The sequence below is a fragment of the Notamacropus eugenii genome, chromosome 4 (genome assembly GCF_028372415.1).
Source record: "Notamacropus eugenii isolate mMacEug1 chromosome 4, mMacEug1.pri_v2, whole genome shotgun sequence".
Taxonomy (NCBI): Eukaryota; Metazoa; Chordata; class Mammalia; order Diprotodontia; family Macropodidae; genus Notamacropus; species Notamacropus eugenii.
In genome coordinates, this window is record NC_092875.1 from 90,885,890 (window position 1) to 91,030,068 (window position 144,179).

The 144,179-nt window shown below is 43.0% G+C and overlaps 1 protein-coding gene and 2 long non-coding RNA genes across 4 annotated transcripts; 2 read left to right on the plus strand and 1 right to left on the minus strand.

Moving 5' to 3' along the window:
* The first annotated feature begins 22,049 nt into the window (after nucleotides 1-22,049).
* Nucleotides 22,050-33,394, plus strand: LOC140500383 (uncharacterized). The gene is made up of 3 exons (XR_011965713.1): nucleotides 22,050-22,147; nucleotides 23,137-23,237; nucleotides 33,224-33,394. It is a non-coding gene; the product is annotated as an uncharacterized lncRNA (long non-coding RNA).
* Nucleotides 33,395-52,572: 19,178 nt separating this feature from the next.
* Nucleotides 52,573-98,973, minus strand: LOC140500385 (uncharacterized). The gene is made up of 4 exons (XR_011965715.1): nucleotides 98,435-98,973; nucleotides 83,569-83,839; nucleotides 58,760-58,939; nucleotides 52,573-55,004 (listed from the first exon to the last, which is right to left on the minus strand). It is a non-coding gene; the product is annotated as an uncharacterized lncRNA (long non-coding RNA).
* On the plus strand, nucleotides 97,797-107,845 carry ARC (activity regulated cytoskeleton associated protein). Of its 2 annotated transcripts, XM_072602902.1 has the most exons (4): nucleotides 97,797-98,450; nucleotides 102,680-105,712; nucleotides 106,147-106,281; nucleotides 106,824-107,845. In XM_072602902.1, exon 2 carries the CDS (start codon nucleotides 103,644-103,646, stop codon nucleotides 104,841-104,843), a length of 1,200 nt encoding a protein of 399 aa, XP_072459003.1. In that variant the 5' UTR covers nucleotides 97,797-98,450; nucleotides 102,680-103,643; the 3' UTR covers nucleotides 104,844-105,712; nucleotides 106,147-106,281; nucleotides 106,824-107,845. The 2 variants fall into 2 exon arrangements, with proteins under 2 accessions (XP_072459003.1, XP_072459004.1); XM_072602903.1 differs by lacking the exon at nucleotides 97,797-98,450 and having other exon boundaries at nucleotides 102,437-105,712; nucleotides 106,116-106,281.
* The last annotated feature ends 36,334 nt before the right edge of the window (nucleotides 107,846-144,179 follow it).

Sequence of the window (144,179 nt, forward strand, 5' to 3'; positions counted from 1 at the left end):
CTGATGCTATCCTGTGGTTGTGAATGCTCCAGATCAAGGTGTAAGGCATATGTGTTACACATCCTCACCTTCCATGAGGGGATTGCTGTACCTGTGCACCAGCTCCAGTTAGACACAAAAGAAACAGAGGTACCAGTGTACAGGTTTCTATGAGTTCCCAGTAGGAGTGAGAGCAGGCCCTCCTTTCCTTGCCCAGTAATTCATAGGAGTCCCTGCTTCATTTCTCAGTGGGAAGGGAAAGAGACTGAATGATGCCCAAGTCTCACCTTTGCTGTGCACATTCAGTCCAGGCTCATCCGTTCATCCTGCTCCCCAGCCCTTTGGATGACTTTTCCTTATCACATATCATCAACCCTGGGTCACAGTGGCCAGATATTGGATTGCCAAAATTTTCACACTGAAATGGCCATAGGCAGGAATATCTTTGTTTGCTTCAAGGATGAGGCACTGATCTTACACTTATTAACATTCTCCCTAATATGTGGAACCCAGAACTGAACACAGTGGCCCATATCTGATCTGACTGGAGCAGACTAGTGGGACTAACACATCCTTAGTCCTTGACCTGACGCTTTTCTTTTGGCAGTCTCAGGTTTCCTGGCTGTGTTACAGCTCACAGTATTGATTGATAGTAAGTTTGTAGTTCAGATAATGTGGAATGGTGGATGGAGAACTGCCCTCTTGAGTTGGGTCCCATTATAACCCTGGCCAGATCACTTTACCCGTTAGTGTCCAGGCAGCTCTCTTAAGACTATAAGCTGAAGAGCAGCTACTGATTTGCATCGGTGGAAGGAGTTTCCTCTCCAGGGAGCTCCCCACATCGGTGAAATCACAGGTCTGGACCACTTCTGGGTACCACAGTACCCATGCTAGAGCATAGCACCTAGAGACCTGAGTTCAAATCCAACCCCATATATGTACTAGCTGTGTGATCTTGGGCAAGTTGTTTAACCACCATTTGCTTCTGTTCCTTCATCTGTAAAAGGGGCATAATAATGGGGCACCTATCTCACAGGACTGGTTGTGAGGATCAAATGAGAAAATGTTTGTAAAGCTCTTTGCAAACCTTATGTTGTTCAGTCATGTTTTTCAGTTGTTTCTGACTCTTTGTGACTCCATTTGGGCTTTTGTTGGCAAAGATACTGGAGTGGTTTGTCATTTCTTTCTCCAGCTCATCTTACAGATACGGAAACTGAGGCAAACAGGGTCACACAGCTAGTCTCTATATAAATATCAGTTGCTATTATCATTAAAATTAAAATGATTACTACCTCTACCACTGCTGCTGCTGCTACTACTGCTGCTGCTGCAGCTACTACTGCTACTACTACTACTTCTACTACTTCTACTCCTCCTCCTCCTCCTCCTCCATCTTAGTCAATTAATGGTATTTAATGGATTCAGTCCAATTTTCTAACCTGTCAAGAGCTTTGTAACTCTTAACTCTCATCCAGTGTATTACAATTTACCCCGTGTCTTCTAGAACTCCAGACCTGCATTCACAACCTTGTAACCCTTGTCTTGGCCCTTTCTTGGCCCTCCTTTCTTTCACAGGCGGGATCCTACAGTTAGCTGTGCCAACCAGGCATTGCCAGTGTGCCTTACTATTTTTTATCTCTGTGGATCTCTGTTAATCCCCCACCTTGGAGCATCCCCACATCTGCCCCCTCTGCTCTCCTCCTGAAACACCAAAGACTCCCAGGCTCTCCCTGCCCCACAGCCGCCCTTTTACTCGTCTTTAGCCCCCTTTACTCTCGCCCCCATGACTCTTGTAGACTTCTTTCCCCGAGCCCCTAAGTCTAGCCCAAGTTCCCAAGAAGATTCAGCCTCCTTCCTTGTCTCATTCTGCGCTGCCTCTAGACCGGTGGCTGTCGGCAGCATGAGGAGCAAAGGGATGGGAACCTGGACTGGGTGGCCAGGGGAGTCACGGTGAGCAGCAGTGATAGAGTTCAACAGATAGTCTCCTTGGTCTGTCCCCTCCCTTCCCCTCCCCCTCCCCCTCCCCTCCCCCTTCCCCTTCCCCCTCACCCTCCCCTCCCCCTTCCCCTTCCCCCTTACCCTCCCCTCCCCCTTCCCCTTCCCCCTTCCCCTCTCCCCTCCCCTCCCTCCTCCCCTCCTCCTTCCCCTTCCCCTCCCCCTCCCTTTCCCCCTCCCCTCCCCTTCCCCCTTCCCCTCCCCCTCCCTTTCCCCCTCCCCTCCCCTTCCCCCTTCCCCTCCCCTTCCCCTCCCCCTCCCTTTCCCCCTCCCCTCCCCTTCCCCCTCTCCCCTTCCCCTCCCCTCCCCCTCCCCTCCCTCCTCCCCTCCCCTCCCCCTCTCCCCTTCCCCTCCCCTCCCCCTCTCCCCTTCCCCTCCCCTCCCCCTCTCCCCTTCCCCTCCCCTCCCCCTCCCCTTCCCCCTTCCCCTCCCCTTCCCCCTTCCCCTCCCCCTTCCCCCTCCCCTCCCCTTCCCCCTTCCCCTCTCCCCTCCCCTCCCTCCTCCCTCCCCTCCTCTGCTGTCTCCTCTTTCTGCCTGTCTGTCACCACCCCGACCCCTGAGGTGGCATGTGCCCAACAGTGGCTGCTCTTTTGCTTTGACCCGGGCCCCATCTTCTCCTTGATCCCCGGAAGGGAAGGAAACAAGCATTGATTAAGTGCCTACTGTGTGCTACCCCTCCCTACACACACTCCGCCCTGGGAGGGGGGCGCCGCTGAGGCGGGCGGAGGTGACCCAGCGGCCCGCCCGGGGTCACGCGGCGGGGGGGCGTGTGGGCGGGGCAGTCTGCGCCGGCGCGGGGCCGAGGCCGTGGGGGGGAGGGGTAACGGGCCGACGACCTGTGGCTCGTTGGAGGCGCCGCGGCGGCGAGGGACGCAGCGCAGGCTGGGCGCGCCCCCTGGTGGCTGGAGCGGGCATTGCGACTTCAGCGGAGCGGCGGGACCGGTGTGTGCGCCCGCGCGCATGGGGGGCAGCTTCGGACGGCGCTTCCCCAGCCTTTGCTCGTGTCAGTCCTTCTCTTCGTCTGCCAGGGAGCCTTCCCCCGGGGAGGTGCCGTTTCCCTCAAACTTTGAGTCCTGCCCCGGTGTGTCCGCAGCTGTCACGAGGGGCAGGGCCGGTGGGAGCCCGGTTCAGTCGGGAGGGCCGGGCATGAGGGAGGGGGCCCGCCGCGGGGGCCCCCTCAAGGGCAAATGAAGAGCGGGCGGGTGTGTGCCCAGGGCGGGGCTGGCAGAGCCCGGAGGAGAGGCGGCGGGGCTCCTCTTCTTGCCCCAGGGGGCTCTGGGGTTGCAGTGAGAGGATCCGGGGGAGGGTCCGATCCCGCAGATGAGGGAGCTGGCCAGGCAGCCAGGCTGTGGTGTCCCGGCCGGACCTGAGCGACCCCCGTGCGTCGGCAGGGTCCAATGCAGGGGTGCCCGGTGGCAGGGGTGCGCGGTGGCAGGGGTGCCCGGTGGCAGGGGAGCGCGGTGGCAGGGGTGCGCGGTGGCAGGGGTGCGCGGTGGCAGGGGTGCCCGGTGGCAGGGGTGCCCGGTGGCAGGGGTGCGCGGTGGCAGGGGTGCGCGGTGGCAGGGGTGCCCGGTGGCAGGGGTGCGCGGTGGCAGGGGAGCGCGGTGGCAGGGGTGCCCGGTGGCAGGGGTGCGCGGTGGCAGGGGTGCGCGGTGGCAGGGGTGCCCGGTGGCAGGGGAGCGCGGTGGCAGGGGTGCCCGGTGGCAGGGGTGCCGGGTGGCAGGGGAGCGCGGTGGCAGGGGTGCGCGGTGGCAGGGGAGCGCGGTGGCAGGGGTGCCCGGTGCAGGGGTGCCCGGTGGCAGGGGTGCGCGGTGGCAGGGGTGCGCGGTGGCAGGGGTGCCCGGTGCAGGGGTGCCCGGTGGCAGGGGTGCCCGGTGGCAGGGGTGCCCGGTGGCAGGGTGCGCGGTGGCAGGGGTGCCCGGTGGCAGGGGAGCGCGGTGGCAGGGGTGCGCGGTGGCAGGGGTGCCCGGTGCAGGGGTGCCCGGTGGCAGGGGTGCCCGGTGGCAGGGGAGCGCGGTGGCAGGGGTGCCCGGTGGCAGGGGTGCCCGGTGGCAGGGGAGCGCGGTGGCAGGGGAGCGCGGTGGCAGGGGTGCCCGGTGCAGGGGTGCCCGGTGGCAGGGGAGCGCGGTGGCAGGGGTGCCCGGTGGCAGGGGAGCGCGGTGGCAGGGGAGCGCGGTGGCAGGGGTGCCCGGTGCAGGGGTGCTTGAAGCCTGAGGCCGCTCTGCCCAGGGACCAAGGCAGTCGAGAAGAGAGCCCTCCCCCAGCCCCCACACAGTTCGGGGAAATGTTTTTATACTTCTCTAAATGTAGCTCCAGTCTTTCTCCTGAGCTTCCAGTCATGCGTCACTAACTGCCATTTTTATATCTTGAACTGGATGTCCCATTGGGATCTCAGACCCAGCATGTCCAAAGCAGGACTCCTATTGTCTCCCAACAAATCTTCCCTTCTCACCTTTCCTGTGACTGTTGAGGACCCTACCATCCTTCCAGCCACCCAGGCCTGCAACCAGGACCCCTCACCTTCACCCCCACATTTCCAACCCATTACCTGGTCTTGTTTCTACCCTCATGACATCTCTTGTCTACATCTCCTTCCCTCCAAGCTTATTTCACACTCACCCTGCCTGGTGCCTTAAATACTGAAATAGCCTTCTACATTGTCTCCCCTGTCTCCAATGTCTTTCCGTTCCCATCTATCATGCATTCCGTTGCAGAAATGATCTAATAAAGTGTTGGTCTGACCATGTCATCCCTCTGTTAAAGGAGCTCCAGTGCCTTCCTATTACTTCCAGGATCAAATGTAAACTCTTCTGTTTGGCATTTAGAGTTCTTTGTAACCTACCTCCTTGTTTTTTTTAATCTTACACTTTACTCCCCCCTATACATTCTATGATCCAGAAAGACTAGCCTGTGCTTGCAGTTCCTCAAACATGACCCTCCATCTCCCATCTCTGCCTTTGCATTGACTATCCATCATACCAGGAATGCCTTGCTTCTCCCCGAGTCATAAGATTATCCCTGAGAGATGGCCATAGGCCAAGCCAATGAATCCCCCTTCCTTGAGTCAACCATTCTATCCTACACAAAACTGTCAATGTCCTTTGTCAAATGTGGTCCACAGAATGGCGCATAAATCTCTGGAAATAGTCTGACCAGGGTAAAGTCCAAAAAGATGACCACTTCCCTTGTTTCAAACAAGTTAGACCTCTTGGAATACAGTCTAAGATGATGTTAGGTTCTTTTGGTGGTCACATCCTGTTGAACTTGTGCCCACTAGAACTCTCAGATCTTTTCCCAGTGAACTAGTTACTAGTCTCATCTTCCCCTTCCTGTACTTGAAAAGTTAATTTTTCCAAGTGTATTTTCTGCTTGAAAAATTCCGTGGAGGTTAGTGTTGGTAGCAGTGGACTAGAGAGCTTTTCCTTCCTACTGATAGGAGCTGGAATGAGTTTTCTGCCCTATATTTTCCTGGAATGTTAATAAAGGTACTGGTGCCCTGAAGAAATCCCCAGCTGGCAGGCAGGATGCCAGAGAATGGATTTCAATAGTGATTGGCTTGACTGACAACTGCTGTGCCCTTGGTGGCCCCCTAGTGCAACCAGCTTGTGTCTAGATGAACCATTCTATCACATGGCACCAAACTCTTGAAGCCTGAAACCCAGACCTTGTTCCTTGCCAGCCCCAGGCTCACACCTTGCATATTTTTGGTTTAGACCTTGTTTCTATCCCAGATGTCATGTCCCACCCTGACCTGGTTCTTTCCAGCTCATTGACTCATCCATCTGGTTCCTGGCCTCCATCTGTGCAGTTAGTCCCCCATTACCTTTCCCACCAACCTCTAAATCAGGGGAGAGTCTAATCAGCACCATGGACTCAGCCCAGCCACCCTCCTCCTCCTGACTCACATCTGGCACAAGGGCTAGCTTTATCATTACCTCCATCAAATATATTATTAGGAAGCAGGATACAAGAGTTGATAGAGGCAGGAATCATAACAGCTAATATTTCAATAGCACTTTAAGCTTTGCAAGGTATTCTCACATATATTATCTCGGTAAAGGTATGCTATTCCAGCCTATCTGAGTGTCAGGCAGGAGGACTACTTTCCACTTGCTGTCTACCCCACTGCTATAGTGTTGGGGTTTCCAGGCCTTTCTGTCCTCCATGCAGCTAAACTCTCATAATATGTGTTATCTCTCCAATTAGAATGGGAGCTCCTGGACAGCCAGGGCTGCCTACATTGTCTATTTTTATCCCCAGAATAGTATTTTAGGTACATTTATTGTTGTTCAGTTGTTTAGTCATGTCCAACTCTTTGTGACCCCATTTGGGTCACTGAAGGGATTGTCCATTTCCTTTTCTGGCTCATTTTACAGATGAGGAAACTGAGGCAAACAGGGACTTGCCCAGGGTCACAAAGCTAGTAAGTAACTGAGGCTGGATTTGAACTTAGGAAGTCTTCCTGACTCCAGGCTCCCAGGCTCTATCCACTGCACCACCTAGCTGCCCCATTTTATACATAGTAAAATACTTAATAAATATGTTTCCTCTCTGTTTTACTGAACTCATATTCGTTGAAGAAAGTCAATTTTCATTTAAGGCTTCCTCCATAGGCATCCTGCATTATAATTTCTGTCTCATAAATATAGCCCACTTGAAAAGATAGGAGGATAGATTTTGTGTGTGTGTGTGGGGGGGGTTTGAAATCAGAGCAAAAGACAATATCGTTAGGTCAACTTTACCCTTATGAGACATTAGCTCTAGAACCAGACCCCTAGAGTAAATGCTGGAAGGAAATGCAGCTCTGGCCTTCTGGAACCCTGGAGGGAAGGAGATATTCAGCTCTTGCCCTCTGGAGCCTCTGATCTAAGAGAGGAAATGCAATCTCTATCTTTTAGGGAGCCTCCACATTAAGAAGAAGTCAGGAACAGACATCAGGGTGAGGATAGGTGTCTGGCACAAATGAATAGACCATCAACTTTTAATTCAGAGATAATCCATGTCAGAGATCTAATGTGGTACAGAGGAAAGAGTGGAGTATTTGGAGGCAGAAGACCCAGGTTTAAATCCTAGCTCTGCCGCTTACTTCTTGGGTGACCCTGAGGGATTTAACTTCCTTGGGGAACCTCAGTTTTCTCATCTGTAAAATGAGGGCAGCCCATTCTAGCTTCAGATGGATGATCCTGTGATCCATGCCTGGAGAAGGGTAGTTTCAAGCCTGACCATAGTGGAGGAGAGGGACAGAAAATGTGTGTCAGAGCCCAAAGGAACCTTAGTGATCATTGAGTCTGAAGTCATCACTTCCTGGGAACCTGGGGCCGAATGCCCCACGGCATGGGGAAGTCAGTCGTGCAGGCTGACCTCCTCCCTCCCCACAAAGGGCTCCTTTCTGAGATGCCCTTGACTTCTCTCCCTGCCTCCTATCTGAGCCCCAGGCCTTGGCAGAGAGCGTTTGATTTACCACCTGGAGACCAGCTTATTTACAATCCCTTCCCAGCCTAGTTGCTAGCACAGCACCTCCCAACCCAGCAGCTACTTGAGTTCCTTCTCCCCCCTTGAATAAGTCATTTTCACTCTTTTATGGAGTAATAAATTTTCATAAAGGATTTTTCCTGCAAGGCCCGGAGTGTGGGGCCTCCCTCCCCCTGTGACATTTTGGAAATAATTCTTAGCCTGGCCCACATCTCATTAAGGCGACCACAAATCCACCTCTTTTTGTTTGATGTGATTGAAAAAAGAAACTAGGCCATGATTTTACTTCATTATTTAATAAAGTAACAAGTATTATTTAATTTTAATTTAAACCCCCATCAAGAAAATGTCAGGGAACTTAATAGTAACAGCTCGCGTTTATATAAGGCTTTAAGGACTGCAACAAGCTTTACATTAATTATCCCATTTGATCTCCACAACAACCCTCTGAAGTGGGTGCTGTTATTATCCTGATTTTACAAATAAGGAAACTGAGGCTAGAGTAGTTATATGACTGTCCAGGGGAAGAGTTTAGTCAGTGGTGTCAAGGTCAAATAGAAATGGACTCCTACTGCCTTCCTATTGACTTAGAAAAACCATAAATAAACCATAAGTTTATTCTATTTTCATTTATTTTTTTAAAAAAACATTTCCAGTTACATTTTAATTTGATTTGGGGCCACTAGGGAGTTTTATGGGCCACAGGTATCTTAGGCCTTGAGTTTGACACCTCTGTATTAAATGACCCATCCAGAGCCACACAGTTAGGAAGGATGGGAGGCATGATTTGAGATTTTCCCTATTCCTACTCAACATTCTATCCAACTACCTTGATTAGACTGGAGTAAGAAGGCTTGTGGTACTAGTGGAAAAAACCTTGTACTTGGGAGTCATGGATTTGAATCCGGGCTGGTCTGCTGATGTGTTGTTATTGTTTGTCAGGAAGGTGATATAATGGCTTACAAGTGAATTGGATTAAAGTGAGGGAGGACTGTGCAAAGTCAGTGGCCTCACTCTCTCCTCCAGAGCCATCTGGGTCCAGTGGCCAGATATAGATCAGGATGAATGGAGATGGCCCGCATGATGTGATGTATGAGTTTAGAGAAGCCCCTATCTGAGCCTTAGTTTCCCCTGAAATGTGATGGGGTTAGACAGGATGGACATTTTCAAAATGCCTTTGGTCAAAGCATACCTTCAGACTTGAAATATCTGATTAAACTCAGGGGTGTGTTGGAGACAGCTCACTGGTTCTTACATTTTCAGTTCGAGTATTCACATCTCAGAAATGTCCAAACTATAAACTAAGGTTTGCTTTATTGCTAGTCAAGACTTAAGAAAGTGATGAAGAAAATGTTGACAATACAGATCAAATTTTGGAGTGTGTAGTCCCTACCTGATTGATTAATTTCCCTGCCCCTTGCTGGGCATGGAAATGCCCCATGCTGGTTGTGGAACATTTTGCTAGCACACCACTAGAAATTCCAAAATGTATGCATTTGAAGGTCTCTTGAAGCCCTAACATTTTGTGTTCTCTGTTCTAAGATCCCTTCCCCCACCTTGAGATTCTGTTGTATTCAAAGATCCTTCCTAGCTTTGATGTTCTAGATCAGGGATGGGTTACCTGTGGCCTTCTAGGTCTTTGGTGTGCCTTTTGATTGAGTCCAAGTATACAGAACAAATCCTTTTATTAAGGAGATATTTTTTCTGTGAAGTTTGGATTCAGAACCTGGGATCTAGGTTCTCTGGTCCCTTCTGGGTTTTAATATTGTGTTCTATGTTATAAGACCCCTCCCAGTCGTCTCATTTCATAGGCTGAGATTCCTCTCAGCTCTTACAGTGTAAGTTAGAAGATTAATGGTTCGATGTGAGGGAAACAATTAGACAAGTCTGAAGAAAGGTGAGCTGGAGCCAAGTATACAAAGGGCTTTCTTTCCCTAGTTTCTCATTTGATCTTTGGACTAAGACTTTGAGGAAGGGCATAGCATGTGTTCACCTTCAGATGTTTAAAGATAAGAAATTGAGGCACAGAAAGGGAAAGCAGCTTGTCACCCACGAAGAGTCAGGGACAGGGCTAGCTAGAATCCATGTCTCTTGGTTCCAGATTGAGTGGTTGTTCTCTTAATTACCCTGTGCTAAAGCACATTTTGCGTGACTCTCTGTTCAGTCTCCCACAGTCAGGAAGGCAGCCCTGCCATAGGTTTAGGTGAGCACACTGGCCCCTGGGGCCAGGAATCTGAACTTTGGCAAGCTACCAGACATGGAGAACTGTTTGACTCATAGCTTAAAACCCAACGATGTTAATAAAAAAATAAAATTATTTAATTGCTGAGGAAGTGATTAAGTTCATAAAGTCATTCTCTCCGTTTAGTGAACTCAATGAAAATGTCCAATTAATTCAACTAGTGTGTGTGTGTGTGTGTGTGTGTGTGTGTGTGTGTGTTTTAAATTGAGACTATTAACTTAGTATGAGGGCTTGGGGGTCTTTGGTAAATTATTTAGTAAATTATTCCTCATTTTAAACACTTGCTTTTTTTCCAAGAGGAATCATGGAGGCAGCTTGCAGTACAGCATGATGAGTAGACATGAAAATCAAGACACCCAAGGTTCTGGTCCCAGCTCAGCCACTGTCATGCTGCATCACCTTGGCTGAGTTAATTCCTCTCTCTGAGCCTCAGTTTCTCCATATGTAAAATGAAGTGATCTCTGAGATCCTTTCCAGTCCTGATAGTCCATTACAGTTCTGTATTTAAGGCTGAGGAAGGTATTCCAAGGTCCACTCACTGTGGCTTTTGTTCGCTCACTAGCCTTTGAGCAGCACCAGCATGAGTGTCCTTGCCCCACTCTTCCTCATGGAGACTTTATGAGAAGACAGATCCAATGCTACAGCCCAGGGATAGTCAGGTGGCATCCCTGTTTCATAGACTTCAGGTTGTTTCCTCCTCTTCTTCCACCTCTTCTTCCTCCTCTTTGAACCATGTGGCAAACTGTTAGTCAACCTCTTTCTTCAGACCCTCCTCTCTGTGATGCTCCACTACGATGAGCAGGGTCCTAAAGCAAGAGTGTTGCTGGGGCAGGCACCTCCCCTTGGGCCCAGGTGTCAGGTTAGGCTGTGGGAGAGAGGGAGCTCAGCTCTCTCCCTCCCCTGTGGCTCCGTAAAACCCACTTCCAATCCCAGGATGGCATAATTAAGAACATTAGAATGTCAGACCTTGGAGGCACTTGGAACATAGAACACTGACTGCCAGAGCCTGTACAAGAAGGAGCCTTTGAACCCAGGGGAGGCTATGGCATAATGGAAACAACATGGGGTATGTAGACCCGAGTTCAAGTCCTGGCTTGACTACTTCCCATCACTTCCCTAGGCCTCAGTTTGGTCATCTTTGAAATTAGGGTGACCCATACTATGGTCTTATAGAACATAATAAGAGAGTTGGAAGCAGCCTGCCCTTACTCTATTCAAACTCAGAAACTACCTCCAATGGGAAGCCTTTCCATGACCCTCACCTTCTACCTGGGCAGGTAGGTGGTGCAGTTGAATGAATATGAGCCCTGGAATTGCAAAGAACTGAGTTCAAATCCAGCCTCCAATGCTTACTAGCTGTGTGACCTTGGGCAAGTCACTTTACTTTTGTGTGCCTCAGTTTCCTCATCCATAAAATGGGAATTATAATAGCACCATTATCACTGTGAGGATAATAAATGTGTATTATAAATTATAAATAGCTTTATTATAGAAGTGCTTGGCATATTGTGGGTACTTAATATAATGTTCGTTTTCCCATCCCACTTTCTTCCATTCCCCCCAGTTATTATTGTTCCCTACCCACTGAAATTCCTTTTTCTTTACTTATGTGTATACATGTTCTTTGCCCTAGGAAGGATGTGGTAGAATGGATAAAAACTGACCTGAGGTTAAGAAAGAACTCAGTTCAAATCTAGCCTCAGGCACTAGCTGTGTGACTTCTGGTCAGTCGTTTCACTTTCCTCCATTTCAGTTTCCTCATCTGTAAAATGGGAGTGATAATGGCACCTACAACAGCAGGGTGTTGTGATCAAATAAAGTGGCATGCAAAGAGCTTTCTAAAGCTTAGTGATAATAATGATAATAATTATTAATTATCTTTCAGGCTAGGGACTGTTGCTTATGTATTACCAGCACACAGTTGCACGCTTAATAAATGCTTGTTGGGCTGAATTGAATCCAGTCCTACCTATTGATTATATAGGGCAGAAAACTGAAGCCCAGAAAGGGAAATGACTTGACCAGGGTTAAATAGTAAAGTCAGTGTCAGACTCCTCCTGACTGAGGCCTGCCCTGGGACATGAGCTTTGAATCAAGCAGAGACCCACGGATGGGAGGCTGAGTGATGGGCATCTGGGGAGAGCCACAGCAGCAGCCCTCCTAAACCCCGGAATTCAGGGCCAGGCCACAAGGAAGGGGCTGGGCCTTTGACAGCATCACTGTCTCTGCTTTTCTTTTTCCCTCAAAGAGGGGGTGGTGGGGTACAAGTGAGGACAGAGAAAGAGGGAGGCTATGTGGGCCCCTCCCCAGAAAAACCTGGCCTCCAAATTTGACACCATCACGATCCCAGAGGGCGGTTGAATCCTCTAAGCCCCCTCCTTTCTAGATTCATGCCTTGGTCTCCCACGTACCACTGCAGCCCTTGAAAGGGGGCTGCTGGAGAAAGCTTCTGGTTTAAATATAGAAGCCGAGACCAGCTGTAGTATGGCTCACTCTCCCTCCCCTGACAAATGATGCTGCTCTCTCCTCGTTAGTTATTTTAAACCAAGAAGACCTCTTCCCATTTTGTCTAACCCTCTGTTTCTTGGAAGAACCAAATTTAGAACAACTCCAGACTGAGAAGACATACCTTTTTGAGGTAGAGATATAGTTCCTACCTCCAGGGAGCCCCTGGTTTAAGGGTTAGACACAGCCTCTGACCTTGGGGAGTCCTTGTGGTGAGGGTGGGATAGCTTCTCCCTTTAGGAAGCTCATGGTCTAAGGGACCCCTCCTGGGAGATGAGCCTAGCTTTATCTGACTCCATATCTGGGAATTTTTCCTTGACTCCTTATTTTTGAGGTCACTCTAAAAGGAAGGATGGAGGGAATCTTACTATCCCCTTTCTCTCATCCACACCTTCTTTCTCACTCAACAATAGGCCCTTGTGGTTTTTTACCTGCTGGCAGATTTACACAAATGGGAGTTTCTAAAAAGCCCATTATAATCGCAGACTGTCAGAGCTGGAAGAGACCTTAGAACACAGAATAAAGACTATCAGCCCCAGAAGGGACTTCACAAATCACCTTATCTAATCCCCACATTTTACAGATGTACCAAAAAGAGAGGATGTGATTTCTTGAAGGTCACCCAGTGAGACATTGATTAGAGGAAGGACACAAACCCAGGCGTTTCAAAGCTTCCTTCCTGGTACTATACCATGATGCTGCCTGCCAGTATTGTTGAAGAAACAGGGTTATGGTAGCTGGAGCCTGGAAGGATGGAGGAGGCCTTTGCATAGGGCAAGGAGGAAAGGGGGTGCTCAGAAACTTCCCTCCCCAGAGTGCCTTGTTGGAAAACTGACTGTGCCAGAGAGTTTTTTAAATTCCCTGTGGGCTTGACCCTTTTAAGAAGGTACCTAGGTCTGTGGTTTTCTGAACCACCTAAAGTTCTACCCCCAGGGATGGCTGATCATCTACAGTACACTGATTATATTTTCCTACAGCAGTGATATCAAATTTTTAATTACAAAGAGCAATTAGGTTGGGGAGGTCCTAAAGAAATCAGCTTCCTAGTTCTGAGATAGGATGACCCTAGGTACTATTCAAGGTTATGAAGAAATGTCCCAAACCCACAAGCAGACATGGTGAGGACTGAGGATTCCTCCTGAACACATTTCCTAGCTATCTGACTCTGGGTTTCATCCCTCTCAGCCTCAGTTTACTGAAGAGATAAAAATCCTTGCACTTCCCTCACCTGCCTGCTGTGAGGAAAGTGTTTTGTAAACCCTGTAGTGAAGAAATGGGAGCTGTTGTTTTCCTTTGACACCTCAAAGAGCTCTCCTTTTCATTTTCATCTTGCTAGTGCCTAACACACGTTCGAATTAAATTGGGCAAGAGACATTGCTAGGTGGTTTGGAAGATACCTGGAGGAGATTATCTAGTTGGAGATAAAGGAAACATGAAACAATTAGAGAACAGTACAAGATGATTTATAATTTCTGGGTCATGTGCTACTTTACTGTAAGTTCATAGTAGTGAGAAATCCATGTAGGCTGGAGTATTTGAGGAAGTCTTTGAGGAAGAAAGAGGATAGAAGCTATACCTCAAAAAATGGATGGGATTGGGACAAGTGAAAAAAAGAGGGTGGGTGACATAGCGTAAACAAGCTATTGGAGTTTAAATCTAGAAAGCTAGGTTTATTTGTATGTAGAGGGGTTGTTGAGAATGGCTTGACCATATGGGGGGAGGGGGCTCATGAACAAGAGAATGAGAAAACTTCCCCCTCCACCTCAATCCCTCTGGGTTGTCCCTAGAACCCTGAGGAGAGAAGCAACATCCAAACTCTAGGAATCTGACCTGCCAGTGTTAGTGGAGGTTGGGTAAGTAAAGCTGGTAATGGTGCTATACATAGAAAACATTTCATATTAGAAATCAGAGGTCCAGAGCCAAAATGGACCTTCTAGGTGACCTAGTTCAATTTCTTCATTTTACAAAGAAGAAAACTGAAACCCAAGCTTACATAGGTATTAAGTATTAGAGGCAAGATTTGAATCCAGCTTCTCTGATTCCAGAACCAGTTGTTTTTCCACATTGCCTCCCTCTGTAATCTGTTTGTTGAAGTGAATTAAATAGAATTGTTATCTCAGCCAACCTTGAAAGTGATCTTAATATTCTTTGAACTTTTGTTTATAACATCTCAAAATTGTCCATTGACAAGCATTAAACTTACTAAACTTTATTAAATGTAAATTTTATTAAAATTATGATTAAAATTTATTTAACTTACTATATGTCAGGAACTCAGCTAGGGATACAAAGAAAGATTAAAAAACATGGTCCCAACTCTCAAAGAACATTCTAATGTGCAAATAGTCTTGCATCCAAGAAATGCATGTTATAAACTGGAGGGAGTAGAGAGGTGGGATGGGGGGACCAGGAGAGTCCTCCTGAAGGATTTGATTCTTGAAGGAAGCCAAGGAAGTTAGGAGACTCATGTGAAAAAAGATAGCATTGCCAATATTGGGGGGAGGAGCTATTGCAAATGCACAGTCAGGAGGTGGAAAATAGCAGTGAGGCCAATGGAGTTGTGTCTTCGAGTGTGTGGAGGGATTGGAAAGTTAAGAAGAGATCAGGTAGTTGTGCAAGGCTCGAAATGCCAAGCAGAAGAGTTTATCTAGTTGTTGTTCAATCATTTCAGTTGTGTCTGACTCTATTTAGGGTTTCCTTGGCAAAGATACTGGAGTGGTTTGCCATTTCCTCCTCTAACTCATTTTACAGATTGAGGAAATGAGGCAGATAAGGTTAAGTGACTTATATAAGGTCACACAGCTTTGAACTCAGGTCCTCCTGACTCCAGCACCAGCGCTCTATTCACTGTTTTCACCTAGCTGCCTGAAAAGAATTTTATATTTGATCCTAAAGGAAATAGGGAGCTATAGGTGTTTTGTGTGTGTATATGTGTGTGTGTGTGTGTGTGTGTGTGTGTGAGAGAGAGAGAGAGAGAGAGAGAGAGAGAGAGAGAGAGAGAGAGAGAGAGAAGGAATCAGTCCTACACTTTGGGAAATCATTTCAGCAGCTGAATGGAAAGTGGATTGTAGTGGGGAGACATAGGAGGCAGAGAGACCAACCAGTGGTTGGAACAGTCTAGGTATAAGGTGATGAGAGCCTGTACAAAGGTGGTGATTAAAGAGAAGGGGACGCATACAAGAGATGTTGTGAAGGTTAAATTTATGACATCTGACAACCCATCAGACACATGCAATGAGAGTGAGTGAGTGAGTGAGTGGAGTGAAGAGTTGAGAATGACACAGAGCCTGAGAGTGGTCTAGGAGAATCTAGTGGTGGCTTTGACAGTAATCAGATTGGGAAGAGGAAAAGGTTCAGAGGAACAAATTCAGTTTTGAACATCGTGAGTTATAAGTGCCTATGGAACATTTAATTTGAGCTTAGACTGGAACTCAGCTGACAAACTGAAGGCTGGATATATAGATCTGGGAATCTGCAAAGGAATCATAGCTGAATCCATGGGAGATGATGATCTCACCAAGCAAGATAGTACAGAGGGAAAGGAGAATAGGGTCCAGGAAAGACGTTTGGAGGACACCCCCAGTTAGTGAGTGTGACTTGGATCATGGTCCAACAAAGGAGATTGAGGAATGTTCAGACAGGTAGAAGGAGAAAGAAAAGAGAGTATCCAGGGGGAGAGTGATTGTTACTGTCAAATACTACAGAGAATCAGTTGCTGGTGTATATGTCCTATCTCACTGATTTAGGAGCTTTCTGATGCAATGACAAGGCTCTGTTTTATCATTTCTACATATTTAGTAGTTCAATATTAGTTACATTCATAAACTATAACTTGAAACAGGTATTTGTAATGCTGGCCCATGCTGGCTTTGTTCCATCCATTTCCTCCACTCCAGATGTAAGTTGGGTAGGATGTGATTGAAGCTGAATTCTTTTGGAGGCATGGGGGTGGGGGAGAGAGGGTGGAGGGGAAGAGAGAGAATAATGTTTGTACAACAGTTAGATTCTGAGGGTAGTAATGGAAGATGGTAGAAATATTCAAATGGATTTGGACCTTCTATGCTTTTAAATGAATTTGTATTTTATCAAAGTATATAGATTTGAAATGTGTGAGATATATTATTTATTAAGGCTACAGATGTTGTTTGCTTATTGATTATGTTGAGTCACTTAGTGAGATGACCACTGTTTTTATGCCACTCTCAGAGATTAACAGTCTAGTTGAAGTCATGAAAGTTCTTGGAACAAGGAATTAACACAAATATATAACACAACCCAATATGCAAATGATCAAACAGTTCTTAAGAAGAATCATAAATGATTTACTATTTGTCAAATCAATAGCAAATTGAACCACCTCTGAGGTTTCACATCTCATCTAGCAAACCAGCAAAGATGACAAAAGATGGAAATAGTCAACCTTGGACTGAAGGAAGATAGGCATAGTGATATATATATATATACATGTATATATGTATATATATATATGTATATATATATACATATATATATATATTTTATTTTGTTATGAGGCAGTTGGGCTTAAGTGATTTGCCTAGGTTCACACAGCTAATAAGTGTCTGAGACGGGAGTTGAACTTAGGTCCTCCTGATGGGGCTGGTGTTCTATCTACTGAATCATCTAGCTGACCCCACAGTTATACGTTATTGGTAGAGTTAGCAACTGGTCCAATCATCTTGGGAAATGATTTGGAATTATGTGGGGGGGAGGGAAGGGAAAGTGACTAAAATATCATACTCTTTGACCCAGAGGATCTATTGCTAGGTCTAGCATTGTGACTAACTGGGCACTGTTCTTTTTTTTTCTTCAGTATTAATGAATTTATTTTTAGTTTTCAACACTCATTTCCATAAGATTTCTCCTCCCCACTCTTCCCCAACCCAAAATGGCATGCAATTTGATAGAAACTCTCACTATACATTCTTATTAAATATATCGTCACATTGGTCATATCGTAAAGAAGAATTATAATCAATGGGAGGAAACATGAGAAAGAAGAAACAAGCGAAAAAGGAGAGACCAAATAGTCTGCTTCAATCTGCACTCATACTCCATAGTTCTTTTTCTAGATGTGGATAGCATTTTCCATGATGAGCCTTTTTGGAATTGTCTTACATCCTTGCATTGCTGAAAAGAGCTAAATTTATCAAAGTTAGTCCTGGAGCAGTGTGGTTGTTCCTGCATACAACATTCTCCTGGTTCTGCTTGCTTCACTCAACATCAGTTCCTATAAGTCTTTCCAGGTTTTTCTGAAGTCTGCGTGCTCATCATTTCTTATAGCAGAATAGTATTCCATTACGTTCATATATCACAACTTGTTCAGTCATTCCCAGATTGATGGACATCCCTTCAATTTCTAATTCTTGGCCATCACAAAATGAGCTGCTATAAATATTTTTTACATGTGAGTCCTTTTCCCATTTTTATGATGTCTTTGGGACACAGACCTAGAAGTGGTATTGCTGGGTCAAGGGGTGGGCACTGTTCTAATGAAACCTCAGGGGGTTAACCCAAGTCACTCCCAGTCCTTTACTCCCATATCCGTTTGCCCTGGGCTCATTGTTTTAGGGTAGCTTGACTCCACAGACATGTTCGTACTCATTGTCTTCACTCCAACTGTGGCTACTCAGGGAAGGTTGCTACTTATAGAATTGCTAATTACAGAGCTAGTTTGTTATGAACTCAAAGTCTAGGTTTTTCCCCAGGAGGGAATGTAAGAAAAGTATGCAATTTACAAACGTGAATCAAATATGGAACAGGTAGTTTATTAAGAATCATAGAATCATTAGAACAGAATACAGCAACTTATTACTATTAGTGTGATCAATTGGACAATAATATCCAAGCCCCACGGGGATAGAAATATTTTGAGTTTCTTTTGCAAGTCTGCTAATTAGTCCTTTCATATTTCACACCTGCTAAGCACAGTGGTCCCTCTCTATTGACTTTTCCCTTTGGCCAGCCCAATCCTGCTGCTGCTGCAGTAATCAGCTGCCCAGATAGACAGCTTAGCCACTGCCTTGGTCCCCTCCCTAGACCTTAGAAACTTACAAGATCATCTGGATTGTCCCTCTCAGTGTTGTTGCTCAATTACCTCTTTGGGTAAGGAAACACAAGACAAGAGAGGTGGCCTCAGGGCATTCTGCCTATCTCCTCCAACTCTGCCTTCCCTCAGCTTCTGTCACTCCTACCTAATTGTTTTCCTTCTCCTCCCCTCTCTCCATTCTCCTTTTCTACCCTCCCTCCTTTCTTTCTACCCTCCTTCCTTTCTTCCTTTCTTTCTTTCCTTCCTTCCTTTTCTCCTCCTCCTCTTCTTTCTTCTTTGTCTTCTTCATCCCTTGACCTCCCTTCCACTAAGTGCTCATCTCATCTTTGGTTAAAGACTTCTCTTGAGGGGGAACCTACTAGCCCTGCATGATCCCATTTCCCTTCTGAACAGTTCTAATTATCAAGAAATTTTTTCCTTCCATTAAGCCCAAACTGATCTCATCACTGTTCTCCCCCATTATTCCTGGTTTTGGTCTTTGTGGTCCAGAAACAATAGTCTGCTCCTAGCATATGATAATCACCTGAACCCTTGAAGTTAAAATCATGCCCCTCTTTTCCAGGCTAAATATCTGTAGTAATGTACGACATGCTTTCCAGTCTCACCATCCTGGATTCTCTCTGATACACATGCCCCAGAGTATCAGTGTTCTTCCTGGAATTTGGCACCCAGTGCTGAAGTGAACACAATAATACAGTACTCCAGATCTATTCAAATTGGGGCAGAGTACAGTGGGATTATCATTGACATTCTGAATACTATACTTCTCTTAATGTAAACTGAGGGATCATTAGATATTTTGACTGACATGTCACTCAGTAGATAGATGGATGGATGGATGGATGGATGGATGGATGAATAGATAGATGGGTGGATAGTTAGATAGATGGATGGATAGTTAGATGGATGGATAGGTAGAAAATAAATGGATGGATAAATAAATAGATGGATAGATAGAGAGGTGAACAGATGGACAGATCAATAGATAGTAGACACTGGGACATCCAGGTAGCTCAGTGGATAGAATATTAGACCTAGAGTCAAGAAGACCTGAGTTCTAATATAGTCTCAGACACTTACCAGCTGTGATCCTGGGCAAGTCACTTAACTATCATCTGCCTCAGTTTCCTCCACTGTAAAATGGGGTTCATAATAGCCGCAGGATTGTTGTGAGAATCAAATGAGATAATTATTGTAAAGCATTAAGCATGGTCCTTGGTACATTGTGAGTACTATATAAATGTTAACTATTCTATTATTATTAGATAAATGGATTTAAATGTTTACTATGTGCCAGGCACTGTGCTAAGCTCTTTTGAGACATACTGAATATACAGTGCACTAAAACCTCTGGACCCTTTTCAGAAAGCTGTCCAGCCACACTTCTTCCTTCTTGTGCTTATGAAGATGATTTTTAAAAAAAAAAAATTCAGCACTTTGTGTTTTCCCTATTAAATTTCATAAGGTTCAGCATATCTTTCTAGTCTAGGCTATCAAGATATTTCTGGATCCTGTCTCTATCACTCCATATGTTAGCAATCTCTCCCAGCTTTGTGTTATCTGTAAATTGGATAAACATGTCATTGATGCCTTCATCCCAGCAGCTGATTAAAAAATATTGAAAAGCACAGAGCCAAAGACTCTGATGCCCTCCCCTAAAGGTCTCCTTCTAAGATAACATGGAGCATTCAGGACTACCCTTTAGGTCTGGGCATTCAAATTGTTCTGAAGCCACCTCACCAAATTCTTATAACTTAGACCTTTTCCTATTGTCCATTAGTAAAGAATCAAGAGACGCTGTCAAATACTTTGCTGAAAACCAGGTATATTATATCTATCTATGACTGTATCTGGTTGGATCTGCCAGTCTAGTAAATAATCCAAACAGGAAATGAGGCTAGCTCTTTATAGCTTGCTTCTAATGAAGCCTGTGCACTTAGTAATTACCCTGTTCCTTTCTAATCAGCTCTTTAATAATACATTGTAGAATTTTCTAAGGTGTCTGAGTCAAATTCACTGCCTCAAATTTGAAGATACTACCCCATTTTTTTTTGAAAATTGACACATTTGTCTTTCTCTAGGCCTGTGGCATTTAGGATATGCAAGGGTTTTCCAAAATAACTATCAATGACTCTGCAATCATATTATGCAAATTCTTTCATAATAACAATGATAGTGACATACATTCCTATAGTGGTTCAAGGTTTTCAAAATGTTTTATAAATGTCATCTCATCTGGTCCTCAACAATAACCCTGGGAGATAGAAGTTATTATTATCATTATTTGACAGATGAGGAGACTGAGCCTAAGGGAAGTTAAGTGACTTGCCCAGGGTCACACACATAGTAAGTATCTAAAGTCAAATTTGGACTCAGGTCTACCTGGTGCCAGAATTGGCCTTCTATCCATTGTACCACCTATCAGCCTCATTACCTTAGGATATAGTTTGTCTGGGGCTGGTGACGTGAACTCAACCAGGTGGGCTTTCACCATCACCTCACATTCCTTGCATTTCTACTCCTAGTTGGAAAATAATTTTCCTTGGTAGAGAAAACAGAAGCAAGATAAAATTTGAATAGTGCCAAGCCTAGAGGCCTGTATTGGGCTACCCGAGTCTTTCTTACCTGTCCAGGTCTTCGGCTGGCCACGCCGGATGCACGTATGAGAGAAAGGACGTTCCAGAGTCAAACAGGGGTTGAGCTTTATTACAGGGTTTCGGTTACAAGTGCAGGGGGTCTTCTTTCTTAGGACGAAGAGGGGGAGATTTAAGGGATTGGAAGTAGAAGTACAAGCGGGGGAGAGAGGGGGAGGGGAGAGAGGAAAGAAAAGAAGCGGAGCCCTACTTTTCTCTTTGGCTCCACACGTGCTAAGCGCTTTTAGGCTTCCTCAATCCTACTTAATCTTCAGCCGCACAGTTTGCATCTCAATACCGTGCTGTTAGGTAACTAGGTGTGCTCCAATCCGGGACGACCTCGAGGGCAGGGAGACTCCACCCATCAGGTATCTCCGGGGGAGAGGCGGAAATACCCGAGCTAGCCGAGCTAGCTCGGTCTGACCTTCTCGAACCCCCGCTGTTCATGGAGGGCCTCGTAAGACTCTAAGATTTAGAAGTCCCACTTTTACCTGCCCGAGACTGTCCACACGGAATTGAGCTTCCAGTCCCAACAGAATAGTACTTCTTTCTTTCAATTATACAATTCATCTACCTCAAGGAACAGTTCATAACATTATTAGGATTGGAGACTGAGATCTAAAAAGCACTTTAGAGGTCATCTAATTAAACTGTCTTGTTTTACTGATGAAGGAGACTGAGGCCAAGAGAGATTAAATCACTTGCTGAGGATCAGAGTAATGTGTCAGAACTATGAGTCAAGCTCAAGTTTTCTGACTTCAAATATTGTACTCTATATCTACTGGGCCACACTGAATATCCCCTCCCCCTTTTTCCCCTCTTGCCTCAAATTTTGCTTAAAAAAGAACTTGTTTTATAGTCTTTAGGGTTTACGGGTAGCCTTCTATTAGTCTCGGTTATATCTACCTGGCCTTTGCACAGGTACCACTCTTGCTTTCATCTTCTATTATTTGCTTTTCCTTGCATCCTATGGATGTGTTTCTATTTATGTGTATGTATGTGAGTGCACATATATATGTAGAGGTAGTAGTTAAACTATGGTAATTTGTTTAAATGTTTAATCTTTAACAGAAGGATTGAGGTGGAAGACAATGTTTCTACAGGCATGACACAGGTATTTTGTTTTTAATTTCTTGTCCTTTAAATCTGCATTTAGGATGAATTTGATACTGTGAGTGACACAGATCTCAAAGACCTTGACACTCACTTCCAGAATCCAAAGTGTTCAGCAGAGCTGCCATCACATGGAAGCTGGTAAGTGGCTGAGTGGCTGCAGAGAAAGAGCTAACTCAGAGCTTACCTAGCAGTTGGGAAATTGTTAAATTCTGGGTTTGTTGCTTACAATATTAAGTTCAAACATATGTACATACAACACACACACATTTTTTTTGACCCAAAAGTAACACAAATGCAACAGAGAGAAACCATCTTTTATTCTTAATCAACTGGTTCTTTTCCCATTCTGTGACTGGAAAACTCTTACCCCCTGCCCTGCTTTGATTCAGAGTTGCTATCTGCTGAGGTCAACATTCTTTCTCTCTGCTACTTTTTCCAAACTTTCATCTACCTTATCCAAAACTATTGTCTTTTTATATACTTATCCACACTTCCACCTATCCACAGTTCATATCTTCCTGCTTTATTGTTTGGGGCAGCCAGGTGGTGCAGTGGATAGAGCATCAGTGCAGGAGTCAGGAGAACCTGAGTTCAAATCTCACCTCAGACACTTGACACTCACTGTGTGACCTTGGGCAAATCACTTAACCCCATTTGCCTCATCCTGGGTCATTTCCAGTCATCCTGATGAATATCTGGTCACTGGATTCAGATGGCTGTGGAGGAGAAGTGAGGCTAGTGACTTGCACAGCCTTCCCTCCCTCAAAACAAAGTCAAGTGCAAGTTATGTCACTATTTCTCTGATGGCATGGCCTTCTTCAGCAATGAAGGACAAACACACACACAGGAATCAGCACAGTATTGGGGTTGACAAAACTATGAACCTTAAGCCTCAATTAGTCCTCAGTGATGTTTTTCTTTGAAAGGATAGTTCCTGAAATGTTTCTGAAGGGGCACATATTGTCAGTCAATAGTTATATGGGAGCTCCAAGGACTTTCTAACTCTAAATCTGACAGAGGCTTGGGATGAGGATGAGTCCTCATCCTCCTAGCTGTAGGCTATGATGATGTTCATAGATTAAATCAAGGACACTTCTAAGTTGACTATCTCCTCTGTGTTCCGATAGATCTGCACCTCTGAAGGGGAGGACTCTCATTCTGGAGAGAAAAAGTTTACAGAAGTTCTGGGAACTGAGAGATCTCCCTCTCTTTATGGGGAGACAAGCAGGTGAGAGTTTTTCCTGAGTCTGATACTGGGTGTGTAAAATATCTACCTTCCTGGAAACCTAAGTTAAAAAAAAAGATGGTAGAGCCCACTTTCCTTCTAGTGAAAAATGAGGTAGTAGCTCATCTAAGGTGTCCAGAAGTTTGGAGTTCCACGGAACATGTTCAGAAGAGCACCACCTAGCAGTGATCATGAGATCTATGCCTAGTAACGACCACAAGACCAAATCAGAGCACCACCAGCAGAGACTACATCCCACACAAGATCAACAGAATGAAGGTCTAAGGGGAGCATGAAGGCATTCCCAGAAGACTTCAATGACCCTGTAGTGTTGGAGGTGTGAGGTGACCCTTGCCATTTGTACATCCTTTTAGGTACTTCTATGTATGTCTTTTCATGTGTGTTATTTAGATGTGTCCAGTCTTCTCCACTGATAGGTTGTTTAATTATGCAGAGTTTGCCCCTGGATTTGTGGGCAGAAAATGTTCTACTGCTACTTTCCCTACTATACTATTTCATTAAATGAACTTGTTTTGAACTAGATGATCTTCCCCCTAGCTTAGCAAAAGCAAATAGTGGAGGGTAGTGGGCTGCAGTTTTTTAATGGGTTTGGACCCCTCAAACTGTCTTAAATCTGGGATAACTTTCTGGATTCCCCATGTTCGAGAAGGTGGCTCTCCAAGTGTGCCATTTACATTTGTTTGCTATTTTTTGTGTATATAAATACATTTATATGTGTTTATTTATTTAAGTCTAAGTTGATCAATTTCTTATGCCTCCATGTTAGTATCTTAAAGCAACTTCCCCCTTTCTTCCTCACTGGGATTGTTTGTCTTTGTGTCTTGAGAATTTCACTCCTTAGTTTTTCTTATCTCTTCTGGACTGCCTCATTTTGTAGAATTTTTTAGTCCATGAGGTTATACTTATCCTTTCTCTAAATACTTTGACCTATGTTCTTCTAAAACCTAGGTTACACGACTGACTCTTTCCATATTTCTTTGTCTTCTTTATCATATTTCTAAGATGGTATGGTCACTTTCCGCAAAGCTTTGAATCATTTTTATTTCAGCAACTAGCCCCTCCTTGTTGGCTACAGTCAGGTCTAGAATAGCAGTTCCCTTCATCCATTTCTCCACCTTTTGAAGGATGAAATTATCATTAAGGCAAGTCAAGAACTTATTAGCTATTCTGCTTTTGGCAGAGAGAGAACTCCAGCAGATGTCCAGATAATTGAAGTCCCCCATCACCACTCGATCATGCATCAGTGCCAGGCTTGTGATCTGTTTCCTGAATTCCTCATCTGTTTCTTTTTTATTTTCTTTTTTTTCTGTCTAAGTGGTTGGTAATATATTCCGATGACAACATTGATTCTGTTGTACCCTCCATTCATCTTTGCCCAGATGTCGTCTACCATGCCTTCCACTCTCTAGTTCCTGCTTTTCCTCGCATAAATATATTTTCTTAATATACCCATATTTTCTGTGCACTTTTTAATTATACTTTTTTTTTTGAATAAGATATATCTTCATAGAGCCATTTTCCTATCTTGGGTTTCATTTCACTGAGGTTCAATAATACTTACAAGGTCAAATTTGGCTCTTGGCATGAGGATTTCTAGTTCATCTTACTTGTTACTTATACTTTCTGCATTCTATATAGAGATATCTGAAGTCACAGGTTTTATTACTGGCTCCTTTCCAGGATCTTGTCTGCTGTGGACTTCTTGGTGTTTCTGAGGTCATAATTCCCCCGTTGTAGCTACCTTCCAAGTTATCTAGCTTGATAAATGTACATACATACTTTCCTTTCTCTTCCTTTTATTTTCTTTTTAAAATATAAATATTTTTTATTTTTATATCACCTTCATTTTCTCCCCTTCCCCATTCAGATAGTCATTCCTTAAAACAAAGAATTAAAAAAGGATGGAGAAAAAAAGTAATTCAGCTAAACTAACCACTATGAAACAAGCATAGTCCCCCCCATCCTACCCCTGTTATACACTCTCTCCAAAGAAGGGAGGAAAATACATTTTCATCTTTTCTACAGGGCTAAGCTTGGTCATTATAATTTCACAGTATGGAATTTCTCTTTTTGGTGTTGTTGTGGTTCCTCCTATTGACACTCCTGTTTCTTCTTGCTTTATGTAAGTCCTCAGTGCTTCTCTATAGTCTACACAGTTAAAATTCTTCCTCAGACACCTGCTGGCTGTGTGTTCCTGGGCAAGTCATTAAGCTTCTCTAAACTTCAGTTTCTTCATCTGTAAAATGAGATAATAGTAACATCCACCTCCCAGATTCATTGTGTGGACCAAATAAAATATTTATAAATTACTTTGTAAACATTTATCAGTGCTGGCTATTGTGATTTTTGTAGCCTGGTATTATTCCATTATGTTAATGGCTTTTAGCCATCCCCCTCATGGATTGACATCTATATTTTCCCAATTCTTTACTATTACAAAAGTGTTACTAAGATCATTTTTGTGTATAGGAGAATTTTCTTTCTCTCCTTGACCTTTTTGAGTTACTACCGAGTTACTAGGATCTCTGAGCCAAAGGATATGGAGATTTTTTAGCATGGTTTCAAATTGCTTTTCAGAATAGTAGGCTGAATTTGCAGTGCCACCAACAGTGTATTAGTGTGCCTGTCTTTCTACAATCCCTTCAACATTGATTATTTCCACCTCCCACCTTTGCCAATGTTCCCTTTCAGTTTAAAGTCTTTAAAATTAGATTTGTAGGATTCAAGGCAAAATATATTCTTATGAGCTTTTGTTAAGTGCACTCCATCTCTGGTCACAAGGCAATCATTCCTATATTTTAAATTGTTCTAAAACCTTTTCTCAGATACTGTCCTTTTAACTAGTTGGTCACTTCACAAACAACTTCAGTTTCTCCTTCAATCAGCAGTGGTGATGAAAATACCATGTGTTCTTAAAGTCTTATCTAAGATCTCTTACCCAGTATTTCATAGTTCTTTGTAATGCTTTCTAGATTCCCCCTAGATACTGTCAGCAACATGTATTCCCACATTAGATTCCAGAAATGAGTCATAGGATTTAACAAATTTTTTGGGGGGAAGGGGGCTGGTTCTCTTTCACATCCTGGATACATGCTCGGAGATGACAGTTGTCCTCCATATTGTTAATATTTTAGCCCTTGTCTGAGTATGATCAAGGACTGCTACTTTTCTTTTCAGTAGTGCCTGACTGTGATACCATTTGGGGTTTTCATGGCAAAGAATACCGGAATGATTTTCCATTTCCTTCTCCAGTCCATTTTACAGATGAGGAAACTAAGACAAACAGGGTTAAGTGACTTGTCCAGGGTCATTTAGTGAGTATCTGAGGCCAGATTTGGACTTAGGAAGATGAGCTTAGGAGAAGAACAGTTGAACGTGTCCATCAGAGATACATGCTCTTCAGAATGGCACAAAGAAGGGGGAAATAACATAAAGGACACTATCAAAAGAGAAAAGACATGGAGGTCCGGTAGTCCTACTGGAAGCCTGAGCTGCTTGGCTAATAGGAGTGCCTTTCTATTTGTGAATTCTGTATCTAGCCACCTTTCCAACTGATATTATGTATGTATGATATAATACACCTGAAGTTCATGGGAGAAATGTATCTAACTATGCCATTTCTACAAATGCCTCTCCTCTGAGCTAATTGTGTCTTCTGGCTAGCTATTGGAGATAAATGCATTTATGGGGGCTCATGAGCTATAATTTTAGTAATTCAGACCCACAGAACGCCTTAAGCCTGGGGATTCAACTTGAGTATAATTTGTAGGTCATAGCCCAGACTGGGGTACTATATCACAACAGAAGTATTAGGACTTTTGTCACTATGCCCAACATGGGACTTTATGAAATGTCATTCTTCCAGACCCTGGCTGACTTTGCTTTCTTTGTTACAGTAGCTAGCAATGGCTGCCAATTCCTGAGCTCCTAGTAGCATTTCAGCTGAATGGCAATAGAGACCCAGGCACCAAGAAACATCATTTTCTGGAGCAACTGAGAGGCAAAGGATTAATCCATGGTATACTGCTGCATCTCTAGATGGACTGTGAGTGACTCTGGGGCCAGGCCAGGTACTAGGCAATGGTTAGATTTACAACCTTCCGTCAAGGGGTGTTTGTTAACAAACACTGTCTTGAACTGGCTCAAAATAGGTGATTGTTAAATTTTCAGTGTGAGCATTTACATTTCAGAAGTCACAATACATCAGGGCTTGATTTATTATTTTGTTGACTGTCTAGACTTAAGGAAGTAATGGGGGAAATGCTAATAACTTATGTTAAACTTAAAAGTCTTTCATGCATACTCCAGAGACCCAGTTGTTAAACATTTACCAACAGACTGCTGATTCCATCCCTGGAGGAAGGGAGAAATTGTTGAGAAGTGAGGTTTTTCTTGGAGCCACAGGAGTCGGAATTGTTTGCCATTAATGTATTCTTATAGTGCTTTCTATTCTTATTCATACCATATGAGGTTGTATGATAAATATTAATATAATTGTTTTAAAAGAGGGAAGATTCAGTGGGTGTGGGCTCGTGAACATTATTGTGAGTAGTTTTGAACCCAAAGTGGGATGTCTTAGGGCTAGCAATGGTGAACACAGTAACACACTGGATTATCAAAATATCGAAGCATTGGAGGTGGAACTAATTCTCACCCTATTCCCATTCTAGCCCCATTTTACAAATGGGCTAACTGAGGGCCTTAGCTAGGGAAGATTCAAGGATTGAATATAGGTATGTGTGTGTGAGGGGAAGTAGGGGACTTGGACAGGGAGTGTCAGGAAAATGCCATTTTCAACCTTCTCTAGTTCACAGTCGTGTTCATTAGGCTAGTTCCATTTGTTTGGTAATCATGCAACCCAATTAACTTGGTTCATTCTCACAACCCAAGATGCTCCTCTCCCCACCCCCAACAGGAGTCTACCTTTGTTGTGGGCCAAAACAAAATAAGACAAAACTCTCAACCTGCATCCCCTTGCCTTGGGTAGTGGATCAATAACTTCTCTCTCTATTTATCATGGGACTCTGCTAAGAGCTTTAAATTAGCTCATCTATTACACTTCACTCTTTCTGTTTTACACCTCATCCTTAGATCACACTGGGGGTGAGGGGCAAAGATGGGTAAAACCCAGACCTCCTGATTCCCAGGTTCAGGATTTGTTCCACTACACTGATTTGGAAAAATAGAATGTGAGAAGAGGTATTTTATACATGGGCTGTTCAAACAAAGATCACAAACTATGTGACTAGAGGAGGGCTTAGAGACTATCCATCCCAACAGTTTAATTATTAGGCTGTTAAGTGGTGCTGAATAAGTGACTGAGTCAGGAAGACCAGAGTTTGAATCTTACCGCAGACACTACATCGTGACTTCAGTTTTCTCATCTATAAAAGGGAGATAAGAATAGTCTCATCGTCATGGGATTGCTATGAGGATCAAGTGAGATAGCCTGTGTAAGCTGCTTTGCAAATCTTAAAGTGCTATGTGTGTTATTATTATCATTAAGAAAACTGAGACTGGAGAAGAAAAAAATAGCTGAGTTGGCCAAGGTCACTCACTGTCATTAGCAAAGTAATTCAAATGCAGGCTTCTAATTCCTAGGCCTGGGCTCTTTCCTCTTCAACCAACTTTAAGGATGGCTTGGTGTTATGGGGCCAGCCATGACAGCATTTGAGCACATTAATAATTTTTATTTTGTTTTTACTGCTACTGTAGATTGGTTGTTTTTTTTTTTAAATGATTAATTATGCTTTGCCCACTCAGAAACCTGAAGGCTTGCTAAGGATACAATTTTTTTTTAATTAAAAAAGTCCATCATCAGTGAATTAACACATTGTTAATTCACAAGTTCCTGACTCCAGGGTTTATTTCCTATCAGCAAAGGGCTCCCGGCCCCTGATGAATCCTCCTAGAGTTATCAGCTGGAAAACAGCTTAGGTTTCCATTGCTTCTCATATATTTCATGTAATTCGGAAGTACAGAAATTGCCAAGCTTGGCAGAACCAGATCCAGTTATTGACTGACCCCATGGCAGGGAAATGTAGAAGATTAGACCTCAGACTCCAGCTCTCAGGGTTGTTTCTGATATTCTAGAACTGCCTCTAATGTCTCCTGATTTCTAAGGAAAAATTTTCTAGGATTAGAGTTAGAAGACAGCAGTATCTGCCAATCATTAGCTGTGTGGCCTCCCAGTTGTAATATTCTATAATTTGGGGAATATTGGAGTGGAGTCCACCCCATCGTAACTAATGCCAGAAGTCAGCCTTCTGCCTTCTACCCAATCCCTGGTGACACAGAATGGGTCCTCCCTCCATTCTGACCCTGGGAGTCCTGCCGTTCTTCACCCAGGTCACCATCTGGGAGGGGTACAGAGACTGGTGCAGACTCTTAGGGAACACTTCACATACTTTCCTTATTGTTCTGGGGAGATTAACCCACTACTGACTTCTAGACATTTTTCCTCCCATCGTCATGGGGCAGTGTAGAAACTCTTGACAGATCTGGGTTCTGGTCACTGAATCACAGAATCTAGTACAGATTATCAGAGAGGGAAGGGCTATCAGAAGCCACTTGGTTCAACTCACTCCTGAACAAGAGTGCATGCTAGACTGAGGGTTCTGCACCCTATTTTAGTACCCTGGATACATTGAGCAGTCTGATGAAGCCTCTAGCCCCTGTCTCCAAATAATGCTTTGAAATACATAAAATAAAACACACAAAATTACCGAGGAAATAAATTATATTGAAATAATTAGAAAAATATTTTTTCTTAAAAAGAAGAACTCTTGGGTCCCAGGTTAAGGACTTCTGAGGAATGGCTTGGTGGCCTACATTTGAAAAGGGAGAACCTCTAGAGGTAGCTCATTTCACTTTTTAAATAGCATGATTCTAATTTTGGTAAGATTTTCCTTAAAGCAACCCGAAATCTCAATATTTGCACATTCCATCATAGTACAGAGACAGTATGGTTCAGTAGATAGAGCACTAGGAGTTGGAACCACAAGGACCTGGATTCACATCCTGACTCATACATTTACTAGCACATGACCTTGTGCCAGTCTTTTCATCTCTGTGGCTCTTAGTTTTCTCATCTATGAAATAGGAAGATTGGACTCAAAGGCTTCTTAAGGTCCCATCCAGCTTTAAATCTATGGTCCTATAAACTTGAATTTGTGTCCCAGCTCAGCTATTCTTCGTCCATGCAAACTTGGGGAAGTCCCACTAGTCTGAGTCCTGGTTTCCTTTTCTTTAAAAAGTGGGGGGTTGGCATTTGTTAGCTACAGGTGACCCCACAAATGTGGCACTCTGTTGAGCCAGCGTATCTCATCATTAGTCTATTCAAATGCCACAGGATGTTTCAGATTGGCTGTGTCTTCTAAGCAGACCCGAAAAAAACCCATATGAGATAGATGTCTACCCTCAGGAGGCTGTAACTGCTCTCCCCCAGCAATATCCAATCAGTTGGTAAGTCTTGTTGCTTCTTGTTGCCTCTACCTTCTCAGCATCTCTTGTTCCTTCCCCTTCTCATCATTCACATAGCCACTATCCGAATTCAGGTGCTTGTTACCTCTCCTCTCCCTCAAAGAGTCTAGCAACCACAACCACAGCCACAATAGCAACCAGCCTCCTGATTGGTTTGCCAGCTTTCATTCTATCTCCTCCCCAATTCACCCTTTCACACAGCTCCCCAAAAGACATCTTCCTTAGACACAAGGATGGCCAGAGGAACAACAACTAACCTCTGTGCAGAGCTTTGAGGTTTGCAAATCACTTTACTTTCTTCTATTACTCCCCTGCTCATTCACTGTTAGTGACTCCCTATTACCAATGAGATGAAACACAATTCCTTAGCCTGGCATTCCAAGTCCTTCAAAATCTGGTAACCACATACCTCTTCAGCCATTACCTGTTACATATTCTAGTCAAAATAGTTCATTAGCTCTTCCCTACAACTGTCCAGCACTCTATCCACTGTGCCACTTAGCTGCCTCAGTTTCCATAGCTGTAAAACAAGACCTGGTGCTCTATCCACTTCACCATCTAGATGCCCCCATGTATTCTAGTCTAAATGGCCAATATATTAGCTGTTCTCCAAGTCTGATAATCCATTTCCATCCTCTGACCTTGATACAAGCCATAATGAACTACTCATCTCCACCTCTTGATCTTCCTTCAAAACTCCATCCTATTTAGGAGCCACCTCCTCCATGAAGCCCTCTCTGATCCCCACTCCTTTTTAAATTGTCATCATACTAAACTTCTTTGTGTGTAAGTTGGATCCCTCCAATACACTATAAACTCCTCGAGGGAAGGGACTATGTTATTTTTGTCTCTATGTCCCCAGTGCCTGAGCACATTTATGGGTCAGGGTGGGATCCAGGCTTGAGATCTCCCTGATATAGGGAACTTCAGGTGAGAAAACTCCCCCCACCAGTGCAGTTCTGTAGCTATTCTTCAGCTAAAAGCCTTGGGACATTGAGTGAAGCAACTTGACCATAGCTATAGCCAGGGTGTGGTCCAGGCAGACCAGTGATTCACAAAGGGTAGTCTGGGAACCCCTGGGGTTTTGTAAACCTTAACATGATATAGAAGTGTTACCATAGATCATGGAATCTCAGGAGCAGAAGGGATGTCAGAGGGCACCTAGTCTAGTGTATCAGTACTTATACAGGAATTCCCATTACACTATGCAAGACTAATGGTCAAAGGTCTGTAATGAAGGGAAACCCATTCCCTCTCCAGGTAGCTCATCCCTTCAAGGTAACTTTGATTCCATCTTTGTTATTGTTGTTCATTTATTTCAGTTGTGTCCTATTCTTCATGGCCCTCTTTGGAATTTTGCTGGCAAAAATGGTTGGCCACTTCCTTCTCCAACTCATTTTACAGATGAGGAAACTGAGGCTGATGGGGTTAAGTGACTTGTCCAGGGTCACTTAGTGAGTATCTGAGTTCAGATTTGAACTCAGGAAGATGAGTCTTTTGACTCTATCTGCTGTACCACTTACCTGTCCTTCTATTAATCAGAAATTTCCCTCTTTGTTCCTCATACCCTGCTTTGGGACTGAGCAGGGCAAGTCTACTCCCTACTCATCACTACTCTTCAACTGAAAAAACAGTTATCATATCTTCCCTGTCTTCTCAGGCAAAATGTTCCCAGGTCCTTCAGATCTTCATCTGGTCTGGCCTGGCCTCAGTCCCCATCATTAGCCTGATCACCTTTTTCTGAACTCTTCTGCAGGACAGAGCACACACACACACACACACACACACACACACACACACACACACACACACACACACACACACACACACACACACACAGAGTTCCATTGTAAGCAGTAGTAGTACTAGGGGCCCTGGTCCTGGCTCCCCTTTTCCAGAGCATGTGGGCCCAGGCCACCCTCTCTGAAATGATCTTGATCCAAGTCTAAGCCCCTAAGTGGGATTGCCCAGCAGGTCCTGAGCCTTCACCTAGGTAGGCCCTGAGTTTTGAACTTACATGTCCTATGGCTGAAACTGTTTTCTTTTCTTTACTCCTTTGGTAACCTTGAACAAGTCATTTAGCAGTTAGCATTTATATAACACTTTGTGATTCAGTTATTTGATCCTCACAACCTTGGGAGGTAGGTACAATTTTTATCCCCACCTTACAGCTATAGAAACTGAGGTGACCAATGAGATGAAGGGACTTGCACAAGGTCACACATATAGCAAGTATCTGAGGCAGGATTTGAAAGTGGGTATTCCTGCCTCCAAGTTCAGCACTTTACCCACTATGCCACTTAGCTGCCTCAGTTTCTCCAGCTGTTAAACAAGACCTAGGGCTCTATACCCCAACTCCATTTCATTAAACATGCTTTAGGCATTTATTGTGTACAAGGTTCTTTGGAGAAGAAACTGCTTTGGAAAGAAAGTCTCTGCTTCTTTACCACTCATCTCTGGGTCCCATCTGTGGGTCTTCTTTGTAGAAAAGAGCGCAAGGAACCCAGCCAGGGGAGGCGGCCTTTGTTCTTCAGATGGAGGTGTGTGGGGGGCGGTCTCTCCAGCTCCTTGCTGCTGCTGAACAAGTGGATGAATCAGCTCCTGACTACATTCCACCCACTGTGCAGAGAGAGGGAGAGAGAGAGCCAGCCTGCAAGGTCTGTTTTTCCAACTCTTCTGAGCTCATTTGGTTTTAAAATCACTCGTCACCTCCCCATACTGCCCTCGTAGAATCACACTCACAGATCACCAGAGTGGGGCAGAATCTGACAGATCAGTTAGGTCCCCCTTACCTCACTTTGTTCCTGTCCTGGCTCAGTCACTCATTGACTTGGAGACCTGGATCAAGTCTCTCAACTTCCTAGGCCTCATTGTTCTCCTCTTAGTTTGAAACCAGGCCTTAATGAAATGATAATGATATTAATCATAATGATAGCTAACATTTTTGTAGCTCTTCCTTTGTACTAGGCATTGTTCTAAGCACTTTACAACATTATCTCATCATTTAACAGATGGGGAAATTGAGGCAACTTATAGGCTAAGTGACTGGCCCAAGGTCACACAGTTAGTGTCTGAGGCCAGATTTGAACTCAGATCTTCCTGACCCTGGGTCCACCGTACCATCTAGTGATCTATCCACTGTACCATCTAGCTGTCCCAATTGCATTCATTAAACATGTTTTAGGCATCTATTGTGTACAAGGTTCTGTGGAGGAGAAACTACTTTAGAAAGTGTTATTAAAGCCCAGAATTCTTGAGGGGAGGATGCTCATCCTTCCTTCAGCCCTCCATAGTCACCTTTTGTCTTCCCTGGTAGACTGGTTGCCTGGGGCCAGCAGACCAGCCATGATACCATAGCTGTGGGTTGTATGATGCCCTATTAGGGACATTCAGCTGAGAAGAAAGGAGGGGCTTGGGCTACCGTTATTGTCTCTGGCAGGCACTGTGGGGACGCAGTCAATAATAACAATAGTTAACATTTATGTAGTACCTGCTACGTTCCAGACACTATCCTAAGCGCTTTATAAATATTATCTCATTTGATCTTCACAACACCCCTAGAAAGTAGATGTTATTATTATCCCCTTTAACAAATGAAGAAACTGAGGCAAAGAGGTCGAAATTGACAAACCACTAAGTGTCTGTGGCTGGATTTTAACTCAGGTTCTCTTTACCCTAGGCCAGGCGCTCTAGCCACTGCACCACCCAGCTGCCCCAGGTTGTAGATATGAGTCAAGGAAGCTGGGTGATTGTTGTTTCCAATCATTCTTATATTTTTATCCTAACTCTGCTGCTTGGGTGACCTTGGATAAATCATTCTTTTTAGACCTCCAAATACTCATAAAGAAAGTGAAGAATTTGGTCGAGATGATTTCTAAGATCCCTTTTAACTCTAAATCCTATGGTCTCCTCTTTTCAGAAGAGAAGTTACAGTATGCGGGGAAGTAAATTGGAGACTCAGAGGAAGGACTGGGAAGGGAGGGAAGTCACTCCCCCCTGTCTTCTCAAATGAGATAATATTTGTAAAGCACTTAGCACAATGGCTGGTACACAGTAGGTGCTTAATAAATGCTTGTTCCCTTCCCCCCTCTCATCTGCCTGAGTCTACTCTCTTTGACATGTATCCAGTTTTTCTTCTGTCCAGATGCCAGACTCTCTCATTTCATACCTTGCCCTTTATATTTCAAGTTGCTGAATTTCTTTGCTTTCTCATTCATGTATTCTTTTGACTTGTGCTCTGCCTTCTCCAATCCCCATAATTCTTACCCCATGGAATCACTGAACATAAAAAATTAGAGCTTGAAGTGACCATAGGATGCCATGGATAGAAGGGAACTTAGAGGTCATCTGGTCCAATTTCCTTATTTTACAAGTGAGTCCCCGTGAGATAGGAAGAGACTAGCCCAAAGTCATCAAACTAATGAGTGACCGGGTTGGGCCCAGAATTAAAAGTCTCCCTAGGCTATCTGATCTCTCTCCCTTTTATTCTCCCTCTCCCAAATACCCAACTGTTCCCAGGAAACTTTTTTACCTACTCTTCAAACCCCAAACCCATTGCCACTGCCTCCAAGAAGCTTTCCTTGATTTGCCAGGTTGTCTTTTTCTTTTGTTTTTGAAGGGGACCATGACATCAGGGAGATGATGACATGTCTTGCAGTTGATTTTGACTTGAGCAAGGGAGGGTTAGGTGATGCGGTGGATAGAGTGCCAGGCCTGGAGTCAGGAAGACTTCTCTTCTTGAGTTCAAATTCAGCCTCAAATACTCACCAGCTGGGTGCCCCAAAGCAAGTCACTTCACCCTGGTTGCCTCAGTTTCCTCATCTTTAAAATGATTTGGTGAAGGAAATAGTAAACTACTCCTTGATTTACTACTCTCTACTTGGAAGTCATCTCTCCCTCATTTGATTTCATAGCTCTTTTATGCCCTCTTCTACACAGGAACCTCTGTGAAATGTGAACCATTACACAAAGAAAACATTTTTCCCTATGGAGGTGGTGGTGAGTCGAAACCTTGGTCAAGAAATATGTTTGATCTGAGTCATATTTTGACCTTACCCTGCTACCCTCACCCCCATTTGTTTCAGCCTCACTGCTGTATAACCAGCCTGGACCCAGGATTCTTCTGACAGCTCCCTGCTTCTCTTCTTCCTCCTTCTCTGTGCCCCACTTTCTAATGCTTTCTCAGGGATCAATAACTAAATGAACATTACCTTTACTCCTTGCAAGGGCCTGAGCACCTGCCACCATATGGCTTCCTACCAGTATCCCTGTGATCCTAAGCTTTTAGCTGGTTACCCAAGGTCTGTCTGCTGGCCACTACTCCACATTCTCTCATACTTCTCTGGGTCAGCCTCATCCTTTGTGGTTCCTAATCCACCCACCTCTGCCTCCTCATTGTGCTCTCTGCAATTCCCATTCTATTATGAACAAGCTTCCCTGCATAGCTAAGCCTTCCCCAGGAAAATACACTACTTCCTGACTGCCATTTCATAGAATCTCTCTTCCCCATCAAGATTTAGCTCAAGTACCACCTTCCACAGGAGGTCTCCTCAACTGTCGGAGCCTTCCTTCTCAAATGAACTTGTACGTAATTACTTTGTATTCATATATACATATATAAAAATATAATATATACACATACTCGTATATATACATATGTGTGTATATATGTACATATGTGTGTCTAGCTATTTATCTACCTATCTACATGTTGTTCATTTGTTTCTGACTCTTCATGACCCCATTTGGGGTTTTCTTGGCAAAGATGCTAAAGTGGTTTGCCATTTTCTTCTCTAGTGAATCATCTTTTTGTCAGTGATCAATGAGGCTAATAGATAAGTGACTTGCTCAGGGTCACTTAGCTAGAAAGTGTTTGAGGCTAGAATCGAACACTGGCTCCAAGCCCAGTGCTCTATCTACATGTCACCTAGCTGCCCTCATATATTACACATGTGTATATAGTGGTATATACACATATGCATATGTGTGGATATATGTGCACATGAAGATATGTGTATATATTTATATACATGTGTATGTATATACATTATATAGTATGTATGTGTGTATATATATGTGCATATGTATGTATTTATGTATATATGTAGTGCCTCCTCTGTTAGAATGTAAGCTCCTCATATGTTGGAATTCTTTAATTCATTATATTTCCAGCACCTGTCATAGCGCCTAACACATAGTAAGCACTTAATAAATACTTGTTTATTTTTATGTACATATACATACATATGTGTGCACACGTATATTATTTATATATGACACATATAACACACATGCACACACATATATAGAATTAATTTCTATATGTACTTATTTTCCCCTCCCTCAAGTTGAATGTAAACTGTTTGAGGTCAGGGGCTGTTTAATTTTGTCTTGATACCCCCAGGACTGAGCACAGCAACTGGCACACAGTAGGTGCTTAATAAATGCTTGTTAAATTGAATTCTGTTGAAGAAGGAGGAGGAAGGAAGAGGAAGAAGAAGAAGAAGAAGAAGAAGAAGAAGAAGAAGAAGAAGAAGAAGAAGAAGGAGGAGGAGGAGGAGGAGGAGGAGGAGGAGGAGGAGGAGGAGGAGGAGGAGGAGGAAGAAGAAATCTCTACCTTGAAACTTACAAACTCATGAGGTAGGACAGCATGGGGGATGAGGGGTGGAGGGGTAGATACTCAGCTCAGGGGCATCACATTCATGGAGCTGAAACCAGGCACAGCAGCTGATGGAAAATGGGCTTTCAGTTAGTCGGTCATCAAGCATTTATTCAGTGCCCACTGTGGATCAAGGCAGATGGCAAGATGTCTGAGGCAGATGGCTGGATAGCATAGATAACTCTTCTGCAAATTATACCTTTAGAAAATGGCTGGGGGCACAGAGAGATTGTGACTAGCCTAGTGTCATAAGGCCAGGATATGTCTGAAGTGAGCCTCCATTGAACCCAGGCCTTTTGGATGCCAAGGCTGGTTTTTCAAATTGACTCTGTTGCACTGTCTTTCACTAAGGTTCTTACATACTTAAGAAATATGCCAAACTCCAGATAATTGGAAGCTGCTGGGTTTATGTACAATATTTTTGTTGTTATTTTTATACTTGACCCTATTTGGATATCTATTTATTGATTTGTAAATCTCTTTCACAGTCACCCTTTCCCCTCCCTCCCCCCACTGACACACTTTGGGAAGGAGAACCCGACTGTACTTCATGGAGGGCGGGAGGGAGGGAGTTAAACAGGCTTGGTAGCTGGCTTGGAGAGGGGGCCAGCCCCTGCAATATGCAAATGGGAGCTATTTCCAGCAGATGCATAATCTCAGGATGGCGCCCACGACCACTACTACTGCCACCCAAAAATCTGGTTTTCTGTAACCCACCTATACTTGGTGGGCCCCAGAAACTTTTCTTAGCACAGTTGGCAGGGTATTGGTCTCATACCCTTAATGTGCCAAGTAGCAGCCTCTGGAAACATTTCTTATGTGAGAGACAACAGGGGCATAGTGGAAAGGCACAGTGCCCTTGGCCCTGGGGCACCCTTGGCCTCCAATCCCGCTCTGCTGATGGCTAGTGGGGAGCAGGCTGAGTCAGGTAACCTGTCCAAGCCTCAGTTCCATCATCTGTAAAACTCCTAACAAGACCTGAGATGCTTCTTTTGTTTGACTGGGAAGATTTAATTTCTGGGACAGATCTATGATTTCACTGATGTTAGGGAACTCCCAATATGAGAACTCCCTCTAGCAATGCAAATTAGCACCTTCTCTGCACCTTACAGCCTTACAGGGTTGCCTCAGGGTGTGGAGCTGTCCAGTAACTTGTCCAGGGTCATGCAGCAGGTACCAAGGCAAAGTCAGGATTGATCACAGGTCTGCTTGACTGATGCCGACTCTCTAGTGTCTCTGCCTCTAAATGATTCTCATTCTACACACACACACACACACACACACACACACACACACACACACACACACCTGTGTGTATATGTAATCTACATACATACACACGTGTGTATATAGTTATATACATTATACACACATATACATATAAAATAAATTTACATATATGTAGTCAAGGTTTACAGAACACTAAATATATGTGTATATAAGTTTATAGAACTTATGTCTCTCTCCCTCTCCCTCTCCATACACACACATACAAACATACACATGTATATATACAAACATAGCTCTATGTATTATATAGACATATACATTATATATACAAATGTACACATAAAGCAATTTTATATATTACATATAGTCAAGGTTAAAAGAACACTGCATATGTGTATATGTATGTTTCAGAACCTATATATGCACACAGCATACACATACATACACACACACATTATATATATATATATATATATATATATATATATATATATATATATATATATATATATATATACACACACACATAGATATATGTTTTATATAAACATATATATTATATAACTCCAGGAGAAATTCCAGGAGCAGAACAGAGGTCTGTACACAACATTTGTGGATTTGACCAAGGCCTTTGACACTGTTAGTCATGAGGGCTTATGGAAAATTATGTCAAAATTTGGTTGCCCAGAGAAGTTCAAGCTTGCCCAGTTCTAGATAATGGACTATGCTCTCGTGCCTTCCCAGTCACCAATGGAGTGAAACAGGGCTGTGTGCTTGCTCCCATGCTTTTTAGCATGATGTTTTCAGCCATGTTGTTAAATGCTTTCAATGAGGATGAGCATGGCATCAAAGTCAACTACCATACTGATGGTAAATTCTTTGATTTGAAAAGGCTACAAGCCAAGACCAAAGTGGAGGGAGTGTTGGTGCATGATTTTCTGTTTGCAGATGATTGTGCACTCAAGGCAGCCTCTGAAGCAGCAAAGTATAGATCGATTCTCTGCTGCTTGTGCTAATTTTGGCCTAACAATTAACACCAAGAAAACACAGGTGCTCCATCAGCCACCATCACACCATCCATACGTGGAACCATTGGTTACAACAAACCGAGAAGTTTTGAATGCTGTGGATAAGTTCACTTACCTTGGTAGCGTACTGTCCAGGGATGTACACGTTGACAGTGAGGTTGATGCATGCATTGCCAGAGCTAGCTCAGTTTTTGGGAAGCTCTGAAGGAAAGTATGGAAGAGAAAAGGTATTAGATTGATTATCAAACTGAAGGACTACAGAGCTCTTGTGCTGACCTCATCGTTGTATGCCTGTGAAACCTGAACAGTGTACCAGTGCCCAGCCAGAAAACTAATTCGCTTCCATCTGAATTGTCTTAGGAAGATTCTGAAGATCACCTGGTAGGATAAGGTGTGTGTATTCATCCTTTGTTGCCAAAGAAGACCATGCCATCAGAGAAATGATGACATGACTTGCACTTGACTTTGTTTTGAGTGAGGGAGGGCTGTGCAGGTCACCAGCCTCACTTCTCCTCTAGAGCCATCTGAATTCAGTGATCAGATATTCCTCAGGATGACTGGAGATGACCCAGGATGAGGTAGTTGAGGTTAAGTGACTTGCCCAAGGTCACACAGTTAGTGAATGTCAAGTGTCTGAGGTGAGAACTCACACAGGGCAAGTGATCACATGGTGGTCAGAAGAAGCAATACAAGGACACTGTCAAGAACTTGAATTGATTGTATGAAATGGGAGAGATTGGCACAGGACCACTCAGCATAGTGTGCCCACGTCAGAAAAGGTGCTATGCTCTATGAGCAAAGCAGAATTGAAACAGCTCAAAGGAAACACAGGAAGAGCAAATTTAGAGAATCCACCCCAAATGTTCACATGAATTATTTGGGTCTGATCTGTGGTAGAGCTCATAGTGATGTCATTTTGTTCCTCTTCAAGAACAAAAGACAACAACTGTAGATATACATATACATATAAAGTAATTTTATGTATCATATATAATCAAAGTTTATAGGACAGTATACATGAATAGGTTTACAGACACACAGAATACACACAGACACACATATATAGACATACATATGCACATATACATACCTACATATATGCATGTATATACACACATACATGTATATGTGTGTATGTATATATATATATATATATATGGGGAGAGAGAGAGAAAGAGAGTGTATTCTCTGTGTGTTTATAGAGTGTTTTGTAAATCTTGAAGTGCTTCATAAACACCAGCTACTCTTGTAGGTCATCTGTCAAGGCTTTCTATTTGACCAGTCAAAGAAGGAGTGGTTGAGAGACGTGGGGATGTTTATCTTGGAGAAGACTTATCAGGGTCAAGGTCGCTGTCTTCAAGTACTTGAAGAGCTGTTAAGGGGAAAGGGGGCTAGACCTGTTCTGCTTGGCCCCAGAAGACAGGACTAAGAGCAAAGAGGCAAGTTCAGGTTTGGTGTAAAAAAATATTCCCCAATAATTAGAGCTCTCCAAAAGTAGAGATAAGATGCCTTGGGAGGGATCATAGTCAGTCAACAAACAATCCTGTGCCAGTCACGGTGTTCATCTGCTCTTTTGATGCACTGTAAAATCTCTTGGGCCTTGCCATCTGCTCTGCAACTGTACTCTTCCATATGTATTTTTCATTATTTCATTTCATTCATTTTCACTAACCATGGCATCACCATTTGTTGAGTATGCCATAGAGGATACTTTTTATTCAGATATGGGTAGAACTAGCTGGCCTTTGAAGTTCCATTTAATTCTGAGATTCTCTGTCACTGTGAATATATCCTAACACCAACCCATGCAGACTAAGAATGATAAAGTCCTATACTCATAGAATATGTGAACCAGAAAGGACCTTGGAACACAGAATGCTGGGGATAGAAGATATCTTCACATAGAAAGCACAGAATATCAGAGCTGGAAGGTTGTTAAATAATAACCAGTCTAACCCCTACATTTCACCGATGAGAGACCCAAGGCTTGGAGAAAGGTCCCCTAGAAACGGTCAAGGATAATCTTTGACAACTCAGTTGTCCCAGTCCATTCCAACAGTGACATAAATGAATCAGACTCAGCAGTAACGCCTATAGCAATAGGTCTTTAATATTATTGTGTTTTAGCTCACACCAAGGAAGGCCCAACTTGAAACACCCAGGGGCTGAGAAATGAGAGAATAAGAGAAAAGTAGCATCCTGTTTTCAGCCACATTGTCAGATGCTTTCAGTGAAGATGAACTCGACATCAAGGTCAGCTACCACACTGATGCTAAATTCTTCAATTTAAAAAGGCTACAAGCCAAGACCAAAGTGGAGGGAGGGTTGGTGCATGATTTTTTGTTTGCCGATGATTGTGCACTCAATGCAGCCTCTGAAACTGAGATGCAACAAAGTACGGATCAGTTCTCTGCTACTTGTGCTAATTTTGGCCTAATAATTAACACCAAGAAGAAACAGGTGCTCCATCAGCCACCAGCACACCATGCTTATGTGGAACTATTGGAACAGGAGATTCTTGTATACAAGAGGATAACTGAGCCTCAGGAACCAGGGAGGGTCCTCCAGCCCTCAGACATGAAGATCTTTGGGCTTCAGTAGGAGGCAGAAGAGTGTCAACAAGGATGCTTAGAGAATCTACCCTTGAACTTGGTGATCCTATTTATGCAAACCTCAATCAATCCTCCTGCTCATGGGATCATGGGTTTAGAGGTGGGACTTTGGGAATCATTTAGTATAGCCCCTTTAATTCTACAGAAGAAGAAACTGAGGTCCACATGGGGTTGTGCCTTTCCCAAGGTTGCCCAGCCAGTCAAGCAACCGAGCCTGAGATTTGAACCTGGATACTCGGATTCCAAATGCAGCACTCTTCCCACTGTCCTGCAAGACCATCTTCCATTTGTAAAGTCACACACTGAAGCATCTCATGCAGAAAAACAACGTTTGTTGTTTGCCAACTACAAAAAGCATTTGATTTGATGGAACAAAACTCCATTTTAAAGATGTTCATGTAGCAAGGTATCTCCCGTGCTAGTATGAACTAGTTCAAGATTCCTTGAGAGATGTGATGGCAGGATGGCTCAAAAGCTTTGGGTAAGAGCCATGGGCCCCATAAACTATGCTCATCCCCTCCTCTCTCCTGGCATCATAGGTGGGAAAACTAGCCAGGTGCTAGGATAGGTTTGGTTCTTATTTCTACCTTTGTAAGTGGGGAACAGATTCCAATAGGTTGATGCAGATAGACTTTGTTTCCATGTGATCCCATATTTGTATAAGGGCATAGGGCTGCAGGAATGTTAATTTCCTTTCAACATTCTGTCCTGAGATGGGTTGGAGTAATTTCACTAAGGGGTCTGACTCTCAGTCTGGAATACTTTACAGAGATTAGGAGACAGTCTATGAATGCTTCATGCCTAGTATTTTTTCTTCCTCTTCTCCACCTCTTTAAGACTGAGCTCAAATCTCATCTTCTGCAGGAAGTTTTCCCTATCCTCTTCCCTCCCTCACCCCCAGCTGTTAGTGTCTTCCCTCTGAGATTATCTCCTTTTTATTTTTTTTTTGGATTAGTCATATCTGACTCTATGATACCATTTGAGGTTGTATTTTGTTGTTGTTTATTTGTTTTTTACTAAAGTAATTGGCCATTTCCTTCTCTAGCTCATTTTACAGATGAGGAAACTGAGGCAAACAAGTTTAAGTGACTTGCCGAGGTTCACATAGCTAGTAAGTGTCTGAGGTCAAATTTGAACTCAGATCCTCTTGACTGCAGGGCTAGTTCTCTATCCACTATACCATCTCTGCATCACTACCCAGGGCCTTTACAAACCTCTCCAATACATAGGCTTGTGCCAGGTCCTACTTATTGAGGGTAAGGGCTGAATTATAAAAGGAGATAAAGAAAACAGTCTGTGATCTCTAGGAGCTCACATCTTTCCTGGGGGGCACAATCAGATGACCACAAAGAAAGTGAATATTTAAAATGAAAGGGTTGAACAGTAAGGACTGTGGGAAGTCAGAGGCAAGAGAAAGGTTTGTGGATAGACAGGGGAGGTCTGGGAGGGCTTCCTGGAAGGCGTGAGATGAGATCTAGGCCTACTGACAAGAGGAGGGGGACAGAGCCTTCCACTGAGTGGGAGGAATGTCCTTGAATAAGAGCACCAAGGTGGGACTGAACCTGGTGTGCCAGGGAGGCAGATTACAGATAACAATCTTCTTCAGCAGAAGGTAATCATTTATTAAATGCTTTATGCATTTCAAAGCTCTCTCAAATCCATTATCTCCCCTGATCCTTGCAGCAGCTCCAGGCAAGAGGCAGGGCAAGGATGAGTCTTCTGTTTTTTAAGACTAACTATCAACAAGAGAGCAATTGAACAAGATTTAATGGCAGGCTCTCTGGTGCTGGGGTAAGAGCCCCACACTGGGAGTTCTAGGCACAGAACGATAAGTTCAGAGTTGGAAGAGCATTTGAAGGCTATCTGACTCTGCCCCCTTGTTTTACAGATAAGGAAACTGAGACCCAAAATGGGGAAGTGAGTTGCCCAAGGTCACCCAGGCACCAAGTAGGAGAGATGAGATTTGAACCTGAGACCTCTGACTACAGATTCAGCCCTCCATTCCCATGCACCATGTTGCCACTATACCATTCATTTGCTCTGAAACTTTGAATGAGTGACCTGCCCTTTCTGGTTTTCTGTTTCTCCATCTTTTATGTGGAGAGAAAAATTTTTGCCTTCATGGAGTCATTGTGGCTCAGCTACTTAACCCTGTTTGCCTCAGTTTCCTCATCTGTAAAATGAAATGGAGAAGGAAATAGAAAACCACTCTGACACCTTTCCTAAGAAAACCTCAAATAAGGTCATGAAGAGTTGGATGCAACTGAAAGACTAAACAAAAACTAGCCTGCTAAATGACCTTGGGTCAGATCACTCAATCAGTCAGGAAAATCTGAATTCAAATCTAGCCCCAAACACTAACTAGATGTAAAACTCTGAGCAAGCCACTTTTCCTGTCTGCCTGTTTCCTCATCTGTAAAAGGGGATAATAATGGGAACTACCTCTCATAATTGTTGTGAGATCAAAGCACTAAGCACAGTGCCTGCAACATAGGAGATGCTCAATCAATGCTCATTTCCTTCCCTCCTTTTGAATTTAATCCTTGCTCCTTCCACCCCCTCCCCCATCCAATTCAGTTTGATTTGATAAACATTTATTAAGCTTTATTGTGCTGCTTTCCTCTCCAGATTAATTTCTATAGGTAGATTAGGCCTAGATTGTGGAGGGCTCTGAATGAAAAGGCAAAAAGGGAGGCGGCTGCCATCAGAGGAGATGACGTTTGTTCTGGGTCTGAATACCCCACCTTTGCCAATCACAAGAGAACTGTTTGTGCAGAAAAAGGAGGGGAAGAGGAAATGATCCATCCTGTGCCCAGAAAATAAAAGGGTTTGCCGAGTGATTGCACTCTCCTCCCTCCCTCCTCTTCTGCTTTCTTTTCTGCTAGTACTGACAGTTCCCCTACAGCCAGTCTTCTCTGGCACAGGTACCTGTCAGCAAACTCAGCTGTGTTGACGTCAGAGCTGCTGGGTTGCTCTTAGGCTCCAAACTAAGCTCCAGGGAGCTGAGGGGTATGTCACTAAGCCCCAGTCCCAAAAGTCTGGAGTTGCCTTATAAGGTTGGGGTGGGGTAGATCCTGTTCCCTTTGTCGGTGTTTTAGAAGATGTCAATTTAGTTCCACATGGGTCTTTATGAATCTCCCTTGATACCATTGAACTCTCTGTCATGTACTTACCTTCTTGGGGAGGACATAGGAGGAGGAGAAACAAGGACAATGGCCCCTCCTCTGGATAAGAGATTCCCTTGTATGAATGAGCATGGCCAGGGTGAAGAGAACTCTAGAAATCAGCACCTAAGAGACTGGAATTTGAAAATGTGGAGCCTAGATTCGCAGGTTCCCCACCCCTGGCCTAGAGTCTAAAAGACTTTGCAAGGTAGGATTCCAGGTATGGTGGGGAAGCAGGATATAGGGTCACAGATCTAAAGATAATAGGAACCTTTCAGCTTATCAGGTCCCAACCAATAATTTTACAAAGAAGAAACTGAGGCATAGAGAGGTGAAGTGACTTGCCTAAGGTCACACAACTTATATAGGCTTTGAACCTACACTCAGGATGTCCTGACTCTAAGCCCAGTGCCATATTTGTCATGCCATGCAGCTTCCTAATGTGATCTCTGATTTCATATCTTCGAAGTGTTGCCATGAGGAAGAGAGACGAAAGTTGTTCTGTGTGACCCTGGAGGGTAGATCTAGGAGCAACAGAGGGAATCATTACAGGGAGGCAGGCTCTGGAAAGAGACAAGGAAATCATGCCTAAGGATCACAGTCATTACACAATAGCACTGCCAATCCAATAAGATAGTGAGCTCTGACACTGGAGGTATTCAAACTGAGGCTAGAGATCCCCTTATCTGATATTGGAGAGAGAATTCTTGCTTAGGTGGTGGTTGGATTTCCTCTTGAGATCCCTTCCAACTATGAAATTATCTTATTCTGTGATTTTTTGGCTTGCCTAATGCCACCCAGAAAATCAGTGGTAGAGCTGGTAACTAGAACTCAGGCATCCTTGCTCCCAGTTTACTGTCTCCTGTCCCTGATATTAGCATAGAGCTTCACAAATTATGAAAGACCGTGTGTTCATGGCCTGCTTTGTTCCTCACAACATAGCCTGTGAAGTAGGGACTGTATTCCTCTTCTTGGAGTAGGCAGCTTTATGCAGAGCAGCTTGCTGGCACAGTGAGTTCAAATCCAGCCTCAGACATTTACTAGCTGTGTGACCCTGGGCATCTCTTTCTGCCTCAGTTTCCTTCTTTGTAAAGTGGGGATAATAATAGTGTCCCTCTCCCAGGGTTGTTGTCATGAGGCTCAAATGAGATATTTAAAAAGTGCTTTGTAAGCCTTAAGGGGCTATATAAATGCCAGTTATTGTTATTATTGTTGAAGTAGAAGGGACAATTATGATTCAGAGATGCTGTGATCACTCCACAGTTTGGGAATATGATCCATAGAAGGAGTCTGTATTTAGAGACTGTATGAGGTGTTTTCACAAGTGATGAGGCTCTCTATTTCCAGTGGTGACTGGGGTTGGGTGGCCCCAAACCATTCACACCTCAAATAGAGCCACTTTCAGAAGAGAACATATTTAGAAGATGACCACATTCACTTCTAACTAGTCACACACTGAGCCCTGTGTCTAGTTGAAGAGTGAGTCTTAATCCTGACATCAAGCTGGGAGGGATAGGTAATACACTGGGATGAGAGAGGTCAGATCTGAAAATACCTTGAGAGATTAGTACAGGGGGATAAATCTAATAGGATTCTGATCCTAGTCACCTGCTCATAGCCTGAGCCCTAATCCTGATCACAGACTGGGTCTTGACCCAACCACACGTAATGGGTCAAAAAAGAACAAAGGCCAGCTGGATCTGTGGAGAATCCTTTGTTTTAAAAAAATAAAGATCTAGAGTTCTTAATTTGGGGTTCATGTATTTAAAAAAACATAGCTTGCTATTTCAAAAATAGTAGGAAGGAAACAACATTTATTAAGTATTCACTCTGTGTCAGATACTTTACAAATCATATCATTTGATCCTCTCAACAATGCTGGGAAGTATATGGGTCTTATTATTATTTCCATTTTTCAGGTGAGGAAATTGAGGTGAAAAGAGGTCAGATGACTTGGTCAGGATCACACAGCTGGCAAGTGACTGAGGCTCTTTGTGAACACAGATCTTTCTGACTCCAAGCCTGGCTCCTTCCACTGATCTGTTTGGCTGCCTCTTTGTGATTCTATGTATTTTATTTTATTCATTTGAAAACATTATTCTGAGAAGATATCCATAGACTGCCAAGGGGGCTTGTGGCACCCACAAAAAAAAGATTGAGAATCTTTGGCATAAAGGGATAACTGTGTCTTTGTGTTTTAGCCCAGAAGGAGTTGACTATGTCTCCCACAGAGGTGATTCACTGGACCTCTCCTGCCTTCCACTTACCTCCCTCTTCCCACAGCCCCCACTCTCACCGCCCTTGACTCCTCCATTGTCCCATCCTTTCTTCCACCACCTGGTTCAGTGATTCTACCTAGGAGGGTGGGGGAGAAAAAATGCTTTGAATAAAAGTGGAGGCTGGCTAAATATAATGCAACAGAGGCCACTACATCTTTGGTGATTCAAAGCTGCTGCTGCGGCTACTGCTGCCATGTGGGAAACAGGGCATGAGTATCACTTACTAACAGAAGCTGCTCTCTCCTTACTAGTCCCCCTCCTCCTCGCTCCCTTGGGGTGCTCCACAGATACTGACATTGTAAAAAGAAGTAAAAAACTCACCCTGATCTCCAGAGCAATTAGTGTGAAAATGACCCTGAGTGACCAGGCTTGTGCTCAGCCAGGAAGGGACAGCAGTGTCAGGTTGTGGTGAGGAAGGGAAGAGATGGAGGGAGGGGGAGAGGAAGAAACTCAAGCCCTGCTCTCTTCAAGATTTGGGGCTGCCTGGGGAGACTAAACTCATATAGAGGTAACAGGATCATAGGGTTACAGAATCTCAGAGTCACAGTATGTCAGAGCTAGAAGAGACCATAGAATGTAGATCTGTAGATCAAAGAGTATCAGAACTGCAGGATAAAATACAGAATGAGTGAACTGAAAGACACCTCAGAACACTTCATAGGATTATCATCACTCTGTGGGTCCTGAGACCATAGGACATAGCATTTCGATGCTAGAAGGGACCTCAGAGGGTATCTGGCCAAATCTCCCTTCCAATGCAGAATCCCTTTACAGTTTCTGGCAACGTAATATCCTGTCTCCTCTGGATCACCGAGAATAATATGAAACATAATCAGTAAATCTTCCAACAAAAATTCATCATAGCCTGTTGCCCCTGAACTTGAAATAATGAGGGAAACAGAAATGTAGGAGACATAGTTGGTGTAGTTTGGGAATTCACAATATAATAAGGAAATGATATATCAACGCATGAATATTTAAATGTTGATACAAAAACTGGATTATACCAAAGAACAGAACCCTTTGTATATGTGCAGAGCCTTCTGGTTCACACAGCCATTGTCTCCTTCAGAGCCCCAACTCCAATGTCACTTCCTTTGGTGGTTAGTCAGTTGGTCAGCTAACATTAAGTAAATGCCTATTATGTGCCAGCCATCATGCTAAGTGCCAGGGGATATAAGGAGAGGCAAAAGCAAAACAAAACAAAACCCAGTCTCTACTCTTCAGAGGTCACAATCTAATGGGGGAGATGATATGCAAACAATTATCTATATAGGATAAACAGGATAATCTCAGAAGGAGACCACCCTCTTGTTGGAAACAGCCTTGTCCTTTGGACCTCACATGGCACTGTCTCTCTCTTACCTGCTCATGTACTATATGTATTACCAGTATTTGTGAGTGTGTTATGCATAGTCCAGTGATTTCAGAAGGTCAGAGGCTATGCCTCACCTCTCCCAATTCTGACAACACTGTTCAGCATATAGTAAATTAATATTTTTTTTGAAATTGTATTATATTTAAATGAATTCTCTGAACAACTCTGGGAAGTGGATAAGATCATTACCTTCAGGCTGTCCATCAATTGGGGAATGGCTGAACAAGTTGTGGTATATGAATGTAATGGAATACCATTGTGCTACAAGAAATGAGGAGTAGGCAGACTTCAGAAAAACCTAAAAAGATTTATATGAACAGATACTGAGTGAGGAGAACGGAACCTGAAGAAGATTGTACACAATTACAGCCACATTTGCAATGACTAACTTTCATAGACTTTGCTCTTCTCAACCTCACTTCTCCTCCAGAGCCATCTTAATCCAGTGTTACCCACATCCAGAGAAAGAATTATGGCATCTAAAGGCAGATCAAAGTAGACTATTGGCACTCTTTCCTTTTTGTTTGGTTTCTTCTTTCTTGTGATTCATTCCATTGGTTATAATTCTTCTTTACAACATGACTAATATGATAATATGTTTAATATGAATGTATATGTAAAGCCTATATCAGATTGCATGCTATCTTGGGGAGGGGGAGAAAAGTGAAAACTCAAAAATTTATGAAACTGAATGTTCTAAACTAAAAATAAATAAAGTAATTAAAGGTTTTTTAAAAAGATCATTGCCTTCATTTTACATATGGGGAAACTGTGCCACAGAGATAAGTGACTCGACCCAAGTCAGGGTCTTTTTCCATTCCAGGGCACGTCAGTATAAGAAGCATCTTGAAGGTGAATATGGTCCATTACAATGGACATGAACTCAGAGAAGCATGAAAGCCTTAAATTGGTTATGAGAGACTTCCTCTGGGAGGCAGGAGTTTATCTGGGCCTTGAAGGTTGGACAGGAAGGTTGGACAGGAAGGACAGAGGAAGGACAGAGGAAGGCATCAAAGTCCCACGGAGGGATGAGAAGAGAGGGGATGCTGTAAGCAAAAGTAGAAAGATCAGGAAGGAAGACCAGCATATCATATGAAGACAGTGAATAAATTGGCCTGCAGAGAAGGATATAGGAATGGAGATAGGAGGAAATTAGTGGGAGATAAGGCTGGAGATATAAGAAGAAAGGCAAGTGTGAGAATGTGTGACCCAGAATGTAAGCGAGAGGAGGAGTTAAAGGGAGTGATAGACTAGTGTGTGTTGGTGTCACTGGAGAGGACTTCCTTTTAGAAGGGCCTTGATGAATGGTCAGGAGCTGAAGAAGCAGAGAGAGAATTATATGTAAGGAAGAGAGTGGGATAGAAGCATAGTATATGTGAAGGCAGTTGAGGAGATTTGGCTGCACTAGATGAAAGAGAGAAAGGTCAAGTGTTTATTTCTTTAGTATTTTGTGCAGAACAGTGTGTTAAACCCCAGGGAAATATAAAGGCCAAATAAGACGGAGACTCTACTCTCCAGGACCTTAGAGTCCAGAAAGAGCACAAAACACAGGCAGTTATAATATGCAACATCTCATGGTAAGTGCTTTAGAAAGACCACATACACACTGTATGCGAGTTCTGAAAAGAAAGTCAGGAGAAAGTGAAGAGATCAAGAAAGGCTTTATAGAGAAGGAAACATTTTTTTCTCATTTAATTATTTTATTTTTTGTCAATTACGTGTAAACAAAAAATTTTAAAATCCATTTAAAAAATTTCAGTTCCATATGCTTCTTCCTTTCCTTCCCCTTCCTTGAAAAGGCAAGCAATTTGATATAGATTATACCCGTGCAGTCATGCAAAACATTTCCATATTAACCATGTTGCAAAAGAAAATGCAGATAAAAAAAGAATAATAAAGAAAAGAAAAAAGGTTTGCTTCAATCTGCATTCAGACTCCATCAGTTCTTTCTCTGGAGGTGGATAGCATTTTTCATCATAAGTCCTTTGGAATTGTCTTGAATCATTGTATTGCTGAGAACAGCTAAGTCATTCACAGTTGATCATTATACAATATTGCTCTTACTGTATAGAATATTCTCCGGTTCTGCTCATTTCACTTGAATAAAATTTCAACAAATGAATAAAGGTCCTTGCTGGGAAGTAGAAGTTGGGAAAGTTGGTGACAGTGATGTCAAACCATTGAGACCTACTCAAATACTTAGATATTTGGAACTGTATAGTCAGTCACATACCCAGATAGTCGATTGAATATTTTCCTTTACTTCCTCAATGTTTGAGCAACCTGAAGATTCCATCTCCTTGGCCTCCTGCTTGGTGCTTTAAGGAACCAAGCATTGGACAAAACATCAAGAGGTCATCTAGCTGTTCTCTGGGGCAGAATCTCAACTTAACAGGTCATGGCTGTCCTGAATGTTCCCTAATTAGCCTCATGTGTGAACCCAACCCCCCATACTGAGCTCATCAGCATTAAAGGTATTCAATTTTAGGTGATTTTAAAGTTCATTCAGGCACCACCCTTTTCAGACTAGGGACTTCTTGGAGAGGGGAATATGTTTCCTTTATGGTAGGTGATTTTTAAGACCTCTTGCAGTTCTGATATTCCATCTTCTAAGTTCCCCCTCTTCTTTAACATTCTAGGTTCTAAGAATCCTTCCAGATCTAATATCATATAGTCGATTTTGTAATATCCTTTTCCACTCTGGAATTCTGTATATTAGACTGTCTAGATATACTCAAATATCCAGATATTTGGAATTGTATTGTCAGTCACATACCCAGACAGTTGATTGAATTTCTTCCTTTCTCCCCTCAATGTTCTCAGTCCACTTCCATCTCTGAGACTCTGACAAATTTGAAAGTGTTTTTAATATTCTGGAATTATATTATTTTAGAGAAGAGAAAGATATTTGCTGCCGCCTAAATAAGGCTGAATTGCCTGGAGTAGATGGCAGGTCATCTATGTTTCCCTGGGGAAAGTTGGGTCATAGAAGCATTGCTCCAGAGGTCTGTCTTATTCTTCAGGGCTCTCAATTCAGCATGAAATTGGATGACTCACCATAAGGCATAGTGAAAAGTGAACTCAGGAGTCAGTTTGGAGACAGCGGCCAGGTGAATTAATCACTGAGTATTCATTGCCTGGAATATGATTCATCCTGCCCCTGACTCCATCCTCCACAAGGAAACAAACCTCTCTGTTAACCTCCCCCCAGCCCCATGACTTGCCCCACTCTGAGATAGTGTCAGAGCTAGGTGCAGCATTCTGATCCCCTGGCTTCCTTTGAGTTATATCATCACAGGCTGCTAGAGACCTCAGGGATCATCTAGCCAAACCCTTTCATTTTACAGATAAAAACACTGAGGCCTAGAGAAATTAAGTAACTTGCCCAAAGTCACACAGCTAGCAAGTGGGAGAGCTTTCACTTGAACCAGGGCTGAGATTTTAACAAAGGTTCTTTGGCTCCCAACCCAGTGTTCTTTCCCCCTGCACCACCCTGAATCTTGGGGCCCAGACTTGCTGATTCCCAAGCCTGTTCTTTTGATTGATTTGAATACAGAGACATGGGTTCTAGTCTCAGCTCTAAGTTGCTCTTTAAGCTTTAACAACTTACTTTTCATCTCTGACCTCAGTTTCTTTCTCTGTTAAGTGGGTATCTGTCTATCTCCAAAGGTGGTGGGGATCAAATAAGGTAATAGGCCAAATATCCAAATATCTTAGACTTTTCTTGCTCTGTTTTCTAGGAACCTGTTTTGATGTTGTGAGATGTGATAATTTTTTTTTGGGGGGGGGAAGAGTGGAGTTAAAAAAACTCAATACAAGATGTGTATAGTGTGGTGGTCAAGAGAAGGGTATTTTACATTAGAGCTGGGAGGGACTTTGAAATAATCTTCTTTATCCACCTTATTTTAAATAGGAGAATATGGAAGACCAGAAAAGTTAAGTATTTTCCCAAGTCTACATAGCTACTAAGTGTGTCAGGATTCAATCTCAGGTCTCCTGACTCTAAATTTAGGATCCCTTCTACTTTCCACCTTTTCAACACCTAACAAGGTTTTAAAGCTTTTTTGTTAAACATCACAGAGTTATAGAAATGGCAATAATAATAATGCTAACAATAGCATTATTAATCCAATGTAATTAATACTAATATAATTATTTGTAATATGACCACATATCTATTTATTAATGTAATCAACAAAAGATTATTGATTATTATTAATATTTATATTATTATTATTTTACACTGTATAATGCTACCTCAATCAAAGACCTTCTCCTTGGTAAGTAAAGAAGGCATTTGGTTGCTGCTGCTGAAGACCTCTCACATTAACATAAGAATTAAAAAATAAATTACAAAAAATTTTTTTGATGAGATATAAAAGTTTAGTCTCCATTTCTTCTTAGGTTCTCCACAATACTTCTTAAATTGCAAAAGAATACAAAATATTGGTTAAGGCATCGTCAGCTTCTCTGAAACATTGATCTACTTCTGCTCTGCTGTCCATGGTGCTGATGGAAACCTGTCATTCTTGCCTGATTAGGCAAGAGTTGGCTATAATATATCTGAGTGTATAAGTGTGAATATGAGATACTTCCTCGAAACAACCTTGTCAACTATGTAGTGCAAACAAAATCTCCCACTTGACCTCACACAGCATTTTGTTTGCCCCTCTGCAATGCCCTTAGTCTATATTATTGTGTGCCATATTTTCTTGTGTTTGTTTGTGTCTTCCTTCCTTGCCCCTAGTCTAAAACATAGGAGCCACACATATAAAGTGCTTAATAAATGTTTGTTCAATGAATGAATGAGTGATTTCCCCCAGCTTAAAATAGTTTTTCCTCCCTCAGATGTTTTGAAGCACACAGTCTAGACCATTCTTTCATCCCATTATATTTTGCCATGTCTCCTCATTATTTCCATTTGGTTTGTATCATAAGATTCCTGAGACCAGAAATTCTGACATTTTTAATTTCAGTGATGGTTATAGTGCTGTATTTGTTGTAGTCAATCAACAAATGTTTGTTGAATTATTATTAATGTGCATGTGTCTCATTATTTAGGATGGGGGGAAGGCTTGACAATGAGAAAAAAAATTCCAAACTTGGAATTCATAAAACCTGAATTTTATTTTTGTCTTATTATGTGACCCTGGGAAAATTGACTAATCTCTCTGAGCTTCATTTTCCTCTGTTGTATTATTGGTGTGAAGCAAAGATTCTATAGGGGGATTGAACTAGAAGATCTGTGATAACTTTCCTGACTCTGCTTTCTAGGAACTTGTTTTGATGACATGAGATGTGTTTAAAATTTGTGACATATTAATCACAGTGAGACTAGAAAAAGATGAGGACATTTAGACCCACTTTAGATACCTGTGGGATGATGGAGCTGTTGAAATTTTACTGGAGACAGAATTGATATTTCTCTGAGGAAAAGGGAGGGATGAAGACAATAAACCTTAATTCTGAGTGGAACTGAATTCCATCCTAAGGGGCTCACAGTGTTGAGAAAGAGTTGAAAATCCTTGGGTGGGGGAGGAGAAAGAGAAAAAGTAGATACAATTCTGTCTTTTGACGAATTCACAATTTGTAGTACACAGAGAAGAAACTGGCTCAGGAGTGTAGAGAAATCCAAAGTCTAGAAGACAGAAGGAATAGGCCTAGACTCTGTCCACAGGGAGCTAAACATCTGTAGGAGATACAAAAGGAGCAGATCAAGTTTTCACCCTCAGGCAGGTCGTAGCTTGGAAGAGGCAGAGAGACAAGCCATCATCAATGGGTTGTTACCAAATTGGAAGACCAGCTCCAGTGGAGCATCTTCCTGAGATCCATTCTTGACCCAGAGCTGTTTAACATTTTTGTCAGTTACTTGAATGAAGGCAAATGATATACTTATCAAATCTGCTGATGGCACAAAGCTGGGAGGAAAAATATATAGTGATGTATTAGATAATAGAAACAGGCTAGAACTTTGAGAATAATGTAGTAAAATGAGATTTAACTAATATAGATATAAATTTTTGTATTTGGGTTCAAAAATCATCTTCACATAATAGAAATTCCTGTGAAATATATCTGAAAGTTTGAGTGGACTCAATTTAGGCAATAATGATGGTGGCTAAAAAAGACTAGTAAAAACTTAGGTTGTATTAAAAAGGGTAAAGATGGAGGTAAAAATCCCACTTAACTTCACCCCCATCTTTCCATACTGATTCAGCATTACTCTACCCACCCCCACGCCCCCCAACTCTACCTCCATGTAACCAGACTGGCCTGTTTCTGTTTCCTATAATCACCATTCTCCGTTTCTGTGCCTGGAGTGCTCTCCTTCCTCACCTCCGCCTCTTGGAATCCCCAGCTCCATTCTGGGCCCACCTCATGTGCCATATGCCACATGAGGCTTTTCCCAAATGCTTCAGTTTTTCTTCCCTCCCCTTCCAAATTACTGTGTGTTCGCTTTGCATATATAGTAGAGAAACTAGCCAATAGGAGTCCAGGCTTTTAAGCAAGTTTAGTCTCCTCTGCCTAGTGCCAATATACTTCAAAGATTGGGGAGTCTTCTTCCAAGAATACATAATAGGGGAAAGGTCATGCCCTTCACTTCAGAGCATGCACAGGTATTCTCTGCCTGGCTCCTGTCTACTTAATGCCTGCTGAATAAAAATCTTTTCAAATGGCTCTGAGCTGGAACTGAATGTGCATACAAAAGATATGAACTAGTCAAATATATTTTCCCTTGCCCAGCAGATTGAGTGAAAAGGAAAAGTGCTGTAAGACTTTGGGTTGAAAAGTCCCCACCTGGTCTTTGGAACCACAGCAGAATGCAAACACTTTGAAGGAAAGGACTGTTTACATCTTTCACTTTGTCTCCCCACTCCTGGTATAATACCTGGCATATAGTAGGTATTTAATAAAAAGTTTGCTGAATTGAATCAGAAGGAAGGAAACAACAATTAAGTGCCTACTGTATGCAAAGTTCTTTAAAGATGTTTTCCCATTTGATCCTTACAATAACTTGACAAGTAGGTGCTATTATTATCCCCATTTTACAGTTGAGGCAGACAGAGATTAGTTGACTTACCCAGGATCACACAGCTAGTAAGTGTCTGTGGCCAGGTTTGAACTCCCGAAGATGAGTCTTCTTGATTCCAGCCCTTGGTGCTTTATCCACTGTACCCCTTAGCTGCCCACACATGTAGGGTATATACAAATGAACACAAAATCTAATTTGTCAGGGCAGTTCTTGAGGAGCTGCCATGTAGAGAAAGTTTTTCATTGTACTTGGCCCAAGAGGGCAGAACTGGTGGTTGCAAAGAGATATATTGTATTTTAGATACTGCTTTATGTTCACCTTCCTTTTCTGGCCATATTTCCCCTCTTCTATGATGGCGTCCTGACTCTGAGTGACCTACCTTCCTCTGTTCTTATTCCTTATGCTTTGGGTGGCAATGTGGACTGAATGATTTCAGATTTCTTCCAGCTCTGACATTCTATCTTCGATACTGCAAGTTTCCCTTTAGCTCTGACATTCTACAATTCCTGCCCTCAGTCATTGGCACCTCCAGGTGACTGTATATCTCTGTCCTAATTTCCAATTGATGTTTGCATTTGGAATATCAACTGCAATCCTGAAATAGAAGATTTCTTTCCCTGGGGGGGGGGGGGATTCCAGGGGTCAACCATCCTTGGGGCCACCATGATTTGTGAGAGTAGACACAACTTTCCAGGTTGTTTATTCCATTTATGGCGAGACCCTTAGAAGCTGCTTCTTTTTTTTCTTAAAATCAAGGATGGCTCCTAGGAGGAGGGAGTGGGAAGCACTTAGAGGCAAGCAGCCTTGTCAGCCTTCTCTCCTCCCTGTTGCAGCTCCAGGGACCTATAAATCCCTAGTAACAGAGCCAGGCAGTTTGAACCCCCCTCCGTGGCTCATTACCGCCAGTTATTAAAACAATAGCTAATTGCCCGAAGAAGAAGCAGCCGCCGGTAATTCACCCTGGACAGAGTTTGTTTCTGCAGAATTTATAGCTAGGCCACTGACAGTCTTGGCCTCATTCTGTCCAACACTCCTGAAGGAATTGACTATTGAAGACCTCTTGGGGAAGCCCCTCTCCCTGAATCATTTGGGAAAAGCAGCTTTCTAACCTTTCCTGTGATGAAGCCTTTGGGAAAGAAGTCAACTGAGAGGGTAAAGGTGTCAGCAGTAGGGTGGAATGGTGGGGGAAGTAGAGAAAGTGAAAAGATCAAAGAGAGTTATCAGCTTAAGAAAGAACATAGAGTCAACTGACTTTCCCCCCTCAGGCTACAGGGCGTCAGACTAAGTGACTAGCATAGAGGAGAGAACGTATCCCTGGATCTTTCAAGAAAACCCTGATATTGCTTTTCTGCTGTCTGCTTGTCCCATACTTGGATATCTTCCAGGGTCACAGGATCATAGATTTAGAACTTGAAGAGACCTTTGAGACCATCTGATCCAACTCTTTCATTTTATAGGAAACAGGTCTAGAGGGATGAAATTACTTGCCCAGGGTCACACGGGTGGTATCTTAGTGGACTTCCCAAGGGCAAAGCTGAGGGGTGGAGGACTGAAGATTCTCTCTCTGCAGAGCCCTATGGAGTCACAAACATAAACAGGCATCTCGTAAAGCTTGGTGATTATGCTACTAATGAGGGTCAATAAATGCAAAGGATAGGGTAGTATGATAGTGAAAAGACTGCTGGGTGTAGAGTCAGGAGTGACCTGGGTTCAAATCTACCTTGTCTTAGTGACTAGTTAGTTGGATAACCAGTAGACAAATGCTTAACTTCTCTGAATCTCAGTTCCCTTATCCATAAAATGGAATCATAACAATATCTTTCACATCTACTTCACAGTGATATTGCTAAGATTAAATGAAATAATTTTCATAAAGCATTTTGCAAAACTTAAAGTATGGCATAGTGGATAACCTCCTGACCCTGGAGTCAGGAATACTCATATCTTCCTGAGTTCAAATCTGGCCTCAGACACTTATTAGCTATGGGACCCTGGGCAAGTCACTTAACCCTGTGTGCCTCAGTTTCTTCTTAGGTGGTACAGTGAGTAGATAGAGTGCCCGACTTGGATAGATTTTCATGATCACATCTCTAAGTAGAGCTTGTAGGCCAAGAAGGAGCTTCCAACTCACTCATTTTATGGATAAGAAAACTTAGGACCTGAGGAGACAAGTAGTTTCCTTAAAGTCATACCGTACAGTCTTATATAGGTTCTACATGTACGTTCCTATTAGATACATGTTGCATAGAAGAATTAAAATGAATGGGAAAAATCATAAAACAAAACATAATACAAAAGAAAATGGTCTGCTTCTATCTGTGATCCAATTCCATAGTTCTTTCTCTACATGTGGAAGATGTTATGCCTCAAGAGTCCATTGGACTCTTTTTAAGTCCTTGCATCGCAATGAAGCACTAAGTCTACCAGAAAAATTCCTCACCCACTGTGGTCATTGCTGTGTACACTCTCAGGGAGGGAGTGAGGAGGGAGGAGTGAATGAGAAGGAGGGAGGGGAAAAAATCTTAAGATATATGGAAGTGATTATCAAAAACAAATAAAATAATTTAATTTTTTAAAGAAGAAATCACATGTTAACATTATCTGTGTTCTATTGTATTTTTTTAAAAAATGAAGTCTTACCATAAGCAGTGACATGACCTGGACTCAAATCAAAGTTTCTTGATAGCCAGACAGACCATTTCTCATGGTGGTTCACTTTCAATCCAAGGCTCTTCTTAAAATAATCCTGTGCCATGGGAATTCTCTGATTCCCTTTCCAGGTGCCTCTAGGATCATTGCCTCCTGACTTATCCTGGTCCCCTAGCCATTGAGGGACAAACAGGAAAATACAAACAGAACATCATTTCCTAGTACCTTCAAAACCAAAATTCAACCTAATGAATACATCTCCAATGTTCATGTAATAACGACTTCTGGCTCTGTAGCACTTTAAGGTTCTATGAAATTATTTCTTTCTTCGCTTCAACCCTGTGAAATAGTAGTATAAGTATCATGGCCTGACTTTACATATGGGGAAACTGAGGCAAACCAGGTTACACAAACAAAGTCATACTCTTTACACCCACCTGAGAAGTGGGTTATACAATTGTATAATCTCCATGTTACATACGGGAAACTTAGACCAGAGAAAGGAGATGATTTATTTAAGGTCATGTAGCTGGCAAGTGGTTGATCTGGGACGCATACCTGGATCTCCTGATTCCATTCCCTGTCCTCTTTTGGCTTTGCCACTGCTACCTTATAGCTCTCTAGAAATGTGACTGAGGTTGACAAGGCCTGGGTTGTATGTTTGCCTTGGTTTCTCATTCTGTCTAAGGGGGAAAATAATCTCACCTCAGGTTCTAGTAGGAATTGGATGTTATCAAAGTAGGCAGAGGTACAGTGGAGGTGCCCATTGCAAGCTGGAAATTTGGGCATGACCTATATGTCAGACAGAAATCCAGGCTAATCCACTAGACTACAGACAGGTAGGGAAAAGGGAGAAATGGCCTGGGGCCATCTTCCTGGGTGGTGATTAGAACACCTAGTTCATAAAGAATGTGTCTGAGGAGATTAGTCTCCTGGAAGGCAGAAGTAGTTTTGGAGGTATTGATTTTGAACAGTGGATTGGACAAAGTGCTGGGAAGAGTCAGGAATGAAACTATCATGAGAGAGTTGCCCTTGCTGCAGTTGGTTTCTCCATCTCAAAGAAAAGGCTTGGAAGTATTCTGGGGTTAAGGAGTAGGGAAGCAGATGTACTGAAATGTTAACGGAGTAAGAGGTTTGTTTTTTTTTTTGGTTTGGGGGGGGGGGCAGGGAGAGGTAGGAAGAAGCCTCTTGGTAGGAGGTAGGAGCTCAAAGAGACAGCCAGGGACAAATCCCCACTATGGGAGGATGTCTTTAGCCAGGCCCATGGGCACTCATTTTTAGTAACACCAGCATCATGGTGGTTAACATCCCCATTCCTCCATTTATCAGTCTTTACCCTGACTCCTGTTCTCTCCATTCCCATTCTCACCCCCACCATGCCTATTGCCACATACCCCATTCCCTTCAGCTCCATTCTACTTCCACTAGTCCAACTGCCACATCCTTTATCCCCTCCATCCCCATGCCCCACACAAATCACACTTATCCCTGACCCTGTCCCCTCCACTTCATTTACTTCATTCCTATCTCCTGACTTGATTCTCTGTTGTTAGTAGAGGGACCAACATAAAATGAGAGCAAGAAGGCTTGTACTCAATTCTGGCCCTGATATTGAATTTCTCTGTGATGTTGCCTAAGTCCCTTCTTTTCTCCATTCCTCAGTTTCCGTCTCTGTAAAATGGCAGGTTTGAATTAGATAAAATGCGTTCTAGAAGCACAGGGAAAAAAACTCTAGACAGAAAGCCAGAACTAGGTTCTGTAATGAGTAGAAAAGGATCTAGCTGTCAGGATTCCCCCTAGTATTTCTCTTAATTCACCTTTATTCCAGACCAGATGAGGTGATCCCTTTTTGTTATTTCACTGCTGTCATTTGTAAAGAGAACAGTAATTTGAGTGGCACTATAGGAATGACGGGCAGCGAATGCAACCAGGGAGACTCCTCATGAGATCAAATCCATTTCCAGATACTGACTAGCTGTGTAACCCTGGCCAAGTCACTTAATCCTGTTTGCCTCAGTTTCCTCATCTGTAAAAAAAGACTAGAGAAGGAAATGACAGACCACTCCAGTATTTTTGCCAAGAAAGCCCCAAAGAGTCTAAAAGGTCTGAAAAATGACTAAATACAACAAAAGGAATGAATGACAGAGATTGATACCTCCACCCTTTCTTTCTAGTCTTCTAAAGCAAAGTAGTTTCAGAGTCATCTGTCTGGCCAATATTAACTTCTAGGGGCATGATGGGATCTGAAAGGAATTTTCTGACCCTCGTTCTACTAGTTTCTGAGGCAAAAACAAATTTTCTTTAAAAAAATATTTGACCTAAAGGATTCCATCTTCCCCACTCCCCGCCTCCCCCACCCTCCCAAAACAACCTTGGGCTATGAGTAGTCTACTACTTAGCCGTGCCCACTTGGCTATGGAGAATTAATACCAACTCAAATTCAACTGAGAACCAGAAGATGGCAGCAGAGTGAATACAACCTGCCTGGTGACATCAGCAGCTCATGGGAAAGCGTTCCAGGAGAGGAAAACACAACAACCAATTTGTGGAAAACTACAGCCCTGGGTCTATGCAAGAATACTCTTTCTTATTTATCTAGGTAAATATTTAGCACCCTACTTAGTGGATAAGGTGCTGGACCTAGAGTTCAAATCCAGCTTTGAGCACTTACTAGCTGTGTGACCCTGGGCAAGTCCCTTAAGCCCTGTTTGCCTCCATTTCCTCATCTGTAAAATGGGGATGATAATAGCACCTACCTTCCAAGGTGGTGGTGAGATCAAGTGAGATAATAACTGTAAAGTGTTTAGCGCAGTGCCTGGCACATAGTAAGTATTATATAAGGGTTAGCAATTATTGTTATTATATTTGCTATTAATTATATATAATTAATGATAGTTATTAATTATGACAGTCATAGGATCATGGGTTTTGGAGCTGGAAGGGACCTTCAAGAGCATCTGTTGCAACTTCCTTATTTTACAAATGAAGAACATACAAGCCCAGAGAGAAGGAAGTGATTTGTACAATGTCATACAGATAGTAAGGAAGCACTAGTCTTCTGACATTAAATGCAGTGTTCTTTCCACTACTCTACACCTACTTGTGGGTTTAAACCTCAGTTCTGACAATGACTCACTCTATGTATGACCTTGGGCAAGTGAATTCCTCTCTTTGGGTCTCAGTTTTCCCAGATGCAAAATGGCAGGATGCTAGAAGGTTGATAAAACGCACAACACTGAGCCAGAAGTCACAAGACCTAGATTCTGTCACCATCTTGCTGTGTGTCCACCCATCATCAATCCTTTTCCTTTCTTCCTCTCTGAGCCTCTTATTTTCCCATTTAGAACTCAGTCCTCCCAGCCCTCCCTGAAACCAGGATGTGCTAGTTACTAATGGATGTCTTTATTATCTGAGCCAGAATAAAATGGAAGGGAAAATAAAGGTGGGGAAAGAAGGTGGAAGGGGAGGAAAGGGAGAGAGAAAACTCTAATGAATAATTAGTTAATTTAAGAAATAACTCAGACCCCTGTGTAATTAATTATTCTTTCTCAGAATGAGATCCTGCTCAGGCCTCTGGCCTTAGCACAGGCATTCCTCTCCTCCTCCCTCCCCCCCACGCTGCTCTCTTTCTTCCTTCCCTTTATTAATAAAGAGCAGCAGTTACGCCGATGCTCGACTGGACTCAACACTCCCTATAAACGTGTCACTCCTCTGACTAATTCTTTTTAATTAGAAACAAGGAAAGAGAAAGAAATGTTCTTGGGAGCTTCTGCCTTGATCAGACAGTGATTTAAAGGGGTTGTTACCATCAACAACAGTTCAGCAGATTTCTGTTCTCTCCTGTCATTTCCCCTTCTCCATCCTGGTTCCTCCCATCATGCTGGCTCCCTCCTCTCTTTCCCTTCCCCTTTCCCTTCTCTTCCCCTGTGAGCTGACTAGGCTAGGAGCCAAGAGGAGTCATCCTGGGAGCCAGGAGTTCTGAGTCCTGGTCCGGGATGTGCCGCTGACTTACTTGGGTATCTTCAACAAATGCATTCTTGTCTCTGGCCATTAGGTTTTTGAGTTGTTTTTTTTTTTTCATCTGCCAAATGATGTTGGGCTAGGTGATCTCTCTAAGGTCCCCTCTAGTTCTGCCACTGCATAAATCTAGGATGGTGAAATGATGATTACTAGAGCTGTGAGGAATCCTACTGAACAGAGAATGTTGAACTGGAAAGGGGCCTTAGAATGTAAAATGCCAGGGCAGGAAGGAGCTCTCAAACACAGAATGTCCAAACTGGTTGACATTGACCATTTAGTATGACCTCTTCATTTTGATGTGGGGAAACTGAGGCATGGAGGAGGGGGGAAAGGATTTGTCTAATCACAGAGGTGAAAAGTGGCAGAATAAGGATTTGAATTCAGCCTCTGATTCCAAATCTAGGGCTCTTTGGTGTTTCCTTCCTTAACTTTCTCTGCCTTGATGCTATTTCTTTCTTAAAGGGATGAACTTTCTTCCTTCTTTTTTTGAGACAAGTTGTGTGTATATATGTATTTTAAAGAAAAAATGCAAAACCAGTGCAGCTCAGGGAACAAGATTTCCCTGCAAGGTGGTTTGGCTATAAATTTCAAGTCTGTCTTTCTCTTCTTCTGCCTCTCGGCTGGGAAATCCAGGAGATTAACAGCTCCCAAGAGCCAGCTCATGTCTATGGAAATGGCTCTGGTGGGCAGTAAATCTCTCCTAGATTGGGTCGGGGTTCCTCAGAAGACCTGGCTCCCCTATATCAATCTTCCCAGTGCCCAGGGCACTGCCTTCCCCACCCTTCTTGAACAAGGTAGCTCTGGAATTTTAGACTATGTCATGAATAAATAAATAAATAATAGTAACTCCCATTCCTATAGTACTTTGAGGCTGATAAAGCACTTTTTCCACAATAACTGTGAAATAGGGGCTTCAGGTAGGATCATCCTTATTTTATAGAGCAGGAAACAGAGTCACAGAGAGTTGAAAGGACTCAGATGCCAAGGATTAAGAGCAACTAGTCCAGCCTTCTTCTTTTTACAGAGGAGAAAAAAGTGAAAAAGGTTTGGGGGTTTTAGTGGACTGCAAGGTCCATATAAGTCAATAGCATAACAAAGAAGCCAAGAAAAGCTAATCATATTCCAGAGGCTGCATTGAAGGAGGTCTAGCGTCCAGTTTCATTCTACTCTGCCCTGGTCAGGCCACATCTGGTGGACTATGTTCAGTTATGGGACCACATTTTAGAAAAGGGGTGTGTGTGTGTTATTTGAAGGAACTATAAATGTTCAACGTAAGGAAGATTGGGAGAAATGTGGGGCTACCACTTGAAAGCTGTGTTCAAATATTTGGAGGGCTAGACTTGTCTTGTTTGGTCCCAGGGAACAGAACCATGAGAATTGAATCGAAATTGCCATGTTTCAGATTTAGGTTTGATAAAAGGAAAAATTTCCTACTAACTAGAGCTGCCCAAAAGTGGCATGAGCTGCATTAGGAGGTAGTGAGTTCTCCATCCCTGGAAATCTTCAAGCAAAGTCTAGATCACTGTTTATTGGGTGTGTGATAGAAGAGATTCTTGCTCATATTTTGTTTGAATTAGCTTCTTTGGTCTCTCCCAGCTCTTAAATTCTGTGTTTTTGTGATTCTGTAAAGGTAGGTTGGTCCCTGGACTTTTGGCTCTGAGGGCAGAGGAAGCTTACCACCCCTCCTCATTGGCAGAGAGGCTTGCTTGGGGCTGGCAGAACAACTGAAGCCTAAGAAAGAAGTTGGGAGGAAGAAAATCATCCACGTCAGATGGGTAGTGGGAGCTAGCGCCCAGCATATGGAATGCTGAAAGAAGATGGCTTGGAGGTGGTAGTGGAAGAGAGAAAGGAGAAAGGCACAGAAAATGGGAAGAGAGGAAGGCACTGGGGGATGGGATTAAAGTGGGGGATGCTCTCAGGGTGATGGTGCAGGAAAGAAAGAAGCCGGTGCAGTATGACATTTCTGAATCAGATTTGAATTAGTCCAGCCCAGGTACAGAGACCCTTTTCTCTTTCCCATCCTATTCTCAGGCATGACTCCACAAAGATCATTTTGTTAGTGCTCCTATCTCAAAGTTTCACTGAAACCTCTCAAAAGCAAGGGTAAAGTGGGTATTTTGTAGCTTCCTCAGATTCTCAGGCCATAAATATTTCTTTGAGTATAACCTTCCTTCTTTTGGCTGCAGCCTCAGCTGCCTTTGTTTGTTCTCCAGTAACATGGAGGGCTCTTATATATGCCATGTTCCCAGGGAAAAATCACTTAATATCAGAATGAGCTTCTAACCTAACACTTTTTACATCTGAGGAAACTGAGGCCCAGAAGAGGAAAGGGATTTGACTAAAGCCTCATACTATATCCACCTTGAATTTCCTGGCATGTCAAAGGCATTCTGAGCAAAAAGAAGTAAGCAGAAACCATTTGGTAGAGATAGAGCAGGAAGAAGAAATTCTCTCTTTATTTCTTCATCTGAAAAGTGAGATTAGATTAGAGGGAACTTCAAGGTCTCTTCTAGCTCGGAATCTATGATTCCATGATTCCTCTTCCCTCCCTCTCCCTTCCTTTTCTCTCTCTTTTCCTCCCTTCTTCCTCCCCCTTCCCCTTCTTTACTTTTCTTTATTCCCTCTCTTTGCTCATTTTTCTTTTATTTCGTGCCTATCTATTCTCCCTGCCATCTCCTTTTCTTTCTCTTTCTTGTGTCCTTCTCCCTTCCATGTTTCTTTCTTTCTCATCTTCTCCTCTTCTACTTTTTCTTCTATCTTGGTCTCTCCCTTCTATCCCTTGGTCTATCCTCTATCTTCCTATCTTTTTCTTCCATCTTGGTGTGTTTCTTTCTCTTAATCTCTCTCTACACTTATTTCAGTCCCTCTATATTTCTCTTTTTGTTTCTGTGTTTCTGTCACTCTCCTTCTATGAGCCTTTCTGTTTTTGTCTCAGTGTAAAGGCTTGATCCATTCTGCAATTACTTAGGGGATATGTATGTCATTTAACATGGGAGCATTGTGAAATTCATGAAGTCTTTGAATGACAACTTTGCTGGGAGACATAGAAAGGGAGATATGGACTATGATCCTTCCACCTTGGTGGACCAATTACTACTTGTTTAACCTTGAACAAATCATGTAATATTTCTCAGTTTCTTTATTTGTAAAAGAGGGGTTTGGATTAGATGATGTCATTCAGCTCTAAATCTATGATTCTATCCCGTTGAAGATGGGGGAGGTGGATGGTGCCAGATTTCAGTGACTTTCAGTGTTGGTAAAAGTCACAGGACAATATCTGCTTTGACAGAGACAGAAAAAAGCAATAACTTGGCATTCTTAACTTGGGCCCAGTCTGTGGACTAATTTTTAAAAATTGATAATTATATTTCAATATAATTGATTTTCTTTACAATCTTAAGTATTTTATTCTATTCATTAAAAATATTATGAGGAGTTTGTGACTCACCAAACTATTCAAGGGATCTATGACAGCCCTCCCCAAAATTTTAAGAATCCTTGATTTGGAGGCTTGAATGAAGCAGTCATCTTCTGGGTCTTTTCCCACAGCAACATGGGAGGGTCACCAAGCAAAAGACAGTCACACAACACAGTTGGATAGTGCAAGGATGCATGGAGCAGGGAGTGGTACCAACCTCTGTGTCCAAACTAGAGACTTCTTAGAAAAGAGTGTCAATTGATGACTCTAGAATATATCTGGCTGAGTGTTTTTATCTTATTTCCTTTAGTCAAGTACTTCAGATAAACCCACTCTGTGTTTGTAATGACTAAACAGGAGAGAAAGAACACTTAGGCTAGGTCCTCAGGGGCTAGTAGCCGTGGGAAAGAAACATAATGCCAGAGGCATTTAGAAAAGATAATGTGGTTATAGAGTGTAGAACTGGGGGAACCCCCCCCCCAAGATCATAGAATTTAGAATGGGAATGGATGCTTAGAGATAATCTAGCCTGACCCTTTACTTTATAGATGAGGAAGCTCAGTTCACAGCAGTGAAATGACTTGCCCAGTGTCACACAGGTAAGTAGGTGGAATCTATTTCCATTATAAGGGAATCCCAAAGGTGACTGTCTTCTTTGCCAAGGAGAACAATCCTTGCACTGGGAAAGATCAAAATAAAAGAGCTAACTGGGAATTGAAGTCCAGGCTAAGTGAGGTGCTAACAAGGGAGAACCTACCTGTTTTCAAAAAGTTTAAGGTAATGCAAGACATCCCAGGGGAAGGAAAGAATTAGCAAATGTGGTGGTTCAGGTACTCTTGGGGATCTTTTAAAACAGATGCTGCAGGACTGAGGATAGACAAAGTCCTGATGTGCAAAATGAGGAAAGAATGAAAAGTCTGCAAAGCATAGACCATTTGGCTTGACTTTGAGTCCTAGAAAACTTTCAGAACCTTTCGTTAGAATGATGATTTTTAAGTATTTTTTTAAAAAGGGAAACTAGGACCACAAAGTTTAATTTTATCCAGAACAGGTCATACCAGGCTAACTGTATTTCCTTTTTGTGACTGGATGACCACAATAGGTTGGTAGGTTGGCAGAATTCTGTAGCTCTAATATAGATACCTAGATTTTGGTAAAGTATTTGACAGAATTTTTCATTCTGTTTTGTGGATAAGATGGAAAAATGTGGACTGGAAGATAATAAAATTGTATGGATTTGGAAATGGTTGAATAGCAGGACCCAAGACACAATCATTAATGAGTTGATGGCATCATGGAGGGAGACCTCTAATAAAAGCACTTTATAAATATTGTCTTATTTGATCCTTACAATAATCATAGGAGGTTTATTATTCTCATTTGTAAAATGGGGAAATTGAGGCAGATGGTGGTTTAATGCCTTACGCAGGGACATACATCTAGTAAGTGTCTGAGTCCCATGATCTGGAAAATCTATGTATATTTTTTAATTTTTTCTTTTATAGAGTGTTTACAGTACTTTATTGTAAAATTTGGGTTAAGTATTTGGTTATAGGCTCTTCATGTGTCATCTACAGCTTCTGCAAAACTCTCCCTAAATTCCCATTTAATTTCTTATGCCAATTCATGACATATTGAAACCATGATTGGGAAAGTTGCAATGTAGAAGGGATAACTGTAGGTTAGGGAGAGAGATCATTAGCATTTGAGAAGAAATCGGGAAAAGACTTCCTGTAGAAGGTGGTACTTGAAAGAAGCAAAGGATTCTGTTAGGTAGATATGAGGAGAGAATGCATTCCAGGTATTTGGGGACAATTAGTGAAAGGATGGGCAGCTAGGTGGCCCAGATAGAACACTGGACTTGGAATTAGGAAGATTCATCTTCATGAGTTCAAATCTAGCCTCAGATACTTACTAGCTGTGTGGCCCTGGGCAAGTCACTTAACCTTGTTTGCCTCAGTTTCCTCATCTGTAAAATGAGCTAGAGAAGGAAATGGCAACCATTCTAGTACCTTTGCCAAGAAAACTCCAAATATGATCACAAAGAGTCTGACATGACTGATACAACTGAATGACAACAAACAAAAAAATGGAGATGTACTGAATGTGAAGAAGATAAAGAAGTCTAGTTTGGCTGGAATATAGATCACAGAAATTGGCATTGTGTCTAATGAGGCTGGAATGGTAGGTTGGGCCAGGTTGAGAAAGGTTTTAAAAGTCCAGCATAGGAGTTTATATTTTATCCAAGATCATTATCATCATTTTTATTGTTGAGGAAAATAACTCCATGCAGGAAGGAAAAAGGACAGACTCAATATCCTGGAGGCTTTCCTATCTTATGTTTCACCATTGCTGGTCTTCCTTAAAGCTCCTGGTCCCTTCTCGATCATCACATTATTGTTTGAGTGACTGGTTTCAAAGAGTGTGGATTAACTATGTCAACATAGAGAGAAGTTTCTATTGGAGTAATAGAAGGAGTGTACACTTAGTCTTGTGTTATTGGACATTTTTAGCAATGATTTGCAGCAGGACCTAGTGGGTTTGGAGTCATAAGACCAGGATTCAAATCTTGACTCAGCCATGGTACTCGCTGGGGACCAGGGGACCAATCCATGCACAAGGTAATATAGCACCCTTGTGATGTCATTGGTCCTCTTCCAGAAGAATAGACACTAAAGCACCAAGGGGTAGGGCACTTAACTTTAGTGGGCCTTAGTTTCTTTATCTCTAAAGTGGGGGGGGCAGGGTAGATAACATGACTCTCCACAATCTATGATCTGATGTTCCCTCTGGGCTGCGTTTTCTTCAACTGCAAAATGAGAGGGTTGGATGAGATCTTCTCTAGAGTCTTTTTCAAGACTTTAAATCCTTTATATGAGTGAATGAAGGACATATCTATCAAATTTACAGATGATGGGAAGCTGAGAGGGATACCTAATCATCAAGATCCAAAGGGATCTCAGCAGGTTAGAAAAAATGATGGACTGAAACTGACAAGAAGAAATTTAATAGGGATAAATCCAAAGTCCTGCACTTGAACTAGAAAACTCAGCTGCTCAAATTCAGAAGCTGAGATGGGGAGGGAGGTGGGATGGTTTGATCAGGAAACAGTTCGTGTGATTCAGAACCAAAAAGAAAAATAGGAGATTAGTGCCTACAAATTCCATATCATGTTATCAGAGTGACATGGTTTCCAGTTCCCTCACTATCTTGAAGATGTAAAGGTCCTTCCCCGAATAGCATGTCCTGAGCTAAATTAGGTTCTCTAGATGGAGGGGGTCTCTTCCTTGAACTCCAGAGTCCTATAATCACAACCCTTGGACAGCTCTGGCAGTGGTATGCTGGTAAATGTTTAACCGCTGACTCTCTGGGGGAAAATATGCATGTGACACAATTTAAAATTTAATCGTCTTTATTAGCATACAGTCCATCACTTTCTTAAGAATAGAAATCAATAAAACAATAAATCAAGACCTGATTTGTAGCATTTGCTGATTTCAGAGGTGTAGGTACTCATACTGAAAATTTAACAATCAGCTCTCCCAAGAAGAGCTGACCTGAACTAGCATCCTCTTGGCCTTGATTTTTCATGTCCCTACTGTTCTATTGAAATTCAAGAAATATTTACTATGTACCTTTTGGGTACAGGGTACTGTGATATGTTCTGAGAATACCAAGAGAAAACTGAAACAGTCTCTACACTCAAGGGGCTTATACCCAAGTTCTGTGTAATCAAGGGAAAGGAGAAAGGAAGGTGGGTGGGGGCGAGGTGTTGTTATTTACCTTCTCCATTCTCAGACTGTCTGTGCCTTCACAGGTCTTTGAGGACAAAGTCAATAGACTGCTTCCCAAAGACAAAAAAAGTGGGATGAGAATGGAGAAAAATAATAGGGAGAGAGGGCAAACAGGAGCAGATTGAAAGATTGTGAGAAAAGGAAGGTAGGGCCAAGACAGAGAGAGAGAGAGAGAAAGAGAGAGAGAGAGAGAGAGAGAGAGAGAGAGAGAGAGAGAGAGAGAGAGAGAGAGAGAGAGAGAGAGAGAGAGAAGACTGGAAGAGAGACAGGAACACAGAGAAACTGAGATGGCTAAAGGTACTGAAGGACCAAGGAAAAGTGTCTCTTGTGGGTCGTCTGGGGCCAAGGAGAGAGAAATACAATAGAGACAGAAAGATATTGAGAGAATGAGGGAAATGAAGATACACACAGAACCAGAGATACTGAGAGGTGTAAATAGAAGATAGAAGGAGGAAGGAATGAAAAGAGATACAGAGAGAGATAGACAGGCAGGCAGATATAGACAGACAAAGAGAGACATAGAGAGACAGAGACAGAGGTAGAGAGAGAGAAAGAAAGAGACAGAGACAAAGAGACAAGGAGATAGAAGTACACACAGAGAGATTAACAGAGACAGAGAATGACAGAGATAAAGATGGAGAGAAAAACAGAGAGAAGACAGAGAAACAGACAAAATAGTCACAGAAAAATAAGATAAAGATATTGAAAGACTTAAAGAAGGAAGAAATGCAGAAAAAATGTTGGAAATAAAGAGAGAAATGGGAAGGAAAATATGTAAATAGGTCACTAGAACCTGGGGAACAGTATTCAGAGGTAGGGAGAAAGACAGTGAGAAAGGTGAGAGGAGTGTGGTGCTATGGCCGGTAGGTGGCATGCTGGACTTTGACAAGGAATATCAGATTTGGGAGGCTTTGAAGTGAGAGGGAAAGAGGGGAGAGATCCATGGACATAGAAGCCCAGAGAGAAACAGGAGGAAAAGGAAGAGGAAGGAGAGGATAGAAGAGAGAATGCTATTTGTATGCATGAGGCTAAGTCTCCATAGAACTGGAGCTAAGACAGTTCTAGCCATGGGCACCTTCACATTCTTTGCACCCACATCTCAAACAGGACAAGATATGCTTGTCTAGAAGCAGGACTATTTGAGAGTACAATGATCCCAGGCTCATTACAGAAATATAAAGAGAGTTCAGGAAAGGGGGATGCCCCTTATGTCATCTGTTGTCCCAAGGCTTGTCATCTCAGAGGGACCAAGCTCTCACCCTGATCATAAGTTCTTTTTTTATAAATGAAATTTTCTTTTATTTTTGATTTGGAATTTTCTCCTTCCCACTTTTCCCTCCCCCACCCACTGAGAAGGCAAGAAAAGCAAAATCCATTACAAACATGGATAGTCATGCAAAACCAATTCCCACATTAGCCATGCTCCCCCTTCTTCATCCCCCTAACCTTCCTCTCCCCACCCTCCAACTAAAAAAGAAGAAAAAAAATATGCTTCAGTTCTCTCAGTCCATCAGCTCTCTATCTGGAGGTAGATAGCATGTTTCATCATGAGTCCTTTGGAATTGTGGTTGGTCACCGTGTTGATCAGTAAGTCTTTCAAAGACATATACTGAGTCTTAACAGTGACCAAAGTCTGATCCCTCATACTGCCAACAGAACAAACCCTAGCACTAGTAATATCCTCTCCTCAGCGGCCAGTCATTTTCTTAAAACAGAAATCTGACCATTTTACCCCATTACTCAATAAATTGCCACGGCCCTCTGTTACCTCCCAAATCAAATATAAAATCCAGTTTGGCATTTCAAAGTCTTTACAACCTGGCTGCCTCCTACCTGTGCAGTCTTCTTATGCAAGCACCCTATCATCTCAACACACTGGCCTGTTTACTCTTCCCCATTTCCACACCTTTGTCCTCACTGTTCCCCATGCCTTCCTACCTCCACCTCTCACTTTCTCTGACCTCTGTCGAGACTCAGTTCAAATACTTTCTTCTGTAGGTCTTTCCATATCCTTTTATCTGTGAGTGCCTTCTCCTCTAAGGATATCTTGAATCTACTCTATATGTAACCGCACAGGCTATTTTGGCCTTTCTTTGTATGACCAGACCTTAGCACAGTGCCTACCTCATAGTAATAAACGCTTGTTAATTGCTTGACTGATTGATGTATTTAACCAAGAACCTGGAGAAACCAATAACACTAATTTAGTAAGCACTTACAACTGTGGGCTCTGGAGAAATATAAAGTTAGATAAGACATGGTAATTGACATCATGGAATAGTATAGTTTGGGGATGTCACATGTACAAAATCTGTGATCCACAATAATTTGACAAGAATAATAGCTAATATTTATGTAGCATTTTAAGGTTTGCAAAGAGCTTTAATAATAGCTATAATGACAATAATAGCCAGCATTTACATAGCACTTTAAATTTTTCAAAATATTTTTATAAACACCTTATCCTCACAACAACCTTGGGAGTTTCAAAAAATTGAGGCAGAGGTTGTGACTTGAGTTGCTGTTTGTATTTCATTGACCAATGACATCAGGAGGACGATGTCTTGACTTGGAAATGAATTGGATATAAGTGAGGCAGAGTTGCACAAAGTCATCAGCCTCACTTTGTCCTCCAGAGTCATCAAAGTCCAGTGGCAAGACAAAGGTCAAAAGGATTGGCGATGGCCCAGGATGTAGTGGGTGGCATTGGCCCTTCTAAACTTAGTTCTTTCCCAGGTCTCCATTTGTCTGAGGCCAGGCCCTTTGAATGACTAAGGGGTAGGTAAGAGTTGAGACAGAAGATGACTAGGGTTACAGCATGAAGATGCTAGGATTACTCAGCTGGTAAGAATTTGAGGCCAAATTTCAACTCAAGTCTTTCTCATGCCAGGTCCAAGGCTCTTTTCACAGTGCTATCCATTCAAATAGTATCTCATTTATTCCTTCCAATAACAATGATATAAAGGCTGTAGTCATCTTTATTTTGCAGACTGGGCCAGACAGAGATTAAGTGACCTGCTCGTGGTCGCACAGTTAGTATCTGAGACAGCGTTTAAACCCAATCCTTCCTGCCTCCAAGTCCAGCATACAATCTAAAACACTGTTTAGCTGCCTCTCAATATGATACATTCATTAAAGAGAAAATAAAGTACTGTGTAAGGTCTGGTGGGATTATTGGTGTCCAGGAAGACCAGGGAAGGCTTCCTGAGAAAGTGGCATTTCAGCTGGGCCTTAGCAGGTGGGTAGAAATTTAGGAGGAAAAGAAGAGGGAGGGCATTCCAGGCTTAGGATCAAAGTTAGCATAAGCACAGAGATGGGAAAATTCAAGAGAAGCAAATTGTTTATCCTCCATGTAATAGAATCTAATGAAACATCCTCTCTCTAAAATCTTTTTTTCTCTCTCTCTTGGCTCATCTTTGTAAAAGAAATTCCACTTATTAGTGTTTAATTCTTGGGGTGCAACATAACTTTCTCTAGGCTCCAGTGCATAATAATAGATACAATAAATAATCTAGTTTGCCTGGAGCATAAAATGTCTGGAAAAGAAAATAATATGCCATAAGAAATCACATTGGATAAATCCCATAACACCAAAATCTCATGCTAACTAGATTTTTTAATATTGCCACCTGCAAAAATTGAAGTGGCTAGGGAAATGAGGCAGTCAATTCTCTAAAAGCTAGTAAGAGTATAGGTAAAAATAAATAAACAGACCAAAAAACCCCTACAGTTTAGATGCTATTTCAGATTCTGCACCAGAATTTATATACTGGTTGCTTTGGAATTGCAATGACAGTTAATGTGGAATATAGAACGGAGGATCATAATGAATGATGTGGTCTTTTTAACTAAAAGCACCAATCAATATTTTAACTGGTGACAGACTCTTTCTTCTTCTCTATCAATAATTTAATAAATGACAGTCCTTCATGAAAGTACTTGCAAGTACCCACTGATGTTGAGTGAAAAACATAACCACTGGCAAGTATTGGGTTGACCGTATTTCTTCCTTATTATGCAACAAGATCAAGTAAATGGTCAGCAGTACCCCCCAACTGTTTAAAATAACATAAGAAAGGTTGGAAATGTACGTAAGACAACTATGGGAAAATGGTGAAGGTGAAGTTTGTGTCTAACACAAACTTCCTCACCTGAGACTCTACTTCCTTTCCTAGTGTCCTATCTATCTATAAATTCTGCCTGTATGTCCATTATAACCTAAATTCTCTAGTGCCATCCCAGCCTTGCTTAGTGTTATTATGGAAGAAAGGGATAAGGCAAACTTATTCCTGCTAAGGTGTCAGTAACTGAGAAGTGCATGAATGTGTTCTTGCACATTCCCTACCTACCAATTTTATGCCAGAAGCTTGGAAGGATTCATTCAAAAGCCCAAGAATCAAAACACTAAAGGTGAAACTGGGAGCACCAGGTCCAAATGGGGGTAGGGTAGGTGGAAATATTTTGCAAATGGGGAAGATCCTTATATCCCATCCAATGGGTAGGTATCTAGTATACCTACAAATATGTTGTTGTTTGGTCGTTTCAATTGTGTCTGACTATGATGCCATTTGGAGTTTCCTTGACAAAGATAATGGAATGATTTGCCATTTACTTCTCCAGCTCATTTTAAAAATGACAAAACTGAGCCAAACAGGTTTAAGTGACTTGTCCAGGGCTACACAACTAGTAAATATCTGGGGCCAGATTTGAACTCAGGAAGATGCCTCTTCCTGACTTCAGGCCTGGCACTCTATCCAACGTGCCATCTAGTCACCTTAACCTACAAATACGGTGGGCCCTAAAGATGGACTTACTTGGAGCAGTGGATAGAGCTCTGGACCTGGTATTAGGAAGATCTGAATTCAATCCAACCTCAGACATTGAATAGCTGGGTGACTCTGAGCAGGTCACCCTCTCTCTGCCTCAGTTTTTCAGTTATAAAATGGTAACAATAATAGACCCTACTTCCCAGGGTTGTTGCAAAAACTGAATGAAACATTTTGTAAAGTTTTAAAACTCTAAAAGCTTTAAAGCATATGCTAGCAATTATTATTACTATTATTAGTATTTAACTGTAATTAATGATTAGTTATAAATGCAATATAAAGGCAAAAGTGTGATTTGATATCCAAAAAAGCTAATAAATTCTTGCGCTACATGGAGGAAGAAGCTTAGCACAGAAAGTACACAGCATCCTACAGTCCTGTGCTTTCATCAGGCCAATCTGGAGTGTTATGTTCAGTTTGGGGTATACCATATTTTAATTTTCACATTAACAGGTTGGTAACTATCTGGGAAGGGAGTCAGGATGCTAAGTGTACTGGGGACAACAAAATATGAGAATTGGTTGAAGAAAACTGGGGACATTTCAATTGGGAGAGGAAGGGAGATGTTCTGGGAAGGGGAGAGGGACATGATTGCTGTCTTCAAATATCACATCAAAAAGAGATTTAACTTACTCTATTTGGCTTCAAGAGACGCAACTAGGAATAATGGGGGATACTGAAGAAATAAAACCCACATTTTATGTGGATATAAGGAAAAGTCTATTAACAATTATAACTTTTTGACTCTGGGATTGGCTGCCTCGGAAGGTGATGAACTCCTCATCAATGGAGGTCTTCATTTAAAGGTTGGAGGACCTGGATGGCCCTTTGTGGGGGTGTTGCAGAGAGGATTCTGAATCAGATTCAAGTAAGACTCAATGGTGTCTGAGTTTTCTCCCAGATCTAACCTGCTACTATGAATATTGAGACCTTCCTCTACTTTGATCTTAGATCTAGGCTTAGCACTTGATCCTTGGGTCCTAAGCCATAAAACAGAGGAGTATAATGGAATGCAGGCTATATTTGGGGTCAACAAGCCAGTTCAAGTCTTGGCTCTGATGCTTACTAATTGAATGATCGTAGGTAAGTCACTTACTCTCTGTGAGAACACATAGAATAGAAATATTGGTGAACTTAGCTCCTATGATTTAAAGTTTCACCTGTATGCAGGCTTCTCCTCAAAGGTCTATACATCCTGAGACCCACATAGCCAACCATCTAGTGGATAGTTTGAACTGGATGTTCATAAACATCGCCAACTGAACATGTCCAAAAGACTTCATCTTTCTCCACAAACCTGACCCTCTTCCAGTATTCCTGTCTGTCAAGATCACTATTCATCTATGTTTGCAACTTGCTGGAAGGGATGGATTATACTCAATTCTCTTTCATTCTACTCATATCCAATCAGTTGCCAATACTTGTCAGTTCCATAGCCAAAAGAGATTATGCATCTGTCCCTTCTCCCCACTTAAACCATTGCCATTTCCCATTCAGATCTTTATCACTGCTAACCACTGGTCTCCTAATTGTTCTGTACGATTCAGACATCTCAGCACTGTCTTCTGTTCTCCATGTAACCCTGATACACCAGAAGCATGGATTTGTGGTGTCACTGCCCTCATTGATAAGCTCCAGTGTCCATCTCTTGCTCTTTGCTTGGCTTTTTTATTTGCTTGTTTGTTTATTTAGCTTGGCTTTTAAAGCCCTTTACAATGTACTTTCAGTCTGCCTTTCCAGACTGTCACACATTACTCTCTTTCATTCACTTTACATTCCAACAGAACTGGCATATTTGCTGTTCCCATGAAGTGATAATCAATCCATTCCTTGTCTCCATGACTTTGGACAGATTCTTTCCCATGTTTTGGAATGCATTGTCTCTTCACTGTTGCCTCCTGAAAAAACTCAGTTTCCTTCACAGCTTAGCTCATCTGCCACAGGGAACCTGTCTTGAACTCCCAAGGTGCAACTGCCCCCCACTCCCAAAAGACTATTTATATTTTGTAGTTAATTTCCTAGGCATTGGTTATCTCCCTCCTCCTCCCCAATAGAACATAAGATACTTGAGGGTAGGTCCACTTTATTTTGTCTCTGTAGCTTCAGTTCCTAACTGAGTATAATTGCTCTATCATCTATCTATCTATCTATCTATCTATCTATCTATCTATCTATCTATCTATCTATCTATCTATCTATCTATCTGTCTGTCTGTCTGTCTGTCTGTCTGTCTGTCTGTCTATCTATCTATCTATCTATCTATCTATCTATCTATCTATCTATCTACCTATCATCTATCTACCTACCTATCTATCTAAATATATATTCATTTACACAAAAATGAATAAATGAATAGGGAACCAAATTTATAGTCATGAAGAAGTTTGAATCCTCCCTCAGGCACTTATTAGCTTTGTGACCCTGGGCAAGCCATATAACCTATTGAAGACTCAATTTCCTCATCTATAAAATGGGCATAATAACACTACCCATTTCACAGGATTGTTGTGGATATCGTATTAGATATTTAAAATATAGCACTTTACAAACCTTAGAACATTAAAAAATTGTGAGCTATCAATATTGTCATCATTAGGAGGTAGTATAGATTCAAGTCCCACCTTCGAGTTCTTTAAGTGTATAAACTGCAGAGAAGTCATTGACATGTTTGAGTTGAGGGAGTTTCTTTTATGAATGAAATCACAGTTCCATTCTCTATCCTTATTATTCGTTAATGTGCCTCAATTTCCCCATCTGTGAAATGGGGATTCTTCTAAATCTCCATGCAGAACCATTTGGTTGGAAGCTCAGCAAAGACACAGTTGTTCCTGTTCCTGGAGCAAGGTGACTCAAATATGTCACTAGACCAGATGCAGATTTGGGTGGGTTGTTGTATTTGACTGTTGTTTTATTACTTCAGTCATATCTGACTCTTTGTGATCCCATTCGGGGTTTTCTTGGCAAAGATACTGGAATATTTTGCTATTTCCTTTCCAGCTCATTTTACAGATAGGGAAACTGAGGCAAACAGGCTTAAGTGACTTGTCCAGGGTCACACAGCTGGTAAGTATCAGAGGCTAGATTTGAACTCAGGAAGATGAGTCTCCCTGATTCCAAGCCCAGCACTCTGTGCACTATGGCATCACCAAGCTTTCGTTTTGTCTTAGCATCCCTAGAATCCAGCATAGTAGCTTGCATGTGGTAGGCACTTAAAAAAAATACCTGCCAAATGAAGAAAATAATAAGAACAATAATGATAATTATAATGATATTGTCAAATCTTATTTTCCCATTGTCAGACTTCGAATGGTATTTTTCCCCTTTTCTCTTTAATAACTACAGCTTTCATTTTTATTTTATTTTTATTTTATCTTCAAGAGACTAAACAGAGGTACCCAGGTGTCTCGGGACAGAATGTAGTGTTTGGAATCAAGAAGACCTGAGTTCAAATCTGGCCTCAGACACTTACTAGCTGTGTGACCCTGGGCAAGTCACTTAAGCCTGTTTGCTTCAGTTTCCTTATCTGTAAAACCTTGTTATAAGGATACCATGAGATAATGTTACTAAAGTGCTTTGCAAACCTAAAAAGTGCTATATAAATACTTGCTATTATTAATAGTCATAGTATTCCAGGTTTGCAAAGAGCTTTCTTCACAACACCCCTGTGTGGTAAGTAGTACAGAAGTGATTGCCTCCATTTTACAGATATGAAAACTGAGGTTCAGTGAAACAACCTTCCCATTGTCACTAAGGCAGTAAGTGTCTGAGGAGGTTTTGAACCCAGGTCTTCCAAATCCAGATCCAGTACTTTTCTCACTATGCCATATTCCCTCTTTGCTGTCTCAAGAAACAGTGTGTTGTAGTGGAAAGGACTAAGGATTTGGTTTCCAATCCCCTCTTTGTTACTTATTTCCTATGTTACCTAGGACAAGTCACTTGTCATCTCTGGACCTCATTTTCCTCATCTGTAAGATGATGAGTTTGGACCAGGTGATCTTAAAGTCCCTTCCATCTCTAAACACTGTAATTCTCATCTACTTTCACTAACTACCTAATGGGCTGTTGGTGAAGAAAGCATTTAATAAACCCTTAGATGATATGGAAATGAGACCTATTATATAAAAGAAAGAACACAGGGAGTTGAGAAGTAACCCCTCCCATGCCTTTCCCTAGACCTCCCACCAAGAGGAGAGAAGCTGTACCCACACTGCTATTGCTGGTGATTCAGGGGGTGATGAGCCAGCAGGAGGATTACTCAGGACCCTCACTTCCTCCCCCTCTTCACTGCTGCTTTCAGATGCCAGCTCCCCCAGAGAGAACAGATGAGAGTGGAGGGAACAGACCATGTTAGATTCAAGTAGCCCCAGAGAAAGCCACCTCTCGGTGGTTGGAATTAGAGAACTGGATGGATGAAAGAGGCAGAGATGTAGAGCTACAAGAAGCAACTCCCCTCACCCCCAATCACTTAATAAGATAGTTGACTGAAAACTAGGAGGGACCTTAGAAGTCACTGAGTTAAACCCCCAAGTTATAGAGGAAGAAACTAAGGCTGAAAGAGTTCATGTGGCTTGCCCAGGATCACATAGATAGCAAACAAAGAGAGATTTGACCTGAGGTCTTCTGTCTTCAGGCTCTGCTCCACCTACTTACTGCATGACATAGCTACCTGATCTTGAGGAAACCGAGGCACCATGTGGTTAAGTGACTTGTCCAAAGTCATACATTGCTGTAAATAGAATAGCCTGGATTCAAACCCAGCTCTTATGACTTCAAACTTAGACTATTGTAACACTCTTCTGGCCCATCTCCCCTGCCTCCAGTCTCGGCTGCACACACCTTCAGCATCATTTCCTCTACATATTTCAGCTCATATCCTTTCTCTGCCAAACTCCTCTAGCGATCAATGCCTCCCTCTTTCTGGCAAACTTCTTCTCATCTGATGCAAGCAATACCAAGTGTGTGTTTATAATGGTGAAGTGGAAAGAGGGCTGTAGGGACACTTGTATTCTAATTTCCATTAGCTGTGTGACCTTGAAGAAGTCGCTTGATGTCTCTGAGCCTTAGTAGTCTCGCCTGTAAAACGGGGATAATTTGCATGTTCACCCTAAGGGTTGTTGTGGAGGAAAATGGTTGGCAAAGTTTAAAGTCCACCAGAAATCTGAGTCATCATTACTATTGTGGTTAACTATGCCTTAGAAGCAGGTAAGTGGTGTAGTGGACTGAGGGCTGTGCTTGGAGTCAAGATAGACCTGCATCCAAATCTAACCTCAGGTGATGGTGATAGCTCCCGTGTATATAGTATAGACTAAGTACTTTACAATTATTTCATTCAATCCTCCCAACAACCCCTGGGATGTCAGTGCTGTATTATCATCCCCATTTTCCAGATGAGGAAACTGAGACTGAGTGAGTAATAGTTGTGTGACCCTGGCCAAGTCACTTAAAATCTGTCTGCCTCAGTTTCCTCAACTAGAAAAGGGGGATAATAATAGCACCCACCTTCCAGCGATTGTTGGAAAGATCATATGAGATAATATTTGTAAAGCACCTGGTGCATAGGAGGCACTATAGAAAAGGCTAGCTATATTATAGCTATGCTAGATGCTGGGGATATATAGATCTGATACATACCCTATTTGTGAAGATCATATAGTCTAATTTGGGTGAGAAGGAAGGTGCGTTGGAGTACACAAGTAACTGTGATACAACTTACCTTTCAAATTCTGTCTCACACTACCCCCACCTTAGGTACTCTCCAGTCTACCCAAACCAGTTGGCTTTCTGTTCTCTGAATTGCTTTTCCTTCTGTTTTCCTAACTCCCTCCCCTGGCTCACTCTGTTCCTTATGCTTGGAATATGTCCTCTCCCTGCCTCCAGTCTCTGTCTCTTGACATTTAATTTGAGTTAAATCCAACACACATTTATTTTGTTATTTACATCTTATTGGTATCTTTTGTTTTTACCTCACCTTCATTCCAAATATATTCTTCCTCCCTTCCCCAGAGATCCCATGTCCTGTAACAAAAATAAAAAATACATAGAGACAGACAGCAAACAGAGACAGAGAGATAGAAGCATAGAAAGACATACACAGACAGAAAGACAGAGAGACAGAGACAGAGAACAAAAAGACAAAGATGGAGAGAAAAGACAGACAAGGAGAGACAGAGAAACAACACACTAACCATGTTAGGTATATATTATATATACAATGTTCCATCTTCATGACCCCCTATCTCTATAAAGGTTATAGGAAGGTACATTTCTCCTTTTTGCTTTGGAAACATGCTTGATCATTATAATTGCACAATGTTCAGTTTAATTTTTTCCTGTTCTTTTCATTTGCATTATTGTAATCATTGAGTTTACATATTGTTTTCCTGGTTCTGCTTCTGTCACTGCATCAATTCACATGTCTTGCTGTGCTTCTCTTTTTTGGGGGTGGAGATATATTCATTTCTTGAGGCTCAATTATATTCTGCTACACTCAGGTACCATGGTTTGTTAAGTCTTTATTCAAAGGATAATAGATAATTATCTATTGTGTTTACAACTCTTTACCCCCACAAAAAAAGTGCCACCATGGTCATTGTACAGTCTGTGGGACTTTTCTTTCTATCAGTGACTTCCTTAGGACATATGTCTAGCAGCAGGATCTTTGCTTCAAAGCATAGAGTCGATATTTTGGTCAGTTATGCTATTCTAAATCACGTTCTAGATTGCCAATGATTTAGGGAATACCTACTATTTTTAAATCAGGCTGGGCTAAGTGCAAGAGATATATGCACCAAAAAACAGCCCCTTCAAGGGACTTACATTGTATTGTGTGTGAGGAGGAGTGGAGGGGAGAAAAACTATATATAACATTTTGCTTTAATAGCGTGTAACTTTTATGCTTTCACAGCTTAAAACTGTGCTGACTTTTGAAGCTCCTTGTATACATATAGAATATACATATATGTGTATATTAGATATACATCCATCCATCCATGTAACAGTGACTTGCAGATGTTAAGATAAGAAAATTCATCCTTCTTTCAATGCCCAGATTCAATGTCACCTCCTTCATATAGTTCTTCCTGATCCCCACCCCACCCCAGACGGAAATGACTTTCTTTTCTGAAACCCTGAAGCCCCTAGGTCATTTGAGGGGGTAGATCAGAAGATGAGCCTAGGAGGATCTTTATGATTTGCACAGAAATGGAGTGAGAAGGAAATTCAGACCTTGAGGTGGAGAAGAAATGAATGCAGGCAGTGACATTGGCTCCCTTGCTTTCCTCTCCCTTCCCTCCTAATTCATGGAAGGATTGAGGGTGGGGGAGATCAGATTCCTGAGGCACTGCATGTCATAGGAGGGAGATCACCAGGGATGGGCCCCCAGCACCAAGGGATAGTCCTGTCTGTCCTCAAGGTGCCCTCGGCTCGTTCCGGCCCCCCTCATTGGATATCCCCGGAGCAGCATCAGTGCCCGGGGAAACGTCACTGCTGATACTATTCTGAGTCCTTCTCCTTTTATGGAGAAAGCGCCCTGGTAACCATGGCATAGTCACACACTGGAGTGAGTGTTAGAAATTATTTTAAAATACAATCAAAATAGGGCCAAGTGGAGAGGGTTGGGTGGGCCAAGACATGGAATAAGGGAAGCTGTCTCAGAATTTCCATGGGGATGTAGAACAGGGTGGGACTATCTAGAATATTCCCTGGCATCTAGAACAGAGTTGGGAACTGAACCTGTCAGCTCTGAGCCTGTCTCCTGACCCATTCCCACCCGAGAAAGGTATCCCTGGAGCCAGCATTCCTGCCTGGCACTGCACAGTGAGACAGATGGAATGAGGCTGGGAGATACGGGGAGCTAACTGGTCCTCAGCCCCCAAAGAGGGAGCTGATGCTGTTTCCACCCCCAGAGAAACCTCGCTGGGGTTCCCTGTGATTTACTAATCATGGAATTCTCAGGGAGAGAGAGATGAGGGATGGGCCCCTTCATTTTAAAGGTCAAACGGATGGAGTCACAGGAGATTCTAAGTCACCCACAGGATCAGGCTACTCAGGACCAGGGTGAAGGGATATTGAAGGAAATGACAGAGGCCTTGGGGAAGTGTCCAAGGATTTAGAACTCTGCTGATCCCTTAGAAAAGGGCCCTGAAGGTTCTTATCACCATCAGTACAATCCCCAACACCGTCATCATCGTCACTATTACCAACATCACCAACACCACCACATTTCAACTACCACCATCACCACTATCACCAAAATGTTGATCTCACTATTACCACCATCACTGTCTCCATTATTCCCACCATCAGCATCAGCATCCCTATCACTGTCCATACTGATATAACTGATACCACCAGTGTCATCACTCTTGGTGTAGATACTACTCTTACCATGACAAGTATCAATACTAATATCACTCTTATCAATATCACCATCACTGTCAATATCAACATTTACCATCACAACCATAGTAATATCTGATATTTACATGCTTGAACCATTTGCTAAGCCCTTTACATACCTTATCTCATTTAATGCCCACAATGCCTAGTGAGGGAGCTATGAATAGTGTTATCTCCATTTTAAATATGCGGAAACTGAGGCTCGGGGCATTTAAGTCACTCCAACAGAGCTACATGATCAGCCAGTGTTAGAGGCAAGAGTTATCCCTAGGCCTTTATTTCACCCTTTCAGTAACTCCATGACTTCTCAATCATTAGAGTCTTCCTCATCCCCATTATCATTACCTTATCCAATTATCCAATCCTCTTTTGACATGGTTGGCCTGGAGAGGTCTCTGTTGAGTTAGAGATGCTTCTTTCTGGGAAATGGCCAGTGAAGTTGTCTCATAGTTTATGAGCAGGACACAGCTGGACCCTGGGTCTTCATCTCCATCTTCATTGGCCTGACTCCTGGATAGTCTGGGTTTGATCATTCCTCAGGCAAGGAAGAAAAGATCTCGTGGGACTCTGGAGATGCTTAGCTAGAGAGGGTAGGATTGATACCTGTTTGCTAAGGCTGAGAATAGAGAAAAGATATGGGGGTTAGGGTTACAATTCCAAGGGTGGAATTCACTAAACTCATGACTTATGGCATTAATTTCATCCCACAGAGTGTGGGAAAACAATCCCAGGTCCATGGCTTTCCATGAACCTAGGACTGGTAATCTGCCCTAATGACTCTGTTGGGGGTCAGAAAATTCTGGGATAATCAGGGTAACAAAATTATAGAATATTAAATGTTAGAGATAGAGAAGACCTTGGAACATACAGTATAGAACATGGACTATAGTAACTGCAAAAAACTTTAAAATGTAACATAGTACATGAGATCACACAGCCTAAATGTTATTATTATTATATCTGGAAAGGACCTGAGAACAAATAGAATGTTAGAGTCTCACAACGTCAAAATTGAGAGCTAGAAGAGATATTAAAATGCAGAACATAGAATATTAGAGATTGAGGGACCTTGGAACACAGAAAATAAAATATTAGAGATGGAAAAGACCTCTTTTTATAAAAAAAAAGAAGTCCTTTTAAAAATATCACCATGATAGGAAGGACTCTTAATCATATTTTGGACCAAAGTATTCAGAGAAGGTCTGAAACCTGTCCCTCTGGAGAGCCTTAAGAAGGTAGCCATGTTGTTCATTGGCATATAATCTGTTATGGAGGAGAGAACACTGGGTTTGAAATCAGAAATGGGGTTAAGTGCCTGCCCTGTCACTTAAATTAACTGTATGATGATGGATGTGTAGTCCCTTTCCCTCTCTCTGCCTCAGTTTCCTCATCTATAAGTAGGGAGTTGAACCAGATGATTTCTAAGGTCCCTTCCAGTTTGGAACAGATGGTTTTATGAACCTCCCAAATATCTCTGATTGAGTCCACACTGGTGTGACTCCTGACTGCCTGCAGGATTAAGTGCAACAGATCAATCAATCATTCAATATATGAAGTTCTTACTCTGTGCCAGGCACTGTGATGCACTGGGACTACAAAAGGAGGCAAAAGAGAGTCCCTCCCCTCAAGGACCTTCCAATCTAATGGGCTAAAACTCCTCTGATTTTCCATGGCCTTCATATCCTGGTGGTAGCCTGAGGTTCCAGTTTTATCTTACACTATTTTCCATTCTAGATTCTAATCCCAACTCTGCCTCTGACTCTCTTTAACCCTGAGCTAGCCCCTTTAAGTAGGCAGCTAGATCACTTATCGGTTAGAGTGCTAGACTTGGGGTCAGGAGGAACTGAGTTGGAATCCTGCCTCAGATTCCCATTAGTCATGTGACCCTTGATAAGTCAGTCCTTTCTCAGTCTCAGAATCTTCATCTATAAAATGGGAATGATAATAGTACCTGCCTCAGAGGGTTTTTGGTGGATCAAATGAGTTGACGTGAAAAGCCCTTTGCCAACATTATGATCATTCTCCTCTGTATGCTTCTGTTTTCTCACTTTATCTTACAAAATAGAAGTCAAGGGAGAAAATTAGATTCTGGCCTTGAGGTCACATGTGGACTTCTAGATCCTCAGGTGCAGTCTTTCGACAGGGTCTAAGTTTTACAAACCAAATTCTTTTATTAAGGTTTATTCCGTATTGTATTATAATTATAATATAATAGTGATTATTATAGTTAATTATTATTATTATTATTATCATCACTGCATTATACAATACAATGATAACACCATTTGTTCAAAGGACTCCACTTGAGGACCTAGAGGTCCATGTGTGGCCCCAAGGCCACAGGTTCTCCACCCCTGTATTAGATGGTCTCTGAGGCCCCTTTTGGCTCTGAGGATTGGAAAGGGTAAAGGCAGGGAAGAAAAATTTGCAGACTGGAGAATTTCCCTTCTGTTTTCTCTTTAAAAAATGAAGCTAATTCTTCCTTGGGTGGGTTTAGCTGTACAGGTAGGCCTCAGTTCAGACAAGAAGGCCAGGACTTTCCAAATGAGTTTGCATTCATCAGCTTTAGAATTCCTACCTGGGGTTGTTCTGGGCACCCCTACCACCATCTAGCATCCTAGGGATTTAAAGCTAGGAGGGACTTAGAGGTCATCTACTATCATTTTTCCATGTTGCAGTGGAGGAAATTTAAGCCCAGACTTGCCCATGGTCACACAGCTAGTATACTGACAGAGACCAGATTTGAACTCAATAACCCATCTTCCAATGAGTTCTTTTCTTCCCCCCACAACCAAATGCAGTCTGTGCTCTGATGCTGGGGGTGTGCGTAATTAGCAGTAATTAGCTCCTGTTAGCTATCAGTTCATCCTCCTTCAGCAAACAGAAAAGCTGCCACAGACACCCTTGACAGGGATTTCCTAAAGCAATCCCCTCTCTGCTATTCCCACTTGTTTTAGGAACCAGGCCTGGGAGGCACAAAATGTAGGTGGGACACTTAACAATCTCCTTTCATTCCTTCTTTATCACATATAATACAACTTTAGGCAAGTGACAGGGCGTCTCTGAGCCTCAGTTTTACCATCTGTAAAATGAGGTTAATAATGTTTTCCCAGCCTACCTCCCAGAACTGTTATGAAGATCCCATCAAACATTATATGTAAAAGTGCCATATAAATATGGACTAGGATACCTTGAGCTCATTCTATTCTAGGGCAGCCCTGAGTATCAGGAAGTTCAGAACTGCTTTATCTGGAGATGTCGCTCATTCTCATTACAAGTTCTTTCAACTGGTCCTTGTGATTTCTGGGTCCGTCAATATCCCAGCCATCTGGCTTTTTTTGTTAGCTCCAATCTCAGTCCTCCTTATGTCCTATAGGATAAGGTCACCATTTCTTATGTTGGCATTCAAGGGCTTCCACAGTGCAACCCCCTCTCTACTTTTCCAATTTTATCTCTCACTCCCCTCTTATACAAATTTCACTCATGTCTAACAACTTGTGGGGCTCAGAACCTACCCTATGATTTTCTGATTCCATGGCTTTTTCTTATCTCCTTTTAGATTTTTTTTGCTTGGAATGCCCTCCTTCATGTTCATCCCATCTCTACCTATCCGACTCCTAAGGTGCCATATCCTAGCAATAATAACTAACATTCATACAATGCTTTAAGATTTGCAAAACACGAATATAGCAAATGAGATGACATATGTATATATACATATATGTGTCTATGTCTGACCTCATTTAATTCCTCATAAAATGGGGGGGGGCATGGGAGGCACTATTATGATGCTTGTTTTATGGATGAGGAAATGGAGACTGAGGGATGTTGCAACTTCCTTAGGATGTTTAGGCAGGATTTGAAAACAGGTCTTCTCTACTCCAAGTCCAGCATTTTATCCACTGTACCTCCTAGATTCCTCCAGAAAACTGCACCCACCCCCAGCCGGAAGGGATTGTTCCTCCTCTGCACTTTATCTCTTAATGACTATCACACTTGGTTTGTAGAGTCATTTGATTTGGTGTTCTTGTCTAAGAATATGTATCTCAATCCCCTACTAAAGTGTCAAGGCCAAGAGCTCAAGGATGACCACCTTCCATTCACTTAATATGTGCATTTATAAAGCACCTACTCTGCGTAAGTCACTTCCTCCCCAATTGTCCCTTCAGGGCTAAGCACATAGGCACTGAACAAAATAAGGCTTAGAAAGTAGCTTTCGAATGGCTGACTGACTGGCTGCCTGACTGGCTGACAAGATAAATGCTGGATCTCCTGCTCACCATCCTTCAAGGCTTAGCTTAAATGCCATCTCTCACAGGAAGCCTTCTCTGTTCAAGACTCCACCACACTTGAAGCAATGACTCTCTCCTCTAAACCCACTGCTTACCCTGTGCTCAGTGTTAAAGAGAAAACTGAGATGAAAGAGCAGCTTATATACAGCTAGTGCTTAATAAATGTTCATTGAATGAATGGAAGGAGATTAAGTCATTGGCCTCCTACAATTGACCTTTAGTGCGGAGTTAGGACTAATATACAAGTAGCCTTGATCTGCCCTGAAGTACAGAGACCTTCACATATATCTTATCTTACAACACTTTCTCCCCCACCACCCATTAGACAGTGAAGCCTTGAGGGGCATCACCTGAGGCTGTGAAATCACGAAATGACAGAGCTAGAAGGATCTATTGGGAGCATTTAGTCCAACTCTTCCATTTTATAGATGAAGAAACTGAGACTCAGAGAAGTTGACTGGGTCTTAGTAAGCAAGGGTCAAAGCCAGGATTGGCATCAAAGCTCTAAATCCATTGTTGTTTCTGCCATGTCATGTCTTTTCCCTCCCTGTGTCCTACTCCGGTTAGAGCACAGAACTGAGCGTAAAGCTAAACTTAGGAACTGTAGGTTGAAATGGATTTGCCTAATTGACTTCTTAATCTCTATGTCCAGAGAAAGGAGCTGTACTTCTGTTCCTGATCCCTTCTCCCTCCCCCCCTCTCCTCCGCACTCCTCCAATCAGAGCAATCCTTGCCCAGCTGCTGTCCCCATATTGCTCAGTGGGAAAGCTCTGATCTCTCCTTCAGCAGAGTCTCCCTACTTGGGTTTCTCTCTCCATCCAACCTTCCCTGCTTGGATGGGTTGGCTTGTAGCCAAAGCTGACATGCTTCCCCTAAATGGATGGAGAGAAATGCTAAACAGTCATTCTGCTGGGACCAGAAGGGAGCTAATCAGGGGCTGACTCATCAATCCCCCTTCTGGGGAGGAATGGTGGGAGGGAGGAGGGTGGATCAGCAGAAGCACATCACCTACCTTCACATCAATGAGTATCTGGGCATAGGTGGATATAAGAGAGGCATCGGGTGATTTGAAATGAATGTTGGACTTGGAATCAAAAGACCCACGTTTCAAACTCATCTCCTAAGTTCAGTAGATAGGTGACTGTGTTCTGTGAAAAAAGCTAATGATATATGTCCTGCTACCTCACAGGGTGATTATCAAGAGTGCTGTGAAGACCTCAAAGTTCTAGATTGAGGTCTAGCACTAACCTTACTCCTGAAGTTCCCAGGGATGGAGACTCTTTAGTCCCACACTGTTCAGTTTCCCCAGATGGTAAAAAAAAAAAAACCAAAAAGTTCTTCCTTGTCTCTAACTAAAGTGCAAAAGCTTAGTCATGGATGACTACTAAGGGTGGGAAGGCAGAGAACAAACAGAGACAGAGATAGGAACAAAAAAAAAGGAGAGAAATGGGAAGAGACAAAGAGATAGGGCTGAAGACTGAGGTTGAGAGAGGTTTAGAGACTACAGTACTATTAGAGAGAGACTGAGACAGAGACACTGAGACTGAGAAACAAAGAGACATAGGTATTAACAAAATGGCAAAGGCAATAGACATTTCTACAGTGCTTATAAGTTGGCAAGGTACTTCCAATAAAACCCTATATAAGGAAGGATGAGGCAGCTAGGTGGTGCAGTGGATAAAGCACCAGTGCAAGAGTCAGGAGGACCTGAGTTCAAATCTCACCTCAGACACTTGACATTCACTAGCTGTGTGACCTTGGGCAAGTCACTTAACCCCAATTGACTCATCCTGGGTCATCTCCAGTCATCCTGATGAATATCTGGTCACTGGATTCAGATGGCTCTGGAGGAGAAGTGAGGCTGGTGACTTGCACAGCCCTCCTCACTCGAAACAAAGTCATGTGCAAGTCATGTCATCATTTCTCTGATGGCATGGTCTTCTTTGGCAACGAAGGATGAACATACAGGATGTAAGGCAAGTTACTTCCTTAAGATAAGGATACTGAGCCTCAAAGAAATCAAGTGAATTGTCCATGGTGAGAAAGGTGGGTAAGAAAGATCCAGAGAGACAGAGATAGACAAAGAGAATTAGATTGAGAGAGTAAGAAACAGAGACAGAGAGAAGAGACAGAGGGAGAGAGAAAAGTAGAGACAGAGGGACCAAGTCCCCCTGCTTGGGAAATCTCTTGCTGTAGTCACATCTGTTGCTCCATTGGGCAGGGGATTCACGGCTAAGGCAATGTGCAGCCAGTCAACCTCACCTGGTGACTCCTTCCTTAGTCCTCCTTGGTGGTCCAGCCACGGCCCTGTGAAAGCTGACTTTCCAGACACTTTGGCCAACTCTCCTCAGCAAAGGGACTCACTCACCTGCTAGGTTCCAGAGGGAGCTACAGTTCCTGCTTTCAAGAAGCCCTTAGTCTGAGGGTGAGACAGTGAAGGAGCTCCCAGTCTGGGGAAGGGGATTACAGTTTTTGTCTACAGGGAACTTCTGGTCTGAAGAGGAGATATAGGCTTTCTGGGGAAAAAAGTCATCCTACATTTCCAAATTCCAAAGCACCCTGTACTGTTCTGGTTCTGGGAGGGGGCTGTCAAGGAGTTGTGGTGAGCTCCTCAGTACTTTGTTCCAGTGGGGGCTGGATGCCATCCTGTCAGGGAGCTGAGGTCCCTTTCAGTCCTGAGGCTGAAGTTGTTTTTTTGGGGGGGAGGCTATAAGGTAAGGAGCTAGGACAGAAGCTGAGAAATGGAGTGTTTCCTCCCTCCCTCCTCTCTCAACTCTTTTTTTCCTTTCCTCCCCCTTTTTCCTGAGCTCTGTAATCAGGGGCCTGGAACATGTTCTTTGAATTAATTTCCTTCATCTTTTTTTTCCCCCTTTCTGTTTGGTAGGACAGAAGCCTGTCCCCACAGAACAATCAGCACTGTTCTATCAGCCCCCACACCAGACCCTCCTTCCTTCCTACCTCCCTCCCTTCAATCCTTCAACCCCCCCCAGCCCCAATCCTTTTTCCTTTCTTACAGACTCTGCTGTTCTGGAGAGTTCAGCTGCCTTCCTCAGCAGCAGTATCCCCCCCAAACCTTAAGAACCCTCACTTTTACTTTCCCGCCTCCCAGACAATCCCCTACTCCTGAAAGGCCAGATCCACTAACAGTGTCGGGGGGTGGGGGGTGGGGGGTGGGGTGGAGACAAGACTTTAACATCTTTCTCTCCCCAACTCCAGCCTGAGTGTTTCTGGAGCCATAGCTGTTCCCTCTCTACACCAAGTATAAAGGGCCCTCGATTCTGTACCTTACATAGACATATGGAAGCTTAAACTGGGAAGGGAAATACTGAGCAGTACATGGAAGCTTAAAGCTGAGTGGAAATTCACCATCTCTTGACAGGTAGTCATCCAGCTTCTATTTGGATTCCTTTGGTGAAGGGAACTCATTACCTCTTAAAGTAGCCTATTCTACCGTCCATCATATCTGGCCAATGTGATCCTATGATCCATGAAGCCCTATACCACCAACTATCAGTAACAATTTTAATAAATATTTATTAAGTACCTACTATGTGCTAAGCCCCATGGATACAAAAACAGAAGTAAAAAGACAGCCCCTGCCCTCAAGGTGTCTTGTCTTTAATGTGATTTTGTCTTTAGTATGATCCCACCCCAATATTACTTCATTGATTTTTACCCCCAAATTTTTATGCTTCCCTTTCGGAGTGGTCATCTCAGCAGGTATTGTTAATATATAATACTATTCATAGAATGATGGGATCATAGTTTTAGGGCTGGAAAGGATCTCAGGTCAGAATCTAGTCCCCCTTATTTTGTAGTTGAAGAATGAGATTCAGAGAGGTTAAGTCTTGCACAAGATCATACAGATAGTAAGTATCTAAGGCAGGATTTGAGCCCAGGTCTTTCTGACTCCATGTGACAGCTGTAAAAACTCACATTTATACAGTGTTTTAAAGCTTGCAAAACTTTCAGTATATGATCTAGTTTGATCTTCACAGTGAAGTGGGTGTTACATTGATCTCCCTTTGACGGACATGGAAACTGAGGTTGACGGAGATTAAGTGACTTGACGAGTAAATGTCTGAGGCAGCCCTAGAACTCTCAAGTCTTTCAGCATTTTATTCAAGCAGGTGGTCTAATAGTTAGGGTGCTGGACTTCAAGTCAGGAAGACCCAGGTAAGTGCTGCCTTAGGTGCTAAAATGTCCCTGGGCAAGTCACTTAATCTGCTTCAGCACCTTCATGGGTTTGACCTTTCAGGTCTTTGTAACTCTAAATCTCCAATCCACTCTGCCTTGAAGCCTTTTATCTAATCTGGTTTTCCATTCTTTTATGAAGTACTTTACTCTCTCAGATAACCGAGAGAGAAACTGCTTTTCTAACCCTTTGATGCAGTTATTTGTCAGGGACACCGACCTGTACTTTATATACAAGCAGTTTTTACTTGGCACCAGTAGAAACACAAAGCACACTCTTGGTTTCCTAGAAAGTTCTTTCTGCCCTCCCTCCATACTTCCTAGAACTGAGATCCTCAGTCCCCTATCACTTGCCTTTCTAATTGCTTGTAGTTCATCTTAAACTAGATGTCCCATAGACATTTTAAACTCAACATGTCTAAAATGGAACTCTCTTCCCCCTCCCCTCCAATTTCCCCATTACTGTTGAGGATACTACCATCCTCCTGGTCACCTAAACTTGCAACGAGGTGCCAAACTCTACTCCTCTTGCCCATATCCAATCCTTCCCCTCCATATTCAATCAGTTTCCAAGACCTGTCAGTTTCCACCTTGGTAATGTCTCATAAATGTCCCCTTCTTTCCTCTGACATTGCCACCACCATAGTGGAGACCCTCATCATCTCAAGCTTGGACTCCTGTGATAGACCACTGGTTGTTCTCCCTGCCTCTCCCCACTCCAGTCCACCATCCACTTAACTATCGCTTTGATATTTCTTTTTAAAAAATTATTTGGTTTTTAACATTTTTTTTTAAATTTCAAGTTTCGAATTATCTCCCTCTCTCTAGCCCTTCTGCCATCTTGATTGGCTATGTCACCCCACTCTTCCATCAATAGGGCTCCCTATTACCTCCAGGATCAAATACAAAATCCTCTTTTTGGCTTGTAAAACCCTCCATAATCTGGCCCCTTCTTACCTTCCAGTCTTCTTTCATTTTATATGCTCCCCACCCCACTAATTGCACTTCCATCCGGTGACCCTGGTCTCTGTTCTTCCTCCTGACATTCCAGAACTTACTCCCTTCTCCCCATGCCTAGAACTCTCTCTCTGCCATCTCTGCTTCCTGGCTTTTCTGATTTCCTTCAATCCTCAGCTAAAATCTCACCTGCTTCCTTCTGCAGTCTTCCTTAATTTTAATGTCTTCTTTCTGAGATTATCTCAGATTGTTATCCAATCAGATATTCATTAGATAAAATCAGATATCGGATCTCTGATTATTACCCAATTAAACTCATATTGTATCCTCTTTTTTAAAAGCAATTTGCTTGCTGTCTTCCCCATTAGATGGTGATCTTCTTGAGATCAAGTACTGATTGTTCTTGTTTTTTTTTTTTCCCCTTTCCTTTTATCCTCAGTACTTCTCACAGTGCCTGGCACCTAACCAGTACTTAGTGAATGCTTGTTGACTGAATGACTGACTGTCTTCCTGTTAACTCACACTGTCAACCATCTGCTTAATGCTAAAGAGACTCTCAAGTGACATTTTTTTGTACTGGGCTTTCCTTTCCTTTTTCTGATGATGTCTAGCCTTTACTCCTGATTTCTGCCAGTACTTGACCAGCCACAATTATCATATGATTTGCCAATTCCAGCCAACATCCTGCCCTCAGCTGTTGTCTGGGAGAAAGTCTTCTGTAGAAAAACAGCTTCCATTAATTTCTCATACTCTGCCTTTTCCTCCTTTCACACCTATAAGGCATCAGATATTGTCTATTTGTGACTTGTCTTTCCTGTACCTCTCCAGTCATTTCAGCAACAAAATTCCCCCATATCACCCAATACCCTCATTTTAGAATGGAGGAAGCTGAGAAGGAAAGTGACCTGGATCCTTCAATGATTCCCGAGGTAGTCAGGATTGAATTAGGATCTTACAATCTTGGAAGCTCAGAACTGGAAGGAACCTTATAAGTCAAATAGTTTTCCAACTCTGGGATCAGGAAGGGGAGGGGACTTTCTCAGGCTACCCAGATACCGATTACTTTTTTAGTCTGATACAAACACTTTAACATGTGTTCCGACCCTGTCTTGTAATTCTTACATTGTATTCCGGGTGTAAGTCTCATCTCTCACACCTGACTGGTAGCTTCCAAGGGCAGGCTGGCCTGTGTATCCCTCACCTTTTATGTTTCCTTTACCTGTGCACATCCCTCCTCTCCCTCCCCTCTCTCCCACCATAGCTGAGCACACGATTGGATTCACGGGAGCACCCAGTATTGCTTTTAACTGATTGATTGACCTAGTTGCGCTGAGTCACTGAGCCTTCAAGTCTAACTAGTTGGTCCCTACTCAAGTAACCCCTTTTCTAGGATTTGTCACTTCTTTAGCTAACTACTCCCTCGAGAGTGATTATCTATAGGTGCTGTGTGTAGGGGATGCTCATTTGAAAGAAGACACCAAGTGGAGATGTTGGCTGGGGTAAGGAGGAATAAGAGGTTTTCATACAGAGTCTTCCAGCTCTCCCAGGCTGATGTTTAAATCCTATGTTCCCTACAGATCAAATGTCAACCAGAGAATAATACTAGAATCATAGCATCTTAGATGATAGGCTTTCAGACTCTTAAAACCTTCAGATACCTTAGAAAAATAAATTCCTAAAATCTTAAAAAAATCTTAGTCATAGAATTAAGGAATCGTAGAGTTTCATCAGAATCTTTAGAATTTTAAAGCCTTTAAAAACCTCAGAAACATAAAATCTTAAAAATAATTTAGAAACCCAGATCCTGGAATCATATACTCAGGATTTCAGATTATATAGAACCTTGGGGAGCAGAGTGCTTTGGAAACTTCAGTAAACTCCATACTTGTGAGCTGTTCTTGAAGAAGTTTGAAAGCACAGACTTTTAGAGCTAGAAGTGTTTTTAGACATCTCCATCCTCAGAGACGTTCTTAAAAAGAAATGAGCTGCATCCCCTCCCACTCATTATCCAATCCTGGCCTTTGCTAGCTAGAATAAACCACCCTAAAATCAGAGCTAATCAGCTTCGTGGTCCACATTTAATCCCAGCCTACCCTTCCAGCATTATTGAATCCTGCTGGTTCATTCAGTGGGGGAGTTGCTGGGGAGGGGCTCGGGGGTGGGGAAAGGGGATAGCCTCTGGTTTCGTGCTCTGGTTTGCTTATTGATGGAGATAGAAGTATGCTGAAAAAGGTCTTAGATCCTAAGACCCATGGACTGGGTCAAGGCTTCTCCCCCATGTAGAACAAAGCCCAATTGCCAGGGTTCAAGAAAATGCTGGGCACAGAAGCTTGAGGATGGCATCTAGGCTTGATAATAGGGGGCTGCTTGGCTCTCCCCGCCCCTCACCCCTGCCCTGCTCAGCCCCAGCAAGAGCCCAGCTGGTGGCCACTTTCCCAACATCAGAATTAGGAAGGAGCTGACTCTGGGGAGGGAATGTGTGCAGGCCTCTGGGGGTGATAATTGGCCACCGATTAAGTGTTCCCACACTCTAAGGCTCTGAAAAGACCTTGCTTTTGTGGCCTCCCCATGGCTGATGTCAGTGTTCCATTTCTTTGCTTTTTACATACTTTCCTGTGCATAAAATACACAGAAAACTTTGAATTTAGCATTCATTCCCCTTAGGGGCTGTGCAGCCCTGAGCCTCTACCTTTGGCTGAACAAGGTCTATGAATGGCACTCAGTGTCCTACTGCAGCTGTCCAGCCTTCAAAGTCCAATGTTTCTAGGAAGTCTTTCTTGATTAAGCCCCTCCCACTGCCCATTGCTATTTTCCCTAGAGGAGGGAAGGGAGGGAACAAGTTTTTACCAAGTGTACATTATGTGCCACAGACTGTGCTAAGCCCTTTACAAATGTTATCTCATTTGATCCTGAGCCCTAGGTCAGTATGATATAGAGGCAGGTGGATTAGATTCTGCTTTAGGGGGCACTAAGGTTTCACTTCTATATCTTATATTTGTTATCTGTGAGACCCTGTCACCAAATTTCTCTGAGCCTCAGCTCCCTCATCTGTAAAATGGGAATGAAAATGCCTGTGGTAGGGCTCATAGGGCTGCTAAAAGTGTGTATTCCATAAACTTTAAGGTACTTTATGAACATTATCAAATATTCCTCTGTGTGGTCTCAAAACTTTAAGGACCAGTTCTAGTTATTTGGTCTTAGACAAGTCCCTTTCCTCAATCTGGGCCTCAGTTTCCTTATCTGTTGAGTAAGGGTTGGGATAGAGTTCCTTGTGTGTATGGGCTGTGCTCCATGGCTACTGGGGTACCTTCCAGCTTTTGGCATTCTGTGGTTCTGTGAACCCTCTTCAGGTCTGACCTCAATATTCTCTGTACATTTGTGGTGGGAGGGTGAGAGTAAGAATGTGGCCTGGTGGGTGGCTAGGTGGGAGGGTGAAGCATGGTCTAAGGAAAGCTAGAGAGAGTGGGTTATATGAGCTTGTGCTGACTCACCCATCTGGACAGCTCAAGCCCCGGAGTGCAAATGATAATGCTGAGTGGATCATGTCCTCTAGGGCATGGTCACTGGTGTTCTATAGGTCCAGAGGGCTCAGTCAGGGAAAAAGGAGGAGAGGAGAGGAGAGGAGAGGAGAGGAGAGGAGAGGAGAGGAGAGGACTGAGTGGGAAGGAGACATGGTTGCTGTCTCCCAAGTATACGAAAGATTATTATGTGGAAAAGGGATTCTGCTTGATCTTAGAGGGTAGAAAATGGAGCTGTGCACGGACAATTATAACTAAGAAGTCTCAGATTTCCTCACTGTTAGAGCTACCTGAAAGGAGAATGGGCTACCTGGGTAGGTAGTGAGTTTCTCATCATTAAGGTGTGCAAGCAAAAGCTGTACAATCACTTTCCAGGGAGACAGAAGAAAAGATTGCTTCTTATGTTGGAGTTGGACTAGAATGCCCTCTGAGGTCCCACTTAACTTTTTGCTTCAAGGGTTATGTAATTCTGACTTCCCTCTGGGTTTCCCAGTCCCACGTATCTTCCATTGCCTGGGACCAGATGCTGTTCTCTCTTTCTCGTCCAGTTGCTGCCTAACTTGCCTCTCCACCCCCATGAGAACACTTTCTTTCTTCCTCTCTCTTCTCTGAGATCAGAAAATTTCATATTTGGAAAAGAACAGAGAACATTTAGTCCAACCTTTACCTGAACAAAATCTCCTGAAACCTTCTTAGCAGGTGGTCCTCTGACCTCTGGCGGAATAACTCTAGGGATGAGTTCATTACTGTGATGGAGTTTAGTCTGTTGTCCTGCTCAGGGCCAGGGACCCCTGCTCTGTATGCCTGTGCCACCGTCCAGGAAGCCTTTAAACGTTCTCATTTGCCATTTTTGTAGTTTCTTTTTCTTTCTGTCTCTGTCCCTGGCTTGGGTTCCTTCCTCCTTGTCTTTCTAGCAGGTTCTCCCTGCCCTTCTCCTCTCCTCAGCCCACCCACTTCTTTAATTAGAAATGCCAGGAGAATGGTTTTCAGAGTATTTTTTGCCAGCAAGACATTCCCCTTGGAGGCGGGAAGCCCAGAAAGGGAAGGGTGGGGGGAACAACAGGAGAGAAGGTAGGAAACTGGGCCAGTGCCAGAAACAAGGGGTGAACAGAGAGAATCTCACATGAAAAGAACTTTGGACTTATACCTGATCCCAGCCCAAATATCTGAGCCCTTGGGGGTAGGGACTTGATAACAGCAGCCAGACAGAGAACCTGCAGTGTGTGAGAACCTGCAAAAGCCTTGTGTGTGCCTCACTGCATACAAGCAGGTGAATGAGTATGTGTATGTGTGTGTGTGCATAAAAAGTGGGAGTGAGAAATTGGGTATAACACTGTGAGCTTGGGTAGAAATGTATGCATTGCTGGGTGACCTTGGGCAAGTCACCTCTCTACTATCTGTAAAATGAAGAGATTGGAGCAGATGGCTCTTATGGTTTCCTTTAGCACTAAATCCACGATCTTGTGATCCTATTAAATTCAGCAAATACATGTGTATGTATGTGGATGTAGGTGTGTGACTGTATCTATGTGCAAGTACATATGAAAGTCTATGGATATGAATGCATGTATCTGACAGTATGGTGTAACTCTGTGTGCACAAATGTGAATGTGACTGTGTGTGTGAAGGTGTGTATGACTCATAAACTGTTAGAGCTGGAAGAGACCTTGCAGATTTATTTTTGAACCTTCAGTCTCATCATTTTACTGAGGGCCAGAGAGTGTGACTTGGTCAGTAGCCAGTGGGCTAGTGATAGAATTGGTGTTAGATCTCATATGTATGACAGTGAGTAAACACTGTACGACTGTGGGTTCAAGCACATGTATATGTTTGTGAGTACGCCTGAATGTCATAGTGGGTGGGTGTGGCTGAGTATAACCCTATGTGCATGAGACTGTGTGTGTGTCTGTGTATGTGTAACAAAGAGAGCAAGAGTGAGAAAAAGAGAGAGAGACAGAGACAGAGACAGAGAAAGAGACAGAGTAATTCTTTTCCACCATAGGTCCTTCCACTGGAACAATACTGATGCTTCATTTACCCCCCAGACCCATGAGAAAAACATCACATGAGGAAAGGGACCTGGGGAGGGGAGGGCTCGGAAATCCTTGACCTACCGAGGTCCACAGCCCTGTCTCTTCCTCCTGACTAACACCTTAGACTTAAGGGAGCCGTCAGCCTGTTCCAATTTCCCCTGCCATCCTCTGACAGGGGGGGGCACGGTGGGTGACTGGGGTGGCAGTGCTCCCCTACCTTCATCCAGATCCAGGTAAGCCCCGCCCCTTTCCTCCTTCTTCTCCTCCTTCTTCTCTACGGCTGTCACTAAAAACGGGGCGGGGATGGGAGGGGAGACAGGAGGGATTCTATGCTTCCGTCGCAGGAGTTCTTGGCCTTTTATGGTGCGGTTCCCGGGAACTGCCTGAGTGGGGGCGGCCGCGGAAGCAGCAGATTCAGGCAGAGTGAGGAAATAAGGAAGGCTGTGGTAGCAGCAAAAAGCAATGCCAGCTCCAGAGGGTGGACTTAATTGGGTGGAGAAAGTCTTGGCTTCATTTCTCCAGAGGGAGCCTCTGAAAGTGGGTCCTGAGCCAGGGCCACTGAGCTGCCCAACCAGGGAGTGATGGTGCAGGGCTGGGCTGTCTTGGGCTGGGCTAGGGCACATGACAGGAGGCAGGCAGGTCAAGAGTGGGGACACTGGGAGTCTAGGTTCCAGTTTGTGGATCTATACCGCTAAGCTCCTCGGTGACCCTGTGGTGAAAAATGTCCTTTGTCCAGACCTCACTCTCCACTTCTGTAAGAAGAGAATAATCTCTACTTTGCTTGTGTCCCCGTCATTGAGCTCCATCAAGCATCAATCATTTATTCAGTGCCTATTGTATACCAGACATTGTGCTAAAGCCTGAAAATAGAAAGGCAAAAACTTTCCTTGCCTTCAAAGAACTCAAAGTCTATTGGGGAGATAACATATTAATAGTTAGGCACACATAAAACATATACTGCAGTGTCAAGTGTAAGGAGAACTTGAAAGACTTCTTGCAAAAAGTAAAATGTGAACTGAGACTTAAAGTCGAACGATGGAGATGAGGGAGGTGACAGAATTATAGGTATGGGGCACAACCAGTGCAAATGCACAATTGGGAATCTAGTCTTGCAAACGTAAGGTCATAGCTTTTTTAAAATTTTAATTTATGGAATAAAACAAACACTTTCACAACAATATATTAAAAAAGCTGATTGCACATAAAAATGTAAATGTACAATTTGCTATGCCTTTAATATGTTTAAGAAAATTATCATGTAAACTTCTTTTATCCCTCCCCCCCAAGAGATGGCTACCATTAGATACAAATATGTATATATATGTACAATTATTCTATATAAGGTCATATACTACATCTCTAAAGCTGGAAGGGACCTGTAATCTAAACTTAATTTTATAGTTGAGGAAAGTGAGACTAAGGAAGGTAAAGGCATTCACTCAAGGTCATCCTGGTGGGTCAGTGGTAGAGTTGGGATTGGGTATACATGTCAAGTGTCATTCTTGTTCTCATCTGAGTAAACCACACTTAATGATATGATTTCACATTTATATAGCACTTTTAGGTTTGCCAAGCACTTCTCTCACAATATCTCTATGAGTTAGGTAGGACAAAAGTTATGATCCCCATTTCACGGAAAATGAAACAGGCTTAGAGAAGTTGGGACTTGCCCATGATCATGAAATTAATATCTAAGATAGAATTTTTATCCAGGTCTGTTGACTCCATACCCATCATCTCATCTATTTCCAGTATGACATTCTGCCTCTCAAATGAAAACTAACTCAAAACTTTGGTCTTACATAAAAGAGAAAAAGCAAGTGAAGGTGAAGAGTTTGGCAAGAAGGTGATTTTTTTTCCACAAAGAATTGTCTTCCTTTACCCCAAAAAATTCACTTTGGGGGGTTCTTGAAATAGCAGACTCCCTTAGGGACATTTGCACAAATAAATAATTAACCAACTAGCATGTTAGATTCCATTTACATAGATTTGCATGCCACTTTTTGGTAACACAAAGACTGGAAAGTGTGATACACCCACCCCTTCCTCTCCATCTTTGTATAACTGAGTAGATTTGCATAGATGTGATATGTGATATGGTTAGAATTGTAAGCCTCAAAGGACTTGGGAATTGGGAACTGGAGACAAAATTCTTCTACATGTGTGTTGAAGTAGATGCTTCCATATGTATATTGATTAGTGTTCAACTCAGGAAGCTAGAAACCTCAGATGTCAACACATAAGGGATGCAGAGGTTGCCAACAGGGGGTTAGGGAGGCATCCTGGGGGCTTTATTGGTTAATTTGGGAAGGAAGTAAAGAGCAGTGAGAGAAGGCTTGGTAGGAATGACTTCTCTCTGTAGCTGTCTCTTTGTTCTGTTTGTAGTGGGTACCATGGGTACCAAGGAAAGTTCCCTATGCTGAGGTCATGGCCTGTGTGACCTCAAGGTAGAGTGAACATCTGTTCACATCTGCAAACACACACAGTCTCAGAATTTGCATCCTACATTACATTCTTCTTGAAAAAGCCAAAAAACTTAGGATTGCCTGCTCATTGATTGAGAATAGAATGAGTCCTTAGAGGTCATCTAATTCAACCATCCCACTTAACATTTGAGGATACAGAGACTAAGAGGAGGGAAAAACTTGTTCAAGATCACCCTGCAAGTACAGAGTCAGGATTTGAATTTATGTTCCATGATTTTAAATGATCTGCTCTTTCCACTGCATCATGCTCTGCCTGGGTTCTTAACCTGGGGCCTGTGAACTTTAAAAAAGCAACAACAACAACAAATTTTGATAACAGTACTTGAATACAGTTGGTTCCCTTTGTAAGTCTTTGTATTTTATTTTATGCATTTAAAAGCATGCTTATGAGAAAAGGGGTCCATGGTGTCACCAGACTGGGTCCATGATACAAACAAACTTCAGAGCCCCTACTCTAGAATTGCTAGGCTAATGGTGAGTGGGGGCATATGCATTCAAAGAGAATGTACACACACCAATGAGAATGCTGCATTAGTACCCTAATCTGTGAGGAGTGCAAGGTCTGACCCATAATAAAAATATACTGAATTGAATTAGAAACCAGGAATTCGAGTTCGAGTTCCAACTCATCCACTAATTTGTTGTGTGATCCTGATTGTCACTTTCCTTCTCTGCTAGAGAGCACAGTGGTTAGAGTGTTGGACCCTGGAGTGAGGAAAACCCAAGGTCAAATTCTAATTCAGACACTACCTAGTTGTGTGACCTTGAACAAATAATTTCTTCTCTGCCTTGGTTTCCTCATATGTAAAATGAAGATAACAATAGTGCCTACCTCCCAAGGGTTGTTGTAAGGATCAAAGGAGACAATATTGGTAAAGTCCTTTGCAAACCTTAAACTCTTATATAAATGCTAGCTGTTATTTTTATTATTGCTATTTTCTGGAGTTGATCATGGTGCTCTCTGAGACCTGAGGCTCTAACATTGTATGTCCCATGATCCCTGTTCTGCCTTTCATACCTTCCAACTCTGCCATTCTAAGTTGTATGATTCTTGGATTACATGAGTCCAGGGCATGCTAGTGACAGCTTGGGCTAGGAGGGTGCGGATTATATGTTGCATGTCTCATTGTTATAGAAAGGACAGCAGTTACTTGCCTTGTGAATGAGGAACAGGAATTAACCATCCTCTGTGCCTGGTGCTGATTTGTAAAGAAAGTGACTACAAAACACTTCCAGCGTCCTGGGGGTAAATTCCTTGGCTTGTCACAAAGACCCCCTGTTGTATTCTCACTACCCCTCCCTCCTTTCCCCCATTCTCACTCCCCAGATAATCTGGATCCTTATTGTGTGTTCCAGAATGTCAGGGCTGGAGGTGAATTTCAGACATCATCAAATTCAGTATACTAATTAGAGATATTGAAATTGAGGGCCATGGACTCTCAAGTGACTTTGCAAAGGTTACACAATTTGCTGTGGGATCAGAGCCAGCTTTGGATTCCAACCATGTTACCTGATCCCAAAGTTCAGGGATCTCTTCCACACTGGAAATGGGAGGAGAGAGAGAGAGACAGAGAGAGAGAGAGAGAGAGAGAGAGAGAGAGAGAGAGAGAGAGAGAGAGAGAGAGAGAGAGAGTTTATATGTATGTATACACACACACATATATACACACATCTATCTATCTATCTATCTCTGTCATCTATCTATCTATCTATCTATCTATCTATCTATCTATCTATCTATCTATCTATCTATCTATTTGTCATCTATCTGTCTAAGAGAGGAACCCTATTCCTTTCTTCTCCTTCCTTCTGCCTTCTTTATTCCCAGGCAATTCTCTCCTTTGGTTCTCCCCAACTTCCCCCCACACTCCACTTCAACACATTATTCATTTGGTGACCTTCTGGTCTCCCGTGTCAAATACAGTTGTTGCGCATGACTCATAGTTCATTAGAGCCGAATCCCTTGATTTATATAGAGAGAAACTGAGTCCCAGAAAGGTCCTACAGTCAGTCAATGGCAGAACCAGCAATACAGTGGAACCCAAGACAGCGTTCTTTCCACTACCCAAGGAGCGGCTTGCACACACCAACCCCAAGTGCTCTTTGGAAGTCAAGGTAGCAGATCTGGGAGGGCTGACCCAGTTCTGGGAAGGGTTGGTGGCAGAGGTGAGAGGTGTGGGTGGTTCCCTGGCCCCCGGGTCCCAACCTTCTTCAGCCCCAGGAGTTAAGCGGGGGAAGAACACAATAACAGGGCTGGCGGAGTAAATCCTTTGACTCAGTGAATAAGTAAGAGCTTTTTCCCTCTCCCTCCCTCCCCTCTGGACTTTGAAAAGGAAGGTGGGGATTAGTCATCCATCCATCTGAACTGTGTGTGTGTGCATGTGTATGTGTGCAGTTTTTTTTCCCCTCCTCTCTCTCCAGCTCCGGCTCTGGGGGAGTGTTTGAGTGGGCGCCGGGAAAGAGGAGGGGCTTCACTCAGCAGTTGGGGAGGGTGGGCAGCCTGGCAGGGCCTCAGTGCCTGCCACCAATGAGAACCGGAGTTCCAAGAGCCAGGCCGCCCACGTGCAGGGAGCCCGGCTGTATAAAGCCAGGAGGCAGCGGGAAGGGAGGCAGGCTACCCAGCTAGAAGCTTCCTCAGCTTTAGCGGAGAGCCTGGGAGCTGCGGCAAGCGGCGGCAGCGAGAGCTGATCTGCAAGCTACCAGCATCCCCTATCACCTGTGGAGCCGCGAGACAGGCGCGCACCCTCGGATCTCTGGAGACCACCTTTCTTTCCTCCTCTCCTGAATTTCTTCAAGGAGCCGAGAAGAGAAGGGGCTTGGCTTTGCCACTAGGAGGATTAACCCCTTCTGAGGAGCCAGGCTACCGGAGAGAGGGGCTGCTGAATTCGGACCCCTACGGTGGGAGGATTTGCCTTGTCGGTTTCTCTACGGACACAAGTGATGGAGCTGGAGCACATGAGCAGTGGGGGCCTTCATACCTACCACGGTCCCCGGGGCGGACCAGCGGCGAAGCCCAACGTGATTCTGCAGATCGGCAAGTGCAGGGCAGAGATGCTGGAGCACGTAAGGAAGACTCACCGGCATCTGCTAACCGAGGTCTCCAAGCAGGTGGAGAGGGAGCTGAAAGGCTTGCACAGGTCAGTGGGGAAGCTGGAGAACAATTTGGATGGCTATGTCCCCACCGGGGACTCCCAGCGCTGGAAGAAGTCCATCAAGGCCTGCCTGTCCCGCTGCCAGGAGACCATTGCCCACCTGGAACGATGGGTGAAGAGGGAGATGAACGTGTGGCGGGAGGTTTTCTACCGGCTGGAGAAGTGGGCCGATCGGCTGGAGTCTATGGGAGGCAAGTATCCAGTGAGCGGGGAGGCTGGCCGTCAGACTGTCTCTGTTGGCGTGGGCGGCCCTGAGAGCTACGGCCAGGAGACTGACCCCTATGACTACACGGTGAGTCCCTATGCCATCACACCCCCAACACCGGCAGGGGTCATCGGGGGAGAGGCCCTAAGCCACGAGCCATCGGACATACAGCAGTATCCACCCTGGAGCTCAACCACTGAGGACGGGACACTGAGTCCTGGTGTAGACACACAGATTTTTGAGGATCCCCGTGAATTTCTCAGTCACCTGGAAGAATATTTGAAGCAGGTCGGAGGGACTGAAGAGTACTGGCTGTCCCAGATCCAGAACCACATGAATGGCCCCGCAAAGAAGTGGTGGGAATACAAACAGGGATCTGTGAAGAACTGGGTGGAATTCAAGAAGGAATTCTTGCAGTATAGTGAGGGGACCCTCACCCGGGATGCTATCAAGCGAGAACTGGACCTGCCCCAGAAACAAGGGGAGCCTCTGGACCAATTTCTCTGGCGTAAAAGAGACCTTTATCAGACCCTGTATGTGGATGCTGATGAGGAAGAGATCATCCAGTATGTGGTGGGCACCCTTCAACCCAAGCTCAAGCATTTCCTCCGACACCCACTGCCCAAGACCCTCGAGCAGTTGATCCAGAGAGGTCAGGAGGTCCAAGAAGGACTGGAGCAGGGGGAGGATGCCACTGAACAGCAAACCCAGTCAGAGGACAATGACGAATCACTCACCCCAGCTATTGAGTCCCTTGCCAGTGATGGGACCCAGCCCGAGTAGAGTTGGTGGTGGCCACTCCTCAGCCTTTGTTAGCTCCCTCTCCCTCGACACCCCCACCCCTTCTGGGTGTCCCCTTCTGGGATCACGTGGTTGAGGATTCTCCCAGATGTCCTAATTTCCCAAGGGCAGCTTGTGCTGTCTTGCCAAGGAAAAGTTGGCAGTCAGCCCCATCCCCCCAGTGGGATTGGCACTTGATGAACTTGGACACTTTGGGAGACACGACTCATATAGTAGGGGTTTTCCCACCACCTTCCACACTCCCTCCCTCCTACTTGAATCCTCCATAGTTTCACACAGGACCACCTACGCCAGCATCAGTTAACTACCCCCCCCCCCCCAGCTGCTGGGAGGCAGAACTTTAAGCCTTCCTCTTTCCCTCTCCACCTCTAGCCAGTCTGGTGTGTGTGCTCCTTGCCGTCCTCTTGTCTGTCCACTCTCTTTCACTCCTCCCCACCCCCGAAGTTCTACAAGGATTTTTACCTGCTCCCACTTGAAACTCTTTCTAACCAAGAGTTCAGCCACTGACCTTGATATGTCTTCTTCCTTTGTATCATCAATTCTGTCCTCCCATTGGCCACTAGACACAGGGGACATGAAGAGTAGCTAGATTATAAAGAGGGTTGGCATTGAGCCAACTGGCTGTTCAGAGCCAGGACTCCAAGATCATCTGGAAAGAAACAGAGCACGAGAAGAAAATTTGCTTTCCAACCCCTTGCCCTTCCTGTGGTGAGAATCGAGTCTATGGCCATTCTATCTCCACTGTGGCAGCTGGTATCCTCCTCAACTTCCCCAGAGAAGACACAAAGCCTTTCCAGAGATGGCAGCAGCAATGGGTGCTTGGAGATCCTGATCCCTCCTACAATCTAAAGGTGAGAATCTCCCCTGTAGAAGGAATCAAAGAATCCTAAAATGTCAGGACTGGGATAGGAGACCTTAGAGAGAATTTTAGAAATGAGATAACTGAATGACTCAACAAGTTACCCAGTAAGTTAGTGGTCTAATGCAACTTTCCTGACTCCTTCTTTAAGGTTCATTTGGTGTGGGGGAATCCTCTTAGGGAATTATATCCAGGCAGTGGTTTCCCATTTCCTATGTAGAGGTGAGAAGAGAGGCGGTATGAAAGGAGGATTAGTGGTTCAGTGGGAGATGGGCTGACAAGAATGGTACCTGATACCAACATTAGTCCCTTGAGAAAGCCCAAGAAAGGTGGACAGGTGTGCCCCAGAGTTTGAAGAGTGTGTCTTTTCTCCATCTCTATCTTGATGCTCACAGGGATTGTTTTTCCCCCTCACCCTTGCTACAGTGATTCACTCCAGCCTGGCAGAACAGAGAGGCAGCTATGATTCACCTTGTGATGGGCAGCAGTCTGAGGGGGATCAAGGAAGCTCCAGTACCTGATTTCCAAGGTCCTTGGAGATTTGGCAGCAGCACCTACAAGGTAACTAATTATTTTTTTCTCTTAAAGACATCCCTGCGCACTCCTCTCCAAAGGGTTCTAATTGAAGAAGCAGCCCCCTACTCCCACATCTTTAAATCCTCACACTCAGACCTGGATGATGGAGCATAATATTTTGAGATGCAAATAAACCCCAGGAATTCAAGGGTTGGGGCACCTTTGGTCTGAGTTCTGTGGTCTGGCCAGTTCTGAAGAGGTAATTCCTTCCTCCCCTTGCAGTCTGATATTTGGAATTGAAGACTCCACAATTTCCCTCTCTGGGTAGGTAGAGACTAGGGCAAAGGTTAGTCTGAAAGGTCTAGGCCTCCTGCCTTACTTAAGTCAATCGTTTGTGGTCAAGTGTCTAGTCAACAGGAAAATTGTTTAGTGACCTCCACCCTTCAAGTTAAGAATCACCCTCTTTGCTGGCCAGTGTACCCCAGCCCCATCCTCCCCTCTCATTAATTTTTTTCTTTTCACATCTCAGTTCCTATTGCCCCTTTCTGCTGTCTCTAACTTGCCTGTTATACTTGTATTTCTTTCAGGAGCCAAGACTCTCACAAACTTATTTGCTGCTGAGATTGAAATATACTCACTATAGTGGAGAGGAAATAACAAAACCTTCCAGAAGGGGAAGGAGGAGTTTGAAGATATGGCAGTGGAGCTGCACTGGCAAGAAGGAGATGGAGTGGAGAGGAAGAGACTGCCAAAGAACAAGGCCCTGAGCTCAAAGTGAGAGAGGGATGGACAGAACTCTTTGTGGAGGTGACACTGGCCAAGCTGACAATTCACGGGGAGGATGGATGGAACATGCTTGGGGGAAGTCAAGCTCTGGCCCTCAGGCACCACCTGGCTTCCTGCCCCTGCTCTGAGTGAGCTCTGCATTTTTGGAGTCCCAAGTTCAGGTGGCAGGAGATCTGATAGCCTTTATCTCCTTCAAGTAGGGCCCCATGTCTCACCCTGGGCCAGTGGCCACGGCCCACTCTCCTGAACCTCATTCTTGGAGGTGTCTCCAAGAGTCAGGGGAAATCAGGATCTCTTTCCCATTGGATTCCCCACTGTTGTGTCCCCACCCTCTCTACCCACACTGGCTAACAAATGTTTACATCCCTGTCCTGTGCCGTGCCTGGAGAGTCCATCCAGGGTTAGTCCAGCCTTCCTGGATCCTCCTGCCTGTCTTTCCAAGGGAACAGGAGGCAGGGTGTCTCTGAAGGTCTCCTAGATTCTGGCTTATTAGCCAACTGGTTCTCTGCTCTGCTAACTGTTCCCCATAGTTTTATTTTTTAGTAGTAGACATCCTTCAGATTCATACATAGACTGTATCCCCCTATATTCACTATATCTGGTCCCATTGGCTAGAACTCTCTTGGCTTCATTGACTATTGATTGGGGAGGGGAACTTTTGGGTATCTCTAAGCTGGATAAGCTACACTCCCCACACCTTTCCCCATTTATCCATTAGACTGGCCACAGCATTAACTGATCAAGTCAGGATCGACAGTCAATGTGTGCCTCCCTGAAAAAATGCTCTTTTGTAAGATTTCTTTAATAAAATATTGAAAAATCAGTTGAACATGTTTCTAATCTTTCTTTGGGCCAGGAGAAAAAATGGGGGTGAGTGGGGGCAAGGGGACTGGGGTAAGTGAAAGTAGAGCTACTAGGTAGAAACTTGTTAAATTGACAGTTCTGTAAAATATTGCAGATATATCCAACCAAGATTTATTGGTGTAGCATTTGACAAAGTCTCTTATGCTATTCTGTGCAAAAAATTGGAGAGCTGTGGGCTCAACAATAATGCATTTAGGTGGATTGGGAAATGGCTAAAAGACCAGAGGAGAAGAATCAATGATTCCATATCTGCTTGGAGGGAAGTCTGCAAAGGAGTGCCTCTGGGATTTTTGCTTGGTCCTGTATTAACATTTTTTTTAAATAATTGACTTGGATAAAAGAATAGATAGAAGGAAAGTCATTGCCCTGGATAATAAGATCATAGATTTAGACCTGGAGGGTCTTTAGAGGCCATTAATCCTCCCTATCTTCTTACAGAAGAGAAAATAAGAGCTCAGAGAGTTTAAGTGATTAACTCACAATCACCCAGCTAGTAGGTGGTATAGACAAGGTTGGAGTCAAGGCCATCTACACTCCTCACTCTGTCCACTATGCCACAATATTGAAATGATCTTAATAGGCTAGGCCAAATTGAATAAGATACAGCTTAGTAGGGATCGGTGGGAGGCCATAACACTTGCATCAGAAGCATCAGGTAGCATAGTGGATAGAGCACTGGGTCTGGAATCAGGAAGACCTGAGTTCAAATGGGATATCAGATACTAGCTGTATGATCCTGGGTAAGTCACAACTTCTGGTTGCCTCAGTTTCCTCAACTGTAAAATAATAATAAAAAAATAATAAAATAATAGCATCTACTTTGCAGGGGTGCAAGGGTTAAATGAGATAATATTTGTGTCTGGCATATAGTAGATACTTAATAAACACTTGTTCTCCTCCCCCCTTTTCACTTCAAAAACAAATATACATCATAAGCCCAAGATGGAAGAAGCATGTTAGACATGGTTAGACACCAGTTCACTGGAAAACTTTTTGGAGACTTTAGTGGACTGCAAATTAAATATGTTCCCAAGATGGAGGCCCCTCCAGAAGGAATTCTACAGATATATATTTCTCATACCCAAGAAAGCTAAGGGAATATTTTGCTCATTGAAAAGACTCACAGCCTACGACTAGAGGTTACACTCTTGCAGTCCTCTGTCCTGATCAGACCACAAATGGAATATTGTGTATGGTTCTAGGACTCACACTTTAGGAAGTACATTGGAGAGGGACCAGAGGAGTGTGACCAGGATACTGAAGGGTCTTGAGTCCATGTCATAGGAGGAAAGCTAAAGGAATCAGGGGTGTTTGACTGGGGAGAAAGAAGACTTAGAAGAGAGTGATCATTGTTTTCAAGTATCTGAAAGATCATCTCATGAAAGAGAATTTATATTGATTCTCCTTTAGTTCAGAAGGTAAAAGATGGGGGATGCAGATTTGAGCTTAACGACAGGAAGTAAATATACATGCATTAAGTAAGCACTTACTGTGTGCCAGATACTATGCTACAACACTGGAGACAAATACAAGCTGAATGCCACTTCTCTACATAATGATAATGACAGCCTGTCCTTTGTGGTTTCCTGACTTTAAGTCATTCAGATCTCATTGGTTCTTCACCATAGCTAAGGGAGAGGTAGAACAGATAACATTATCATTATTATTTTACTGTTCTTGTAGCTCAGTGATGTCCAACTCTTTGTGACCCCATTTGGGGTTTTCGTCACAAAGATCCTGGAGGGGTTTGCCATTTTCTTTTCCAGATCATTTTACAGATGAGGAAATTGAAGCAAATGGGGTTAAATGACTTGGCCAGGGTCATATAGCTAGTAAGTATCTGAGGCCTGATTTGAAGACTCTTCTTCCTGACTCCCGGTGCTCCCATTCATTGTGCCACCTAAGAAGCTGAAGATCACTGAGGGAAGTTTATATTCTAATGTTTTTAAGACAACACATAAGCAGGAGCTGGGGTGTGTGTGTGTGTGTGTGTGTGTGTGTGTGTGTGTGTGTGTGAGAGAGAGAGAGAGAGAGAGAGAGAGAGAGAGAGAGAGAGAGAGAGAGAGAGAGAGAGAGAGAGAGAAAGCTCACTGGAAGCATAGCTGGGAAGGGAATGAACCAAGATGGAAACCCCCTCCTGGAAAAATTCACCAAAGGGAGAAGAGGGGTTGGAATGGTGGAGGGATGTTGCCAAATGGGAAGGTTCCAGACTTTGAAGGAAGTTCCACAATGAGAAGCCTGCTGAGTCACAGTGGCAGAGCCAAGAGGAGCTTAATGTAAGGACAAACCTTTTCACAATCAGAGTCATTCACAAGTGGCAGGGGCTCAAGTGTATGCTGGATCCAGCTCAAATCCAAGAGTCAGTTGTATTTTCAGCATAAGCAGTTAAACCTAGGAAATCAACACATCAGAGCTTGATTTAGTGTTGTGTTGATGGTCTAGACTTGAGAAAGTGATAGAAAATATTCCAATAGTATAAATTAAACTTAAAAGTGTGTTGTAGGAACATTTTTCCTCCCTCAGAAATCTGGTTGTTAGACATTTACCAGCATCTTCCCTGCATGGTTTGCATCTGAGGGTAGAGCGTTGTCTCTCCCTGAGGGCTTTCAAGCAGACCCTGGACAGCTCCCTTTCCAGTAGGTTATAGAAGGAGGTTTCTGTTCAGGCAATTTGGACATATCGACTCCTGAGTTCTGTTCCACCTCTGAGACTGGCATCATTGATCCATCAGAAATAGTACCATGAGCTTGCAGTCAGCAGGTCTGGGTTCTTTCTAGTCCCCACTTGGATAAACATTTCCCCTTCTTGTGATCTCTAGAAAATGACAGTTGAACCTGATTAGCTTTCAAATTCTTTTCAGTTTTTTATATTCTATTGTCTCCTGAATCTGATTTTAAGGTTCCATGTCCCTATGATTCCATGTCCCTAGGTAGTGCAGTGGATAGAGTGGGGGAACTGGAGTCAGGAAAACTCATCTTCCTAAGTTCAAACCTGGCCTCAGACACTTACTTGCAACATGGTCCTGGGCAACTCACTTAATCTTGTTTGCCTCCATTGACTCATCTATAAAATGAGCTAGAGAAGGAAATGGCAAACCACTCCAACATTTTTGCCAAGAAAACCCTAAATGGGGTCATAAAGAGTTGGATGTAGGTGAAGCAACTGGACAACAATGATTCTAATGCTCTAAGATTCTCTGCTTCCTTTATTGTAACATCATTTCCTGGCCTGCAGTACCAATCTCTTCTATCATTCATCCTACACATCACTGCCTGGTTAATTTTTTTGGCTTGGAGTTCAATCCTATTTTCTTCACACCATCTTGCTTTGAAGGAAGAAGTCAATCTGAAAAGTGAAGATGGTGATGGGAGGGGTGAACTACCAGGATGCATGGAGACAGAAGTTGGCCAGACAAGGTCATGGAATCCCTAGGATAGAATGTGTGGAGTTGGAGAGGGCAAGGTAAGCAGATGAATTTGTATTTGATGTAACAACAACAGTAATAGTATATCGCAGTTTCAGGTTTTCCAAATACTTTCCATATGTGGTCACATTTGATTCTCACATTCTCATGTATTTTAGGTAGGATTCAAATCAGAATTTTCTCAGTTTTCAGACACTTATTGAGGATGTTGTACAGGGGATTTTTATTTAGGTCTAAGTTATACTCCATGGTCTCTGATGTTCCTTTTAATCTGAACGAGTTTGGACTCAAAGAGCCCTGAGGGGACACCCCTCCCTCTATCCTTCTGTAGAAGTCCATGAGTATGGAACCTTACTTCTAATGTCATATTCTTTCCATGCATTGATTCGGTTTTGTTGATTTTTTCCTATCTTCTTGTATTTTAAAAAATCCTTCATTATGTGGGATGACTTTCCATGGGAGGGAAAGAGACAGAGGGGGTTATCTGAGTAATACAAAAACAAGTTGTTGGACAGCTAGGCAGCACAATGGACAGTGCCAGGCATGGAGTCAGGAAGACTCATTTTCCTGAGTTGAGATTTTGTCTCAGACATTTACAAGCTTTGTGACCCTGGGCAAGTTACTTAACCCTGCTTGCCTCACTTTCCTCTTCTGTAAAATGAGCTGAAAATGGAAATGGTAAACCACCCTAGTATCTTTGCTCAGAAAACCCTAAATGGGGTCACGAAGAATCTGAAACAATTGAACAATGACAAGAAAGAAGTTATCGATAACAATTTTTTTTTGAAATCTCTTTCAATACATGAGTTACAACTCTGAGATTCTGTAGTGATTCCATAGTGATTAAGTTCCTTCCAGAGAAAATACCTCTTTCTGAGAACTAATAATTTCTTGAGAAATCCCAGTAGAGTTCCGAGTAATCTAAGGATAGTAGTTTTGGGTAGGTTCCCTAGGTTAATGGGACTACTCTCCACGCTCCCTCCCCCAACATGGAATACTCTCACTTTCTGAATCCAGATGAATGTGGGGGCTGTGAGACTTCTACAGAGGTCTAGTGGAGATCTGAGCCAGATCCTGTCCATTTAGCATTCACCTTCTCCCTTACACCCAGCCACCCAAGGCTCTCAATGCATGTGAGTGTTTTTCTCTGCTATTATATCTTCGTTCTTTCCCTGTCATTCTCTCCCTTCCCATTGTGTCTGTTTTTCTGAATTTTTCTTTGTATATGTCTTTCTCTGTCTTTTTAAACATATATTTATATATTATGATATGTATGCATGTGTAGATAAATATGTATATTTTCTCTCTGTATATTTGTGTATGGCATCCTCTGCATTTGTCATCTTTTTTCATGTCTGTCTTTTTATTATTCTCCTTTATCTATGGCATCTCTTTCAATAGGTCTATCCTTTCTCTCTGAAGCTCATCTGGTCTCTATTTCTGTCATTTCTTTAGCTCTGTCTCTGCTCTGGGCTATTATGTTTGACTCTTCCCTTCTGTTTCTACCTCTTTTCATCTTTTAATTCTTTGTCTGTATTTGTCCATGTCTCCAGCTCTCTCTCTCTCACTCTCTCTCTCTCTGTCTTTCTGTCTCTGTCTTTCTCTCTCTCTATCTTTCTCTCTATCTGTGCATATCTCTCTCTGTCTCTCCTTCCATCTTTGTCTCTTCTAGTCTCAGTTTCCATTAGTTTGTCTCTCTACTTTCCCTTTCCCTGTGTCATTGAGAAAACCACAAGAGCCTGGCATACCACCTACCACCATCCGTCCTACTTCCAAGCCAGTTTTCATAATTAGCATGACAGGGAAGTGGAGAAGGGATGCTCATCTTCACCAACTGCCAACCAGCTGCTTGCCACTCCCAGGGTAGGCAAACCACTTAACTGAAGCAACAACGCACTCTAAGGCAGGGACAGAAGGAGGCATGGGCCAGGCCAGTGACATTACTAACTCCATTTCCACCTTGACCATCATCTCCCCTTAGACCCTGACAGAGATAGCCAGAAACCTGAACCCAAGAGCCTTGGCAAGAGTAAGGCTTCCACGTGCTATTTTTTCTCTCTTTTTCTTTCTTGTGATTTTCCCCTTTTGTTCCAATTCTTTTTTCACAACATGACTAATATGGAAATATGCTTAATATGATTGTATATGTATAGCCTACATCAGTTTGCATGCAGCTTCGGGGCAGGGGGAATATTTAGAACTCAAAAATCTTATAAAAGTGAATGTTGAAAACTAAAAATAAGTAAATAAATTAAAAAAAAAAGGAGTAAGACTTCCAGCTCATTTGCAGCTTAGTAACACAGTGGGTGGGGTACAGGGACTGGAGTCAGGGAAATGATTTTAAATATGGCCTTAGACACTGACGAGCCATGTCATCCTGACCAAGTCACTTAACCTCTATTTCCGTCAGTTTCCTCAATTGTCAAACGTAATAGCAATATTATAGGATAAATAGCATCTGCCTCACAGGATTGTTATAAGGATCAAATGAGATAATATTTCCAAGTGCCTGGTATGTAGAAGGCCCTATATAAATGTTTGGTCCTCTTTCCCATCCCCACCCCCATCAGTGCCTGAAGCCATCCTCCTGGGAAGCAGCTCCTGTGGAGGTATAGCCTGGTAACTGCTTCTGAAGGTGATATAATCACATCTACTAATGACACAGAAAAGAAACTTCCTGTCACCAAAGTCTTTGACGTTGTCAAATTGTTTGACATCAGGAATTAATGTGAAATTTCCCCACCTTCTGCAGGAAGCTTGCCCCAACTTCTGTTAATTCCAGTGTTTCCCCTTTGTTAATTATTTCCTATTGATATGATATGATATACATATGTATATATATATATATATATATATATATATATATATATATATATATATATATATATATATATATATCTTGTTTTATATATATTTGTTTGCAAGCTTTCTTCCCCTCTCCCCCTTAGATTGTAAGCTCCTCTAAGGGAGGGACTGTCTTTTGTCTCTTTTTGTATCCCTAGTGCCTACCATTGTGCCTGACATATAGTAGGAGCTTAATTAATGCTTATTGATTGATTGATTAAAGAATGTTGTTTCATCCTAGGGACCGGGGGATTTTTCATCTGACTTGCAGCCAAAAGCTTCCATAGGGGTAGCCTCATCTATTAGAACGTGAGGGGAGGGGGATGCCATCTTTTGTATCCCTAGCACTTTGCACAAAGTAAATACTTAGGAAATATTTTTTCATTCATATTCATTCTACAAGTCAATAAGCATTTATTAAGTGCTTAAGAAGGGTCAGTCACTGAGTAAAGGGCAGGAAATTATAAATATAAGCCAAAAGAGTTATATTCTCTGACCTCAAGGAACTTCTACACAGACAAGGAAACTGAAAAAAGGAAGGGGAAGGGAAGGAAAGTTATCTGTATTGGGGTGTGTCAGAGAAAGTTCTCTGGAGAGTTAGGAGCAGAACCCAGAAAAGAATGAAGGAGTGAACATGGCTAGTCTCCCTTAAAATGGAGGTTCTGCAAGAACCTAACCAATTAGAACAGGGGTAGGCAAACCACTGCTAAGCCCAGGACCTGCTTCTGTATGGCTTGCAATTGAAGGACTTACTACATTTTTAAATGAAGTTTCATTGTGTTTTTAAATGTGAAAAAAAATCCTTAGCTTGCCAACCTAAAAAAATAAGCGGTGGACTGGATTTGGTTTATGGGCAGTAGTTTACTGAGCCCTGAATTAGAGAAAAGTGCTACAGGGCAGAGGGATCCTTCAAGGTGAGAAAGATAATGGGAGCTGGTGGAGAAAAAGTCTGGAGAGGAGCCCAGAAAGAGCTTTTGTGGGGGATAAGGGGAAAGTATTAGAAGGGCTGGGGGAAGAAGTGTTGAGGAAGGGAGTCACTGATTGTTAAAACTGAAGGGAAGAACCAGAGAAGGTTGAAGGGATGTCAGAGGGCAAAAGAACCTCCCAGGTGGAATACAAGGCTGGGATAAATCCAACTATAGTTTAGATTAAGGTTAAAGGTCAGGAGTGGGAACAGGAACTTTGGAAAGTTCCTAAACTAACTCCTACCTGACCACCTTACAAGATCTGCAGTGTTTATTCAGGCTCACCTTGAACCCCTCCAGTTACTAGGGACTTTAGTACCAAGGAACAAGGAAGATGATCTAAAGGAAGGTAAGGAATTGTTCACAGTATCCACTGCAGATGGAAGAAGGGAGAATATTTAGGCAATGCAAAGGGTGCTGGTCTGGGAGTCAGGAAAACCTGAGTTCAAAGCTGGTCTCAGAAGTTTAATTGCTGTGTAACCCTAGGCTAGTACTGCCTGTATCTGCCTCAGTTTCCTTATACGTAAAATAGATATACTAATAAAAACCAGCCATCTGCCAGAGCAGTTTGAAGATCAAATGAGATATTTGTAAAGCACTTTGTAGACATTAAAGTGTCATATAAAAGCTAGCTATCATCATTTCAAGCATTAATATTGTTATTATACTGCAACAAGGGTGACTTAAGGTGGGAATAAAGAGAAAAAGATTTATCAGTTGTGAAGTCTGGAGAACACCCAAATGCATCACCAGGAAAGAACATGAAATGTTCTTTTTGGAAGACTTTTATGGAAAAATGTAGACAGTTCTTGTGCTAGAATGGTTTACAGAGAGGGAATGGACAAGATGACCTCTCTGGGAGGTACTGTGCTGATCTGAGCACTTTGTTCCTCCATATCTAACCAGACAAAACAAAGGCTAGCGCCTCTGAAGTGCTATGAAATTTTTGTGACTAGAAAGTACAAAAATTCCCAATTTTTAGTACCTCGAGGTTTACAGTGTACTTTCTAAATAATAGGCCTGGGAGAGAAAGAGTACAGATGCAAACAATACCCATTTTACAGATGAGGTAATTAAGTTTATAGATGTCTCATTACTTGTCCAGAGTCATATTATTGGTAAATATGGAGCTAGGAACCAAGAAATCTTGGAGCTGGAAGTTACCTTATAGCCGCCTTGTCTAACCCTTATCTGAAAAAGAGTCTTGCTTCACTAAACCCTAGGAATGGTCATCCAGCCTTTGTTTAAAGACCTCCAATGAAGGAGAGCTGCCTGCTCCCCATGTCAGCATCAGGTGATAGGGTCATTTTCTTGTTGCAAGTCTAATTCTGCCTCTTTGCAATTGCAGTCTGCTGCCCCTAGATTTCCCTTCCCTTCTCTTTCCCTCTCTTCCCTTTCCTTCCTTCCTTCCTTCCTTCCTTCCTTCCTTCCTTCCTTCCTTCCTTCCTTCCTTCCTTCCTTCCTTCCTTCCTTCCCTCCCTCCCTCCCTCCCTCCCTCCTTCTCTCTCTCTCTCTCTCTCTCTCTCTCTCTCTCTCTCTCTCTCTCTCTCTCTCTCTCTCTCTCTCTCCCCTTCCTTTGTCATATAATTCTGTTCATCTCAGTTTTCTTTCCTTTACCCTCTGTGTAATGTGCATTATTATCTTGTTGGAGCCAATGGTGTTACAAGTCTCGCTGCCACAGAGAAACATTGGAAAAATATCTGTACTAAAAAGTTGGGCCTTTGCTTCTATAGTAAAGTATGGACAAAGCTGGTAAATGTTTAACAACTGGCTTTCTTAATGCCTCCCCCTCTCCACATAGGTGAAACACTTTCAAGCTTAATCTGTATCTCCATCACTTTCTTAAGTTTAGACCATCAACAAGACAATAAACCAAGCCCTGATGTGTAGATTTGCTGATTGCTGAGATGCAAATGCTTATACTGAAAATTTAATAGTTTGTGAGCTGGTCAGAGTTCACTCCAGCACACCCCTAATTTGAGTTCAGCACCTCTGTATTCATGAGAAACTTTTGCCCGTCCATCCACATAGGAAAAGCCAAATGGATGAAGAATGTCCATTTTCCACAGTTTGTCCAACAGTATATAACCTTGGCCTCAGAGTTTAAAAGGAGAAGGAAAGTGGACTCAGTTGTTTTCAGGATGTTGAAAAATATTTTTACTGACCACAAACAAATAGTAAAAAACAAGGAAAAAACTAGTTCAACCAACCAACATATTAACTACGTCTGATAATATATGCAATGTTCTATACCCACCTCTTCAAAGAAAGGAAATATATTTTCTGGAGAAGATGTCATTATACTTAGTTATATAGCATTCAGTTTAATTTTTTTGTTCTTTTCATAGGCATTATTGTAGTTATTGTCTATGCTGTTTTCCTGGGTCTTCTTTCTTCACCCAGCGTCAATTCATATAAATCTTCCCATCAAACTATTTTCAAACAACCCAAGACTATGTTAGCTTTCCAGTTTCCACATCACTCTGTTGACTCTTTTGCATTTATAATCCACCAAACTCTTCCCAGAACTTTTTCAGATGAATTTTCATGCATCTTGCATTGATGGAGTTCACTTTTAGAACCCAGGTATAAGACTTTATACTTATACATTTGTGGGAAGGACCTCTGATAGCCTTGGAATGAAGAACACAGCCAAGGGAGATCATAGCCTATCTCTGTCTTTGAAGATAAGGCCCAGATGTATGAGGCATGTAGAGATTAAGTGCTTTGCCCTGCTGGAAAGGGACAGTGTTGCTACATAGTGGAAAGAATGCTCAAAAATCCAAATACATGGGTTGAAATCCCAGCTCCATTGTCCATTACCTATGGGACCTAGAACAAGTCACTTTTCCTTTTTCTTCATCTGTAAGATAAGGGGGTTGAACTGATGACCAATAAGGTCCACTTCATCTCTAAGTCTGTGATTCTAAGCATCAGAACCAGGTCTACTTGACTTGAAGACCAGGCCTCTATTCACTCATGCTGCCTCTAGGAAGTCCTTTTAAATGTTGTCTTCTTAAACTCTGTCCAATGGCCTAACCCGGGGAGATGTTTTTTGATTCTGTTACATAACATGTTAGATGCTGCTATGACTGTGATCAGTCAATCAAAATGCATTTATTAAGCACCTACAATGTTCCCATACTATGTGGGAATACAAACACAAAAAATAAGACAGTTCCTGACATCGGGGAGTTTGCTTTCTCTCAGTAGGAGATAACATGTGCATTTATAAATATATGTAATACATATTTGTGTCATTAACTCCAAGTGAAGTCAAATAGACAAATACTTTTAAAGCACTTACTGTTCATCAGGCACTGTGCTGAGCTCTGGAGATACAAAGATTGACTAAAAAACAGTCCCTGCCTTCAAACAGCTCCCATTCTAATGGAAGAGACAACACAGAAACAACTATGTACAAACAAGATATATCCAGAATAAATTGGAGGCAAGTTTAGAGCAAAATCCTAGCATTAAGGCAAAGGTTTCATGTAGAAGGACAGACTTTAGCTAAAACTTGAAGGGAGCCAGGGAAGCCAAGAGGTAGCAAGGAAGAGGGAGAACATTCCAGGAAGTGAAAAGACATGGAGCTGGAAGATGAAGTGCGTGTGGGAAAAATAGCAAAATAGGCAGTGTTGCTGGATTGTAAAGTGCATGGAGGGGAGTAAAATAGAAGACTGGGAAATGAGGAAGGACCAAGTAATGGAGGTCATTAAAAGCTGGAGAGAGAATTTTTTATTTGACCCTGTAGGTAATAGAGAGCCACTGGCATTGGTTGAGTTAGGGGGTGATGAGTGACATGGATCAGAATTTTGTCCACTATTCTTTGCACTATCGTGCACCATTTTTCCTCCTCAGATTTTCTGTGCTACCTCTTCCAGAAATACTCATCACTCTTAGGTGGTGACACGAGGGGTTCTTAAAGGTTTATTTGGACCTAGTGAAGCTCATCAGGGCATTGCTGATTGTTAAGGGGCCTTCCTCTTGAGATTATGGAACAACCTAGGCAGCAAATTCCATTGGGAATGCATTTTGAGATCTCTGTGCCCAAAGATGCTCCTTCTTCTTGGCTCAGGAGAGAGAAGCAGCACGGAGGCCTAATCAGATCTACCTGGGACTCCAGGAGGGATGATGAGGATTAAGGAGCAACCTTCCACTTTAAAATGTAGGAATAGGAAGATGGCATATCTCCTTGAAAAAACTCTTTGAATATTTTGTTCTCTCTCAGTCAAGGAGGTCCAAAAGTCTAATTGGGCCTGACAGGGTTTCCCCCTAATCCCAGATCACTGGGGGACAGAAACATTAAGTCTTTTGCCCTCAGCCTTGAGCAGAGAAAGACTGTGTGAGTGGGAGAGTAGAGAGAAATTGGTCCCCTCCGGAGAGGGAGATCTTTCCCACCCCCAGCCCCCTGCCTTGGCTGTGATTTTTAGAGGATGTTAAGGAGTCTGTGGGTGACCCAGACAGTAGACAGGGGAAGGGGGTCTGGATTATAAAGTTCATGTCTGACAGTTGGCAAAGAGAGAGGACTGAGAGACTGGGGATGTACCAGGGCAATGGGAGGGAGAGCTGAAGTGGGAGGGAAGGCTAGGGAGAGAATCCTATAAGGTTATTGTCCTTTCTTAGTTCTTAGGGAGGTTCCTCCTAGTCTAGCCTAGGATTGGAGAATCATGAAACATGAGAATTATAAGGGACCTTAGAGATAATGGATTGAGTTTCTTTGTTTACAGTGGAGGAAGATAAAGCTCAGAGAAGGGAAATGATTTGTTCAGTCACAAAGGGGCAGCACTAGGTTTAGAACCCAGGTCACCTGGCTCCTAACCCAGTGTTCTCACTGAATCCTGAAGCCTTGCCAGAGCTTCCTTCAACTTCTTATTACTGTAATGCACCCCTAACCTTCACCCCTACCCCAACTCCTCCTCATTCATGGCTATGAGAAGGTGATGTACACAGAAATGAAACAGACACAAAGGCAGAGAAGTAGAGACAGAAGGAGAGACACAGAGAGACAGAGAGGGAGGGAGGAAGAATAATGAAACAGACACGTAGAGATGCAAATGTAGGGAAGACAGAGACAGACTGACCGGGGGGGGGGGGGGGGAGAGAGAGAGAGAGAGAGAGAGAGAGAGAGAGAGAGAGAGAGAGAGAGAGAGAGAGAGAGAGAGAGAGAGAGAGCCACTGGAGATTCTTGCATATCTGACAACAGCCTCTTCCCCCTCATCTACTCCCTCCCTTCTTCCTTGGCTTCAGTCACATTGCTACTAAAACCCTGTCTCCTCCAGGGAGTTTTCCAGTTGAATCAAAGTTCAGAGAAGGAGAATGATTTGTCCAGAATCATAAAGGGGCAGTATTAGGTCTAGAACTCAGGTCACCTGGCTCCTAACCCACTGCTCTCACTGCAGGAACAAGGGAAAAAGTAAAAGTTGTTTTTGGCCCAATCCTTCCCTACCAAGATTGATCACATGGGAAATATTCCCTCCCCAGTCACAAATGTGCTTGTAAACAAAGTCCATTTAGTTAGGGTCACTGTTAAATATCTGTTTCTCTCTCTCTCTCTCTCTCTCTCTCTCTCTCTCTCTCTCTCTCTCTCTCTCTCTCTCTCTCTCTCCCTCTCTCCCTCTGTCCCTCCCTCTCTCTCTAAGAAACTTTTAAGGGTAAGGACTATACTACTCACTTTACCTAGTGATAGACTGGGAAGGGATTTAAGATAGGTTTGGGAGGAGGAAAGGAAAAAAGATGACAAGGATTATAGTGGTACTTACAATGGAGAGGCGTTAAAGTGGTAGTGAAAATGATGAGGATGATGGTGATGATGGTAGCAATAATGATGGTAGAGATGGTGGTTCCGGTGCTGTTAACGATGTTAATGATCAATTGTGGTAATATTATCTTCCGGGATACTGATGTTGGTGATGATGGTAATGGCAGTTCTAGTAATAATGACCTTGATGATAGTGAGGATGATGACCGTGGTGGCTATAGTGATAATGGTACTATGGTAATGACATTTGGTTATCATGACCTTTATGATGGTGATGGTAGTGGTGGTGATCTAATTATTGGTACTTTGGTGGTGATGATGATGATGATGGCGATGGAAACTGGGCCGTCAGCTCTCTACATCTGAGTGTTTGTCCTACAAAAAGAGTACCTTCTAAGAGTATCTTCCAATCTCTTTAAGGCAAACATCCCTCTCCTGTCAAACTTGGGATGTGCTCCTAGGAGCCACTCATGGTCAGAGAAATCTTCAAGTGAGAGTAGAAGTGACAGAACCCTTGCACATTCATTCCTGTAGCCTGGTCCCCTGGGTACGTGCCTCACTGGCTTTTTTTGAGCAAGATCTCACAAGGCAATCTGAGCAGCCAGAGAGGAAAAGAATGGGATACTTATGGAAGTAGTTTCCTCAGATTCAAAGGGCAAACAGAGGGTGGGATAGAATGTTAATTAAGGACACTTCTTTGTAACCATCCCTGTCTCTTCTCCCCAAATCTCTCCTCCCACATTCCCAGCCCAGATGCTGTGGTGCCCTAAACAGGAACTGCCAGATTTAGCAGAAATCCCAAGGCATCTGTTCTTTCTATCACAACCTAGTTACCTCGGGGTTCAAGACTGACTTACCAAGACTCAAAAGAACCTTAGTACAGGACCTAGGTCCCTTGTAGAATAATAGGATCTCAGAGCTGACAGGGACCTCAGAAGGCATCTAGTCTAACTCATATATGAGAAATCATCTCCACAATATTCCCTGACATGTCATTATCCAACCTCTCCTTGCAGACCTCCAGGGGTGGACAACTCACTATTTTATGAGGCAACCCATTGCATTTGTGGACAATATGAATTATTAGAAAACTATTTATCATACTCCAGTCTTTCTCTGCAATTTCTACTTAGTAGAGGGAGTGAATCTAAGAACAATGGATCTCCAAGAGGCTACTTTATTCATGCCTCTTTCTCCCTGAGAGAGAATCCTGAAGACAAGCTGAAAAGAACTTGGCTGTCTACTACAAGGTCTCCCAGTTCAGCAGATAAATTATTTCCCAAGACTGACATAAAATTCTTTCTACAGTCTATGAAATCACATAGTGTTATCCTCATGAAAAGTAAAAGGAATCTGAATTATCTCTAGCTGATGGGATCTGCTATAGCTGGTCTCATGAAACAGCTCAGCAAGGATTGAGGAAGATAATCGCATGTCCCAGGTGGTTATGTTCCTGAATCTCAGCCTTCACACTCAGAAGATGCCTGTGCCCTACAACCCTCTCTTAGATTAGTGAGACCCTGGCCCCTATTTTCATTTCATACCCCCAAGCCAGACATGCTCAAGTCTCTCCCAATTTCACTCTTCACTCACCAGACTTCACCACCTTCCACCCCAAAGCCTGTCACCCTGCACAGGCTTCACTGTCCTGAGTGGTTATCTTGACCTGCTCCCTTGTCAGTTACCCTTTATATGTGAATTTCCCTCATTAGACTGTAACCTCCTTGAGGCTGACTTTTTTTTTTTTTTTTGCTTCTATTTGCATGCCCAATACTTATCACAGTGCCTGGAACTTAATAAATACTCTGTCCATCTATCTGTCTTCTGTCTGTCTCTGTCATTGAGGGGGATAGTAGGTGGAATGCTGGACCTAAAGCCAGGAAGGCTTAAGTCCAACAAATCTAGCTTTTGACATTTACTAGTTGTATAACTTTGAGAAAATAATCTTTGTCTGCTTCAGTTTCCACAATTATCAAATGGGGTTAGTGATAGCACCTACCTCCCATGGCTGTTGTGAAGATCAAATGAGATTATATTTGTCAAGTGCTTAGTACCAAGTGCCTGGCACATTTTAGGTCCATAATAAATATTTGTTTTCTCCGTTCCTTTCTATAAGACTGGCACCTTGTAAGTTCTGTATTGACCTGTTGGTGCCTGGTAGATTAGAAAAAGCTCTAGGCTTGGGAGTCAGGAGACCTGAGTCTGCGTCCAGGCTCTGCCACAAAATCCATCTTGTTAGGTATCCAAATATACATGCGCGCGCACACACACACACACACACACACACACACACACACACACACACTTCCAGCACTGGGTCCATTGACTTATCACTGAGTTTCCTTTCTTCTTTCCAGAAAGTACAGAGTTCAGCAATGACATGTCCAATTTGTCTATGACTTTTTGTCATCAAAGCACACACACTCTCCTGGCTTGAAATCCCAGGTGAGTCTCTTCACCTCCACCAGTTCCAGGACTTGTTTCTTCTGTGCTCCAAATTCTTTTAGACAACCACATCCAAAAAAGACTAAATTGCCTTTTGGGGGTCTACAGCTAAAGTCATCCCCTTACTCAAGTTAGCACTAATTCATGCTCGCCTTCATGCCAGCCCACCAAGGCCCTGGATACAATTCATGACTACCACAACTACTTAAAGGTTTAGCCTAACTTGCCATAACCTTTCCAATTATATAACCAAGAAGTTTACTGACTCAGCCAGTCAGCAAATATTCACTAAGTGCTTTCTATGTGTTAGGCACTCTACTAAGTGATGGAGGTACAGAGAAAAGCAAAAGACAGGTCCTGCCCTCAAGCAGCTCATGTTCTAGTGGGGGAGAAAACATGCAAGCAAGTTTGCATATATAAGATACGTCCAGTAAAGAGAGGTTAATTTCAGAAGGAAGGTACTAGCATTGAGGGAGGTCAGAAAAGGTCTCTTGTAGACTTTGGAATTTGAACTGAGACTTAAAGGAAGCCAAGAAAGGCAAGAGGAAGAGATGAGGAGGGAGGGAATAGGAGAGGGGCAGCCAGTGGAAAAGTAGAGACAGAGTTGGGAGATGGAGTGTCATGTGAAGGGAGCAACAAGGAGACCAGAGTTGTTGGATTGTAGAAGACTGGAGAAGAGTAAGGTATAGGAAGCCTGGAAAGGCAGGAAGGAGACAGATAGTGAAGGGCTTTGAGAGCCAAAGAGATGATTTTATATTCCATTATGGAGGTAATTAGGGAGCCACTGGAATTTACTGAGTGGGATGGGGTGACATGGTTACACTAGCATTTTAGGAAGCTCCCGTTGGCAGCTTAGTGGAGCATGGACTGGAATGGGAAGAAACTTGATGGACAGAGATCAGTCAGAAGGCTGATAGTGGCTGATGGTAACCCAGATATGAGGTAATACAGACTTTAACCAGGGCAGCAACTGTGTGAGTGGAGAGAAGAAGACACAAACACAAGATATCATGAAGGTCAAAGTGATAAGACTTGGCAACAAATTGGATATGTGAAGTGAGTGCAAGTAAGTCTAGGAAGACACTGAGTTTGCAAGCATAGGTGACTGGGAGGATGGTGAGGCCCCCAACAGTAATATAATAGTAAAGATTAAAATGAGAATTTGGGGAAGACAAAAGAGTTCAGTTTTGGATATATTGAGTTTAAGATACCTTGGGATACCTAGTTTGAGATGTCCAATGGGCAGTTGGATATATGAGACTGAAGGCCAGTGGAGAGGTTGAAGAGATAAATAGGCCTGAGAATCCTCTGTATAAAGGTGACAGTTATATCCATGGGAACTGATGAAATTACCAAGTGAGAGGGAGAAGAGAAGAAGATCCAGGGCAGGGCCTTGGGGCACACCTGCAGTTAATGGGCATGATCTGGAGAGAGATCCAGCAAAGGAGACTGAAGAGTAGTAGTTGGACATATAGGAGGAGAACTAGGAGAGAGGAGTCACAAAAACTTAGAGAAAAGAGTATCCAGGAGAGGAGGGTTTTCAATATTATTAAAAGTTACAGAGAGTTCCAAAAGCATGAGGACTGAGAAGTGGTCACTGGATTTGGCAATTAAGAGATCATGGCTAATTCCAGAGAGAGCAACTTCAATTGAATGATGAGGTTAAAGCCAGACTGCAGAAGTTTGGAAAAGAGTGAGAGGAAAGGAAGTAGCGGCACCAATGAACTATCATTTCCTCAAGGAGTTAAGCCACAAAAGGGAAAGAATTTTAGGACAATAACTAGTGGGGATGGTTGAATCAATGAGGAAATGTGATCATGGTTATAGGCAATAGGGAAGCAGCCTGTGTAGACAGGAAGAGATTGGTTAGTGAGAGGGTCGGATTGATTGAGAGGCAATCTGCTGGAGAAGGAAGGATCTGCTGGGATGGGAGTAAGGGAATATAGAGAGGAGTTTGTCTTGACAAGTGGAAGGGACCAGATCACCTCTTCATGTAAATCAAGAATGAAGGAGGAGATAGGAGGGGAAATCATCTGAGTGATGGAAGAGGAAGAGGAAGAGAAGAGATGAGAAGAGAAGGAGTTCATGGTAAACGGGTTCCAATTTTTCCATAAAATAAGAAGCAATGTTCTCAACTGAGAAGGTGGGGAAACAGGATGCCCTTAGTTTGGGGAAGGATGAAAAGATTTGGAAGAGTCACTGTGGTGAGTGGGATAGTGAATTGAATAGGGAAGTATAAAAGGACTCAGCTAAGATTATGCAACATAAATCTGTAATGGACCTTTTCAGTACAGTTTCATAACTTTCCCTAGCTCCTTTCAGAACTAGTTGAGCAGGAGCAAAGGAAGTTGATGGTGAGAATAATCCAGGGTTGTAGCTTAGAAGCACATGATTGATGATAGGATAGGGAGAAAAAGGTACTACGGTGTAAAGGACAGTATTGAGTTGAATTGGTTCACCAAGGGGTTGAGATAGGGAAGGGAGGACAGTGTAACTTCTGCATCATGGGTTAAGAAAGAACTGATGAGGACAAAGAACAGGTGGTCATGAGACAGAGAGACAGAGAGAGAGAGAGAGAGAGAGAGAGAGAGAGAGAGAGAGAGAGAGAGAGAGAGAGATGAAGAGATATGATCAGGAAAAATAATTCAGGGTTCATGACTGTGGAAAAAGAATACATGTGGGTGATGGGAAGATCAAGGACATGGCCATCTCTGGGCCTCATACTGTTGTCTAGTTACCAGGTTATACCATAATCACTCAGATGGGAAGGCCCTTTAGCATTTGCAAAGCATATTTTAGACTCCAATGAATGAAGTACTGACTTTGGAGACAGGAAGATCTGAGTTCAGATCCTTCCTTTGGAACTTATTAGCTGTGTGACCCTGATCAAGTCACTTAATCTTTTAATGTTGTAGACCACTCCCTAACACTTGAAGTTACAGAATGGTTGTCAATTATGTGTTAGTGGAGAGAGTTTCCATACCAGGAGTTCCCCAGGTCACTCCCTTCCTGCCCATTCTCTCCCTCCACCAAAAAATGCCAGCCAATTAATTAATTATTTGGGAAAGAAGAGAATATGTTTTGAGATCTTTCCAATTAGTACATTTTATTATCCACTAGAACAAATATTCAAATGAGTAAATAAGAAAAAATAAACAAAGAATTCTTCATGTCTTTCAAGAAATCTTTCCTACCTTAGCAAGAATGGAAACATACCCAGGTCACTGTCCTTCATCAGTAACTTGAAGACCTCCAGGGAAGGGGAATCTGTTACCTTCCATCACAGTCCATTCTCCTTCTGACCAGCTGTCATGACTAGGGGAAGTTTCTGACTTCAAGCCTGTATCTGCCTGTTTACAACCTTAAATCATTGATCCTAATTCTTGGGATAGGTCTATAGAGTAAAAGCTTGCTGTATTGAAGTCAGAAGACGTGTTCAAATCCTTACAAGTCACTTTATTCCTTTAGGCCTCATTTTCCTTAATTGTAAAATGGTTCCATTGATATGTGGGGGGAGTGGAGGGCTCTTCTCTAGTTCCCTTAATGTTTTGTGGATATGTCAATGACTTGTGATTTCTTATGAGACATAGTAGCTCCCAGTGACCTAAACCTGGATAACTGAGTCTCTGAAAGTTGTCTAATCCTCAGAAACCTTAAGTGACTTGCTCAGGGTCACACAGCTGGTAAGGGCTAAAGGAAGAATTCGAACCCAGGTTTTCCTGACTCCATAGAAATTGCTTGAGCCCTCACACTATTTTGATTTAAGTGAGAAACTTGGTATATGCAATATTTAGTATTAGATATCAAAATAATAATCAATCGCATGGGTACAGAGATTAAACATCATCCAAGCATCTTCCCACCCATTTGATTTGGTCTTAGGAGATCATTAGGGCAGAGATTTTTTTCTCCCTTTTAGCAATGGGAGAGATGAAGTTTAAAGGTGCTGAGTGAGTTAGGGCAGTAGCTCCGAGGTGACAGTCAGGACCAGAACTCGGAGGGTCTTCTAACAACTAGTCCCACTTCTCATTGGGCAGACTTTCCCATTTCCTGTCTAACAGCTGCTTCACCTTGGAGATGCTTTTGCCTCCTCTTTTGACTGGAGAGTTCCCATCTGGGACCATCAATCTGAGAGTCACTCAGGCCAAGCTCCCTCTACTTCTGCCTGCACTTCTTACTCTCTGCACTCTTCCCCCTCCCCCCCCCCCCCCCCCCCCCCCCCCCGCCCAGGGTAAGAACTTTTTTGGTTTGTATTTGTATTGCCAGTACTTAGCATACTACCTGTAACAAAGTAAGTGTTTAATAAATCTTATCCATTGATCCAGTCCAAGGCTCTGGCTAACATACCTTGTTACTATTTGGGACTGTCCACTAATCAGCAATCATTAAACCAGGGCTATAACCACTTAGAGTTGCCTAAATCATTTTCCAGATGGTGAAATTGAGTCACAGAAAGGTGATGCGATTTGCTCAAAGGGAGTCATTGGTAGAGCCAAGATTGGAAGGCAGGTCTTCTGACTCCAAAATCCAACATTTTTTCCACTACCCCACACTGCCTAATGATGGGGAAGAAGCTTAGATATCTCTGCTGTGAGACAGGGTCTGACTGATGGCCCCCTGGCCTTCTCATCTTATGATGGCCCTTTTTGGGGGCTCACTCTGGTGTCTGGGGCTCAGTGCAGATGTGAGACTGGGTTTAATTAGCACTTGGAACACAGAGCTAATGAGAGCCACATATGTCTGTATGGGGTTGTTGGCTTCCCACAGAGAGTTCATGCACCCCAGATATGGATTGAGCCTTGACCTTGGTTCCATACTGAGTCCTGATTTGGGTCCTGGTTTAGGCCCTGGACCTGCTCTCAGAATGAGCCCTAGTACTTAGTAAAGACTAAGCCTAATTAGAGCTACAACCTTAAATGACTTCCCTAGGGCAGTGGTGATAAAGGTGATGGGGTGATTTAGAGAAGATCTGGGGGGACAGTATAGAAGGGGACAGTTCTTTTGTACAGATGATCCTCCCAAGAGGTCTGGGACAAAGACTCACTTGTAGCTCTATACATATTTAATCTTAACCATGTCCATGGACCCTGATCAGAAACTGAGCCCTGCCTTGCCCACAGATGGAACCCTGATCCTGATCATACCCTAACCCTGAACCCCAGCCACAAAGTTAATGAATCTGCCCTCTGAAGATGTATTCTGTGCTACCTGAGCACAGCCACTGAAGTTGGAAAAACCCCATCTCTCTGTTTCCCTAAGCAACCCCCCTCAGTTCTGTCTGAGAGGGGAGGTCCTCCCTCCCACACCTCCAGAACTGAGCTCCATGCCCTACTTCTCCACGCTCAGAGGGGGTGGCATACATTAGCCGGCTTCCCAGGTTCCTAGGAAACGATTCAGGGAAGAGGCCTCAGGGTTGGTCCTGTCCTGACTTCCTCTCACCAGGACATAGATGTTAGCACCACTCTTAAAAGAGCTGAAGCAGGGAAATAGTTCAGCAATATCTACCTAACTCTCTCCCCTGTTTTGAAGTCAGAGAATATTAAAGTGAGAAGAGGTCTTGGGGACTTCTGGCCCAGCTTCCTCATTTTATAGAGAAGGAAGATGAAGTCCTAAAAGGGAACCTTATTCAAGGTCACAAAGTGAATTATTGACAAAGCTGGAATTTGAACTCAGGTCTCCTGATTCCCAGCTGAATCAAGTCTCTTTTTTTTCTACTGTACCATGAGTTCAGTCCAATTCATTTCATTCTTTCTAATTTTGCCTTTATTTAGCTTGCTGAATATCCCCCTGGTGTCTAGCTCTGTGCTCAGATCCTTGGAAGAGAAAGGAAAAAGAGAAAAAGGAGACCCTGTGCCTGCTCTTGGGGAATTGATGTTCTGGTTGTGAAGATGAGGCTCATGTATAGGAGAACTCTGATTTTAAATTAGCAATATGCTAGCAGGCATGTTTTTAGCAACCAGATGAGCTTCACAGATAAGTAAAGAGGTTTGATAGATCGGATGAATTTACTGAGAGACTGAACCATAGGCTAGTAATAGTGGGAAGGACATGGATCAGGGGAATTCCCCAGTCAATTCAATAAGCTTAGAGGGAGGAAAGCCTTTGTTTGGACCCTAAAAGATCTGAACATTCTCCCTGGCATATCCTGGAGGATGAGCTTGAGTGACCAGGGCTACCCTCAAGAAGAAGAAGGTGATTGATTCTTGGGAGGACAAATTTTTAATTCAGTGGTCTAGAAAAGGAGACTTCATCAAGAACTCAGGGCTGTTATCTCCATTTTACAGTTGAGGAAACTGAGGCAAACAGTTTAAGTGACTTGCTCAGGGATATGCAGCCAATAAATATCTGAAGCAGGATTTGAACTCCAGTCTTCCTGACTCTAGGCCCAGTGCTCTACCCTTCATGTCACCAGCTGCCTCTTATTTGGAACTTTTAGCCTTCTACTCTTCTTATAGACTCTTCTTCCTTCCATCCCTCTCTCTTGATCCATTCAAAGGGCAGGCAGCTAGGTGGTACAGTGGACAGAGCACCAGTGCAGAAGTCAGGAGGACCCGAGTTCAAATCTCACATCAGACACTTGACACTCACTAGCTGTGTGACCTTGGGCAAGTCACTTAACCCCAACTACCTCATTCTGGGTCATCTCCAGTCATCCTGATGAATATCTGGTCACTGGATTCAGATGGCTCTGGAGGAGAAGTGAGATTGGTGACCTGCACATCCCTCCCTCACTCAAAACAAAATAAAGTGCAAGTCATGTCATTATTACTCTGATAGCATGGTCTTCTTTGGCAACGAAGGATGAACACACACACACACACACACACACACACACACACATTCAAAGGTACACTGAATGTTGAATTTGGAGAGGCCTATCTATGTGCGCTCATACATGTGACCTGAAAGGTGTGAGTTTCTGAGCTTTGATTTTCTTATGGAGTTATGGGAAAATATTGCTGCACCCTCATCTTAAGGGCCTTAAAAGAAGTCAGACAAGAAAGATCTGGAAACAAGGCGCCAGAGAGAGAAGTGCCCTTATGTCAAGATTGGCCAACCTCAATCTACATAAGGCCATGGCTTAGATTCTAAATCATGAACCATGGGATGCTGGTTAATGTTTAATCACCTACTCTCCCCATTAAAATATACTTATGACACATTTTAAAATTTAGTCTGTATATTTTTTTTAACATTCCCCTAGAAGTTTCTTAAATCTAGACAATCAAAAAAAAAATTAAGCCTTCTTCTAGGCAACTTCTGTTTGTTGGTACTAGTACTACTTTAGGCAGAACAAGATCACAGGATCTCTGAATTGTTAGGGAACACAGGTGCTATTTAGTCCAACCCATGGGGATCCTTTCACCAAAACCTTCTCATCCTGCCCATACTCCAGAAGAAATTCCTACTACCACCTGCATGACAAGTGGCCATCCAGCCTCTGTTTGAAGACCAGGGGTGACATTTGTCCATCTCTAGTTTTCTTCTCTCTCAAGTATCCCCACGGTCACTGACAATGGTTCAGCAATCACATGTCAGTTTTTATAGCGTCCTCAGATGGTAGTTTTCCTTGACCACTGAGGGAAGCTGCTATTCCCTTATTAGGGAAGGGAGAGAAATAAACATTTATACAGTGCCTACTAAATGCCAGGTACTTGCTAAGTGTTTTTACAAATATTGTTCATTTGATCCTCACAAAACTCTAAAAATTAATGCTATTATTATCAGCCCCATTTTACAGTTGAAGAAAATGAGGCAAAAAGAGGTAAGTGACGTGCCTAGAGTCACACAGGTAGCAAATACCTGAAGACAGATTTAAACTCGTCTTCCTGATTCCAGGCTCTACCCACTGTGTCACCAGCTGCCTCCTATTAGCCTATCAAGTATTCTCTGCTCTCATTCTTCCAGACCAGGGTAACAGTATTCCCTTGGGCTGTCTTTTTTTTCTAATGCTATCAGTTTGAGTCTCCCATGTTAGCCACCACAATTCCATTTAACCATTTAGCCTTAATTATCTTTTTTTAATTGAGTAATTTATTTTTAGTTTTCAGCATTCAATTCTATAAGCTTTTGAGTTTTGAATTTTGGCCCCCTCCCTTCCCTTCCCGCTCCAAGGTGGCATGCAAACTGATATAGGTTCTACATATACATTCATATTAAACATGCTTTCTAGCCTTATTTATCTTTTACAAAGGGATATTTACTTCAAAGATGTAGCAACAATATTTCCCTCTAGCACTTCAGGGTACACTCTCTCCATATACTATCTCTGTCTCTGAGGGAGAGTGGGGTCAAACTTTGCACAGTTTTGACATAGCATTGGTATCAGCAAGTTCTGGTCTAAATGCAGCATTGATGTTAGATGAGTCTTCTCAGATGCCACTGGGCTAGTTCCAAAGGTTACTTCTTGCTCTTTGGGCATGGGTGCTGGACTGACTATGAAACTCAGAATAGACGTATGTCCCAGACTTCTTAGAGGCTCATTCCCCTGACCTTTTCGAAAATCATGAGATCTGAGTCTCTAGACCAATCTCCTTCACCTAAAATGAAAGAACAAACAGTGAGAGACAGGGAAAATACCAAGATCCTGAGTACCATCAATGAAACAGTCAAACCAGAAGAAAAGGACAAGACTGACTCAGGACTTTTGAAATTATCCCCAGTTCCAGTTGCACAACTTCAACCAATCAAAGAGGCTGCCATTTTCCATGTAGTTAGCAGACCAGAACCAGTTACTGAAGGTCCACGGAGACTCCGAAGTCTCTCCAAGGCATTCCCATTATACGCCATCATGACTGACCCAGAAGAAGGCTCTCTGACCTCTTCCACATGATGAATTACATCAGTGGCACTCTGGGCGTGCCTTGTTATATTAGCTGCTTGTTTATCTTAGGTTTTAATTATGTTTGTCTTTTCCTTTCTAAACCAGATATCATCTTTCCCAGGGGTGAACATGTAAGCAAAGTAAGAGTTAAATAATTCAGTCTTCTCATTACTGCTTGTTACCACTGTTCTGTCTATCCCTTTCTTGATGCTCTGTTTTTTTCTCCTATGGAGATAAAAAAGCCCTTTATTTTTTTCTCTTTGGGCTTTCTCCCCAACTTCAAATAATGAGCTTAAGCACTCCAGACCTTACTGTTACATAACTGCCATTCTTGCAAATTATACTCAAGTTACCTGTCCCTGCTTCTGTGATCTACATATGTCAATGCAAAGTACAAATTGATCTCCTGTGCTGTTCTGGCAGTCTCCTTAGATAACCCCCTTTTCCCCTTCCTCAATGGAATTGTTTCTATTTGTGTCCTCAGAATTTCACTCTTGATAGCTTCCTATCCCTTCTTGATTGATTTTGTTTGTAGGATTTTATACCATAGGACTTTATCTTTAAAATCTACTCTCCCCCTGTATAGGATGCATGTCAGATTATGCCTCTTTTCCCCTTCCTTTCTATTATGAATTCTAAGATAGAGTGGTCACTTCCACCACCTAACACAGATTTCAGCCTCTTTATAATTCAGTAGGTGGTTGCTGAGAATTATTGTGACTAAAACATTCACCAACCTACAGGCCACCTGGTGGTAAGCCTGCTTAGATTTAGTTAGGCTGGTACTTGGACTATGGGTATAAGGTCATAATAAGGCCCAAACTCAAAAACTTTCTGGTTTTCGCTCTTAAGGAAGGTATCTGCTTTAATAGGCCAGGGTGTCCTATACTCCAGAATGAGCCTTTTGGGGAGGGTGGTCCATCAAATTGGAATAAATGATCTCAGAATTTCCTTTTGACTTTCAAAATTCTGTGATTCTAAGGGGTTAAGATTCTACAATTCTATGACTCTGTGTCTGATTTTCCCTTGAGTGTCACAGATTGACATCTAACATTTGTCACCTTTTAATGGTTCATCAGTGTCCTTTCCTTCCCACTCCCCCAAAAAAGAAAAAACAACCCGGTGATCTTTTTTTTGTCATCATAAAAACCATTTAGATTGCAAGCCCTCACCCTGCAGACTTAATCAGTAAGCTGGGATGGCCTGATTTCCATGAGCAAATATCAGAGATGTCTTCAGAATAGTGACACCTCATATTTGGGTTATGGTTTTAACTTTTCAAAATATGTTCTTATAAACCAGCTCTTTGGTTCCTGGAAAAATATCAGGGTAGAATTTCACACTATTGTAGATTTCACAGTGTAGGTAATATAGTCATTGTACAGATGAGGAAACTGAGATCACCAATGGCACTGCCAGAAATTGAACTCAGGTCCTCTTAGTCCAAGTCCAATACTGCTTTTACTGTGCCACACAGATTTGAATTATTTAAGTCCATTTTGTATAAAACAGACTGATAGATCTACAGCTAGAAGAGATCTCAAGAGTCATCTAAATTGATCGTCTCTTTTTACAAATGAGGAAGCTGAAACTCAGATGTTAAGTGACCTCTGTCACCCACTGAGGGAGGGACAGGGCTGGGACTTGAACCCGGGTTTCTTGGTCTAAGATTTTTACCATCACATGTTCTGACCCACATCTAGTAGGCCTATGTTAGGTTTTGGGATTAGAGGGGTCATTGGTAGCATAATGGAACCATAAATAGCAGCTATTTGGGTTTGGAAACATGCAGTGTTTTCATGATCATTTTTTTACTGAATGAGGTCAGTCACTAAGCATTTATTTATTAAGCCTTTTTATGTTAGGTACAGGGCTAATCTCTAGGAATAAAAAGGAAGGCAAAAACATGGTCCTTCCCTCTCATATTCTAAGGGGAGGAGGAGTCGTGCACACAACTATGCATATACTAGATATATAGATATACATATACATGTATATAACTTAAATGAGGGGAGGGCGGGAGAAGTACAAGGTAGGGAGAGGGAGAGGGAATTGTCAGAACAAAGACTTGTAGGAAAAGTCAGGGAAACCAGAGAATCCAAGAGGCAGACACAAGGAGGGGAAACCTATGAGGCTTAGGGGAAACAGTGAAAAGACACAGAGCTGGGAGAAGGAGCTTTGTGTGAGAGGAATAGTAAAGAGGATGGGAGGGTATGTAGAGGGGAATAAAGTATAAGAAGAATGGAAAGGCAGGGAGAAAACAGGTTGTGAAGGGTTTTAAAAGACAAACAGATTTTCTATTTGCTCCTGGATCATTTGGGATTTGAGAGAAATACTGAAATTGAGAAATAGTGGTTTGTGGTCCAAATAAGATCCTGAAGCATTTTAAAATCATATCTATATATAGATAAATGGAAGATAATATCCATTTTCTCAATCTTCCCTCCCTTCATTCCCTCCATCCCTTCCTTCCTCCCCCCTCTTCTCTCTCTCTCTCTCTCTCTCTCTCTCTCTCTCTCTCTTTCTCTCTCTCTCTCTCTCTCTCTCTCTCTCTCTCTCTCTCTCTCTCTCTCTCTCTCTCTCTCTCTCTCTCTCTTTCTCTCTCTCCCATTAGGGCTTGCAAGAGGAACTAACTGGCTCTGTTTCCTGCCTAAAGCTCCAGGTAAACACATTACAATGTTGGGCATTCCTGCTATGAGCAGACGGAGAGTGGGAGGATGCCAGTATTTATGTGGGGTCATGTAATTGGGGTAAGTCTTTCCTACCTGGCACATGTAGGCAGTGAGTCTGTTGAGGCCCATTCAGACTACAGATTGAAGGGTGACCTGGGGAAAGTGAAACTTGGCAGATTTCAGCCTCCTCCCCAACAAATAATTGTTGTGGGGGAAAAGCAGTCACTTCTCCATCTTAGATACCTTCCCCTCTCAGGAAACACTTTGGGAGGAGATAAGGAACAGAAATATTGGAAGGGGAAGAGGAGGGACAGAAATTGATCCAAAGATAGACAAAGAGAGATAGAGACAAGGAGACAGATGAAAGAAAAAGGAAGGGAAAATGGAGGAGGGAGGGGAAAGAGAAACAAAGAAAAGAGGAGCAGGAAAGGAGAGAGAGAAGGAAAAGGTAAAGATATAAGGAAGGGGAGGAAAGAAGGACAGAAAAAAAGGGAAGAGGCAGAAGCATGAGGAGGGACAAGGGAGGGGAGAAAAAGGAGAGAGAGGAGAGGTGGGGAGGATGAAGAAAATAATAGAAAGAAGGAGAAAGAAGAAGAAAAAAGAATAGGCAGTTAAAATCCAGACTGGGAGAGACAGAAATAGAAATAGGAAGGAAGAGGCAGGGAAAGTGATCCCAAGACAGAGACAGAAAAAGAAACAGAGTAAAAAGTGAGACATAGAGACAGATGCAAAGACTGAAAAAGAGACTTGAAAGGAAGAGAAAGAAATACATGTATAGCCCTTGTCTGAATATGCCACCCTTCCCCCTTCAACCATATTCAGCTTCAAGGGGTAGTTATTGGAATAGATAATTAAAATATTAGAATCGTTATCTATTCAAATTTACAGCTCTCAGCTTCCACCAACATAACTCTTTATACTAGACCTCATCTAATGACACATAAATTTAATGCAAAGCCATTTAATTAAAACAGAATGGCAAGGTAATAGGGTAACAAGGAATTGCATCAAGTATTAAGTACTCTCAGCACCCATTTCCAAATGATTGCCATCCCCAGCACGTATGTGGAAATCACTCTCTAACTCCCAATTAACCCCTCTGTCAATTCCATGGGGTGGGAGAGGGGCCCATCAGTTCACTCATGGAATCATACTAATAATGCAGATAGCCCTGAGAGAGCTAGAGACTTCTCTCCACTCAGCATTCACTTCTCAGCACTAAAATTGCTTCTCCTGGCTAGGTCACACCTAGCGTGGTCTGGTCATAACTGTCATTTTTCCTAGTCTCTCTCATTTCCCTTTCAATATCCTCTGCAGTCAGCATCTTGCAGACTTTTGAACCGTGTGCGATAGAAGTCCACCTACTTGGCAAGAGTGGGTGCTGGTGCAGGGGTGAGATGGAGTCACCCACACCTGGCTCCCGAGAGAGGATTGTTAAATTTTCAGTGTGAGCATTTATACTTTGGAAATTGACAAATGTGACAAATCAGGGCTTGATTTATTGTTTCATTGATTGTCTAGACTTAAAAAGTAATGGAGAAAATATTAATAATGTGTATTAATTTTAAAAGTGTGCCAATTTTACTTTTTGTCCCCGTTTCTGCAGAGCTATTTGTTAAACTTTACCAGCACAAACTTGATACTGGGTAGAGTGTATGTACAGGTTTCTGGGAGGTATAGTCAAAAGTGAATTCCCTCTAATGAACAAAGATCTCTTGGTCCCAGGCATTATGAAAACATGGGGTATGTACAAAAATGCACAAGCGCATGCACACACACACACACACACACACACACACACACACACACACACCTCTCCAATGTGATAAACAGAGAAATGTATAAAGATCCTCAGAAAGCCTGGCTTTGAATCCCACTTCTGCTTATTACAGCTCTGTGACTTCTTTGAGTCAGTTTCGTTTTCTGTAAAGTGAGGTGGATGGATGAGATGACTATAAGATCCTTGCCAACTTTAAATTCTATATGTTTATGATCCCTATGACCCCTGCATGGGAGGGAAGTTGGATTTGGCTCTGTGATTCTGTGCCCAGAATATTCTATGAGGGAGGCAGATAGATAATTACAGAGATTAATTTCCTCAAACTCAACGGCTCACAAATCTTTTATTGCTTCCAACCTAGACAGGCAAAAACCATGAATGCCAGTCAAAGGAGATTAGACTTTTATCTTATAGGATAGGTGCCTGTCTAGGTTGCCAGCCACCTATCTTTCTATCCATATCTCACCTTCCTCTCTGTTTCAGTGAGGAAGCTTCCTCTCATTATCCATGGCACCCAACATCATTACTCTCGCATCTATGCCTTCTTCACATGGCTCCTGGATACCTCACTCTCAGAACGTTCTCCTCACTCTTCCTGTCCAGAGAAGAAGAGCTCCTGTGGGATTTATTTTAAAGACAGAAAACACTAAACAGCTTCGCTTCTCATTCCAGTCCACTTCAGGGTTCTGTAGCCCTTGTCCTTGAGGAGGTTAGAGAGTGAGGGTGGGACCCTGACGTAGTGATCTCATGTGGGAAGCATGAACCTGCCCCTACTACCCCTGTTTGTGGGTCAAAGCTCATTCACTCCATGAGTATGGACTGTGCTGTAAGGTCATTTTCCTCCAGATAGGTAGATGGTAGGGCCTGAATTCTAACTGAGGTCAATTTGCTCCTGACCTAGAGCTCTTTTAACTACCTCACCCCCTCCATAGCTGCCCCCAAAGTGCAAGTTCCAAGTTTCTATTGTCAAATTGTATACCTTATTCCTATATGCCTATGAAAAGAACCAGAATTAAGTCAGAGAAATGAACCCCCTCATTTAGGGGGTCAGGGTTTCCTGGCAAACTCCCTCTTCCTCCCCACTTGCCCATTCTGGGAGCTGTTGTTTTTCATATAGAAACCCTCTGTTTTCTCTGTCTTCCTTCCTAGTCGCCCCTGCCCCCACAGCCCTTCGTTGCCATGGGAACCAGGCTTCCCAGATCCAGAATGGAGCAATCTCTGATGGACACCTTCCTCTCCCACCCCACCCCCACCCACCCCCGGGCTGTGGGAATGCTCAAGCTAATGAGGTAAGCCCCAGGGCTGGAAGGACAGAGCCAGCCCAGAGCTGTGGGTGAGGTTCACATTTGATGGCTTCTGAGAGAGCTCTGATGCACCATAGGATGCCAGAAGTCAGAAGATGGAGGCTCTAAGTCCATCCGGGGCACAGATTTGCTGAGTGACATTGGTCAAGTCAACCCCCTCTCTGGCACTCAAGTCACCTTGGTCTTTCCATGGACCCCCCTCTGTTTCTGAGGGTCTTAGGATCTGAGTGGAGGAAAAAATGCCAATACTAATAATAAAGTTTTTTTTTGTAGGTCTTTGATATTCACATAGGGAAAATCTTTATCTTCCTGGAAGCCTTCTGGAACAAACTCCATGAGTAGTGCGAGTGATCGGGAAATCTCCAGGTTCCCTTCATTCACCATCCCACTGGCTACAAGGGTCCCTTTGATCTTGTATGATAGATATGGTTACCTAGCCCTGAATTGTTTTTGTTAGCCCAAAATAATTCTGTTGGGCATCAGTGCCATATGGCTGACCCTACAAACCATTAGAAAGTGAGGTCACAATTGTTTGACTATTTCTACACTGTTTAAACACCTACCGTAGGCAGAACACTGGATTGGATTCCTCTATAAAAACATATTTTTTCTTGTTCTCATACAGCTCAAGGTTTACAGGAGATATTTAATCATCACCACATCCATCTAACATCATGACTTCAGCCACAGCCACTCCCAACAATGCGCAGTATCTCTTGCATCCATCCCCTTTTCTCTACTTATATAGCCTCAACCCTGGTTTAGGCCCCTTCCTACCCAAAGGCAAGGTTGTGGAATGGAAAGACTGTTGGATTTGGATTCAGACCGCTGTTCAAATTTTGGTTTAGTTATTTACTATATAAGACTTTGGGCAAGTCATGATAACTGTCCACGCCTCAGTTTTCCCATGTGGGAAACTGATGGGATTGGACATAATGGTTTTCAAGGTCTCTTTCAGCTCTAAATCTATGATCCTATAACCTATATTCCTACCTCTTACCAGAACTGTTGTCAGAGCCTCCTAACTGATCTCTCTTTCTTCAGACTTTTTTTTTACACCATATCCTCTCTACACAACTGACAAATTGATATTCCTAAAACATAGATCTGAACATGTCATCCCCTACTCTAATATCTTCAATGGCTCCCCACTGCCTTTATGGTAAAAATACAAGATGCTCTGCTTGGCATTTAAAGCTTTTAATGATCTGATTCCTTCTTCGATTTCATATTACTTTCCTTTCCTCATTACAGTTAAATTACTCCACTAGTGGCTTAACCGTGTTGATCTCAGTTTTTCATCTGTAAAATGAGCTGGAGAAGGAAATGACAAACCACTCTAGTTATCTTTGCCAAGAAAACCCCAAATGGGGTCAAGAAGAGCCAGACATGACTGAAATGACCGAGCAATAACAACAACGCCTCATTTTTAGTTACCATAAAACTGGCCCACTAGTGGCTGCCCTTACCCTTCATCTGGCCCACTGAGTCATTTGCACAAGGGGGCTTCCCTGTGCCTGGAGTGAGATGCCTCCCCCCTTCTGCTTCTTGGAACTGCTAGTCTCCATCAAAGGACTGTTGCTTCTTATTGGGGAACTTTTCAGATCACTCTGTTTATTGGCACTCTTTCCAAATTTTTAAATTGCTTTTTAATTATTTACCCAAGTCCACGAGACAGTTGCTCAATGGATGGAGTGCTAGAGTCAGAAAGTCCTATGTTTAAATCCTGCCTCAGACTCTTACTAGCTGTATGACCTTGGACAAGTCTCTTAACCTCTTTCTGCCTCGGTTTTCTCATCTGTAAAATGGCAATAATAATAGCACTCTACAGAGTGTTGTGAGGCTCAAATGAGATAATATTTGTAAAGTATTTTGCAAACCATAAAATGCTACAGTAAATGCTAGATATCGTTATTATGCTGATTCCCTGCCTCCCACTCCAACCACCCAGTGGAATGTAAACTTCTTAAAGGCAGGGAGTTTGTTTAATTCCACCCCCTCCCCCCTTTAATTCTATTGCGGCATTGAATATAGCAGTCATCTATTAAATGTTCTCTGAAGTGAATTAAACCATCCTTCAGTGACATCCCCGTCTTCACCGCTCCCACCCTCATCGTCAGCATCACAACTATTACCATAACAGCTCTCTTTTCTAGAGCACTTTGTGCATTTCCTCTCAACAACCGTATGAGATCAATAGCACCTACAATATTATTCCCATGTTGTAGAAGAGAAAGCTGGGGAGAGGGGAAGGAAAAGGAGGGGAAGGGAAGGCAAGAGAAGACAGGGAAGGGGAGGGGAGGTAAGGGAAAGGGAGGGGAAAGGAAGGGGAGGGAAGGCAGGGAAGGGGAGGGGAAGGGAGGGAAAGGGAGGGGAAAGGAAGGGAAGGGAAGGCAGGGGAGGGTAGGCAAAGGATTTCCTTAAAACCACAGAGCTAATAAGTGATGGTGCTGAGATTTGAAATGAGTCTTCCTGACATCAAGTCCTCTTTCGTATCATTTCCTTCTCCTCCATGTCTTTGCCACTAACTCCCTGTGTTAACTTTGGGAAACCATGAGCCCTTGCTGGACCTCAATTTCCTGTTTTATAAGACCAGGAGGTTGGACAAAATAATCAAGTTTAGATTGCCATGAATTGCCATTCAGACAAGGAATGATAAATCATTTGTACTGGCAGAAATACCATGGGACCTGAGTTCTAGTGGCACCATCACTGACTGACCGTGTATCCTTGGACAAGTTCCTCTCTCTCTTTGGACCTCAGTTTCCTTATTTATAAAATGAGAAAATAGGACTATTGTGTGTCATATGCCCCTTTGGTTTTCTTGTGAAGGCCATGGACCCTTTCTCATAACAATGTTTTTAAATGTGTAAATAAAACACATAGGATTACAAAGAAAACTAGCTACACTGAAATAAAGTTATAAAAATGGTTTTTTGAAAGATGAGTTCATGGAAAGAAATACACATTTTTAAGTGCCTACTATGTATCAGGTACTATGATAAGCACTTTACAAATATTAAATTTGTCTACCCTGAGAGATAGGTGCTAATATTAATTGCATTTTATAGATCTAATTGAGGCAGATAGAAGTTAAGCCAAAGGTCATACATATATGGAAGTGTCTGAGGCTGACTTTGAACTCAGGTCTTTCTGACTTCCCTGCCAGACTCCATCCACCCACCAGGTCACCTAGCTGCCTCATGGACCCCAGCTTAAGAACCTCTGCTGCAGATAATCTTCAAATCCTTTCCAATATCCCATGTAGTATAGTTTTTGTCACTTTCCTGTCTTTGACAGGGGAATGAATGGGTGCCTGAGGGATTTGTTTTCATTGTAAGGAGGTCGTAGGGCCCCATCTGGTTCTGCTTGGTCCTCCTGGTAGCCAGGGGAAGTCCCAAATGACCTCTGGAGCTTGCTTCCAGCTAGGGAGAAGTATAGAGCCAAGGTTGCCTCTCATTCTCATAGCTTCTTTGCCTGGACCCAGGCAGGCTTCCCCAGCCTCCCACTCAGCCCCCTTCCTTTGCCAACTTAAACCTTTATAGAAATTGCCTCTCCTGTGTCAGGGAAGACTGTCTTCCCAGAGAATGCATGTGCTTTAGCAGATGATGAGCCCTCCTGTAGTCCTCCCTACCCCCTCCTGCCTGTGTGGGTGGGAGAGAAGAGAGACTCCAAGGGAGGGAAGTTTGTAGGCATCCTTGCTGGGAGCTCCCTCCCGGCAAGCAGGAAGGCTCCTTCAGTCTCTCTCAGTCTCCCTCCCGCCCTCCCCCCCATACACACACACACACACACACACACACACACACACACACACACGCGCTCACACACACACACACACACACACACACACACACACACACACACACACACACACACACACACGGGCCAGGGGTGGAGGAGAGCAGCTGACACACAGATGTCTTCAGCCAGGCCGGCTGCCTCATTCCCCCTGCTCAGAGGTCATCAGCCTCCTCCATCTGGCCAATGAGTAAGCCCAGGCAGGCAGGCACCTTTGACTGGTCACCCGTCCTCACCCCTCTTTTCTACCTTCCAGCATCCCTTACTCTCCAGCTTGGGATATGGAGTCACCTCAATCTCTCCTGCTTCTTCACCTCGATATTCTACCAGTGTCTCAAACTCAACATGTCTACAAATGTTTCTCGCTAATCCTGTCCCCTATGGTCAGTCTTATTTTATGATTCTGACAGTAAGGTTAGCTAGAGCTTAAATCTCTGACTTCTCCCTTCAGACTCCAGTATTTCTGTCTGGTTTTCCTCCATGCACACTGCTTTCCATGTGCAGAGCCAGGGGAAATCTTGGACCCTTCCTTCTCCCTCATATTTCATGAACAAGTCATTTTTGAGGCCTTGAGATTCCCCCTCCACAATAGTTCTTATGTCATCCCCTTCTTCCCACCCCAATGCCAGCACTATACAGCTTCTTATCACCATTGGCCCGGACGATAGCAATGGCTTTCTAATTTCCAATTCTTCCTTTGCTGTCGGATTCACATTTTCCACAGCTGCCTTCAGGGTCTCCCTATTTCTGAGAGATCAGATCATGTCACCCTTTGCCCCCAAATCTTCCATGGCTGTCTACTGTCTCTTAAACCAACTTCAGACTTCTCTTCTTGGAATTCAAGGTCATCTATAATCTGCTATTGCCTTCTCTTATGAGAGAAGCACTCTTCTCTGTGCTTCTATGCTCGAAGGAGATGAAGTATGCTGGCATTGTGCCTGGAGTCAGGCAGATCCCAGTACCAATCCCAACTCATACTCTTACTACCTTTGTGACCCTTGTCAAGTCACTTAACCTCTCCAAGCCTTAGTTTCCTCCTCTGTAAAAAGGAAACAGTAACAGCACCTACTTCCCAAGGTGGTTGTGAGCATAAAATGAGATGCTATTTGAAAAGTGCTTTGTGAACCTTAAAGCCCTATGCAGATTCTATTGTTCATAGTCAAACTGAACAGCTTTCTACTTCCAAATGGACTCTGTGTTTCTGTCTTTGCTAACCTTTGCTAACACTTTCCTGGTGCTTGGATTGCCATCCCTTTATTTTGGCCTGTTGAATTCCTACCCATTCTTTCGTTTGACTCTAAATTTTCTTTTGTTTTTCCATTACCTTTGTTTCTGAATATATCTCTTCCCCCTCTCCTACTTGGCAAGTAAGGTTTTGTAAAAGAATAAAAAATAAAATAAAAAAAGAAACAGTTCAGAAAGACTAATCAGCATTCCCTCCAAATTTGATAGTATGTGCACCATTCTACATCCATATTCCTTGTTTCTGGAAAGAAGGGAGGGATGTACATCTTTTCATCTCTTCTTTAGAGTTAAGACAAGTCGTTATAACCATACAATTCATTTTACTTCTCCCTCTCTTCCTCCCTCCCTCCCTTCCTCCCTCCCTCCCTCCCTTCCTCCCTTCCTTCCTTCCTTCCTTCCTTCCTTCCTTCCTTCCTTCCTTCCTTCCTTCCTTCCTTCCTTCTTTCCTTCCTTCCCTTCTTCCTGGAAGCTAGTGCCTTCTTTCAGAGACTACCTCCCATTTGGCTGAAAACAGTAGTTGACCTTGATGCCGTGTTCATTTTCATTGAAAGCATTTGTCAACATGGCTGAAAACATGCCAAGTCTTCAAACGATGCTTCAGAGAGCGCAACTCTGATGGGCTGGCCACGTTGTTCAAATGCAAAATGTATGCTTGCCAAAAAGATTATTTTATGGAGAAATCACATGGGGCAAGTGATCACATGGTGGCCAGAACAAACGATATAAGGACACTCTCAAGGTCTCTCTCAAGAACTGTGGATTTGACTGTGCAACACGCGAGATGCTGGCACAGGATCACTCAGCATGGCGTGCCCATGTAAGAAAAGGTGCTGTGCTCTTTGGGCAAAGTAGAATTGAGACAGCACAAAGTAAACTTAGGATGAGCAAATTTAGGATATCCACCCCAAATATTCACATGGACTATCTGTGCCCAACCTGTGATAGAGCATTCCCAGCTCATATTTGTTTGATCAGTCACAGTTGGACACACTGAAATTTCATTTTACAATGGTGATGTCATTTTGGTCCTTTTCGAAGATGAAGGACAACAACCAACCTCCCATTTACCCTGAATGTGACTTGTTATATATATATATACAGTTGTTTATATGTATGTTGTCTCCCTCATTACCTTCTTGAGGGCAAGGGCTGTTTTTGCCTTTCTTTGCATCCCTAGATCTCCATACTGTGTCAAGAGCATAGTAATAAATGTTTGTTTACTTGATTACCC

Excerpts from the sequence above, each read along its gene's own strand:
- ARC (XM_072602902.1), top strand. The coding sequence starts at position 103,644 with ATGGAGCTGGAGCACATGAGCAGTGGGGGCCTTCATACCTACCACGGT.